The sequence below is a fragment of the Myotis nattereri genome (genome assembly GCF_964212035.1).
Source record: "Myotis nattereri genome assembly, chromosome: 10".
NCBI classification, from domain to species: Eukaryota; Metazoa; Chordata; class Mammalia; order Chiroptera; family Vespertilionidae; genus Myotis; species Myotis nattereri.
In genome coordinates, this window is record NC_138085.1 from 8,233,338 (window position 1) to 8,377,516 (window position 144,179).

Sequence of the window (144,179 nt, forward strand, 5' to 3'; positions counted from 1 at the left end):
CTCACTCCCCTGGGTCTGTGTCCATTGGTTATGCTTATATGCATGTATACAAGTCCTTTGGTTGACCTCTATCCCTGACCCCCACCCTCCCCTACCTTCCCTCTGAGGTTTGAGCATCTGATCGATGCTTCTGTCTTTTGTGTATATATACCCAAAAGGGGAATTGTTGAATCATATGGTGATTCTAGGTTTAACTCCCCCCCCCCAATTTATCTTGAAATTTATTGTTGAAAATATTATAGATGTCCCTTTCTATCCCCCATTGATCCCCTCCACCCTGCGGAGGTTTAACTTTTTGAGAAACAGCAAATGGTTTCCCACAGTGGCATTTTTTACTTTTCCACCAGTAATCACAGGGTTCCAGTTTCAACATCCTCACTTATTTTTTTCATTGTTTAATATATCAGTCATCTCAGTAGGTATGACATGATATCTCACTGTGGTTTTGATTTGCATTTGCCTAATGATTAAACATGCTGAGCACTGTTTCATGTGCTCATTGGCCATGTACATATCTTTAGAGAAATTCCCGTTCAAGCTCTCTGTCCAGTTTTAAATTGAATTGTCTGATCTGCGGTTGTTAAATTTAGGAAAAACCGGCATTAGAGCTGCACTCCCACCTGAAATGTCTCAAATCTACACTGTACCTATTATTGACTCAGCTTCCTTTTATGAAATCCCATCCTCCCAGTCTCTAAAAGCAGATAGTATTTTATTTTCTTTTTATTTTTTAAATCTATATTGTTGAAAGTATTACATAGGTCCTCCTTTCCCCGCATTAATCTCTTCCAGGCCACTCCCATCCCCATCCCAATAGTTTTTTCATACTCTCCCTTAATCCTGATGGATGTCTCAGGACTTGCACATTCCCTCAGCTCTGTCTCTCATCTCTGTCTTCTCTCTTCAGAGCCAATCTTTTCCCCCTGGACTATCATAGAACAGTATCCTTGACAACAGTCTGTCTACTCTCCAGCCAATCCTACACATCCTACACATTGCCACCAAAGTCATATCTTCTCAAAATACAGAACTGAAGATGTACTTTCCATTTTAACATCCTTGACAGGCTCCTTCTGTGCACAGTGTAAATTTCAAGTTCCCAGGTACAAACAAGGCCCTTCAGTTTGGATCCACTCAGCACCTGCAAGCATCTCTCCACACCCAAACCCTGTGTACATCCGTTCTGAACTTAGAAAACATCATGTTTTTCCATAAATCGTTTGGCTGATTCGCTCTGCCTAGAATGCCCTTCTTTTCCCAACTTCCAGTTCAATCAGCAACTTCTTTGAGAAATCCTGCCTTCAGAGCCAGTCCCCTGACTCACCACACAGGAGTCAGGACACACAGGTATTATATGGCATTTTAATTTATCTGCATACAGCATTATAGTTATCTGTTTATTTGTTCAACTAAATCTGAGTCACATACACCTGGTCTTGATTCCTAACTAAATACAAAATATCTTCCCCCATATAGTAAGAAGACTAAAGAACAATATGTTTTCCAGACCAAAAGGACTGAAATTAAAAATCTTATCGTTCTATTTACAAGCAATCTTAAGATAAAGGAGACAAAAGAGACAATTCATCTAACTGCACATCCATGGAATGTAGTAAACATGCAATCATCCTTTGGAGAATTTAAGATGGAAACATAGAAGCAAAGAATTAGTTTGAGCCCAGCCAGCATGGCTCTGTGGTTAAGCATCGACCAATGAACCAGGAGGTCACAGTTTGATTCCAGGTCAGGGCATATGTTTGAGTTGCAGCCTCGATCCCCAGTGTGGGTTGTGCAGGAGGCAGCCAAGCAATGATTCTCTCTCATCATTGATGTCTCTATCTCTCTCTCCCTCTCCTTTCCTCTCTGAGGAAATAAAAATACATATTAAAAAAAAAAACAACCAAAAAACCAAACACTTGTTGGATATCGCCATGCCACTTTCACAACTACACTAACCATATGGTTACATGGGGGTGGAGGGGAGGGCGGGGCGGAAATATCATCAAAATGGTCACTGGCGCCCTAGCTGGTTTGGCTCAGTGGATAGAGCGTTAGCCTGTAGACTGAAGGGTCCCAGGTTCGATTCCAGTCAAGGTCACATGACCGGGTTGTGGGCTCAATCCCCAGTAGGGGGCGTGCAGGAGGCAGCCGATCAATGATTCTCTCTCATCATTAATGTTTCTATCTTTCTATCCCTCTCCCTTCCTCTCTGAAATCAATAAAAATATATTTTAAAAAAAATGGTCACTGGCTTCAACACTCCTGGACAGAAATGCTTTTACACATGCCCTCAAGTTTAGGAATAATTCAGTTTACTGTTCCCAGTATATTGTTAGAAGGGTACAATGTTCATCAGGAAACAGTTAATGGGGGAAAACACAAAAAAGCAATGTCCAGGTACCAAGATTGCAGTGCTTACCACTAAGGAATTTAACATTAGTCAAAAAGTCTTGAAATCTCTTGTCAATAGCCCAATAATTAATTAAACTGCTATAATTATATTCTCCCTCGCTCCAAAACTTTTTATTCTAAAAATATTCATTAAGAAAATTTGAAATAATACAGTGAACACCTGTTTCATCTAAATCTAACAGTTGTTAAGGCCTAGCCTGTTTGGTTCAGTGGATAGAGCATCGGCCTGCAGACTGGTCCTGCGTTTGATTCCAGTCATGGGCACATACCCAGGTTGCGGGCTCAATCCCTAGTAGTGGGCATGCAGGAGGCAGCCAATCAATGATTCTCTTCTTACCATTGATGTTACTGATGTTCCTCTCTCTCTCTCCCTCTCCCTTCCTCCCTAAAATCAATAAAAAATGTTTTAAAAATAAAGAAATAAATCTAACTGTGGTTACCATTATGCCATATCTGCTTATGTGCAGGTGAGGGATTTGAGTGGGGGGTGCTGACTACCTGAATATCCCCCACATCATGACTTCATCATGCATTTCCCCAAAATAAATATTCTCTCCTATACACCACAAAACCATCATCTTGCCTAAGAAAAAATTTTTCTAACATCGCCTAATATTCAGTCCATTTGCAACTTTTTCAAATTTTCCCCAAAATGTTTTTTTAAGATAATTTTCTAGAACCAGGACTCAATCAAAGTTCATTCAAAATGGTGCAAAAAATATTGCATTTGGTGATGTCCTTTAGTCTCTTTTTTTCTTTTTAAATATATTTTATTGAATTTTTACAGAGAGAAAGGGAGAGAGGTAGAGAGTTAGAAACATCGATGAGAGAGAAACATCGATCAGCTGCCTCCTGCACATCTCCTACTGGGGATGTGCCCGCAACCCAGGTACATGCCCCCGACCGGAATCGAACCTGGGACCTCTCAGTCCGCAGGCCGACGCTCTATCCACTGAGCCAAACCGGTTTCGGCCCTTTAGTCTCTTTTAACATAGAATGGGCCCCACCTTTTTCCCCCTCCATGACTCTTTTTTTTTTTTTTTGCTTTTTACTACTATTCTTTTTTTTTCTTTTTTTTTAAAGTAATTACATCTTTATTGTTCAGATTATTACATTTGTTCCTCTTTTTTCGCCCCATAACTCCCCTCCACCCAGTTCTCACCCCACCCTCGTCCCTCACTCCCCATCCACTGTCCTCATCCATAGGTGCGCGATTTTTGTCCAATCTCTTCCCACATCCCCTTCACCCCTTTGCCCCCCAAGAATAGCCAGTCCACTTGCTTTCTATGCCCCTGATTCTATTATAATCACCAGTTCATTCTGTTCATCAGATTGTTCACTTGATTTTCAGATTCACTCGTTGATAGATGTGTATTTGGTGTCAAAATTTGTATCTTTACCTTTTTCTTCTTCTTCCTCTTCTTAAAGGATACCTTTCAGCATTTCATATAATGCTGGTTTGGTGGTGATGAACTCCTTTAGCTTTTCCTTATCTGTGAAGCTCTTTATCTGACCTTCAATTCTGAATGATAGCTTTCCTGGATAAAGTCATCTTGGTTGTAGGTTCTTGGCATTCATCACTTTGAAAATTTCTTCCACTCCCTTCTGGACTGCAAAGTTTCTGTTGAGAAATCAGCTGACAGTCGTATGGGCACTCCCTTGTAGGCAACTGACTTTCTTTCTCTTGCCGCTTTTAAGATTCTCTCTTTGTCTTTTGCTCTTGGCATTTTAATGATGATGTGTCTTGGTGTGGTCCTCTTTGGATTCCTTTTGTTTGGGGTTCTCTGCGCTTCCTGGACTTGTAAGTCTATTTCTTTCACCAGGTAGAGGAAGTTTTCTGTCATTATTTCTTCAAATAGGTTTTCAATATCTTGCTCTCTCTCTTCTTCTGGCACCCCTATAATTCGGATGTTGGTACGCTTGAAGCTATCCCAGAGGCTCCTTACACTATCTTCGTATTTTTGGATTCTTTTTTCATTTTGCTTTTCTGGTTGGGTGTTTTTTGCTTCTTCGTATTTCAAATCGTTGACTTCATTCTCGCAATCCTCTAGTCTGTTGTTGGGAGTCTGTATAATATTCTTTATTTCAGTCAGTGTATGCTTAATTTCTAGTTGGTCCTTTATCGCAACCTCGAGGGTCTCATTAGATTTCTTGTAGACCTCATTAAGTTTATCGGCAGTTTCTAGGAAATTCTTGAAAAACCTTAAAAGTGTGGTTTTGAACTCTATATCCAGTAGTTTGCTTTCCTCCATTTCTATCATTTGTGTCCTTCTTCTTTGTCTCCGCATTTTTTATGCTTCCCTGTGTTGATAAAGTGGTTTTCTGTGCTGAGTGTCCACTAGGGCCCAGTGGTTCAGCCTCCCCAATTACCTGAGGAGGACACTCTTGGTGCACCCCCTTGTGGTCTTTGTGCACAGTCTTGTTGTAGTTAAGCCTTGATTGTTGTAGTTATCACTGGGAGGAATTGACCTCCAGGCCAATCGGCTGTGAGAATCAGCTGTGTCTGCAGAGGGAGAACTTCTATGCTGGACACACCCCTCCGGGGCAAGACTTGCTTCAATGGGGCTTTGGTGCTCACTGAGTCTGCCCCCTGAGTGCAACCCAAGCATGTGCAATGACAGCAAATTTTTTTTTCCTTTCCCTTACTCTCTGAGTATTTTTACTATGAACTTGATTTTTATTTATTCAACACTTTGCAACCAAATATAATCATGTGCTAATATATTCTTACACCCTAAAATTTAAGTCTTATAAATTTTTTTGGCAATAACTAATGGAATTACTCAAGTGTTTACACATTACCATTAAATTGACAAAGAACAGTGCAAAAAAATGATGATATAGAAAATAAATGAAATGTTTATTTCCCTACCATTATCTTCACTATATGTTAAAACATATATCTAGCTACTGGGATCATTATATATTGTTTTTATTATTTCTGTTAAATTTTAGGATAAAAGCTTTGTTTTTTTAAAAAAATTACTCAATAATCAATCAAATACTAAAATTCCAATCAACTCACCTGTTGAACAGGACTATCAACTGTAAAGGCCTTGTAAAGAGCCAATGCCTGGCTTTTACTTCCTTTGCTCCAGATCACCATATTTCCAGCCAAATAGAGTTCCTCCTCATAATCCACTTCTCCAATTTCACTTCCGCCTCTCCTTAACTGCCAGCTTTCCTTAAAAATTTACATACGTAAGACATGTTTACACGGTTTTTATTTCTTTTGCAACATTATGGAGCAAGATTTATTCATTAAAATTGAACAGCAATCCAGATAAGAGTCTCCTACTCTGTCTGTGGAGTAAGACTCAGTCCAAGCCCAACTCTTAGGTTTGGTGCCACTGATTAACAGAGGAGGGGGTGTGGGTGTATGTATCATACTGTATCTTACAGGATTTCAAAAATGGGAATTTACCTCAAGAATTCTCTATATTAAGTATTTTATTATTACACTACCATTTTATGCTGCTAAAAACATAAATAAACAAAAACTAGACCTTACCTATATATCCAAAAATTAAACCAACATTCTTGGGAGACTAGACATATTAAGCATATGGGGGGTGAAGCAGAGGGCGCAGTGAAGTGCACATAGGACACTGGGGAGCTTACCCACCATGCAGACTTCCCTGCTTCACAACTGCATATACATTCACCTTCCTGCCCTTGTGCCAACCATCAAAATGAACAGGGCAGAGAAAGGTTTGGATTCCCAACTACAGACTTCCGCTCCTGGAAATTTTGGTATCCCAAAAGGGATACAGAAATGGAATTAAGATTAGAAAGACTGACTGTTTAACATGCACTTACTTCGCATTCCCCTATTTAAAAACTAGTACTGTATCTACTTATGTGGCATTTCTTTTCTCCTCTGGAAACATGTAAATTTTTGGCAGCAGGGACCATTGCTAACTCGACTATCTAACCATCAAATAACATGAAATCTGGTCCCACATACTAAGTGGAGAAAAAGAGATTTAAATGGAGCATAATCATAGTGACTCTCATTATAAATCCCTGAGTTATATGTCTAAACAGCCATGACACTGTAATACAATTAAGGTCATTATTTTTAGCTTTGATAAAAATGACCAAATCTTAACCTATACCCTAGAAGTAGCATCATACTCATTTCTCAGTTGCATCTGGGTAGCCTTAAATTACAAGTAGATCGAATCTCTCTACATTTCAAAAGCAAACTGAGTACTTTGATAAAACCTTCTGTTTTTCGTGGATTGTAACCTCCTGCAGGGATCCCACCAAGCCAGCAGCACCATCAGAGGACCACAACTCAGAGGCTGGCTGCAGCTGCCGAAGCTGAAGGTTCAAAGCATTAGGGTGGTGTCTGCAGTGGTCTCGACCAAAAGGAACAAATTCCTGCAAATCCCCAGCTGCAATCATTGTTGCCCTTTCTTCAGAGAAGTTCAACATAGCTTTCAGATATCAATATTATTTCTGTGTGAATTCAAACACATTCTGGACAGCTGTTGGAATCAAAACGAGAAGGAAATTATCAGAAGTTTACAGAAGAGCCATTAATCCTTAGATGAGTGTCATACAATCCTATCACATTGTAGGTGTACAAGTAATCATAACATCAAAGGGCATTCCAGATCTGATTCTTTCAGGTAATTACTTACCATTTCATAGTTACCTTACACTATCAGTACATAATTAACATTACAGCTACATGTTAGCTGCTGACAAAATCAACTGTAGGAAATCACTGGGCTGAGAGATAAGCACTTATGTCTGACAATATTGATCCTACATTTCCTACTACTACTCACTAATTTCTCCACATTTCACATTGAAGGATTTAGACAAGTTTTACTTTATAGTAAATGGCTCTCAACATTTAAGGGCATTTCTGTTCAAATGCTGGAACAACATTTAAAAAGCACACCTAACAGATCACTGGCATATTGAAGTGAAACAAAAACAACATATCATTTCTAATTCATCAAAAGTTGAACCACTTGGTACTTTAAGAAACTAGTAAATGTCATCATTAATTTTGAGCCTCAATCCACCTATACATATAATTGCAAGCAATGCCAATTTCTGGTGCAAACCCAAAAGACCAAGGCATGAATAAAATTACTGGCAATGGAACAGTCATGCTTGTTTGCAAACTTAACAGTTCTAGCTTTGAAAGAACATAATCTACTACAGTTCAGCTTGTTACTACAAAGAAGTGGATGAGCTGTGGGTGGAAACAGCCCTCACCCCTTACCTCCAGAACATTTCTACAAACAGTAACTGACAGCCAGTCAAATTCGGCCACTGTAGAAGGTGGATGACAGTTCTGTCTCAGACAACTCTTATATGGAAAACGGTTTTGTGGCATAGAGGTTAAGCTGCAATCCTCAAATACAGGAATCAAAACAAACATTCATGTCAGCACTAGACAACCTTTAAAAACAGTGTTGGAAATGGCTTTCCCATCACAAACAGTTTAATTTGACTTGGTTTCTCCTCTGAGGTCTTTTTGGCACCAGCAGCTTTCTTGGCTGAAATATCTGAGCCTGTGGTTCCCATGCAGCTCCTCTAGGGTTGCAGTTATGTTTTCTGGGAGTTAAGTGTTATTCCTGAGAGAACGGTTATGTCACATTCATGACACTTTTTCCTCCTTCCGATAAGTCAGTTTTGAGAAAACTTAAACTTGGGCCATGACTGAGATAGTGCCTGTTGGAGCCTAATCAGAGAACGCCGATGTTCAAGGCCAATCTGAGCAGGAGAATCCTAATGAGGATGTTCAAGGCCAATCTAAGCAAGGACACAGAGATTGTACTGTACACACTGGGCAGGAGTACCTTACTATAGCCCAAATACTGATGTCACTATTCGGCAGGAGGCCTTTGTGTCTAAGTTAGTACAAACGTGTTACTAACCAGCCAGTGGGTGGCTGCTTGGTATGGTTCCTGTTTGCTACTGTATTAGCAAGGGCTGCTTGGCGCAGCCACTGTGTGAAGCTACTTTGAAGAACTGTTTTGTCTGATGGCTCCTTGTTAGCAATGGCTACATGGCCTGCAAAAGAGACTCTCCTGCCCTAACCGGTTTTGCTCAGTGGATAGAGAACAGCCTGTGGACTGAAGGGTCACAGTCAAGGGCATGTACCTTGGTTGCAGGCACATCCCCAGTAGGGAGTGTGCAGGAGGCAGGTGATGCATGTTTCTCTCTCACGATGTTTCTAACTATCCCTCTCCCTTCCTCTATGTAAAAAAATGAAAATATTTTTTTAAAAAAGACTCTCCTATATGCCTCTGTCTTCTCATGTCCTCTTTGTCTACTGCCCGGCGTTCACGTGGGTACAGCCCCTGGCAGAGGACTGTGCACCCCACAGTGCCTTATAAAACTTACACCAAACACCCACAAAATCCAGCCGGCCTTCCTATGTTCTAGTCAACGAGTTAACCAACATATTAACTCTGAGAGGAAGCCACAGAATCGGTAATTAAAGGATCGCCTGCACAGAACAATGGCCACTTTGTGCTGATTAGTATATTTAGATCTTTGCAGCCCCAACTGTGTGTGCGCTTCCCAGGGCCCTATAACAGCACCACATGGAACTGATGCGCTCCCAGGGAGACCGCGGCCTCGCTTCCTGGGAACAGGGACCTGCCAAGAGCACCCGAGGCGGCTCGGGGGGACCCGAAGGCACAGGAGGCACCGGAGCGGGAGCCAGGTCTGGTCGGAAGGGCCGCGTCCGGGGCCTCAGGGTCGGCAAGACCCGCGGGCTGAGCCAGGGCCTCAGCAGCGCCAGCCGCTGGGAGGGCCCACCCAGAGCTGGGGCCGCGGGGACACCGCGCTCAGCTGGGAAGGAGGCCGGGGGCGGCGCGGGGAGGGGCGGCGCGGAGCCCAGGCCGCGCCGCCCGGGGCGGTCGGGTGCGGGGTCAGGGACACGCGGTGACCAGCAGCGCTGCCGGCCGGGCCTCGCCTGAGTCACTCGGGACACGTGATGCGCGGGAGCCCGGCTGCGCCCCCGGGGCCACAGCAGAGTCGGTCACGGGGACTCCGCCGGCCGCCGCTGAGCGTTTCCTCCCCCTCCGTCCCCCGCTCCCGAGACCCGGCGAGCGGCAGCCGAGGACCGCGGGCGTCAGCTCCAGCTCTAAAACCAAATGAAGGACTCCGCTGAATTTCCCGTCCTGCTTCGCGCGGGGCCCGGGGGCGGGGCCTTGCAGCACCGGGTCTCTTGGGAGGCACCGCAGCCCGCGGTCTGGCTCTGCTCGCCTTGGGGGAGGATGCTGGGTCCGCCCGCCAGTACCGCCTGGTCCCCGGCGCCGCCTGGAGCCCGGAAGCAGGACCCGGTCAGCTGGAGTCTGAGCTGTGACCAGACCGTCCCGGCCTCTCCATCTGCGCCAGGTCCTGTCACTAGGAGCCTGAGCTGCCTCCACCCGGAGCTGCCGCACTTCCAGGCCGGTTCTGCTCGCTCCCCCGTGGGACTGGGGCGGTGAGGGGCGCGCTGATTTCCCCTCTGCTGGTGCTCCTTCACCCTGTAGGGCCAGACCCTGTGAAAAGTGCAGGAAAGACACGGAGGTCCTCACAGAAACATGGCGTGCCATTTCTGAGCTTCACAGACACACCGCCAGGTGACCCCTAGACCTGGATGAAGCACCCCAGCTTTACCGGCCTTCGCTCTCCGTGGACTTAGCTGTACAATCGCACACTGATGGAAACTAGAAAACTTTCCTGAGCTCTGCTCTCCCACTGCATAGGATGTCTAGGTTAAAAATGTCAATGGAGCCCTAGCAGGCTTGGATCAGTGGATACAGAGTCAGCCTGCGGACTGAGGGGTCCCAGGTTCCATCCAGGCCAAGGGCATATGCCTGGGTTGCAGGCTCCATCCCCTGTAGGGGGTGTGCAGGAGGCAGCTGATCAGTGATTCTCTCTCATCATTGATGTTTCTATCTCTCTCTCCTCCCTTCCTCTCTGAAATCAATAAAAAAAATATATTTTAAAAAATATCAATGGAGCTCTGACCCCGTTGTTCAATTGGTTGAGTGTCCTCTTGTAACCAAAAAAGGTTGGGAGTTTGATTTCCAATCAGGGCACATACCTAGGTTGCAGTTTGATCCCGGGTGAGGGGCATGCAGGAGGCAATTGATTGAAGTTTCTCTCTCACATAGATGTCTCTCTCTTTCTCTCTCTCTCTCTCTCTAAATAAATAAATAAATAAATCCTCAGATGAAAACTATATATTCAATAGACAACTTATGGCCTAAGAAATCAAGTTCAAATTCTTTATCCTGAAATATAAAATTGGCTGAAACCTATGTCTGCACTAAGATCATCTCCTGAGAGTCCCCAAACACACCTTGCACTTTGTGGTCTTGGGATCTGGGTACATCCTCATTTCTTTATTTGGAATGCCAGCCCTCAGGGTTTAGCTCAAATGCCTCTTCTCAGAAGACTTCAATCCAAGAAGGAGCGTGCTGAGAGGACGGAATACTTGTGCCCCCCCCCCCGCTGCACCCCAAAATTCCCATGTGGAAGCCATATGCTGTATGTGATGGTGTTTGGAGGTGGTGCTTAGGTCATGAGAGTGGAGCATTCCTGACTGGCATTAGTGCCCCTTCCACAAAGTGAGGACCCAGTGAAGGGAAGGTTGGCAATGAGCCAGAAAGCAGGCCCTCAGCAGACACTGAAACTACCAGCACCATGATCTTGGACTTCCCAGCCTGCAGAACTATGAGAAATAAATTGTTGCTTATAAGCCATGCAGTTGATGGTATTTTTGTCACAGCAGCCCAAACATACTAAGACAGTGTCACTCTTAGAACTTGAGTGGCCTGTCGTTCTCTATGGTCATTTCCCTAAAAGCAAACTATCCACGTATTTCCCTGGCCTGAGGATACAGGGGGCACTGTTTGATCTGTAGGAATAAGGCAGGAAGGAGCCAGTTAAGTCTCATTTCTTCTCTCTCGGGTACAAGGAGATTGTCCTGTGTGACTGAGTGGGCACACCTGCCACACAGGTTTTCACCCATTGCCCGCAAAGGGTACGGGAACTTCCCTGCGGTGCCCCCCCAAGGGCCCTGGGCTGTGCTGCATGAACCAGGGCCTGCACCTGTGCACAGGGCAGAGGGTGGAAGCCCATGAAGGGCCTGGTCAGGGATGGCTAGTTTGGGTGCTAGAGTGGGAGCTGGAGGAAATGCAAACCCGGAACCCACAGCTGCAGGACTCCTGCCCCCAAGAATCACAGATGCAGCCCCAGCTCTCAGGAGAACACGCCTCCTCCCTGGTGTTTCCATGGACATTGAAGCTGGGCTTCCAGCCAAGGCCTTTGGGGAAAAGCCCAGTTAATGCTTCCTGTCTTGGGACCCTGCTCCACTTGGTGACCGTCAGGGCCTTGGTCAGGGAATGGTCAGGCTGTGGGACAGAGACACACCCAGTCAGATCATTCAATGACAATTCAACGGCCACTTCTCAAGTTTCTAAGTCCACAGGCTCCTCGTGCCCACACCCTCCTCACACACACACTGTCACTCAACCCCAAATGGTGGCTTATGGTAGGACACCCTGGCATCCACCCCACTGATTCTGATCCCATCCAGCCCCATCCAGGAACACATCTGAAGACAGCAGGAGAGCACATGTCCACCGCGGTGGCACCGACACATTGATGGGTTCCTCACACAGACTGCAGTGCCCATTCAGCTGGAGTTGCTGGCGCTTTGCTCTGTGGGTTCTGCAGCAGCAAGTGACCTATGGGTCAAGAAGCTCCCTGTGGCCTCTCAGAGCTGAGGACGCCTGCAGCTGCAGCCGCAGGAGATCCACCCTCAGTCCTACACCTGCAGGAAACCGAATTCTGCCCACAACTGGGGTGAGATTGGAAGCATCTTCTTTCCTCCTGGACACTCAGGGGAGACCACAGTCTCAGCCAAAACCCTGGTCTTGTGAGCGCCAAATCAGAGGGACCACTTATGCCATGCCCTGCTCCTGACTGCAGAAGCTGTCAGATAGCCAGGAATGTGTACTGTCACTAGGTTAGTGATAACAGCAAGGAATATACGCCATGTCCTTTATCTAATCAGGTTCTCCGTCCTTAGTTGACTTGTATAGAAGAATCTTCCTATTGGAGAGGGTGCTTGTTCATAACACAATTTCCTGAAAGTGAAAGTTACATGTTGCCTGATGGGAGACAGTTCTCTGGGGCTCCCCCATGGTTCTGCTTGTCTTGCACGGGGCACTGTCTGCCCTTGTTCCTTGGTGTGTAGGGAACAGTTTTGGAAGAGTGTGTCAGCCTCTGGAACAAAGGGCAGGTTTGCTTTCAGCCTAGGAGATGCAGATGAGGTCTCCCTTTGAGATGTGGCTGGTCATGGAGAATGTGCCCTGTCCATGGTGCTGATGTACACTTTGGTCAGGACACTGAAAGCAGATAAGCTCTGAAGGGGTTGGTGGGTTTTGCTTAGCTTATCCTGGTAGACATCTAACTCATGATTCAAGAAAAGTGGTGTTCTTTCATCTGAACTGGGAGTAAAATAGTTGTATCTCGGCATGGATTTCTTGGGTTTATCCTAGTTGGGGTTTGTGTAGCTTATTAAATCTGTAGCTTATGTCTTTTGCCAGATTTTGGGATTTTTCAGCCATGATTTTCTCTATTACATTCTGGCTCCAAACTCTCCTCTCCTTGGCATCTTAGAATAAATAAAATGCAGTCTCACCTTAAACAGAAGATAATAGTCAGAAGGAGTTTGTACTCCAAGAGTCCAGGTTGATAATACATATTACTTTAGGGAGAGTTTAAATAAATTCATGTGTATTAGGTGTTGAGGGAGACGGTAACTTTCGTATGTGGAAAACTACTGGGATGCCCGTGAGATACTGCTAACTGCCTACCAGTAGGGGCTTGGAGGGCAATGGATTGAATTTGACCTAAGCTGACATGTTTTAGGGTAATTTCTAATTACTTTTAAAGCTTAGTTTTAGAAGTGCTATACTAAAATACATTTGTTGAAAATAAAAATTGATTATTCCTTTGAAAGATGCCAATTTTGACCATAAATTTACAGAATTTGAACCCATCTTTACAGTTATGGCCCCTGTTGTGTTTCATTGTTTTATGTATATTGTGGGGCTAGGTTCTACAGTGGCATTTTAAAAGAAGTAAGTTGCAGGAAGAATATAATGTATTAGAGGCCCAGGGCATGAATATAGTGCATGGGTGGTGGTCCCTCAGCCCAGCCTGCACCCTCTTGCAGTCCAGGAGCCCTTGGGAGAAGTCAGCAGTCAGACGTCCTTAGCGCTGCCACGGAGGCAAGAGAGGCTCCCACCACCACCGCTGTGCTCACCAGCTGTGAGGCTGGTTTCTGGGTGAGTGGTGCTCCTGCTGTGGGAGCACACTGACCACCAGGGGGAAGCTCCTGCCCCCAAGTGGTCAGTGTGCATCATAGCGTCCAGTCGTTCCACCGTTTGGTCAATTTGCATAGTAGACTTTTATTATGTAGGATGGGCCTTGAGATCTTGAAGAAGATGGAAGCATGTATCTGAGCTGTTGCCTTGTCTGTCTGAGGGGCAGGTGAGGGACTACACATGAAATGCTCTGGCAAGGTCACGTGTCCTAAAAGGTCATTTGTACCCGAAATTTCACTGACTTTTCTGATAAACCTAGTTCAGTTCAGATGTATCTCACTTAATGTAATTTATTACTAGTGCAAAGATCTGAGTCTGGGTTCATTTTATTAGTTCCTTTTCTGTTTTATAAATAAGTCCTGTAAAATTTGTTTTTGTTAATCATTTTTAAAGTGATATATGTACTTGATAATTTTTTTTTTTGGCATTGCCTAAATGTCCTTGCATTTATTTTTAATTATTAGTTAAGGTATTACAAATGCGTCCTCATCCGCACCCCATTAAAGTCCAACCTCCCCCCCTGACTCCCCGTCCCCGCCCCCCGCACACTCATGCATGCTCCCATCCCCCTGTTGTCCATGTCCATTGGTTTGGCTTATATGCATGTATACAAGTCCTTCAGTTGATCTCTTCCCCTTACCCCCTCCCTCCCCAACTTTCCTTCTGGGGATTGATAGCCAGATCGCTGTTTCTCAGTCTTTGAATCTGTCCCTTTTCATCAGTCTATGTTGTTCTCTATAATCCACAAATGAGTGAGATCATGTGGTATTTATCTTTCTCTGACTGGCTTATTTCACTTAGCATAATGCTCTCCAGTTCCATCCATGCTGTTGCAAAAGGCAAGAGTTCCTTCTTTTTTACTGCAGCATAGTATTCCATTGGATGTACCACAGTTTTCTAATCCACTCACCTGCTGATGGGTACTTAGGCTGTTTCCAAATCTTAGCTATGGTGAATTGTGCTGCTATGAACATAGGGTGCATATATCCTTTCTGATTGGCGTTTCTTGTTTCTTGGGATATATTCCTAGCAGTGGGATCACTGGGTCAAATGGGAGTTCCATTTTTAGTTTTTTGAGAAAGCTCCATACTGTTCTCCTATGTACTTGACATTAAACGAAAAGGAATCACAGAATTGCACAAAGAAAGAAGTGAAAGACCCTTCTCCCCCTGCCCCAGACAGCATAGTCCCTGTTCACTGTTTGGGGTGTTGAGGTTTCCTGGTGTTTCAGAGAGCTTCCTACATGCTTCAAATGGGAAAATATCATTTCCGGTTCTGAGCATCATTTGTGCAGTGAGAGCCACATGGCAGCCTAGAAAGCCCAAAACATGGACCTTTCTCCCCAGGTGAGTCATCTGCTGAATGAATGCAATGGAAGGTGAACTTCTCTTATCTGTCAAGTGATAGGCAATTAATTTTTAAGGCGAGAATGTAAAGTGTATTTCTGAAATGGCATGGTTATGTTTAGAAAATATGGGGTCAGATTCAAATCTTTAGATTATTTAATGTTCTTTGAAGATGTAGATAAAAATTACTTACGTTATTGACTCAGCAAAGTCATAATTCCTATGAATCATCTCATTCAATGCATTTCAGGGTTCAAGTCTAACAAATCCCCTCTGATGAAAACAGAAAAATGACATTTCGGAGGTGTTTTCCAAAGATGAAAGCTGTTCTTTCTTCAGATAAAATCAAGGTTGACGCCTAGGTGTCTGGGACATCACGCCCAGGGACTGTTAATACAGGGATGAAGGGACTGGAGTGAGACCCGGTGGTTTCCAACCCCTGAGTCAGCACTGCGTGGCAGCAATGAAGACGAAGGTGTCGGTGCTCTTTTGATAAGATTACTTGTCTGTGGTTTATTTCACTTTATTTTGTCTTCCCTCACATTGTCATTGCTTTAGTATTTACTTCCCTGCCACACTAGTTCCCGTGTGTCCCTGCACCCTAAGAACCTTCATTAACTCCCTCTTATGGCATCAAAAGACCTTAAAGCAGGACAGAGGTTCAGTGAGAGGGCACCAGGTGTGGCAGAGGTGCCTGCAGGCTGTGTGCTGTGTGTGCACACATGTCTGGAGTACAACTCCTAAAAGGCCCTGTGATCCTCTAAGCTTCCTCCTGCTGGTATTTTGGCACAACACTTCATAGTCCTGCTGTGGCATGTCTGTGTATGTGAAGTGTTTGGAGTAGAGTTTTCTAATGTTTTCTCAGACAGAGAGGTGAACTGTTTGGAAGGATAAGTATGTTGAATGAAATTTAGCATCTGTGAGGTACAAGGCACCTTTCCTAGGTATTGAGGGAACTTACATGGTGTTAGGGAAGAAACCTATGCACACATAATTAAACACCTGTGTTTATGCAGCTCTAACCATGTGCATTATCTCATGGAATCCTTAGAGCACCCTATGGGGTGGGTACTGTTAGAACTGTCTCAATGGCAGAATGTAGCAGTTGTGGGCCTCCTGTGCTGTGGAAGCACAGAGGAGGGAGAACTAGACCTTGAAGGATGGTAGGGTTTTATTGGCAGGAAAGAGGTATGTGGATGTCCCAGGAGAGGGAGGAGAATGAGCAAAGGGAAATTCACAGGGCTCACATACCAATGTGAGTATGAAGTCTTTAATTTTAGCTCTGTTCACAAGGAACTGTGGCCAGTATAAAGATCTTATATGTGCAAATGACATCCATCACACCCTGGGCGTGTAGGTGTAGTACTTGTTTTACTTAGCCTCTCTAAGGAAAGGGTAAGTGAACTTAAAGTTATTTCCCTTTAACACAAAGTGAAAGTTTTGCATTTCAAATCATTGGTTCAGATGAGTCCAGTCCATCTGCTTTTTGTTTCCTGTAAGAGACCTTCACTGTGCTACAAGGTCATGAAGCATTTACAAGTGAATGGAGCTGAACACTCCCTCCCCCCACCCCCCATTTTAATTTTTATTAGTGACTTTAATTTTTCATTGTTTCAGGTTACTGGCACCTTGCCATGCTTGCTTGATGGTGATTGTTTTATCAGGTCAAATCCTTCATCTCCAGATTTGGGATATTATTTGACCTTAGAATTTCTTATATTCCCAATGTATGTCAGTTGAAAGCTAAAGCTTTCTAATGTATTAGTTAAAAGAGGTTTCAAAAAAAGCTTGTATTTACAAGTAAAATAATTGATGTTTTTAGTGTAGTAGAATTATAATCCTTGAGGAATGGGGATGGCAGTGGTTTCACTTTTACATACAGTGCTGCCTATTCTTTAGCATTCAAAATCAAATTATAGGAGATGCTCAAGGTCACTAATCACAGGGAAAATGCAAATAAGAACCACAAAATGTCACCTCCCACTGCCAGAAAGACCGTTATCAAAAAGACAAGAAGGGACAAGTGGTGTGAGGAAGGGGGGAAAAGGGAACCCTTGGGCACTGTTGGTAGGATTATAAATTGGTGCACCCACTAGGGAAAAAAAAGTATGAAAGTTCCTCAAAAGATTAAAAATAGAACTATGATAGGACCCAGCTATTTCAATTATGGTTCTAGGAGGAAATCCCAAACACTAATTCAAAAGGATATATGTGCCTCTGTGTTTATTGCAACATTACTTACAAGAGCACAGCTATGGAAGCAGCCTAAGTGTCCACCCATAGACAACTGGATAAAGAAGATGTGGGGCATATACACAGGAGAGTGTTATTCAGTCATAAAAACGAATGAAATCTTGACATTTGCAACAACATAGATGGTCTTCAGGGCATGATGCTAAGTGAACTAAGTTGGACAGAGAAAGACAAATACCATACGACCTGGCTTATATGTGGAATTATAAACAAAACACCCTCATAGATGCAGAGGACAGACTAGTGGCTGCCATAGTTGGGGGACGGTAAAAATGGATAAAGGGGTAAAAAGGAAAAGCAACCATGGTGCATTACTGAGCAACACCAGAAAACCTTACTATTGGCTAGTGATTGGTGACAACAAGCAAATAAAACAACAACAGAAAATACCTTTTTTTAAAAAAGAAAAACAATCTCAAATCAGATGTCAGCTACATGTATTCTGTAACTAAACAAAGCCAGATTTCAGGTTCTAAAGGTTATGTGCCAGGTAATGGACAATTTATACCCAGGGGTTTCCCCTCTCTCCTGGAGATAGAGGGAAGTTAACCTTGTGAATGTGGATTCTAATTAAGGGATCTGGCCAAGTGGTGATTTTTTAAAGGGAACACCAGAAACTTGGATTAGCTGAACATCATGTGAAGTATTGAGCCAGTGGGTGTCGGTCTGTGATAGTAGTTAAACCTCTCCGTAGTCTAATAGCTTGAAAGATGTGGTATATATTGTGGGCCTCATGGCATCTCAGAGAGCCCACAGTTCTTACATGGATGGTTGTACACCGTCCTTTCATTTCTCTAAGGAAAATTCACCAATCTGTGCAGTGTGGGCAGGACAAGATAATCACTCGGTTTGCTGCTTCTTTGTCAGAGTGATATTTCTCAATAAAACTTTGCATTTCTCCCCATTTCCCAAGCATTTCCTTGATTAGTGAAGTGGGAATATCCTCCCTGCCCTCCTCCTCTGAAGAGAGCTCCTCTGCTGCCGTCTCTTGCTGCTCCCTCGGAAGGGTCTTGGAGTTCCTCGGTGGTCAGCTCAGTGGTGAGGTCTTCCAACAACTCCTCCCCATTATCATCATCCACCTCCAAGCCCATGGACTTGCTCGGAGACACCATAGCCTTCACATCAGACACCAGCTCATCCTCAAAGTCTCTTTCAGCAACACACTCAGGCCACAGTTTCTTCCAGGCTGACTGCATGGTCCTGGAAAACACTTCCCCCCATGCTTTGTCTATGAGCCTCAAGCCAGTGAGGATATTAAAATGTTCCTTCCAACCCTCGCCAGTTTTGCTCAGTGGATAGAGCATCCGCCTTGGGACTGAAGGGTCCCAGGTTCAATTCCTGGCCAGGGCACATGCACAGGTTGCCGGCTCAATCCCCAGTAGGGGGCACGCAGGAGGCAGCCAATCAATGATTCTCATCATCAATGTTTCTATCTCTCTCTCCTTCTCCTTTCCTCTCTAAAATCAAAATATACTTAAAATAAATAAATAAAAGGTTCCTTCCAGAACTCTCTCTGAGGGTTAAATTAGGATCAGAGGTCACCTCAAAACACCTGTGAAATAGTGTCGCTGTGTAGAGTTTCTTAAAGTTAGAAATGAGCTGCTGGTCCATGGCCTGGAAGAGAGGAATGGCGTTAGGTGGCAAGAACCTGACAGTGATGAAGCTGTACTCCTCCGCCAACTCGGTCTCCAAGCCCAGGGGGTGGGCAGGAGCCTTGTCCATCCCAAGTGCTCTGAGTGGCGACTGTTCTTCCCCGAGGAATTTCTTCACGCCTGGGCAAACACTTTGTGAATCCACTCAATAAAAAATTTCCTGGTTACCCAAGCTTTGCTCTAAGCCTTCCACATCGCATGCACCTTGTTTTTCATGACATTATTTTTCTCAAAACCTCGTGAGTTTCCAGAATGGTAGATGAGTAGAGGTTTCATTCTGAAGTCCCCACTCGCATTCCACTAACAATAATATCAGCCTGTCCTTCACTGGTTTGTGTCCTGGCAATGACTTCTCCTCCCGGGTGATGTAGGTCCTCGTTGGCATTTTCTTCCAGAAGAGGCCTGTCTCATCACAACTGAACACTTGTTGGGGAACATCTCTATTTTCTTGAAATTTTGTCATGAAATTATCAGCAGCTACTTGCGTAGGACAGGCAGCCTCCCCTGCCTCACTACACTATGAATGCCACCTCTTTTCTTACATTTATCGAACCACCTCCTACTGGGTTTAAATGAATCTCTTTCAGTGTTCATCCCAGGGTGTCTTTCAGGAGGCCAGTATGCAGCATCTTCTACTTTTCACATATCATTGCCTCCAAAATGCTATCACCTGCTAACTGCTTTTTGTTTATCCCAATCAACAACAATTTTTCTACCTCTTCACTTGCCAGTGATGTTGTTTTGTAAGCATTTTCATACCCTTGGCAACATCAGTGCTCTTGATGGCCACTTCATGTTTTAAAATTGTGTTAATGGTCAATTTCTGCCATACTGGGTAGCCAGATCAGACACACAAACACCTCTATTATACTTGGCAATTATTTTTTGTGTGTTTTTTTAAAATATATTTTATTGATTTTTTACAGAGAGGAAGGGAGAGGCATAGAGAGTCACAAACATCGATGAGAGAGAAACATGCATCAGCTGCCTCCTGCGAATTCCCCACTAGTGATGTGCCCGCAACCAAGGTACATGCCCTTGACCGGAATCAAACCTGCTACCCTTCAGTCCACAGGCCAATGCTCTATCCACTGAGCCAAACCGGTTAGGGCAAATATTGTACCAGTCTTGCATTCCTGGAATAAACTCCACTTGGACATGGTGTATGATCTTTTTAATGTACTGCTAGATCCGATTTGCTAATATTTTGTTGAGGATTTCAGCATCTGTGTTCATCAGGGATATTGGCCTATAATTCTATTTCTTTGTAGTCTCTTTATCTGGTTTTGGAATTAGGATAATCCTGGCCTCATTAAAAGAACTTGATAGTGTTCCTTCCTCTTGGACTTTTTGGAATAATTTGAGGAGTGTACGTGATAGTTCTTCTTTGAATGTTCGGTAAAACTCCCCTGTAAAGCCGTCTGGACCTGGGCTTTTGTTTGCTGGGAATTTTTTCATTACTGCTTCTATTTCATCAGTTGTTATTGGCCTATTCAGATTTTCTGATACTTCCTGGTTCAGTTTTGGAAGATTGTATTTTCCTATGAATTTGTCCATTTCATCCACATTGTCCAGCTTCTTGGCATATAGTTATTCATAGTATTTGTTACAATCCTTTGTATTTCTGTGGTGTCAGTGGTTACTTCTCTGCTTTTGTTTCTGATTTTATTCATTTGGGTCCTTTCTCTTTTTTTCTTGATGAGTCTGGCTAATGGTTCATCAATTTTGTTTATCCTTTCAAAAAACGAGCTCTAGGTTTCATTGGTTTTTTTTTGGTCTCTATTTAATTTACTTCTGCTCTAATCTTTATTATTTCATTCCTTCTACTTACTCAGGGCTTTTCTTTTTGTTTTCTTTCTAGTTCTTTAAGTTGCAGGGTTAAATAGTTTAGTGTTGATTTTTCTTGTGTCTTGAGGTATGCCTGTAGTACTATGAACATCCCTCTCAGGACTGCTTTTGCTGTGTCCCAGAGATTTTTGGGTTGTTGTGTGTTCATTTTCATTTGTTTCAGGAAGTTTTTGATTTCTTTCTTGATCTCCTTGATAACCCATTCATTGTTTAATAACATGCTATTTAATCTTCATGTGTTTGCTTTTGGCTATTTATACTCTGATTGATTTCTACTATCATTCCACTACTCTCATCTTGTCTGTATCTTTTGTTCTGTGGGGTAGCTGAATGGATACAAAAATGTGACCCAACTATATGCTGTGTACAAGAGACCCATCTCAGAACAAGAAAGGAAGTAGTAAAGGAACATCATGAAAGAAATAGAAAAAATAAGAGGCTTGACAAAGTTATTTATTGGATGATAATAATAAAATAGACATATCTCTAGCATGTTGACTTTACTACACTTTAATTTTACTACAATTAAAAGAGGTTAAAAAATAAGGAAATTTTATAAACGACATGGTGAAGATCTTATTTCTTTTTATATAGATAATCCAGTTGACCCAACTTTCATTGAATAGTCAGTTATTCCTTTCCTTACTGATTTAAAATTCAATCTTTCATATGCCAGATTCCTATGCATGCTCGTGAATCTATTCCTAGGCTCTTCATTCAATTCCTTTTGTCTATTTGCCTCGCCTTAAGTCAAACCCAAATGTCTTAAAGGCCATGATTTTACACTAGGTCTTAAATCTGGAAAGCTGAGATCTTTTTTAAAAATATATATTTTTATTCATTTCAGAGAGGAAGAGAGATAGAAGCATCAATGATGAGAGCGAATCATTGATCGGCTGCCTTTTGCACACTCCACACTAGGGATGGAACCCACAACCTGAACCTATAACCTTACCAGGAATCAAACTGTGGTCGTCTGGTTCATAGATTGACACTCAACCACTGAGCCATGTCAGCTGGGCAGTGAGATCTTTTTCCTCTTCACTCTTTACCTACTATTCTCTTCTCCTTTCCCCTGACCGACTTCCTCCTCCTTCACTATCTTCTCTAGTCTCAGTCTTTTGCTTCCCTACAGGAAGTGTGGAATGGAATTTATAAGTAAATTTGGAGAGAACTGCCATCTTTGGATTCTGAATTCTCCAATCAATGATTTTGCCTAAGTGAACATTTATATCTTCCCATTTTTTGTCTTTATGTTCTTCAATAACATTTTTATGATTTTCTTTGTAATGCTGCATACATATATTAAATTTATTTCTGTTAATGTTATAGTTTTCGTTCCTATTTATAAAAGTTAGAATATCTAAGTTTTTCTTGACAAAGCGTAGGAATGTTATCTTGTACATAGCAATATTGCTGACTTCATATTAGTTCCACTAATTTAAAGATTCACTTAGAATTTTTACATTGATGCGTATAGAAAAAGAAAAAATCAGAAGCACTGTTGGTAAGTAATGGCTTTATATGAAATGAATTTGGAATAGTTTATATAAGACAGGGATCCTATTCCTATTCCTCTACATGCTATCAGGGTACATTTTTTCCTTTTCTTTTTTCTCTCTTAGGTGAGTTCGATTGGCTTTTAAAATACTGATTTAATGTTTTAAAAACATTTGTTAACATAAAAAAGCATTTAAACTTGTAAAGAATTTTTGTGAGTTTATTTGAGCCAAACTGTCGACATATGCCGGGAAGCAGAACCTCAACGAATTGAGATAATGCTCCAGAGAATGGCGGGTTACATCTGTATTTATACATTGCAATCAAAGGAAAGGGACGTAGGTGGGTTACATGAAATCCATTGGTGCTAGACTAGAGAGGCGGGAGAAAGCAAAGGGGTGGGGTGGCGGGAACCCCTGGGATTGAATAAAAAGTAAAATGATAGACACACACTTAGGTGGGTGCAGAAACAATTAACATGATAACAATGAAGGAATTTGTGGTATCTGTCCTGGTGCCCAGCACATTAGGTTGTGCCCCAAGGGGTCCAGAAAAGAGAAGTTACAAGTTACCTAGACATCTCAAGGATAAGTTATTATAGATGCACAACGGCACATAGGCTCACTTAAGGTAAAGGTTGACCTTGTCAGTGAAGATATGGGCCTACGATGTAACTACCCACCATAAAGTGGGTAAAGTTTAATTTCAGACCATCCTTTGTGGTGACTTTAGGTCTGAGTTTGCAAGACCAACAAGCAGGCCTTCCCCGAGCTTGTCAGGTTAGCATGTGACCCCTTTCATCCACACATTTTTAGTTATATGTAGGTTTTCAATTTCTTCTTGAGTGGATTTTGGTAAGTTATATGTTTACAGAAAATGGTATATTTTTTCTTTTTACATTTTCTGGCACCATGTTGTTTATAGAATTTCCTTATTTTTTATCCTTTTAATTATAGTAATATTTTCTTTTAAATTACTACTATTGACTTTTAACTTTTCTTTTCTAATTGAGCAATTTGCTAGAGATTTGTCCATTTTTTTATTCTCATTCAATAAGTAACTTTGCCAAGCCTCTCATTTTTTTCTATTTCTTTCATGATGTTCCTTTACTACTTCATTCCTTTTACTTTCTTTGTTTCTTTCATATTCTTTTTCTAAATTTTTGAGTTGACATCTAGCTCACTGGTATTTAATCATCTATACTAATGAAAGAGTAATATGCTAATTAGACTGGGAGACCTTCCGGAGACCTTCCAGATGTCCTTCCAGACAAAGCCGGGGGCTTGGCCAGCCTGCAAACCACCCCCAAACGGCCCTCAGCTCCTCGCCCAGGCCAGCCATACCCCCAAGCAGGTACTCTCACCCTAGTGGGGGCATGGCCAGTCTGCAAACAGCCCTGAGCCACTCAACCAGGCAGGACCCACCCCAGCAGGGACCCCCCCACCCCCACCCTGATCAGGGTGTGACCGGCCTGCAAATCCATGGCAGCCCCTCACCCAGGCCGGTCCCGCCCCCCATAGGGACCCCCAACCTGAAGCGGGACCCTCTACAGGGCACAGCAGCCAGCCCCCATCTGTGCACCAGACCTCTATACTAATAAAGGGTAATATGCTAATTAGACCAGGACCTTCCGGGAAACCTTTCAGAAGTCCTTCCAGACAAAGCCATGGTGGCGAAGCCACGGCAGAGGCAGTTAGGGGCGATCAGGCCGGAAGGGGAGGGCAGTTGGGGGTGATCAGGCCAGAAGGGGAGGGCAGTTGGGGGTGAGCAGGCTGGTGTGGGGGCAGCTGGGGGAAAACAGGCCTGCAGGGGTCAGTGGAGGTAATCAGGCTGGCAAAGGGGGGGAGAGGTTGGGGGCAAGAAGGCCAGTGGAGGGGGCAGTTGGGGGTGAGCAGGCAGGCAGAGTGCTTAGGGGCGATCAGGCAGGCAGGCAGGTGAGCGGTTAGGAGCCAGTGGTCCTGGATTGCGAGAGGGATGTCTGACTGCCGGTTTAGGCCTGATCCTACAGAGATCAGCAGTCAGATAATCCCCGAGGGGGTCCCAGATTGGAAAGGGTGCAAGCTGCGGGGGAGAGGGAGGGCGGGCACTAGGAAACCCTGGCACATCCCCGAGTCCTGGCAGCACAGGGCACGAGGAAGGCGCTGGGCTCCGTCACACTCTGCAGGGAGGAGCGGGCCTGGCTCTGGTGAGGATGAAGGGAAACCCTGACCTCAGAAGGTGGCTCCCTAAGCAGCTGGTGCCCGCAGAGCGGGGGCCCCAACGGGAGGACATGAGCCCCGCCTGCCCTGCCCTGGCCACCTTCTGGGGGAAGGGAATGGACCCCCTGCAATGGGCGCTGCTCCACTGCAGGGCTGGCCTCGGAGGCCCCAGAAAGGACTCCTCACCATGGGCTTAGCTGCTTCAGGGCACTGACCCCTCTGGGCTTCCAGCGGCCACGTGGTGCATAACCACCAGCAGAAGCTCCCTCGCCTGTGGACTTCTGGCCTGGGCAAGATTTCCAGGTAGAGAGCAGCGCTCTGCGAGAGGTGGGGAGGCGCCCCCTGTTTGCGGGAGGGCAGCAGTGCCGGAAAAGGCTCAGCAGCCTCAGTGTGTCTCCTCTCAGAACACATGGTCCCCTGACTTGGTGGTGAGTGCAGGGATATGTTCTCACTTCGTACAGGAGGTCCCTACAGGTTATGGACAAGAGGCCTCTTCAGGACCTGCCACCGAAGGAACCCTGCTCGTCGGCAGGGCGTGAACCTTTTCACACGTGGGCACATCTACCTGGATGCCCATCTACATAGGAAAATGTGCCGAGTTATTCCTGCTTGTGTTACCAGTAGTTATGGGGTATTTCATACTCAACTTGCTGCTCTGAGACTTGTGTTTCGACTCAACCCTGGGCCTCTGTCTCCTTCGTGTGGCCTGTGATACGTCTCCTGGGGTGTGTTCTACAGTGTCCCCCAACCCATGCCTTTGGGAATAGTGTCTCTGACCTTATTTGGAATAGGGCCTTTGCAGATGTAATTAAGTTCAGAGGAGGGCTTGGATTGGGTGGGCCTTACCTGCAATGACAGGTGTTCTTCTAAGATGAAATTTGGACACACAGGCCATGTGACTGGGACTCAGGGGTGGGTGGGGGATGGGTCTCCGAGTCATGGACCAAGGATAGCTGGCTGCCACCAGCAGCTGGGGTGGACCTCGACCGATTTTCTCTTGTGGCCCAGAAGGAGCCCACCCTGCCCGCACCTTGATTTCTGGGGATGAGTATTTCACAGGCTGAGCTGGGAGCCCTGGAGGCTGGACAAGCTTCAGTGTGGAGGGCTCTGGTCACTGCCCACCTGCCTGGACCACAGTTTCCTAAGCTCCTGGAGACAAGCGCCAGAGAAGAAGAGACTCCCAGCCAATGCCCCCAGTCTGGGGGTTTGGAGCAGGGGGAGGGGGTGCCTGGGGCACTGGCCTGGCCCCGATCCCTGTGTACCTCCCACTGTGCCGACTGGTGGGCCATGGCTGACTTCTGCCCGGGGGCCTGGGGACCAGTGTGCAGGGCTGTGCAAGGGAGAGGCAAGAGCACACACTGCCCTTGGTGAGGATGGCGGGACCGGTGCAACTCAGGGTCAGGGAGAAAAGCCAGATGGCACGAGGCAGCCCCTAACTTCACCAGCAAGAAAACAGACCCAGAGAGGGAAGTGGCTTTCCACAAACTCATCCACTCAGGGCAGGTCACACCTGGAAGCCTGAGCACAGCCCACTGTTTCCTTCTGTTCCTCATTTCCCACCCAGCAGAGGGGGAGGCGGAGCTGACTGGGCAGACTGTGCTCTGTCCTCAGTCCACCAGCTCAGGCGCCTGGCGAGGGTTTCATCTTAGGCCACAAGGAAGAGAAATGCATGAAGACCAGCCCCACTCAAAACCCTTGCAGCCACCTAGACCCTTCTCCTGATCTGGGAAAGGGGGTGGTGGGAGGGAACGAGTGAGGCAGGTGAGGGGAACTCAAGGCCAAGACTATGCAGGGGATGGCCACCCACCACTTTTCCCTTCAGGCTGCCCCCCCGCTGAGCAGCGTGCCAGCTGGGCTTCCCTTTGGCGATGCAACCAGTCCTTTCCCACCACAAGGGGGGTGGGCAGAGCCCACGGAGGCCCAGTTCTGACCCTGCTCTGGGGACTGCCACCTTCTGTCAGCACCTCCCAGCCTGGAGCAGCCTAGTGCAGGTGTTACAGAAGACCGGAGAAGAACCAAGCAACGCTTAGAGAGATGGAGTTACATTTATTATTACGCGCGGGCCCAGAGAAAAATGCCTCTAGAATTCTGGGCGAAGTCACACAGGAAGTTTCCTGTATTTATACCTTTTTACCCTCTTCCTCTTTGTCTCCCAAATATGGGGTTTTCTGGTCACCTTTGCGAGTTCTTAGAGAGCCCCTGTTTTCTGGGGCTTTGAGACCTCAACCAAAGGCTTGGCCTGGTGCCAGCACTGATAAGTTCGTCGGGGAAGGTTTAATGGCCTCTCTAGAATGGGAGTAGTCTTATTTTCCTTATTATTTAACCAAGCAAGCATTTACAGAAGCCAAATAGCAGGGTTAAAATTTCAAACAGTTTTTGTATAAGATGGATACTTCATTCCCCATTGGTTTTATGTACATGAGTCAAATCATTGACTCTTTTGTGTCATTGTTGGGGAGGGAGTTATATTGACCCCTGAGGACTATAAGCTTCATAGAATTAATTCTCTGCCAAATAAAGTCAGTGGGCCTGTTTATAAGGGCCCAGAATGAGGGCCAGGAATAATCTCTACAGCATTGGTTCTCAACCTGTAGGTCGCAACCCCTTTAGCTGTCGAACAACCCTATCACAGGGGTCGCCTAAGACCATCCTGCATATCAGACATTTACATTACGATTCATAACAGTAGCAACATTACAGTTATGAAGTAGCAACGAAAATAATTTTATGGCCGAACCGGTTTGGCTCAGTGGATAGAGCGTCAGCCTGCGGACTGAAGGATCCCAGATTCGATTCCGGTCAAGCGCATGTACCTGGGTTGCGGGCACATCCCCAGTAGGAGATGTGCAGGAGGCAGCTGATCGATGTTTCTCTCTCATCGATGTTTCTAACTCTCTATCCCTCTACCTTCCTCTCTGTAAAAAAATCAATAAAATTATATTTTTTTTAAAAAAAAGAAAATAATTTTATGGTTGGGTCACAACATGAGGGACTGTATTTAAAGGGCCATAAGGTTGAGATCCACTGCTCTAGAGGGTCTGAAGAGTCCTGGACTCTCTATTTTGCCTGGTTCTCTTAAGCTGTCTGTGGTAAAGACACTTTGGGATCTCATTGACCTTGATTGCCATGGGGATGGTCCTTTTCAGGTAGGAATCAGTCATTGGGTGGCAAATTTCTTTATCTAAAGAGAGTCACCAGGTTTGAAGGGATGGACCAGATCAGAAGTTGATAAAGGCAGAGCATCTGGCACGTGCTTCTGGACTGTTTCTGGGGGGACTGTAAAGCCTGTAAGAACTCAAATAAAGATTGGTTATGGATTTCAGATTTTTTAGATTGGGTAGGTCAGGGTTTGGAAGAGTCACTAGAATCTGTAGAGGCCCCACTGGATTTAGGGCAGCCTCCCAGGCTGCGTAGTCTGTTGCCCAGTTCCCTCTTGCTTCTGTGGAGTCCCCTACCTTGTAAATAGCATTATGTACATGAGCCATTGCAAATGAGTATCTGCTATCAGTATAAAGTGCTCAATGGGCAGCAGGAGGAGCAGCAGATCTACACACAGGAATTGCAAACCCCATTGAATGACAGACAAAAGGAGGATAACTGCTTGCATTCTTAGTGCAACTGGCTAATAGTGGAAGAGTTTGAGCTGGAGACCCACACCAAGGGGGTGCAAACTGCCCTGAAAGGCACACAGCTGGAGGTAAAGTGTTTGTCTGCCCAGTGCAATTGGCTGAGCAAGGAGCAGGAGGAGCTGCAGATCTACACCCAGGAACTGGGAAACTCATTGAATGACCTGCAAATGGAGGTGATCCTCTGGTAGGCCCAGTTAAAGGGGCTGAATGGGCATCAGGAGGAGCTGCAGATGTACACCCACGAACAGCAAACCTCATTGATTGACAGGCAAAAGGAGGTTAATTACTTGCATTCTTTTTTTTTTTTTTGTAGAAAATTACCAGGATGCTCATCACATTTATTGAACAACGTAATGGAAATTTTAGCCAAGGTGTGAAAACAAAAAGTTATAAGGAATTGTTATGTCAGAAACAGAAAATTTCCAATTTTTACAAATCAGTCATGCTCTGGTTAAACCAACTGGGTAAGCTTCAAAAATAACAGAACAAAGAAACCCAAAGGAACAACGCACTAGAAACGAAGGAACATTTTTTATCAGCAAGGAGTTGCTGCTCTCATCCTGGGTGCAAGGGCAGGAAGAGGTGATGTCCTGCGTAGACCAGTCGCCTTGGCTGGCGTGTGGGCTTAGAAACCCAGAGAACCACACCACAGAGGCGTTTCCAGCCACTCTTTCCCCTGGGTCATCACGGACCCTTAGGGATAGTATGACAAGTATGAGGTTGGCAGAGAAAGCGAAAAATGAAAGATTGGGCTGACTTCTAAGTGCAAGGCAGACGCTATCTGAGGGCAGGAAGGTGGACAATGCAATAGTTGAAGGAAACCCATTCGAGGCGATCTGTACTTTTAGGCTGAGAGACGGGTAAAGGACTCAGAGAGCACACCATCCCTTGCCTGTTGCTGCCCACCCCCTCAGGTATATGAAAACCACCCCAATGCACGTAGGGCTTTGCACTACAAAACATGGGGGAGGGCTCAGGAGAGCTAGGCCTTCACACAGGGCTGGGAGCTCTGAAGTCAGAACTGGAAAGCAAAGGGATCTCAGATCCCAGAAAAGCACTCGCGCTGTGAGGCAGGGCGATGGAGCTCACGTTTTCCAAAAGCTGTTGGCTTCCCTGTGAGCACAAGCGGATCACAAACGTGCAGATTCAGGTCTCAGGCCCCGCTGAGGGAAACATCCTGCTTCGGAATAGTTGAAAGGAGTGAACTAAATCGAACCTACACCTGCAACAAAGTCCACGCAGCTTAAATACAGGTCAGACTGATTCTGTCTCACCCAGTCTCCTAATGTATCGCCTGACATTTGAAAATATGTACCCTTTTCTGGAAATACCCAGGGCAAAGGTAGTTGTCAGGAAGAGAGTCCTAATTCTAAAAGTACTATTTCACCAAAAATAAATCCTAACTCTGCCTGCACTTAACACTAACGCTTAAAAATCACGAAAAAGTAGAGGTGAAAGAACTGCCCTCTGATGTTAGTTGGACACATTTGTCCGTAACTTGGAGAACACATTTCAGCTGTCTGGATTGCTTCCAGATTTTTCACTTGAGCAAATGTTCAAGTGCTTGTTTTTGTCCCGAAGCCTTTCTCACAAACAAGCCTGGAAGTCAGAGAACCTTCCTTCCAGTAACACCTGACCGCCCTTTGCTCTCTCCTGTCCAGACTGCCGTCCATCGCGCTGGGCCCCAAGGCTCTGCCGTTGTCATGGCACCAAGGACCCTGCCCAGTGGGGCCTTGGCATTCCGTGGTGACCAGGGTCAGTGAGAGCCCTGGCATGGGGGTGGGTGTCACTGGGTGCTGTCCTCGCGGCCCAGCTCAGCGGGGCCTCCGCTCCCACCCTGTGGCCTCGGGCTCTGGGTTTGAAAGGCGCGGTCGCCCGTGGGGCAGGAAGCCGGTGTGGGTGCAGAAGGCAATTGGGGCATCCCAAGCTGGGGCGGGGGGGGGGGTGGGCAGGGGGTTGCTCCAGGTCCACCCACACCGGTAGCCTGGGGTCATCCAAGGGTCGCCGCTTCCTCCTGCCCACGCCTATGGGGCGTGTAGGCAGCGGCGCCTGGTCCTCCCCAATTCCCACCCCCCCCAACCTGCCGCTCTGCCCAGGGCCTGAGGACTACCAGAGCCAGGCTTGTGGGCACTGCCGAACCCCAGAACCTCTCTGCGCACCCCGGGTGCAGGGACCCAGGGCACAGGGACTGGGCAGCGACACCTGCATCGGGGCCTTGGGCGGGGCTCCCGCCGGATTGGTCGCGGCCTGGATAGGATACTTTGTTGCGACTGCACCTTCTGCGCTGCCGGGTGGCCACTTCCTTGGCACCTCCTCCCCGGAGGTGCAGGCTGAGCACGTGCGCGCCAGGCAAGCACGGAAGCAGGGGAGGGGGGGCGGGGGGGGGTAGGGGGGGTTCCCCAGTGGCACCCAAGTACACCCGTTAGAGCAGCGCTAGTGGCCTCCGCGGGGAGCATCAATGGAAAGGTACTGGGCTTCGGCCACCACCTGGGGAGTGGAGAGGTCAGGGCGCCCAACAGCCACCTTCCATCCCTCCGTCCAGCCCAGGGCGGGGTCCTCGCCGTGTCCGCAGGAGCCCAGCCCGTATCCTCTTTTCCGTGGCGCAGGCTCTGGACGGAACCGGGTCCTGAGCTGAACTCTCCCTGCCCCGCCCTGTCCATGTCCTGGAGCCTCGGCTCCCGCAGGGACTCGGGTTCCAGCGCCTCCCGCCCGTAGTGGCGGGGAGAATTGCGGGCGTAGAGGAGAGAGCGCCCGCGGGGTGCGGAGACTGGGGCGCTGAGGGGGGCTGAGCGCCGGCCTCGGGGGAAGTTCAGCCGCATCTGATAGACGCGTAGCTGCCCGAAGGCTCTGCCCGGTAACTCACACGGAGTCCGGTCCACAGGAAGCGGTACTTTTGTTGTGCCCAGATTTCAAGGTTCCCAGGACCCCCAGGGAGCCCGTCAGTCCGATGCAAAAGCAAAGAGTCCTTCATTTCGAACTACTTCGGCTCCCCACCACACTCACCGATACAACGGTAAGCCCAGTGGCCGAAAGAGAGCGAGGCCTGATGGGATTGTGGGTTTTATAGTAAGGGCAGGGGAGGGGACTGTGAGCCCCGCCGATTGGCCAGGCGCGAGTCGGGTCTTGTTACACAGGATGTGGTCATCTCTCTGGCGCACACGTCCCTTGACTGTCATTGGTTAGTTTAAAGAAATCCTGGGCGTGGCCAGCAGGGGCCTGGGCTTCCGGGAAGAAGGCACTCTCCTGAGCACATGGCAGCCGCCCCAAAACTGGAGGACCCAGGGCAAGATGGAGGGCGCAGTCCTAGCCCCCCCCCAGGACGAGCTGAGCCCGGGCTCCAGGGGCCAGTCCGGTTGCTGGGGGTCCAGCAGATCGACCAGTTCCAGCCCAGACAGGAAGTCCACGTCCTCCATCTCGTTCCTGGGGGGCGCTGGCGATCGCCTCCTCCTCCATCTCCTCGGGCGAGGGCACACGCCCCGCCCTGCCACCGCTGCTGCCGCCGGGGGCGGGGGGCGGGTGGCAGCCTGCGCCGTGCTCCCCCCGTGGGCTGGGGAGTCAGTGCCCGAGGCCGCCAGCAGCGTGGTCAGGCCCCGTGACGACTTGCCCTTTCATTCCCCCCCTTGTCTTGGAACTTCCGGCTCAATCATGAGATGGACTGCATTTCTATTCCACCGTTGCTAGAGGCCCATACTGGGCACACAGAACTATCAACTGAACTATCCCTATAAGCTTAACAAATGGTCCGGTGGAAGGGAAAGAAACCATTTTAGATTTAACAACTTCTATTGAAATAGGATTTTTCTTCTTAAAATTCCTCCATGGCTATCAAAAAGCCAAATCAAGATTAATTTATCTACTGTCCTGATGTTTGCATAAACACAACAAGAATGGTAACTGACTACCTTTGCTGGAATTTCATGGTTGAACCTTATGTGCCCCGTAGGGCCAGGAAGCCAAGCCATCCAGATGCCATCAGGCCTGCCTGCAGTATCTGCTGAGTTAGGTGAATCCCTCACCTGTAGCAACTCCACCCGAGCCCACACTCCAGGCTTTAAGGCCCATCTCAGTAGCCCTCCTACTCGTTGCGGCCCAGAGTGTGTGGGGGTTCCGCAGGGATGCAGAGGCATCTTTACTGCTCCCCTTCTACTCTGACCAACCGCCAGTGATGGTAGGGCATGGGCCTGACGCTCCAGCGCCAGCCATCTTCAGGGCTCCCAAACAGGATACCAGGCTTTCCAGGCTTTCTTCGTGGCATTCTTAGTGGCTTCAAGTCTTTAGAGCTCAGACAGGGCTCTTTAAAACATGATACTCCAGTCAAAGTTTTTCGTTAATAAAACCACTATTAGGAATCAGTCTTACTGTATCTATGCAAAGCCTGATGTTTGCCATGACTTATTTAGCATTGCCAGATTTCGGAGGAATTACATAAGGAGAAAAACATACTGATCTGCTCTAAGATTTTCTGACTTTCCTTGCTAATTCCTTTTCATGGATTTAAAACAAAACAGTAACTGTTGGTATAAAACCTTCTTTCTATGCATAACTATGCCTCAGACCTTCTATTCTAAACAGGCTTTTTCCAGCTTTACTACCCCTGACATGGGCATGGTGACTCAGGCCTGCAAGACAGTATTACAGGCTGCCAACTGTTAGCTGTCTCTCAACAGAGACCAAAACCTGATGGGCACCGTTCCCTGCCCAGTTGGACACCTGCCCTCTTGGCAGCTAGGCACCCTTTATTTTTAGGGGTCACCCAACACAGCTCCCTTCCAGGACAGCCAACATACATTCAAACCTGCAAAAGAATCAAAGGTTAATATAACATCATCTACTAAACATGTGATCCTATAAATGGTCCTTGTCTCTTTGGAGCCATGTCCATGAGGATGCAGGCATTATCTAAGTGTATTACACAGTATTGTGGGGGCTCCTGGTGACAGGAGTGATCGCGAGTCATGTTACCAGCATCAGGCAGGTCGAGGACGCCGTAGCTTGAGCTTGAGCGGGTTGCGTTGATCTCAGTAGATCGATGCTTCATTTGCTGATGAAGTCTTTCCGGGTCATGGATGGATCCGCTGACCGGACGTGTGATGGACCCAGGTCGCGACGTCCATCTACCTTGAGAGCGGTGGGGGTCGTCAGCACCACAGTGTAGGGGCCCTTCCAACGTGGCTCTAGGGTCTCCCGGTAGTGCCTTCTGACATAGACCCAATCTCCTGGTCTGTGCTGATGAGGAGTTGGGGTTGGGCTGGTCTCGTAGATGGTGCGGAGGCATGGCCAAATGTCCTCGTGCGCCCTCTGGAGCCCTCTCAAGGAAAGAGTCCTCCTCTCTTGGAGAACTTCAAAGTCCTGATGGAACCCTGTTTATCAGTTACAGGGCTCTGCTTTCTTGTCTTTCTACCAGCTCCCTTTGTGGCAGAGCAGCAACCAGGCCTCTTTCAAGGGAGTGCGCTAGAAGTGGGTATCAGCCCCTCCTTAGCTAGCAGCAACAGGTACCAAACCCTTCCAGTACATTTGACCAGCTTCATTCCCGCCCACCTTTACAGATTCTAAGGCCCATTGTTTTCCTTTAACCAGCAAGCTAAATGACACTGGCCTGCATTATTTAATTCAGCACAGGCAGGGGGAAGGGCCCATGGAATCTCTGCCCTGAGGAACTGTGAGCCCCACCCTTAAATGTCCCAATCAGACTAGAAAAGCCACAAATACCTTTTAAATCTACCCCAGAATTCCAAAATCCCAACCTAGCACAGAATATACTTCCACATTTACATGCAAATAAACATTTACACTTACACCCTTTTAGTGAACAAGTACCTTTACAGTCTTGGGATCTTGAGCAGACAGGAACAGATGTGGAGGCCTCCCTTTCTCACATCCTAGGACAGGACTTTTGACGTATGTCTCATCCAGATAGAAACGGTCCACATTTATACCACAAAATACCAACAAATCAGTTTCAGTTGTGTAGCCAGTCCGAGTTTTGACTTCTCTCTGGAAGTCTCAGAGATGGTGAATACCATCTAGAAGCCATTAATCCATTCACACAATCGCCCAAAAGTTAAAGAGGAAGGAAAGAATCATTCAATGTCATTCAAGAGGATTTCGGCTAAACAACAAAATTGACAGATTAAACACATTGGAAAACCAAGGCCAGAAGTACCCTCTGACGTTTCAGGGGTACCAAGGAAGGAGAAGTTAGGCCACGTCCAGTCCTTCTCACAAGCCACCATTAGTGACCAGTCCCAGCTCGCTGGTCTACCATCCATTTAACATTTCTTTTTCCTTCTATCACACCAAGGCCATGCTTTCCAGGTAGCTAGAACTTTTAGCCTTAATTTTTAGGTGATTAGCACTAGTTAAACAATTTTAAACAACAAAGATACATATTTAAGTAAACACATTATCTAGAACCTAGGTTAAACTTAGGCATATCCTGGGTCTCCCAAACACTGAGTTGGCAAGGTAACTGGAGCCCTTTAAGATCAGTATGAAACCACAGTTTCTACCTGAAATCCTTTTAAAGACTTTGACATAACCTTTAATTGTCCTTAGTTTAAGGAAATCAGGGTTTTCTAGATTTTATTTCTCAATACTTAACCAACAGATTTAATTCTATCTTCTAGATTTTTCATGAGGCAAATTACTTTTTACTTTCAAGCTGCTCTGGAGAACCACATTCTAGCCTTGCAAGACAGGTTTTTGGCCTCCCTGGTCTTTTCAGATGTAAATTGACCACATTCTTTAAGATTTTGCTGCAGGCAGGAGGCAACTATCTCCTCCCTCCATTAAGAAAAGCTTTCTTAATTAACAAAGGACCAGTTTTTTGTTTTGTTTTTTCCCTTTGGAGAAACTGTTCTTTATTATGGATTAGTCTTGAGATTTATCCTGCACATTTGAAAGGAGACGCTAGCCTAAAACCCTATCCAAAATGGGACGGTGCGCACATTAGTTTTAAGCCAGCTTTTCTCCTTAAACGTGCACAGAAATCCCAGACGCATTTACTTGGGGAGGGGGTGACCTGTTTCCACAGACCCTCACTCAGGCGGCCGCCCGACTGCCACACAAAGGAGGGGGGAGGGCAGTCCCCCTCCTCCACACTCGCACACTTTCACCAGACATTCATTCAGAGTTTAAACAATCCATTCAATTCCTAACAACTTCCCAACCCCTGAGGGAGCTCTAAAGCCTCCCCCAGTCTCCTTGAAATGATCAATCACAATACTCAAAGGTGCAGTCTGAGTCTATCCCATAACATCCATCCAGTACAAATACAGAACACTAAACAGGGCCCAAAAATACAGGCTTCCAATTCCATGGAAGCCAAACCCGAAAGCTAGACGTTGGCCTCACGCCAAACCGGCAGGAGCGACCTGCCTCCTCTCAAATCCAGGAGGGGCATATCCATCCCTCCTGGGGTGAGGGGCATATCCATCCCTCCTGGGGAGCAGAACTTCTTCCAACTCTCCCCTGCCTGTGGTCGTTCAGGGTGCGTACGCCTAGACCCCTCAGGCAATTACAGATTCCAGAAAGGAGCTCAAACAGAACAGAACACACAAGGACACACACCTACCGCGGTCAGTCAGACTCTTAGGATCGGGGGTTCCTCGATGGCCTTGGGAACCCCGGGCGAGCCCCCAAAATGTTGTGCCCAGATTTCAAGGTTCCCAGGACCCCCAGGGAGCCCGTCAGTCCGATGCAAAAGCAAAGAGTCCTTCATTTCGAACTACTTCGGCTCCCCACCACACTCACCGATACAACAACGGTAAGCCCAGTGGCCGAAAGAGAGCGAGGCCTGATGGGATTGTGGGTTTTATAGTAAGGGCAGGGGAGGGGACTGTGGGCCCCGCCGGTTGGCCAGGCGCGAGTCGGGTCTTGTTACACAGGATGTGGTCATCTCTCTGGCGCACACGTCCCTTGACTGTCATTGGTTAGTTTAAAGAAATCCTGGGCGTGGCCAGCAGGGGCCTGGGCTTCCGGGAAGAAGGCACTCTCCTGAGCACATGGCGGCCGCCCCAAAACTGGAGGACCCAGGGCAAGATGGAGGGCGCAGTCCTAGCCCCCCCCCAGGACGAGCTGAGCCCGGGCTCCAGGGGCCAGTCCGGTTGCTGGGGGTCCAGCAGATCGACCAGTTCCAGCCCAGACAGGAAGTCCACGTCCTCCATCTCGTTTCCAGGGGGCGCCGGTGATCGCCTCCTCCTCCATCTCCTCGGGCGAGGGCACACGCCCCGCCCTGCCGCCGCTGTTGCGGCCGGGGGCGGGGGGCGGGTGGCAGCCTGAGCCGGGCTCCCGCCGTGGGCTGGGGAGTCGGTGCCCGAAGCCGCCAGCAGCGTGGTCAGGCCCCGCGATGACTCGCCCTTTCACTTTCTCTTTTAATCAGGCACAGCCTTGGGAGTCGGGTCTTCTCTCTGAAAAGCAGCCACTAGCAAGTTGCCTGAACGTCCACGGGTGGAGCCGTCTGAGCGGGTGGCGGCCCCTTTTCCATGGGATGCTGTGCAGGGCCAGCGTCGGCGCCAGGAAATGTCTGTCGGTCCGGGATAAGCATTCTCCACGCGTAAAAATAGGCGTCTCTATGCATAGCTATGTATGAAAAAGAAAAACTCACAAAGCCTTCAAGCCCACTTGCTGTAGCTTATATGTTTGGGGGAACACACAGAGTGGGCTTTGGGGTGCAGTGGATGAGTGCTCTTTGCTCGGGAACTGAAGCCAGCCTGGTGGGGCCCCCTCAGTGCCTCGGCCTGTGTCCTCAGTGCCACTGCCCGCAGCTCTAGCGGCCCAGGGAGGCCAGGTCCACCCCTTTTTACTTTCTTCAATGTCTGTGACTAGGGCAACCTTTAACTCCTAGTGCTTTCCAAATGATGAGTTTGAGGTTTTGGGTTTTTCCCCCCAAAATCACAATACTTAGAACTGGATGGTACTAGTCCTGTTCCCGCAGGCCCCATGGCCCCTCTTACACGAATGGAAATGGTGTTGTTGTGCCCAGATTTCAAGGTTCCCAGGACCCCAAGAGAGCCCGTCAGTCTGATGCAAAAGCAAAGAGTCCTTCATTTCGAACTAGTTAGGCTCCCCGACCACACTCACCGATGCAACGGTGGCCCAGTGGCCAAGAGCTACTTGCATTCTTAGTGCAGCTGGCTGAATGGGCGGCAGGAGGAGCTTCAGATCGAAACCAAGGAACTGCAAACCTCACTGAATGACAGGCAAATGGAGGTTAACTGCTTGCATTCTTAGTGCAATTGGCTGAATGGGCAGTAGGAGGAGCTTCAGATCTACACCCAGGAACTGCAAACCTCACTGAATGACAGGCAAATGGAGGTTAACTGCTTACATTCTCAGTGCAACTGGCTAAGAGAGGAAGAGAAGGAGCTCGAGACCCACACCAAGGGGGTGCAAACTGCCCAGAAGGGCACAGAGCTGGTGGTAAAGTGCTGGCCTGACCAGTGCAATTGGCTGAGGGAGAAGCAGGAGGAGCTGCAGATCTACACCCAGGAAGTGCAAACCTCATTGAATGACAGGCAAATGGAGGTGGTCTGCTGGAAGGCCCAGTTCAAGGGGCTCAAAGAGCATCAGGAGGAGCTACAGATCTACACCCGGGAACTGCAAACCTCACTGAATGACAGGCAAATGGAGGTTAACTGCTTGCGTTCTTAGTGCAACTGGCTAATAGAGGAAGAATTTGAGCTGGAACCCACACCAAGAAGTGGAAACTGCCCAGAAAGCCACACAGCTGGAGGTAAAGTGTTTGTCTGCCCAGTGCAATTGGCTGAGCAAGGAGCAGGAGAAGCTGCAGAAGTACACCCAGGAACTGCAAACCTCATTGAATGACAGGCAAATGGAGGTTAACTGCTTGCACTCTAAGTGCAACTGGCTGAATGGGCAGCAGGATGAGCTACAGATCCACACCAAGGAACTGCAAACCTCATTGAATGACAGGCAAATGGAGATGGTCTGCTGGAAGGCCCAGTTCAAGGGGCTCAAAGAGCAGCAGGAGGAGCTACAGATCTACACCCGGGAACTGCAAACCTCACTGAATGACAGGCAATTGGAGGTTACTGCTTGCATTCGTAGTGCAACTGGCTGAATGGGCAGCAGGAGGACCTTCAGATCAACACCAAGGAACTGCAAAACACATTGAATGACAGGCAAATGGATGTTAGCTGCTTACATTCTTAGTGCAACTTGCTAATAGAGGAAGAGAAGGAGCTTCAGAGCCACACCAAGGGGGTGCAAATTGCCCTGAAGGGCACACAGCTGGCGGTAAAGTGCTGGCCTGCCCAGTGCAATTGGCTGAGGGAGAAGCAGGAGCAGCAGATCTACACCCAGGAACTGCAAACCTCAGTGAATGACAGGCAAATGGAGGTTAACTGCTTGCATTCTTAGTGCAACTGGCTAATAGAGGAAGAGTTTGAGCTGGAGACCCACACCAAGGGGGTGCAAACTGCCCTGAAAGGCACACAGCTGGAGGTAAGGTGTTTGTCTGCCCAGTGCAATTGGCTGAGCAAGGAGCAGGAGGAGTTGCAGATGTACACCCAGGAACAGCAAACCTCATTGAATGACAGGCAAATGGAGGTTAACTGCTTGCATTCTAAGTGCAACTGGCTGAATGGGCAGCAGGATGAGCTTCAGATCGACACCCAGCAACTGCAAACCTCTTTGAATGACAGACAAAAGGAGGTGATCCGCTGGCAGGCCCAGGTATAAGGGGTTGAATTGGCAGCAGCAGGAAATACAGATCCACACCCAGGAACTACAAACCTCACTGAATGACAGGCAAATGGAGGTTAACTGCTTGCATTCTTAGTGCAACTGGCTGAATGAGCAGCAGGAGGAGCTTCAGATCTACACCCAGGAACTGCAAACCTCACTGAATGACAGGCAAATGGAGGTTAACTGCTTACATTCTTAGTGCAACTGGCTGAGAGAGGTAGAGAAGGAGCTCAAGACACACACCAAGGGGGTGCAAACTGCCCTGAAGGGCACACAGCTGGCGGTAAAGTGCTGGCCTGCCCAGTGCAATTGGCTGAGGTTGAAGCAGGAGGAGCTGCAGATCTACACCCAGGAATTGCAAACCTCACTGAATTACAGGTAAATGTTAAATCTCCTGGGAGTCCATGTTCCATTGGCTGAATGGGCAGCAGAAGGAGCTGCAGATCTACACCCAGGAACTTGAAAACTCTCTGAATGACAGGCAAATGGAGGTGATCTGCCAGTACGCCCAGTTCAAGGGCCTGAATGGGCATCAGGAGCAGCTGCAGATATAAACCCAGGAACTGAAAAACTCACTGAATGATCGGCAAATGGAGGTGATCCGCTGGCAGTCCCAGTTCAAGGGGCTGAATGGGCAAAAGGAGGAGCTGCAGATCTACACACAGGAACTGCAAACCTCACTGAATGACAGGCAAATGGAGGTTAATTGCTTGCATTGTTAGTGCAACTGGCTGAATGGTCAACAGCGGGAGCTGCAGATCTACACTCAGGAACTGCAAACCTCATTGTGTGACAGGCAAATGGAGGTGATCTGCTGGAAGGCCCAGTTCAAGGGGCTGAATGAGCAGCAGAAGGAGCTACAGATCTACACCCAGGAACTTCCAACCTCAATGAATGACAGACAAAAGGAGGTTAACTGCTTGCATTCTTAGTGCAGCTGGCTAAAAGAGGAAGAGTTGGAGCTGGAGACCCACATCAAGGGGGTGCAAACTGGCCTGAAAGGCACACAGCTGGACGTAAAGTGTTTGTCTGCCCAGTGCAATTGGCTGAGCGAGGAGCAGGAGGAGCTGCAGATCTATACCCAGGAACTGCAAACCTCATTGAATGACAGGCAAATGGAGGTGATCCTCTGGCAAGCCCAGTTCAAGGGTTGAATGGGCAGCAGGAGGAGCTGCAGATCTACACCCAGGAACTGCAAACCTCACTGAATGACAGGCAAAGGGACGTGATCTCCTGGGAGTCCCAGTTCAACTGGCTGTTTGGGCAGCAGAAGGAGATGCAGATCTACACTGAGGAACTTCACACCTCTTTGAATGACAGGCAAATGGAGGTGGTCTGCTGGAAGGCCCAGTTCAAGGGGCTCCAAGGGCTTCAGGAGGAGCTACAGATCTACACCCAGGAACTGCAAACCTCATTGAATGACAGGCAAATGGAGGTTAACTGCTTACATTATTAGTGCAACTGGCTAAGAGAGGAAGAGTAGGAGCTCAAGACCCACACCAAGGGGGTGCAAACTGCCCTGACGGGCACACAGCTGGCGGTAATCTGCTGGCCTGCCCAGTGCAATTGGCTGAGGGAGAAGCAGAAGGAGCTGCAGATCTACACCCAGGAACTGCAAACCTCATTGAATGCCACAGAAAAAGAGGTTAACTGCTTGCATTCTTAGTGCAGGTGACTAAGAGAGGAAGAGTTGGAGTTGGAGACCCACACCAAGGGGGTGCAAACTGCCCTGAAAGGCACACAGCTGGACGTAAAGTGTTTGTCTGCCCCGTGCAATTGGCTGAGCGAGGAGCAGGAGGAGCTGCCAATCTACACCCAGGAACTGCAAACCTCATTGAATGACAGGCAAATGGAGGTGATCTGCTGGCAGGCCCACTTCAAGGACTTGAATGGGCAGAAGGTGGAGCTGCAGATCTACACCCAGGAACTGCAAACCTCACTGAATGACAGGCAAATGGAAGTGATCTCCTGGGATTCCCAGTTCAATTGGCTGAATGGGCAGCAGGAGGAGCTGCAGATCTACACCCAGGAACTGCAAATCTCACTGAATATCAGGCAAATGGAGGTTATCTGCTGGCAAGCCCAGGTCAAGGGGCTGAATGGGTCGCTGTAGGAGCTTCAAATCGACACCCAGGAACTGCTAACCTCATTGAATGACAGGCAAATGGAGGTTACCTGCTTACATTCTTAGTGCAATTGGCTAAGAGAGGAAGAGTAGGAGCTCGAGACCCACTGCAAGGTGGTACAAACTGCCCTGAAGGGCACACAATTGTCGGTAAAGTGCTGGCCTGCCCAGTGCAATTGGCTGAGGGAGAAGCAGGAGGAGCTGCCGATCTACATCCAGGAACTGCAAACCTCATTGAATGACAGGCATTTTGAGGTGATCCGCTGGTCATCCCAGTTCAAGGGTCTGAATGGGCAGCAGGAGTCCCTTCAGAGCTACACACAGGAACTGCAAACCTCATTGAATATCAGGTAAATGGAGGTGATCCGCTGGCAGGCCCAGTTCAAGGGTCTGAATGGGCGGCAGTAGTCCCTTCAGATCTACACCCAGGAACCGCAAACCTCATTGAATGACAGGCAAATGGAGGTGATCCGCTGTCAGGCCTTGTTCAGGGGGCTGAATGGGCAGCAGGAGGAGCTGCAGAAACACAGCAAAGGGTCCAAACCTCCCTTAACTACAAGAATCTAGAGGTGAACCTCTGGCATGCCCTGTACTAGGGACTGAAAGGGGAGCAGGAGGAGCTACAGACCTACAGGAAAAAGCTGCAAACCTCCCTGAAAGGCACACAGCTAGAAGTAAACTGCTGGCCTGCCCAGTGCAACTGCCTGAGGGAGGAGCAGGAGCAGCTGCAGATCTACACCAAGGAACTGCAAACCTCATCTAATGACAGTCAAATGGAGGTTTACTGCTGGCAGGCCCATTTCAAAGGCCTGACAGGAAGCACTAAGAGCTCTAGACCCACACCAAGGAGGTGTAAACCTTCCTGAACAACAAGAAGCCAGAGGCTAACTGCTGGCAGGCCTTGTAGGAGGGACTGAAGAGGGAGCAGGAAGAGCTGCAGACCCACAAGAAGCTGCAAACCTCTCTGAAGTACATACAGGTGGAGGAGAACTGCTGGCCCGCCCAGTGAATCTGTCTAAGGAGGAGCAGGAAGAGCTGCAGATCTATACCAAGAAACTGCAAATCTCATTGAAAGACAGTCAACTGGAGGTGAACCGCTGGCAGGCCCAGTTCAAAGGGCTGAAGGGACAGCAGGACTGGCTGCAGACCCACAACAAGGAAGTGCAAACCTTCCTGAATAACAGGAAGCTAGATGTGAACTGCTGGCAGGCCCTGTACTAGGGACTGAAGGAGTAGCAGGAGGAGTTGCAGACCCACACCAAGGAGGTGAAAACCTACCTGAACTATGCAAAGGTAGAAGTGAACCATTGGCAGGCCCTGTACAAGGGACTGAAGGGGGAGCAGTAGGAGCTGCAGACCCACACCAAGAAGCTTCAAATATCTATGAACTACACACAGCTGGAGGTTAACTGCTGGCCCACCAGGTGCAACTGGCTGAGGAAGGAGCAGGAAGAGCTGCAGATCTACACCAAGGAGCTGCAAACCTCATTGAATAACAGGCAAATGGAGATTAACTGCTTGCATGACCAGTGCAACTGGCTGGGAGAGGAACAGTAGGAACTGCAGACCCACACCAAGGAGGTGCAAACCTCCCTGAAAGGCACACACTTTGAGGTAAACTGCTGGCCTGCCCAGTGCAATTGGCTGAGGGAGGAGCAGGAGGAGCTGCAGATCTATAACGAGGTACTGCAAACCTCATTGAATGACAGGCAGCTGAAGGTCAACCTCTGACAGGCCCTATACGAGGGACTTTCGGGAGAGCAGGAAAAGATTCAGACCCACACCAAGGAGGAGCAAACCTCTCTGAACTACACGAAACTAGAGGTGAACCACTGGCCCGCCCAGTGCCATTGGCTGAGAGAAGAGCAGGAGATGCAGATCTATAACAAGAAACTGCAAACCTCATTGAATGACAGGCAAATGGAGGTGAACCGCTGACAGGCCCAGTTCAAGGGGCTGAAGGGGCAACAGGAGGAGCTGCAGACCCACTCTAAGGAGGTGCAAACCTCCCTGAAGGACAGGAAGCTAGAGGAGAACCGCTGGCAGACCTTGTACAAGGGACTGAAGAGGGAGCAGGAGGAGCTGCACACCCACTGCAAGGAGGTGCAACCATCCCTGAACAGCAGGAAGCTAGAAGTAAACCACTGGCAGGCCCCGGACAAGGGACTGAGGGGGCAGCAGGAGGAGCTGCAGACCCTCAACAAGAAGATGCTTACCTCTGTGAAGGACACACAGCCAGAGGTGAACTGCTAGCAAACCCTGTGCAACTGGCCGAAGGAGGAACAGGAGTAGCTGCAGATCTACACCACGGAGCTACAAACCACCCTGAATGACAGCAGCAGGAGGGGAACTGCTGGCAGTCCCAGTTTAAAGGGCTGAAGAGGCAGCAGCAGGAGCTGCAGACCCACAAAAAAGAGGTGCTATCCTCCCTGTATGAAACAAAGCTGGAGGTGAACCGCGGGCAGGCCCAATGAAACTGGCTGAGGGAGAAACATGAGGACCTGCAGATCTACACCACGGAGCTGCAAACCTCCCTATATGACAGGCAGCTTGAGGTGAACCCCGCTGGCAGGCCCTGTACAAGGGACAGAGGGGCGAGCAGGAAGAGCTGCAGACCCACAGCAATTGGCTGCAAACCTCTCTGAACGAAACATAGCTGGAGGTGAACTGCGGGCACACCCAGTTCAAAGGGCATGAGGGACAGCAAAACAGGAGCTGCAGACCCACACCAAGGAGGTGGTAACCTCCCTGAATAACACTAAGCTAGAGGTGAACCACTGGCCGGCCCTGTACTAGGGACTAAAGGGTGAGCAGGAGGAGCTGCAGACCCATACCAAGGAGGTTGGAACCTCTCTGAAGGACACACAGCTGGAGGTGAACCACTGGCACACCCCATATGAGGGACTGAAGGGGGAGCAACAGGAGCCTTTGCCACTTTAGGACTCAGGCACAGCTTCTCGGGGTCTGGTCTCTCACTTCTGCGGTGGTGGGGTGTGCAAAGCAGGTTTAGATGTTTCTGCTGCCTGATACATGGGGAAGGTTGGCACCCCCAGAGAACTGAGGCCCACTGGAAGAGTAGCTATAGATCATTCCGTTCCATGCTGCACTCTGCTTCTGGACACTTGTCCATCCTGCCTTTCCCCAGGTCTGTCAGGACCCAACTCACATGGCACCTCTCATTCCCCCTCATGGTGTGGTTCAGCTGACAAGTGTCTTTGAACACTTCTGGGGGCCCCGTGAGAACAGAAGTGCACAGGCCTGTCCTGCAGGACTAGCCTTGGGGTGGGGGACAGGCCAGCTTAGTGTTGCCTCATAGTACGCACTCTGGGTGCCCAGCATCTGACTCAGTGCGTGGGACAGAGTGGAGTTGAAGTCCTACTCAGAGGGGGCAATTCCAGCTGGGTCTTAAAGGCTGGTTAGGAGTTGGTTGTAAGGGTGAAGGGGCAGGCTGTGTAATGGGAGCTCAGGGTCTGGGATGATGGTGATACTGGTGAGTATCACCAGTGGTGGGTAGACCGGCTGGAACACTAGTTCAGAATGCTGGGGGCAGTGGCCAAAGAGGGAGAGCTGGGCCTTCTTCCTGCATGAAGCCCCTCCATGAGCTCCAGCTCACATCGTTGATACTAGTTGGGGCTCCTTAACCACGCGGGCTCCATAAGGATGGGGTGCAGGCTGCTGAGGGCAGTGGAGAGACACAGGTCTGGAGTTCTCCATCCTGAGTTCAAGCCCAGCTTCACCCCTGGCTGGCTTTGTGACTTGGGGCTCATTCCTTAATTGACCCAAGTCAGCCTCTTTGTGTGTAGGAAGGGACTGTCCCTGCCTCCCTCTGGGGGCTGTTGTGAAGAGTGAGTGTGGCAGAGACAGAGAGCACCTAGTGCAGGGCCGGGGACAGGCAGCGAGGGGGCTGCCAGGTGAAGCCAGAGTCACTGACCAAACCCTTCCCGCTGCCAGGCTTTGACCAGAACCATGTCCACTGGTGGTAGGTGCATGGTTTCCCCTCTACCGAGAATCTGGGGTTCAGGCCAGTGCGGGGAAATGAACACTTGGATAAGCAGGAGCTACTGGCCCATCTCCCAGGTGTTAGAACCCATGAGTGGGGCAAGCCTTGGAAAACTGCTCCCCAAGAGAAACAGACATATCAGCGTGTATCGGTGCTCGCAAACTGTGAGGGCATTCAGGGGAGACTCAGCCCCCTAAGACATGAGTGGTGCTGGGAAGACTCTGGAGGGGAGGACCAGGGATGAGGGGAATGAGCTGAATGGCTTCCCTGTGTGTGCTGGGCACTGGGACAGGAGTAAGTGCAGTGGACTCCTCCTGTGTGTGTGTGGGGGGGGGGGGGGGGGGGGCGGGCAGTGAGGGCCCAGCCATTGTGTTCCACACTCAGCATGTGCCTGACACACAGAGGCCATAGTACTTGTTGTGTCTTACAGACCCCTCATTTCCAGGAAACTGCTGAGAGTAGGTGTGTGAAATGTTCAAATAGGAACTGCGTATTGAACAAGAGCTCCTCTGAATATTGTTCCAGAACCCAGATCAGTGGAGTGACTGTGAGAGGCCTAGCCTCAGCCCTCAAACCCAGAACAGACTCTCAGCCCCACCCCTTCCTTATTAAGGAAAGGGGCTCAGGCAAGTCTCATACCTGTCAGCAGGTGCACTCTTCCAACCACCTGAAGCTGTACGTGTCAGACAGCCTTCCCGAATTTAAATAGTGTCTTGCTTCGGGGATTTTTCCATCTGCCTGGCCTAATGGAGAAGGGTAGGGGCTCAAAAGCGGAGATAGGACTTCCCACTGCAGCAGCGTCATCCCTAGGTTGTTGGTTTGGTTCCAGGTGCCTGGAAGAGCCATCGTGATGACCAGGGGCCTTAACCTCATTGCTTTCATGTGTGTTCTTGCTGACCAGGAGCTGACTGAAAACAATTACACTTCAATGGACACCAAGGGCCATCTCCAGGAGCAGCTGATGGTCGCTTGGTCCCAGGTCAATAAGCTGTATGAGCTTGAGGAGGAGAACGTGCAACTGAAATCAAAGCTGCGCCGCCTACATTTGGTAGGACAGGCTATTGTTCCCAAGTGTAACATAGATGGGGGCAGTTTTCGGTTCACGTTGTGCCCTTCTCTGATGTTCAGCTACTGGGTCGGTGCTGCCGCCGGCACAGTGACTCGCTGATGGCGGAGAGTCGCTTGCTAAGCTCAATGGCTTGAGTGGGCACCACTGAAGGCTCCATCACAGAGAGGCCCTGATGCTGTGTTGCTTTCCTGTGAGGATGGAGGGATTGGGCCTCTTTTGCGAAAAGGGTCTCCCCTGGCGTTTATGATGTGGGTTGAGCTGTGATGTGTGAGTCCCTATGGCCTTTCCAAGGCGTTAGGCCTGCTAAGGGACCACAGAGCTGCCGTCACCATAGCACTTGCTCTAAAGCCCTGCGCTGTACATCACTGTGTTCAGACACCACTCAGATTTCGGGTGTCTTCATCCCCCAGGTCACTGGGTCAACATACCTTCTAGTGGTTGTAAGTCTCACAGCTGGGCTATTTGTTGGAGTCATTTCTGTGCAGCTGTGTTTTGGGAAGTGAGCAGGGGCATGGAGGTCCTTCATCCTGGCGGAATGACGACAGATGCATGCGGGCTGGGGCCTGTCCAGAGCGTGCCCCAGTCCGCATCCTCACACCCCCCCTTCCTGCACATTCAGGCCCAGGACACAGACCAGAAACACCTTGAGGAGCTGCAGAAAAGAACTTGGCCCTCAAAACTGCACAGGGGCAGAATGTGGAGGAGTCTGCCCACCTGTGCTGGGAGCTGGAGCAGCTGTCAGAGGGTAGGCAGCAGCCGCTGGTGCCGTGGAGGCAGCCTGATTGAAGACAATTATACTTTAATGGACACTAAGGGCCTTCTCCAGGGGGAGCTGACTATTTGGCTTCTCCCTCATGAGGAAGCTGAGCCCTTGGCTCTGAAACTCATGTGTCAGCCCAAGAAAATAGGGTTTTACTCAAGGGCCATTTGGAACTTTTTCATTGCAATTCTCCCCAAGAACATGAAGGGCCTGGCAGCCTTGAAGTCAGGACATGAAATGCACATGAAGTGTTGCCAGATTTCTCAGTGAAATGAGCGCTCTTTCCTCTCTCCTCTCAGATGGACCTGGACCAGAGGGGAGACCTGGACAGCAATTTCACAGAGAGGGATAGGGTGGGGCTGGCGCCACCTGGCTGCAGAGCTGGCTTGGATGGGGGACATAACCACTAGCCAGAAAGTGACTGTGCTGGCAGCCCACCCAGACCTGGGAGGCTGTTCTCTCCATCCATGCAGGGAGCGGGCAGAACGGCCAACATGGAGGGCTGAGCCCTGCAGTCTCTGTGCAGTTACTCTACGCTGCCGCTGGGCAGGAGGCGGTCCTAGACCATCTGTCAATAAACGGGAAGGCTGTGCTCCAATGACCCTTTACTGGTGGACATTGTCCTTTGGATTCTATAGAGTTTTTTTTTAATGTCATTCTTTAAAAAATTTGTTTTTAATCATTTAAAAATGTAAAGACGTATTAGCTCACAGGCCATACAAAAGCGAGTGGCAAGTCCTAGCTAGCTTGGCTCAGTGGTTAGAGCGCCAGCCCATGGACTGTAGGATCTCGGTTCAATTTCCAAGCACTGTTTCCCATCTTGAAATGGTTTCATTACAAGTAAAAATTACTTAGTGAGCTACATTTCACTTCACTCAGTGTGTAGCTTGATATGCTATTGGAGCAGCAACAACCACTAGAGTAGCTGTTAACATTCAAAATCACTAGAGATAGAAAGAGCATTGCATTGGTAGCAACTGGAATAATTCAAAACAACTCCCCCCCACTAAACTCTTCCTTAATCTTTTCCCTTCCTCAGTGATCCCAGAATTTAACTCACCAGTCAAACTCATCTTAGCCAATGGTCCCACTGGCACAGGACGGTACAGAAACAAGGTACACACCCTTGGTTCTACTGGAAGAGCCATAGTTCACTGACACCACTGGAGCAACCTATAATTAAAATTAAAACCATTGTCAAAATTTTTTAAGAAAAAAGATAAAGAATGCCATCTATAGGTGAGTATCTCAGAAGGAGGCATGCTGTGTAAGAGGGACCCATGCAAAGATGTGGCCGAATCACCCAAAGGTGCTCATTCTCATGTGAACACACTTGCTCTGAGGGGAAACACATTCCTTTCATTACTATTTGCTGTGAATGGAAACCAGCCGGTCTATATACCAAGACAGCACTCCCCAGGTATCCAAAAAGGGAAACCCAAATGTCTAAGTGAATTTTACGTTTTACTTCATTTTAATCAATATACATTTAATCTTATAAAGTTATGTGTGGTTGAAGGGCTGCTGTGGCTCAGTGGTTGAGCATCCACCCATGATCCAGGAGGTCACAGTTGGACTCCTAGTCAGGGAACATGCCTGGGTTGTAGGCTTGATAAACCATAGAGGCTGTGCAGGGGGTAGCCAATCAATGATTCTCATCATTGAGGTTTCTATCTCTCTCAATTCCACTCTGTGAAATCAATAAAAACATGTTTTTAAAAACTTGTATGTGGCTAATATTGACTGTATTGGACAGAATAGATTAAGATACTAGGAAACAGTTGTGAAACAGTCATCCCTGAATCTCAGGACACCTTTGCTCCACAAGTCCGCAAATAAGACATGGACAGGCCATAAGTGTTCATAGTAAAAAAAGGAAGCTTACCATCCAACACGTCCCCACAACCCTTCCCCTCACCACCTCCTCCTGGACTGAGGCACCTCCTTCAGGAGAAGTTTGACACTAAACTGCCCCATGTTCCTTGAAATTCGGCCTGTTCTGCCCAAGGGTTCACGCAAGAGTCTCATAGGTGATTTCTGAGACACTATTTTCCTCCCTGATATAAAACACAATAGTGAAGAGAGGGGTTTTTCCTCTCCTTGAAGCTGGGAGATTAGCCTGAAATCACTGAGCAGCTGAATTCAAAACTGGATCCACCGAACTGTGGACTTGATATTTTGTGAGAAAAACAAATTAAAAAGTTACTGTTAGTTTCATCACTATTCTTCTGCTTATAATTCTCAGCTTCCACACTGAATGAGATCCTTAAAACTCCTGAGGGTGGACAAGGTTGTAGCATTTCATGGTATTGCAAAACAACAACAACAACAAACACGAAAACAAAAACAAAAACCGATGGGAGCAGAGAGCAGGACAGGGGAAAGATGGGCGATTCCGGAATGTACACCAGCCTTCCACTGACTCCAGAGTGAGACGTCGGGATACAGGGCATGGCACAGCTCTAAGCTGGGCTGGCAGAGTGTGATGCCAATGAGGATCTCAAAGTGTGACCACAGAAAAGGGGTGAGGCAGAGACAAGACTGCAAAAGAAGCTAAGGTCGGATCATGGACGGCCTGGAGGGACACGCTAAGGATTTGGGACTCATTTCTAAAGGCCATAGGAGACCACTGGCAGTTTTCAGAAGAGACATGATCATACTGACATTTTCAAAAGATCCTTCGGGCTGCTGGTAGAGAATGCTTAGGGACCTGGCGATACTAGAGGTTGACAGGTCACAGAGAACACATGGGATCAGGAGGCCCTGAAGTCAATGTGGCTTAGTACTCTTGCTGTTAACCTTGATGGTTTCACACTAGAATCGTCGTATCAGGAATGTCAAGGTGGAAATCTATCCCACTCATGGGACTAGACAGCTTATGTCTAGAAGTTATCATAAAGTAGCAGGATATGCCGTATGTTTTCTCAGACCAAGACACTCTCCGAACAAAGTGGAGAACATACCAAAACCAAGATTGGTTAAAGTGGTAAGGAAAAGGGTGTGGACTCAGCTTCCAGACAGAACAACCGGTCAGTGGCACAGACAGAGACGCACACACACACAGAAAGCCAGAGAGAGGCTGAGAGCAAGGAAGGGACCTCAAGAACGAGAGTACAAGACAAGTGACAGGACCTGACACCCCATCAGCTGGGCTGTCCTCTATGTTGTTCAGAAGCCAGTTACTGAGCACTCAGCGGACACACAAGGATGTTCCCACCAGGAGGCTGGACTCACTCGAAGCCACTGTGAAGGCCCCTAACGCTTGGACCCACATGAGGCACTTGTCCGAGGCTAAGTTTATAACAAGAGACCACGGTGAGGTTTTAGGCCAGTGAGTGACCATATCTGAATTTCCTGTCCTTTCAAACCCTTAAAGGTACAGACTTGAAAATGAGGCCCACATGAGCAGTGACTTCCCTGAGATCACAGGCTGGGCCCAGGGCTCTTTTGTCTAGTGTTGCATGCTGTGTCCCACTCATTCTTGTCACCTTCCACCTCTATGTTTGTGTACCAGATTCGTGGGACACCAGCCCACAGCTGTTAGGGGAATTGTCCCATCTGCACCTGATGACTTCCTATGGAAATGGTGTCTAGCATCATCCTCACTGGGCAGCTTGGGAGCCTGGGGGAGGCCCTGAGAGGCACAGAGGCTTCCCCCAGGGCACAGATCACCTAAGAAAAAGGAGGTGTGAACTCGGCTTTCTCCCCCAAAACCAGGGGCCTCCTTCTTCCCAGGGAGCATGGGGGAGGGCTGTGTTGGATGCTTGTACACAGGTATGGAGATAACATGGGCCAGGAAGGTGAGAGGTCAGCAGCCCAGAGGGCCCATTGGGTGGCCCTGATTGGAGGAAGGGGCACAGGTCATGGAACCTTGAAGGGGTGACCTCACTTCCCTGGGGACAGATCCCCAACAGAAATGGGAACCGTGGTAACCAGGTACCCACATTCTAGAGACAACTGCCTTTCCAGCTCACTTGAGTGGAGAAGGTCAGGAGACCAGGATGTCTCTCTGTTGCTTCCCGTTCTTCCGATGCTCTGGCAAGAAGAAAGCCCAGGGCAAGAGATGTTTCTGTTGCTGGGGAAACAGGCGCAAGCGCCACCACCGAGACCCCTCGCCCTCTGGCAGGAGGCACACACAGGTAACCGAGGGCAGGCCCTTTAAGCTCACACTTGGGTGCCAATTAGGGGGTCACACCTGGGGAGCACCACACCTCTTACCCCTCATCCCGGGTGTGTGTGTGTGTGTGTGTGTGTGTGTGTGTGTGTCCGGGATGGTGAGGGGAAGGAAGCGGGGAATGAGGGATGCTCATCCTGGGCTCAGGAGCAGGTTGGTAAGTGTCAGAAGTCTGGAGGGTGTTGGAGGGTGTGTCATGTTCACTGCCCAGGTCATGGCTCACAGGAAGGGAAGCTGAGTGCTGGGGTCGGAGCTCTGCTACCCACCTGTTAAATCGCAGGGGTGCTCAAGGGGTCATCAACTTCACTCCCTGCCTGGAGGTCTTTGCAGATGCCCCTCTCTGCCTGATCTGGGGAGCAGAATGGGTGGTGGGCATCTTCCCCACTGGTAATGCCCGGGCCCCTCATGCCTCCTGGCCCGGTAGCGGGCTCTGTCTTTGCAGAGCTCCAACAAGGGCAGCGTCGAGGAGCTGGCTGACAGGTTCACTTATGCCCTCAACGGCTACAAAGGACAAGTGCGTCAGGGCAGGAAAACCGTCCAGTGCCAAACTGAGGTGAGAGCTGGCCCACACCCAGGACCCTGAGGTGACTGGGGTGGGACCAGAAGTCAGACTCAAATCTGCGGCCTCAAGTTCTCACAGGCCCACTCCCAAAGTGATCTGCACCTTCAATCCTCCCGACCAGCTCCCTGGTAGGGGAGAAAAGCAGTCTTTCTTCCTGTGTTCTTGGGATCAGAGAGAAAGCATCTGTTGCTGTCTTTGCCTCATGCCCCTTTCAACTGATGAACACCCTGCCCCAAGTATCCTGTGGACCAGCCCCTGCCCGACTGTCCTTGTAGGCCTTCTGCAAGCCTTACACATCATCCCACTTGATAGTGCAGTGTATTTAAAAAAGAAAAAAAAAGGGGGGGGGGAGCGGGGGGGCGGTTAGGGGTGTAGGAAGGGATTAAGGTCTTGAATACTTTTCTCTGCAACCTATCACCTCACAGAGGACGACAAACCATTGCAGTGCGGCCAGCTCAGGAGCTGTGGCCTGACCCAACTCCATATCATCCCAACAAGGACAGAGTTTTCTTCAGTCATTCAGGCTTTCACTGTGGCTACACCTTGACACAAATCAATTGTTGCTAGCTCAGCAGGGCTGCCAGGAACATCCTCCCTGTGTCCTCACAGACTAGGTCTGCCATGACACAGGACCACAGATTGGGTGGAAGGTTCCTGATGCCTCCTGGCTCAGTACCCACTCTGTCTTTGCAGAGCTCCAAGGAGGACATCATTGAGGTGCTGGCCCATGGACCCGACTACACCACCTACGGGGTCAGGGTGCAGGTGCACCAGGCTGATGACACAGACCAGTGCCTGTCTGAGGTGAGAGTTGGCCTCGAGGGTCTCTACACCCAAAACCCCAACACAACCTGGCAGTGCCCAGAACCCACACTCCAATCTGGGGACTCCCCGGGCACCCTCGCAGGACTCTCCCTAGTGTCCCACAGCCCCAAGTCAAAGAAATGTGGACACCCACGCCCCCCTCCAGCTACATGGGATGGTAGAGAGACGCTCCTCACATATTTGTAGCAATATCAGAGAGAGAAATGTCGTGCGACTTCACAGTCGACCATGAGCACGTGGGCATTTCGCTGTTTGTGTTGCTTAAACTACACTTGCCACAAATCCTCTGGAGCACTCAGCTCCACTGTCCTTGCAGACCTGGTCCAGTCGGGGAGGTCGTTTGCCCAGCGATGCGGCCTTTCAGTGCTGATGGGCATGGGCCTAATGCAGTTCAGCTGCCATGTCAGCAGTGCTGCCCGGAACACTGATGTGTGTCGGAACGGACTGTGTTAGGTTGCTTGCTTGTGCTGCCATAACATAGGGCCGCACTGGGTGGTGTTAACAGCAGACATTCCTTTTCTCACAATTCCGGAGGCTAGAAGTGAGAGGTGGTGCTGTCAGTGGGGCTGGTATCTCCTGAGGGGGTCGCTCCTCAGCTTGTAGATGGCTGTCTTCTCTCTGTGTGTCACATGGACTCCCCTCTGCACTGCCACGTGTCCTCCCCTCCTCTTCTAAGGACACTGGTCAGATTCGATGAAGACCCACACCACCGAATTCACGTCACCTGAATGACTTGCTTGAAGACTAAAACTCAAATGCAGACACATAATCAAGTTCGAGGGGTTGCAAAGTCATGGGATTAGGGGTACACAATTCAGGCCACAGGACATGTAATGTCCCCAGCTGGAGATGAACGCCCACTGCTGGGGGAAGGACGAGCACGTGTAAAATTTGAATGGCTGCAGGCAGATTCCAAGCCCAAAGGGCTGTGGCAGGGACGTTGCCAACAGCAGTTTCTGATGATGGCTGCTGCCTTGCTCTCAGCCTGGCCCAGGAAATCTCACTCATTGAAATTTTCACCTGGCCGACGTCAAGGTGTCCAACTCAAACACAGTGTTCCGTCCCTGGCAATTGCCTCATGGGGACACTGAGGCACCTGTCACTTTACACCCATCACCTGGATCAGCTCCTCCCCGAGTCCTCTGGTCAGATTCCTGCCCCGTGATCGCCTTTCTCCCATCTGCAGTCTCCAGGCATTTGCCACCTTGCGGAATCTGCCATCCCCATAATGAGGGTCTTACAATGCCCTTTAATGTAAAAGGATAAAACATAACTTTCTCTTCTGAAGTCAAAGGCTTTCACAGGCCATTTCTACCGTGTACACTGTTCCCACGCTGGGGAGGGACAAGGTCCCCACACCCTTCCCACCCATGTCAGTAGCAGGGAAGTCTCTGGCACCTGAGAGGGGATGTCATGCGGGACAGCACCCAGTTCTGACCTGCATGCCCGTGAGCAGGCATCTGATATTTCCTAAGCCTGTGTGTTCTCATCTCTGTAACGAGGACCTTTCTCTGGGACTCACAGGGCCCGGGGTCTCATATACACTATCACTACAAGGAGGTTTGTGGATCCTCAGCTAAAGGGAAGGGGGCCGTGAGGGGGGAAAGGTGCCGAGAAGGTGGCAATTGTATGAACATGTACGGAACTTCAGTGGCACTTTGAAGGCCTAGAACCTCCTCCAGCCGGGGCACTCCTGTCCCTCCTCTTGCACACGTCCCAGTGGGGCTGGGACCTCCCGACTGAGCTCCGAACCTCCATCCTTGTGGGATTCACGGTCATGCCGCTGACATGGATATCCTTCCTTCTCCCACCCAGTGTGCAGCTGAGCGAACTGGTAACCTGCATGAGTCCTGCAGGATGCAGGCCCTCCAGGAAGGCACCTCGGAGAAGGTGGCCATGGCCATGGTACCAGCTTTCCCGGGGGGAATCGTCCCCCACGTCTCCACGCTGGCCTGCTCCAGAGCCCAACGGTTCCTGGACGAGCTTCTAACTAGGTGAGCACACACTCGTGACTGCCCACTGCTAGCTGTGAGGTATGAAAACATCACCACATCTTCCCGAGTCTCAGGATGCTCCTCTGAAAGTGGGCTGCTGTGGGGGGAACCTCATAGCACTACTGTGGGGACAAGCCAGGGCAGGTCTCACCTGCTCCCTGGCTCTGCAGACAGGGAAGCTGGATGTGCGGCGCTTATTGGTGGCAACTCTTTCACTCTGTCCCACGGAAAGAACTATGACACACCCATCAGCGGCCTGTGGCATCAGAGGTTGGAAAAGCACATGCAAAGCAACCTGTTAAGCAGAGTGAGATTTCACCTAGCCGGTCCTGGAACTTGGTGTAGCCACACTTGGGATTTCTGGGGAGAGCACGGGCCCAGGCCCACTCAGATGTATGGCATGCTTCTGGTTGGAGTTTCTTTACTCGACAATGTGCACGCACTTGTGGAGACACTTAGCCTGACTCAAGGAATGAAGCAGACACAATCCCTGGGACTCAGTTCTGGGCATTGGGTCCAGCAGTCACGCTCTCCATCATTTGCAGGTCGTGTCCACCATCCATCAGGGCTGATGCAATCAGAGTGATTTTTCCATCTGGAGGCACACATGCTTACAATGACCGCGCTGACACACCGCAGGACCAAGTCATAAAGTGAGTGGTCTCCGGGTCCAGAAGGAGGGCCCCCCAGAGTCAGCATCGTGGGGACTGTGGTGGGTGGGGGGTGGAGAGTGCCTGGCAGAACCCTAATCTTATACATCATCTGATTCCCAAGAAAGGCCTGGGCTCTGGAGTCTTCTATTCCAGGAGGACAGGAGTTAAAGATGACAGTGGGTGGGGTCCCGGGCCTTGTAGACCCAGAGGAGACGCTGTGCTGAGTTGTCCCTCACAGTCCCCTCCCACCCCCCACAGACCCACCCGCTCTGCCTGCCCTTCTCCATATCCATCTCCCCTGACCACGGTGGCCAGGCTCAGAACAGGCCTGTGGTGAGCAGGCTGCTCACAAGTCTGTCTCAGTCCTCAGCCCAGATGCCCAGGGCCTGGAGGGTGGGGGTGGGCAGTGCACTGGACCTTCAGGAGAGCTGCCAGTGGGAAGAAGAGTCTCACACAGACTCCATGTTGAACCTGCTGGATCCCGCAACTGCTACAACCAGGACAGCCACACTGGGGCCGGGGGTGGCATGGGGCTGTCCCCTGGGTGGGCAAGGGGGGCCTGCATAGAGGCTCAGATCTAAACAAGTGTGCCATGGGAGGGCAGAGTGGAAGGAAAGACCAGGACTCAGAATCTGCTGCCCACCTGCCTCTCCCCAGGGCCTTTGCTGCGATGGTGGGGACCTGGCTGGACCACGTCCAGGGTTTGGGGCAGCCCCTTCCTTTCGCCTGCTTCGAGGTAGAGCAGGTCTTGGTGCCCGTCAACTCCCCTGCCTCACACCTGGTGGGCCACGCCCAAAATCTATGGTTGGCGCTGCAGCACCTTGAGCCCACCGAGGCAACTCAACAAGGTGAGGCGGAATGATCATCCGGGCAGATCATCGGGGGAGGGCAGGCTCATGGGCTGGAGTTCCCTTAAAGGCGGTGGCATCTTTTCTGTCTGCACTAAGTCACAGGAAAGCCAGGAGTGTGAGTCAATGTGTCTCTTTCTCCTGCTCCAGGTCCACGCCCAGAGCTCCAGAGCTGTCCGGAGGCAGAGGAAGGGCCCGCTCAGGGGCCAGAGCCTGGTCCAACGAGAGGCCCTGCCCTGGCCAGGCTTGGCCCGAGGCAGTACCTGAAGCCATTATGGAGCCAGCTACTGGCTGCGCTGGAAGCCTTCTCTCGTGCTATCAGAAGAGTTCTAGGCGATTATCTTCAATAATTCAGAGGAATACATCCCAACTGTACATTTATAATAGTAAATAAGGATAATTTCTAAAAGTACCTACCTATTTATGTAGACTATTTCCCATTCAGTTAAATACTCCTTTTGAATAAATAAGTTTGTTTATTAAAAACATGTGTAGATCATGTCTTCTCACGTACATATACATAGTTCCATACACACACACACACACACACATGCACGTACACATATATGCTGACATGGAAGGTGCTCACTGTATAATACAGTTTTAAAATAAGTTTTGAAACATTTAATTTCCTCTGATAACTACGTATACACTGATAAAATGGGGAAATAAAATCTGGAAATATATACACCAGAATGTTCACACTGGTGAACTGTCAGCAGTGAAACGACCAGAAGTGACAGTTTCTTCTCATTTTGCTTCATGTATAGGTTCTGGTTGACACAAGGATCATACCTCCAAGATATAGACAGACAGTAGAGAGAGGAAGGGAGAGGCAGAGAACACAGATGAGAGGCGCACCAGCTGCCTCCTGCCCACCCCCGTGACATGGAATTGACCACAAAACCCTGCCATGTGCCCTCCCTGGGAACAGATCCAGAAACTTTCAGTGCAAGGGGAGAGGCCAATCCAATGAGCCCCATCAGCTGGGGTTAGACTCAATATATATTTTAACAATACACTTTGATTGATTTCAGGGCGGGACAAAGGGCGAGACAGAAACGTGAACCATGAGAGACAAACATGGATAGGTTGCCTCCTTCACGACCCCTATTGGTGATCCAGTCTGCAACCCAGGCCTGTGCCCTGACCCGGAATCAAACCAACTGTGCACTCCTGCCTGCTTCACAGACGGACGCTCGACCACCGTGCAACACTGGCCAGAGTCAATCATATCTTTCTAAACTTTCCCAAGTGCCAATTTGTGTCCTGAAATGGTCTCAGGAAAGGAAAAATTACTTAATGGGGGGCATTCTACTTCCCTCGCCGTTTAGCTGCATTTGCTATTTGGCCAGAAACAACCAGTAGACTAGCTCTCAACCATACTTAAAATCACTAGGGATAGCAAGAGCATTGCTTTGGTTGCAACAGGAGTAACTCAAAACAACTCCCTCCACTAAACACTTCCTGAATCATTTCCCTTCCTCCATGAGCCCAGTATTTAACTCACCAGTCAAACTCAGCTTAGGGAGAGGCAATGGTTCCACTGGAACAGGACAGTACGGAAACAAGGTACACAGCCCTGGTTCTACCCGAGGGGCCATAGTTCACTGACACCACCACTGGAACAATCTATAATTAAAATGAAAACCACCATGTCAGAAAATTCTAAGCAGAAAAGGACAAAGGAATGCCACTGGTGAGTATTTCAAAAGGAGGCACGCTGTGCAAGAGGGATCCATTCAGTGCTGTGGCCCAATCATCCAAAGCTCAACGTTCTCATGTGAGCAGTACTCTTGCTCTGAGGGGAGACACATTTCCTTTCTTTCATTTCATATTTGCTTTCAAGGAAAACCAGCTGGTCAATACACCAAGCCAACACTCCTCAGGTATCCAACAAGAGAAACCTAAATGTCTCAGTGAATTTTAAGTTTTACTAAATTTGACTTAAAAAAAGTTTTCATTTTAAATTGATATGTGGCTGCCCGACTGGCGTGGCTCAGTGCTTGAGCGTGGACCCCGGAACTAAGAGATCCCCGATTCATTCCCAGTCAGGGCCCGTACTGGGGTTGCGCGCTAGGAGCTATGGGACTGATGATGCTCTCTCATCATTGATGTTTCTCTCTCCCCTTCCCCAGCCTCCTCACCACCCCCACCCCCACCCCCACCCCCGGCTCTCTCTGTTCCCCTTCCCTTCCTCTCTCTGAGATCAATGAAAACATATATGTTTAACCAGTTCTATGTGGATAATATGGACCCTATGAGACAGGGTACTTCAAAACACTAGGCAACTGTTGTGAAACAGTCATCCCTGAGTCTCGGGACACCTTTCCTCCACAAGTCCACACAGAAGAAATGTACGGGGCCCTTAGTGATCACAGTAGAAACAGGAAGCTCTCCATCCGACAGGTCCCCACTGCCCTTCCCCTCACCACCTCCTCCTGGGCTGAGGCACCTCCTTCGGGAGCACTTTGACACTAAACTGCCCCATGTCCCTTGCAATTTGGCCCGTTCTGCCCAAGGGTTCACGCCAGAGTTTCATAGTTGATTTCTGAGACACTAAGTTTCTCCCTGATATAAAGCACAATAGCGAGCAGAGGATTTTTTTCCTCTCGTTGATGCTGGGAGCCTACCCTGACATCACTGAGCAGCTGAATTCAATATTGGATCCACCTACCTGTGGACTTGTTCTTTGGTGAGAAAGACAAGTCCCTACTGTTAGCTTCATCACTATTCTGCTGCTTATAATTCTCAGCTGCCACACTGAATGAGATCCTTAAAACTCCTGAGGGTGGACAAGGTTGTAGCATTTCATGGTACTGCAAAACAACAACAACAACAAACACGAAAACAAAAACAAAAACCGATGGGAGCAGAGAGCAGGACAGGGGAAAGATGGGCGATTCCGGAATGTACACCAGCCTTCCACTGACTCCAGAGTGAGACGTCGGGATACAGGGCATGGCACAGCTCTAAGCTGGGCTGGCAGAGTGTGATGCCAATGAGGATCTCAAAGTGTGACCACAGAAAAGGGGTGAGGCAGACACAAGACTGCAAAAGAAGCTAAGGTCGGATCATGGACGGCCTGGACGGACACGCTAAGGATTTGGGACTCATTTCTAAAGGCCATAGGAGACCACTGGCAGTTTTCAGAAGAGACATGATCATACTGACATTTTCAAAAGATCCTTCGGGCTGCTGGTAGAGAATGCTTAGGGACCTGGCGATACTAGAGGTTGACAGGTCACAGAGAACACATGGGATCAGGAGGCCCTGAAGTCAATGTGGCTTAGTACTCTTGCTGTTAACCTTGATGGTTTCACACTAGAATCGTCGTATCAGGAATGTCAAGGTGGAAATCTATCCCACTCATGGGACTAGACAGCTTATGTCTAGAAGTTATCATAAAGTAGCAGGATATGCCGTATGTTTTCTCAGACCAAGACACTCTCCGAACAAAGTGGAGAACATACCAAAACCAAGATTGGTTAAAGTGGTAAGGAAAAGGGTGTGGACTCAGCTTCCAGACAGAACAACCGGTCAGTGGCACAGACAGAGACGCACACACACACAGAAAGCCAGAGAGAGGCTGAGAGCAAGGAAGGGACCTCAAGAACGAGAGTACAAGACAAGTGACAGGACCTGACACCCCATCAGCTGGGCTGTCCTCTATGTTGTTCAGAAGCCAGTTACTGAGCACTCAGCGGACACACAAGGATGTTCCCACCAGGAGGCTGGACTCACTCGAAGCCACTGTGAAGGCCCCTAACGCTTGGACCCACATGAGGCACTTGTCCGAGGCTAAGTTTATAACAAGAGACCACGGTGAGGTTTTAGGCCAGTGAGTGACCATATCTGAATTTCCTGTCCTTTCAAACCCTTAAAGGTACAGACTTGAAAATGAGGCCCACATGAGCAGTGACTTCCCTGAGATCACAGGCTGGGCCCAGGGCTCTTTTGTCTAGTGTTGCATGCTGTGTCCCACTCATTCTTGTCACCTTCCACCTCTATGTTTGTGTACCAGATTCGTGGGACACCAGCCCACAGCTGTTAGGGGAATTGTCCCATCTGCACCTGATGACTTCCTATGGAAATGGTGTCTAGCATCATCCTCACTGGGCAGCTTGGGAGCCTGGGGGAGGCCCTGAGAGGCACAGAGGCTTCCCCCAGGGCACAGATCACCTAAGAAAAAGGAGGTGTGAACTCGGCTTTCTCCCCCAAAACCAGGGGCCTCCTTCTTCCCAGGGAGCATGGGGGAGGGCTGTGTTGGATGCTTGTATACAGGTATGGAGATAACATGGGCCAGGAAGGTGAGAGGTCAGCAGCCCAGAGGGCCCAGTGGGTGGCCCTGATTGGAGGAAGGGGCACAGGTCATGGAACCTTGAAGGGGTGACCTCACTTCCCTGGGGACAGATCCCCAACAGAAATGGGAACCGTGGTAACCAGGTACCCACATTCTAGAGACAACTGCCTTTCCAGCTCACTTGAGTGGAGAAGGTCAGGAGACCAGGATGTCTCTCTGTTGCTTCCCGTTCTTCCGATGCTCTGGCAAGAAGAAAGCCCAGGGCAAGAGATGTTTCTGTTGCTGGGGAAACAGGCGCAAGGGCCACCACCGAGACCCCTCGCCCTCTGGCAGGAGGCACACACAGGTAACCGAGGGCAGGCCCTTTAAGCTCACACTTGGGTGCCAATTAGGGGGTCACACCTGGGGAGCACCACACCTCTTACCCCTCATCCCGGGTGTGTGTGTGTGTGTGTGTGTGTGTGTGTGTGTGTCCGGGATGGTGAGGGGAAGGAAGCGGGGAATGAGGGATGCTCATCCTGGGCTCAGGAGCAGGTTGGTAAGTGTCAGAAGTCTGGAGGGTGTTGGAGGGTGTGTCATGTTCACTGCCCAGGTCATGGCTCACAGGAAGGGAAGCTGAGTGCTGGGGTCGGAGCTCTGCTACCCACCTGTTAAATCGCAGGGGTGCTCAAGGGGTCATCAACTTCACTCCCTGCCTGGAGGTCTTTGCAGATGCCCCTCTCTGCCTGATCTGGGGAGCAGAATGGGTGGTGGGCATCTTCCCCACTGGTAATGCCCGGGCCCCTCATGCCTCCTGGCCCGGTAGCGGGCTCTGTCTTTGCAGAGCTCCAACAAGGGCAGCGTCGAGGAGCTGGCTGACAGGTTCACTTATGCCCTCAACGGCTACAAAGGACAAGTGCGTCAGGGCAGGAAAACCGTCCAGTGCCAAACTGAGGTGAGAGCTGGCCCACACCCAGGACCCTGAGGTGACTGGGGTGGGACCAGAAGTCAGACTCAAATCTGCGGCCTCAAGTTCTCACAGGCCCACTCCCAAAGTGATCTGCACCTTCAATCCTCCCGACCAGCTCCCTGGTAGGGGAGAAAAGCAGTCTTTCTTCCTGTGTTCTTGGGATCAGAGAGAAAGCATCTGTTGCTGTCTTTGCCTCATGCCCCTTTCAACTGATGAACACCCTGCCCCAAGTATCCTGTGGACCAGCCCCTGCCCGACTGTCCTTGTAGGCCTTCTGCAAGCCTTACACATCATCCCACTTGATAGTGCAGTGTATTTAAAAAAGAAAAAAAAAGGGGGGGGGAGCGGGGGGGCGGTTAGGGGTGTAGGAAGGGATTAAGGTCTTGAATACTTTTCTCTGCAACCTATCACCTCACAGAGGACGACAAACCATTGCAGTGCGGCCAGCTCAGGAGCTGTGGCCTGACCCAACTCCATATCATCCCAACAAGGACAGAGTTTTCTTCAGTCATTCAGGCTTTCACTGTGGCTACACCTTGACACAAATCAATTGTTGCTAGCTCAGCAGGGCTGCCAGGAACATCCTCCCTGTGTCCTCACAGACTAGGTCTGCCATGACACAGGACCACAGATTGGGTGGAAGGTTCCTGATGCCTCCTGGCTCAGTACCCACTCTGTCTTTGCAGAGCTCCAAGGAGGACATCATTGAGGTGCTGGCCCATGGACCCGACTACACCACCTACGGGGTCAGGGTGCAGGTGCACCAGGCTGATGACACAGACCAGTGCCTGTCTGAGGTGAGAGTTGGCCTCGAGGGTCTCTACACCCAAAACCCCAACACAACCTGGCAGTGCCCAGAACCCACACTCCAATCTGGGGACTCCCCGGGCACCCTCGCAGGACTCTCCCTAGTGTCCCACAGCCCCAAGTCAAAGAAATGTGGACACCCACGCCCCCCTCCAGCTACATGGGATGGTAGAGAGACGCTCCTCACATATTTGTAGCAATATCAGAGAGAGAAATGTCGTGCGACTTCACAGTCGACCATGAGCACGTGGGCATTTCGCTGTTTGTGTTGCTTAAACTACACTTGCCACGAATCCTCTGGAGCACTCAGCTCCACTGTCCTTGCAGACCTGGTCCAGTCGGGGAGGTCGTTTGCCCAGCGATGCGGCCTTTCAGTGCTGATGGGCATGGGCCTAATGCAGTTCAGCTGCCATGTCAGCAGTGCTGCCCGGAACAGTGATGTGTGTCGGAACGGACTGTGTTAGGTTGCTTGCTTGTGCTGCCATAACATAGGGCCGCACTGGGTGGTGTTAACAGCAGACATTCCTTTTCTCACAATTCCGGAGGCTAGAAGTGAGAGGTGGTGCTGTCAGTGGGGCTGGTATCTCCTGAGGGGGTCGCTCCTCAGCTTGTAGATGGCTGTCTTCTCTCTGTGTGTCACATGGACTCCCCTCTGCACTGCCACGTGTCCTCCCCTCCTCTTCTAAGGACACTGGTCAGATTCGATGAAGACCCACACCACCGAATTCACGTCACCTGAATGACTTGCTTGAAGACTAAAACTCAAATGCAGACACATAATCAAGTTCGAGGGGTTGCAAAGTCATGGGATTAGGGGTACACAATTCAGGCCACAGGACATGTAATGTCCCCAGCTGGAGATGAACGCCCACTGCTGGGGGAAGGACGAGCACGTGTAAAATTTGAATGGCTGCAGGCAGATTCCAAGCCCAAAGGGCTGTGGCAGGGACGTTGCCAACAGCAGTTTCTGATGATGGCTGCTGCCTTGCTCTCAGCCTGGCCCAGGAAATCTCACTCATTGAAATTTTCACCTGGCCGACGTCAAGGTGTCCAACTCAAACACAGTGTTCCGTCCCTGGCAATTGCCTCATGGGGACACTGAGGCACCTGTCACTTTACACCCATCACCTGGATCAGCTCCTCCCCGAGTCCTCTGGTCAGATTCCTGCCCCGTGATCGCCTTTCTCCCATCTGCAGTCTCCAGGCATTTGCCACCTTGCGGAATCTGCCATCCCCATAATGAGGGTCTTACAATGCCCTTTAATGTAAAAGGATAAAACATAACTTTCTCTTTTGAAGTCAAAGGCTTTCACAGGCCATTTCTACCGTGTACACTGTTCCCACGCTGGGGAGGGACAAGGTCCCCACACCCTTCCCACCCATGTCAGTAGCAGGGAAGTCTCTGGCACCTGAGAGGGGATGTCATGCGGGACAGCACCCAGTTCTGACCTGCATGCCCGTGAGCAGGCATCTGATATTTCCTAAGCCTGTGTGTTCTCATCTCTGTAACGAGGACCTTTCTCTGGGACTCACAGGGCCCGGGGTCTCATATACACTATCACTACAAGGAGGTTTGTGGATCCTCAGCTAAAGGGAAGGGGGCCGTGAGGGGGGAAAGGTGCCGAGAAGGTGGCAATTGTATGAACATGTACGGAACTTCAGTGGCACTTTGAAGGCCTAGAACCTCCTCCAGCCGGGGCACTCCTGTCCCTCCTCTTGCACACGTCCCAGTGGGGCTGGGACCTCCCGACTGAGCTCCGAACCTCCATCCTTGTGGGATTCACGGTCATGCCGCTGACATGGATATCCTTCCTTCTCCCACCCAGTGTGCAGCTGAGCGAACTGGTAACCTGCATGAGTCCTGCAGGATGCAGGCCCTCCAGGAAGGCACCTCGGAGAAGGTGGCCATGGCCATGGTACCAGCTTTCCCGGGGGGAATCGTCCCCCACGTCTCCACGCTGGCCTGCTCCAGAGCCCAACGGTTCCTGGACGAGCTTCTAACTAGGTGAGCACACACTCGTGACTGCCCACTGCTAGCTGTGAGGTATGAAAACATCACCACATCTTCCCGAGTCTCAGGATGCTCCTCTGAAAGTGGGCTGCTGTGGGGGGAACCTCATAGCACTACTGTGGGGACAAGCCAGGGCAGGTCTCACCTGCTCCCTGGCTCTGCAGACAGGGAAGCTGGATGTGCGGCGCTTATTGGTGGCAACTCTTTCACTCTGTCCCACGGAAAGAACTATGACACACCCATCAGCGGCCTGTGGCATCAGAGGTTGGAAAAGCACATGCAAAGCAACCTGTTAAGCAGTGTGAGATTTCACCTAGCCGGTCCTGGAACTTGGTGTAGCCACACTTGGGATTTCTGGGGAGAGCAAGGGCCCAGGCCCACTCAGATGTATGGCATGCTTCTGGTTGGAGTTTCTTTACTCGACAATGTGCACGCACTTGTGGAGACACTTAGCCTGACTCAAGGAATGAAGCAGACACAATCCCTGGGACTCAGTTCTGGGCATTGGGTCCAGCAGTCACGCTCTCCATCATTTGCAGGTCGTGTCCACCATCCATCAGGGCTGATGCAATCAGAGTGATTTTTCCATCTGGAGGCACACATGCTTACAATGACCGCGCTGACACACCGCAGGACCAAGTCATAAAGTGAGTGGTCTCCGGGTCCAGAAGGAGGGCCCCCCAGAGTCAGCATCGTGGGGACTGTGGTGGGTGGGGGGTGGAGAGTGCCTGGCAGAACCCTAATCTTATACATCATCTGATTCCCAAGAAAGGCCTGGGCTCTGGAGTCTTCTATTCCAGGAGGACAGGAGTTAAAGATGACAGTGGGTGGGGTCCCGGGCCTTGTAGACCCAGAGGAGACGCTGTGCTGAGTTGTCCCTCACAGTCCCCTCCCACCCCCCACAGACCCACCCGCTCTGCCTGCCCTTCTCCATATCCATCTCCCCTGACCACGGTGGCCAGGCTCAGAACAGGCCTGTGGTGAGCAGGCTGCTCACAAGTCTGTCTCAGTCCTCAGCCCAGATGCCCAGGGCCTGGAGGGTGGGGGTGGGCAGTGCACTGGACCTTCAGGAGAGCTGCCAGTGGGAAGAAGAGTCTCACACAGACTCCATGTTGAACCTGCTGGATCCCGCAACTGCTACAACCAGGACAGCCACACTGGGGCCGGGGGTGGCATGGGGCTGTCCCCTGGGTGGGCAAGGGGGGCCTGCATAGAGGCTCAGATCTAAACAAGTGTGCCATGGGAGGGCAGAGTGGAAGGAAAGACCAGGACTCAGAATCTGCTGCCCACCTGCCTCTCCCCAGGGCCTTTGCTGCGATGGTGGGGACCTGGCTGGACCACGTCCAGGGTTTGGGGCAGCCCCTTCCTTTCGCCTGCTTCGAGGTAGAGCAGGTCTTGGTGCCCGTCAACTCCCCTGCCTCACACCTGGTGGGCCACGCCCAAAATCTATGGTTGGCGCTGCAGCACCTTGAGCCCACCGAGGCAACTCAACAAGGTGAGGCGGAATGATCATCCGGGCAGATCATCGGGGGAGGGCAGGCTCATGGGCTGGAGTTCCCTTAAAGGCGGTGGCATCTTTCCTGTCTGCACTAAGTCACAGGAAAGCCAGGAGTGTGAGTCAATGTGTCTCTTTCTCCTGCTCCAGGTCCACGCCCAGAGCTCCAGAGCTGTCCGGAGGCAGAGGAAGGGCCCGCTCAGGGGCCAGAGCCTGGTCCAACGAGAGGCCCTGCCCTGGCCAGGCTTGGCCCGAGGCAGTACCTGAAGCCATTATGGAGCCAGCTACTGGCTGCGCTGGAAGCCTTCTCTCGTGCTATCAGAAGAGTTCTAGGCGATTATCTTCAATAATTCAGAGGAATACATCCCAACTGTACATTTATAATAGTAAATAAGGATAATTTCTAAAAGTACCTACCTATTTATGTAGACTATTTCCCATTCAGTTAAATACTCCTTTTGAATAAATAAGTTTGTTTATTAAAAACATGTGTAGATCATGTCTTCTCACGTACATATACATAGTTCCATACACACACACACACACACACATGCACGTACACATATATGCTGACATGGAAGGTGCTCACTGTATAATACAGTTTTAAAATAAGTTTTGAAACATTTAATTTCCTCTGATAACTACGTATACACTGATAAAATGGGGAAATAAAATCTGGAAATATAGACACCAGAATGTTCACACTGGTGAACTGTCAGCAGTGAAACGACCAGAAGTGACAGTTTCTTCTCATTTTGCTTCATGTATAGGTTCTGGTTGACACAAGGATCATACCTCCAAGATATAGACAGACAGTAGAGAGAGGAAGGGAGAGGCAGAGAACACAGATGAGAGGCGCACCAGCCGCCTCCTGCCCACCCCCGTGACATGGAATTGACCACAAAACCCTGCCATGTGCCCTCCCTGGGAACAGATCCAGAAACTTTCAGTGCAAGGGGAGAGGCCAATCCAATGAGCCCCATCAGCTGGGGTTAGACTCAATATATATTTTAACAATACACTTTGATTGATTTCAGGGCGGGACAAAGGGCGAGACAGAAACGTGAACCATGAGAGACAAACATGGATAGGTTGCCTCCTTCACGACCCCTATTGGTGATCCAGTCTGCAACCCAGGCCTGTGCCCTGACCCGGAATCAAACCAACTGTGCACTCCTGCCTGCTTCACAGACGGACGCTCGACCACCGTGCAACACTGGCCAGAGTCAATCATATCTTTCTAAACTTTCCCAAGTGCCAATTTGTGTCCTGAAATGGTCTCAGGAAAGGAAAAATTACTTAATGGGGGGCATTCTACTTCCCTCGCCGTTTAGCTGCATTTGCTATTTGGCCAGAAACAACCAGTAGACTAGCTCTCAACCATACTTAAAATCACTAGGGATAGCAAGAGCATTGCTTTGGTTGCAACAGGAGTAACTCAAAACAACTCCCTCCACTAAACACTTCCTGAATCATTTCCCTTCCTCCATGAGCCCAGTATTTAACTCACCAGTCAAACTCAGCTTAGGGAGAGGCAATGGTTCCACTGGAACAGGACAGTACGGAAACAAGGTACACAGCCCTGGTTCTACCCAAGGGGCCATAGTTCACTGACACCACCACTGGAACAATCTATAATTAAAATGAAAACCACCATGTCAGAAAATTCTAAGCAGAAAAGGACAAAGGAATGCCACTGGTGAGTATTTCAAAAGGAGGCACGCTGTGCAAGAGGGATCCATTCAGTGCTGTGGCCCAATCATCCAAAGCTCAACGTTCTCATGTGAGCAGTACTCTTGCTCTGAGGGGAGACACATTTCCTTTCTTTCATTTCATATTTGCTTTCAAGGAAAACCAGCTGGTCAATACACCAAGCCAACACTCCTCAGGTATCCAACAAGAGAAACCTAAATGTCTCAGTGAATTTTAAGTTTTACTAAATTTGACTTAAAAAAAGGTTTCATTTTAAATTGATATGTGGCTGCCCGACTGGCGTGGCTCAGTGCTTGAGCGTGGACCCCGGAACTAAGAGATCCCCGATTCATTCCCAGTCAGGGCCCGTACTGGGGTTGCGCGCTAGGAGCTATGGGACTGATGATGCTCTCTCATCATTGATGTTTCTCTCTCCCCTTCCCCAGCCTCCTCACCACCCCCACCCCCACCCCCACCCCCGGCTCTCTCTGTTCCCCTTCCCTTCCTCTCTCTGAGATCAATGAAAACATATATGTTTAACCAGTTCTATGTGGATAATATGGACCCTATGAGACAGGGTACTTCAAAACACTAGGCAACTGTTGTGAAACAGTCATCCCTGAGTCTCGGGACACCTTTCCTCCACAAGTCCACACAGAAGAAATGTACGGGGCCCTTAGTGATCACAGTAGAAACAGGAAGCTCTCCATCCGACAGGTCCCCACTGCCCTTCCCCTCACCACCTCCTCCTGGGCTGAGGCACCTCCTTCGGGAGCACTTTGACACTAAACTGCCCCATGTCCCTTGCAATTTGGCCCGTTCTGCCCAAGGGTTCACGCCAGAGTTTCATAGTTGATTTCTGAGACACTAAGTTTCTCCCTGATATAAAGCACAATAGCGAGCAGAGGATTTTTTTCCTCTCGTTGATGCTGGGAGCCTACCCTGACATCACTGAGCAGCTGAATTCAATATTGGATCCACCTACCTGTGGACTTGTTCTTTGGTGAGAAAGACAAGTCCCTACTGTTAGCTTCATCACTATTCTGCTGCTTATAATTCTCAGCTGCCACACTGAATGAGATCCTTAAAACTCCTGAGGGTGGACAAGGTTGTAGCATTTCATGGTACTGCAAAACAACAACAACAACAAACACGAAAACAAAAACAAAAACCGATGGGAGCAGAGAGCAGGACAGGGGAAAGATGGGCGATTCCGGAATGTACACCAGCCTTCCACTGACTCCAGAGTGAGACGTCGGGATACAGGGCATGGCACAGCTCTAAGCTGGGCTGGCAGAGTGTGATGCCAATGAGGATCTCAAAGTGTGACCACAGAAAAGGGGTGAGGCAGACACAAGACTGCAAAAGAAGCTAAGGTCGGATCATGGACGGCCTGGACGGACACGCTAAGGATTTGGGACTCATTTCTAAAGGCCATAGGAGACCACTGGCAGTTTTCAGAAGAGACATGATCATACTGACATTTTCAAAAGATCCTTCGGGCTGCTGGTAGAGAATGCTTAGGGACCTGGCGATACTAGAGGTTGACAGGTCACAGAGAACACATGGGATCAGGAGGCCCTGAAGTCAATGTGGCTTAGTACTCTTGCTGTTAACCTTGATGGTTTCACACTAGAATCGTCGTATCAGGAATGTCAAGGTGGAAATCTATCCCACTCATGGGACTAGACAGCTTATGTCTAGAAGTTATCATAAAGTAGCAGGATATGCCGTATGTTTTCTCAGACCAAGACACTCTCCGAACAAAGTGGAGAACATACCAAAACCAAGATTGGTTAAAGTGGTAAGGAAAAGGGTGTGGACTCAGCTTCCAGACAGAACAACCGGTCAGTGGCACAGACAGAGACGCACACACACACAGAAAGCCAGAGAGAGGCTGAGAGCAAGGAAGGGACCTCAAGAACGAGAGTACAAGACAAGTGACAGGACCTGACACCCCATCAGCTGGGCTGTCCTCTATGTTGTTCAGAAGCCAGTTACTGAGCACTCAGCGGACACACAAGGATGTTCCCACCAGGAGGCTGGACTCACTCGAAGCCACTGTGAAGGCCCCTAACGCTTGGACCCACATGAGGCACTTGTCCGAGGCTAAGTTTATAACAAGAGACCACGGTGAGGTTTTAGGCCAGTGAGTGACCATATCTGAATTTCCTGTCCTTTCAAACCCTTAAAGGTACAGACTTGAAAATGAGGCCCACATGAGCAGTGACTTCCCTGAGATCACAGGCTGGGCCCAGGGCTCTTTTGTCTAGTGTTGCATGCTGTGTCCCACTCATTCTTGTCACCTTCCACCTCTATGTTTGTGTACCAGATTCGTGGGACACCAGCCCACAGCTGTTAGGGGAATTGTCCCATCTGCACCTGATGACTTCCTATGGAAATGGTGTCTAGCATCATCCTCACTGGGCAGCTTGGGAGCCTGGGGGAGGCCCTGAGAGGCACAGAGGCTTCCCCCAGGGCACAGATCACCTAAGAAAAAGGAGGTGTGAACTCGGCTTTCTCCCCCAAAACCAGGGGCCTCCTTCTTCCCAGGGAGCATGGGGGAGGGCTGTGTTGGATGCTTGTATACAGGTATGGAGATAACATGGGCCAGGAAGGTGAGAGGTCAGCAGCCCAGAGGGGCCATTGGGTGGCCCTGATTGGAGGAAGGGGCACAGGTCATGGAACCTTGAAGGGGTGACCTCACTTCCCTGGGGACAGATCCCCAACAGAAATGGGAACCGTGGTAACCAGGTACCCACATTCTAGAGACAACTGCCTTTCCAGCTCACTTGAGTGGAGAAGGTCAGGAGACCAGGATGTCTCTCTGTTGCTTCCCGTTCTTCCGATGCTCTGGCAAGAAGAAAGCCCAGGGCAAGAGATGTTTCTGTTGCTGGGGAAACAGGCGCAAGCGCCACCACCGAGACCCCTCGCCCTCTGGCAGGAGGCACACACAGGTAACCGAGGGCAGGCCCTTTAAGCTCACACTTGGGTGCCAATTAGGGGTCACACCTGGGGAGCACCACACCTCTTACCCCTCATCCCGGGTGTGTGTGTGTGTGTGTGTGTGTGTGTGTGTGTCCGGGATGGTGAGGGGAAGGAAGCGGGGAATGAGGGATGCTCATCCTGGGCTCAGGAGCAGGTTGGTAAGTGTCAGAAGTCTGGAGGGTGCTGGAGGGTGTGTCATGTTCACTGCCCAGGTCATGGCTCACAGGAAGGGAAGCTGAGTGCTGGGGTCGGACCTCTGCTACCCACTTGTGAAATCGCAGGGGTGCTCAAGGGGTCATCAACTTCACTCCCTGCCTGGAGGTCTTTGCAGATGCCCCTCTCTGCCTGATCTGGGGAGCAGAATGGGTGGTGGGCATCTTCCCCACTGGTAATGCCCGGGCCCCTCATGCCTCCTGGCCCGGTAGCGGGCTCTGTCTTTGCAGAGCTCCAACAAGGGCAGCGTCGAGGAGCTGGCTGACAGGTTCACTTATGCCCTCAACGGGTACAAAGGACAAGTGCGTCAGGGCAGGAAAACCGTCCAGTGCCAAACTGAGGTGAGAGCTGGCCCACACCCAGGACCCTGAGGTGACTGGGGTGGGACCAGAAGTCAGACTCAAATCTGCGGCCTCAAGTTCTCACAGGCCCACTCCCAAAGTGATCTGCACCTTCAATCCTCCCGACCAGCTCCCTGGTAGGGGAGAAAAGCAGTCTTTCTTCCTGTGTTCTTGGGATCAGAGAGAAAGCATCTGTTACTGTCTTTGCCTCATGCCCCTTTCAACTGATGAACACCCTGCCCCAAGTATCCTGTGGACCAGCCCCTGCCCGACTGTCCTTGTAGGCCTTCTGCAAGCCTTACACATCATCCCACTTGATAGTGCAGTGTATTTAAAAAAGAAAAAAAAAGGGGGGGGGAGCGGGGGGGCGGTTAGGGGTGTAGGAAGGGATTAAGGTCTTGAATACTTTTCTCTGCAACCTATCACCTCACAGAGGACGACAAACCATTGCAGTGCGGCCAGCTCAGGAGCTGTGGCCTGACCCAACTCCACATCATCCCAACAAGGACAGAGTTTTCTTCAGTCATTCAGGCTTTCACTGTGGCTACACCTTGACACAAATCAATTGTTGCTAGCTCAGCAGGGCTGCCAGGAACATCCTCCCTGTGTCCTCACAGACTAGGTCTGCCATGACACAGGACCACAGATTGGGTGGAAGGTTCCTGATGCCTCCTGGCTCAGTACCCACTCTGTCTTTGCAGAGCTCCAAGGAGGACATCATTGAGGTGCTGGCCCATGGACCCGACTACACCACCTACGGGGTCAGGGTGCAGGTGCACCAGGCTGATGACACAGACCAGTGCCTGTCTGAGGTGAGAGTTGGCCTCGAGGGTCTCTACACCCAAAACCCCAACACAACCTGGCAGTGCCCAGAACCCACACTCCAATCTGGGGACTCCGCGGGCACCCTCCCAGGACTCTCCCTAGTGTCCCACAGCCCCAAGACAAAGAAATGTGGACACCCACGCCCCCCTCCAGCTACATGGGATGGTAGAGAGACGCTCCTCACATATTTGTAGCAATATCAGAGAGAGAAATGTCGTGTGACTTCACAGTCGACCATGAGCACGTGGGCATTTCGCTGTTTGTGTTGCTTAAACTACACTTGCCACGAATCCTCTGGAGCACTCAGCTCCACTGTCCTTGCAGACCTGGTCCAGTCGGGGAGGTCGTTTGCCCAGCGATGCGGCCTTTCAGTGCTGATGGGCATGGGCCTAATGCAGTTCAGCTGCCATGTCAGCAGTGCTGCCCGGAACACTGATGTGTGTCGGAACGGACTGTGTTAGGTTGCTTGCTTGTGCTGCCATAACATAGGGCCGCACTGGGTGGTGTTAACAGCAGACATTCCTTTTCTCACAATTCCGGAGGCTAGAAGTGAGAGGTGGTGCTGTCAGTGGGGCTGGTATCTCCTGAGGGGGTCGCTCCTCAGCTTGTAGATGGCTGTCTTCTCTCTGTGTGTCACATGGACTCCCCTCTGCACTGCCACGTGTCCTCCCCTCCTCTTCTAAGGACACTGGTCAGATTCGATGAAGACCCACACCACTGAATTCACGTCACCTGAATGACTTGCTTGAAGACTAAAACTCAAATGCAGACACATAATCAAGTTCGAGGGGTTGCAAAGTCATGGGATTAGGGGTACACAATTCAGGCCACAGGACATGTAATGTCCCCAGCTGGAGATGAACGCCCACTGCTGGGGGAAGGACGAGCACGTGTAAAATTTGAATGGCTGCAGGCAGATTCCAAGCCCAAAGGGCTGTGGCAGGGACGTTGCCAACAGCAGTTTCTGATGATGGCTGCTGCCTTGCTCTCAGCCTGGCCCAGGAAATCTCACTCATTGAAATTTTCACCTGGCCGACGTCAAGGTGTCCAACTCAAACACAGTGTTCCGTCCCTGGCAATGGCCTCATGGGGACACTGAGGCACCTGTCACTTTACACCCATCACCTGGATCAGCTCCTCCCCGAGTCCTCTGGTCAGATTGCTGCCCCGTGATCGCCTTTCTCCCATCTGCAGTCTCCAGGCATTTGCCACCTTGCGGAATCTGCCATCCCCATAATGAGGGTCTTACAATGCCCTTTAATGTAAAAGGATAAAACATAACTTTCTCTTCTGAAGTCAAAGGCTTTCACAGGCCATTTCTACCGTGTACACTGTTCCCACGCTGGGGAGGGACAAGGTCCCCACACCCTCTCCACCCATGTCCGTAGCAGGGAAGTCTCTGGCACCTGAGAGGGGATGCCATGCGGGACAGCACCCAGTTCTGACCTGCATGCCCGTGAGCAGGCATCTGATATTTCCCAAGCCTCTGTGTTCTCATCTCTGTAACGAGGACCTTTCTCTGGGACTCACAGGGCCCGGGGTCTCATATACACTATCACTACAAGGAGGTTTGTGGATCCTCAGCTAAAGGGAAGGGGGCCGTGAGGGGGGAAAGGTGCCGAGAAGGTGGCAATTGTATGAACATGTACGGAACTTCAGTGGCACTTTGAAGGCCTAGAACCTCCTCCAGCCGGGGCACTCCTGTCCCTCCTCTTGCACACGTCCCAGTGGGGCTGGGACCTCCCGACTGAGCTCCGAACCTCCATCCTTGTGGGATTCACGGTCATGCCGCTGACATGGATATCCTTCCTTCTCCCACCCAGTGTGCAGCTGAGCGAACTGGTAACCTGCATGAGTCCTGCAGGATGCAGGCCCTCCAGGAAGGCACCTCGGAGAAGGTGGCCATGGCCATGGTACCAGCTTTCCCGGGGGGAATCGTCCCCCACGTCTCCACGCTGGCCTGCTCCAGAGCCCAACGGTTCCTGGACGAGCTTCTAACTAGGTGAGCACACACTCGTGCCTCTGCCCACTGCTAGCTGTGAGGTATGAAAACGTCACCACATCTTCCCGAGTCTCAGGATGCTCCTCTGAAAGTGGGCTGCTGTGGGGGGAACCTCATAGCACTACTGTGGGGACAAGCCAGGGCAGGTCTCACCTGCTCCCTGGCTCTGCAGACAGGGAAGCTGGATGTGCGGCGCTTATTGGTGGCAACTCTTTCACTCTGTCCCACGGAAAGAACTATGACACACCCATCAGCGGCCTGTGGCATCGGAGGTTGGAAAAGCACATGCAAAGCAACCTGTTAAGCAGTGTGAGATTTCACCTAGCCGGTCCTGGAACTTGGTGTAGCCACACTTGGGATTTCTGGGGAGAGCACGGGCCCAGGCCCACTCAGATGTATGGCATGCTTCTGGTTGGAGTTTCTTTACTCGACAATGTGCACGCACTTGTGGAGACACTTAGCCTGACTCAAGGAATGAAGCAGACACAATCCCTGGGACTCAGTTCTGGGCATTGGGTCCAGCAGTCACGCTCTCCATCATTCGCAGGTCGTGTCCACCATCCATCAGGGCTGATGCAATCAGAGTGATTTTTCCATCTGGAGGCACACATGCTTACAATGACCGCGCTGACACACCGCAGGACCAAGTCATAAAGTGAGTGGTCTCCGGGTCCAGAAGGAGGGCCCCCAGAGTCAGCATCGTGGGGACTGTGGTGGGTGGGGGGTGGAGAGTGCCTGGCAGAACCCTAATCTTATACATCATCTGATTCCCAAGAAAGGCCTGGGCTCTGGAGGCTTCTATTCCAGGAGGACAGGAGTTAAAGATGACAGTGGGTGGGGTCCCGGGCCTTGTAGACCCAGAGGAGACGCTGTGCTGAGTTGTCCCTCACAGTCCCCTCCCACCCCCCACAGACCCACCCGCTCTGCCTGCCCTTCTCCATATCCATCTCCCCTGACCACGGTGGCCAGGCTCAGAACAGGCCTGTGGTGAGCAGGCTGCTCACAAGTCTGTCTCAGTCCTCAGCCCAGATGCCCAGGGCCTGGAGGGTGGGGGTGGGCAGTGCACTGGACCTTCAGGAGAGCTGCCAGTGGGAAGAAGAGTCTCACACAGACTCCATGTTGAACCTGCTGGATCCCACAACTGCTACAACCAGGACAGCCTCACTGGGGCCGGGGGTGGCATGGGGCTGTCCCCTGGGTGGGCAAGGGGGGGCCTGCATAGAGGCTCAGATCTAAACAAGTGTGCCATGGGAGGGCAGAGTGGAAGGAAAGACCAGGACTCAGAATCTGCTGCCCACCTGCCTCTCCCCAGGGCCTTTGCGGCGATGGTGGGGGCCTGGCTGGACCACGTCCAGGGTTTGGGGCAGCGCCTTCCTTTCGCCTGCTTCGAGGTAGAGCAGGTCTTGGTGCCCGTCAACTCCCCTGCCTCACACCTGGTGGGCCACGCCCAAAATCTATGGTTGGCGCTGCAGCACCTTGAGCCCACGGAGGCAACTCAACAAGGTGAGGCGGAATGATCATCCGGGCAGATCATCGGGGGAGGGCAGGCTCATGGGCTGGAGTTCCCTTAAAGGCGGTGGCATCTTTCCTGTCTGCACTAAGTCACAGGAAAGCCAGGAGTGTGAGTCAATGTGTCTCTTTCTCCTGCTCCAGGTCCACGCCCAGAGCTCCAGAGCTGTCCGGAGGCAGAGGAAGGGCCCGCTCAGGGGCCAGAGCCTGGTCCAACGAGAGGCCCTGCCCTGGCCAGGCTTGGCCCGAGGCAGTACCTGAAGCCATTATGGAGCCAGCTACTGGCTGCGCTGGAAGCCTTCTCTCGTGCTATCAGAAGAGTTCTAGGCGATTATCTTAAATAATTCAGAGGAATACATCCCAACCGTACATTTATAATAGTAAATAAGGATAATTTCTAAAAGTACCTACCTATTTATGTAGACTATTTCCCATTCAGTTAAATACTCCTTTTGAATAAATAAGTTTGTTTATTAAAAACATGTGTAGATCATGTCTTCTCACGTACATATACATAGTTCCATACACACACACACACACACACACACACATGCACGCACACATATATGCTGACATGGAAGGTGCTCACTGTATAATACAGTTTTAAAATAAGTTTTGAAACATTTAATTTCCTCTGATAACTACGTATACACTGATAAAATGGGGAAATAAAATCTGGAAATATAGACACCAGAATGTTCACACTGGTGAACTGTCAGCAGTGAAACGACCAGAAGTGACAGTTTCTTCTCATTTTGCTTCATGTATAGGTTCTGGTTGACACAAGGATCATACCTCCAAGATATAGACAGACAGTAGAGAGAGGAAGGGAGAGGCAGAGAACACAGATGAGAGGCGCACCAGCCGCCTCCTGCCCACCCCCGTGACATGGAATTGACCACAAAACCCTGCCATGTGCCCTCCCTGGGAACAGATCCAGAAACTTTCAGTGCAAGGGGAGAGGCCAATCCAATGAGCCCCATCAGCTGGGGTTAGACTCAATATATATTTTAACAATACACTTTGATTGATTTCAGGGCGGGACAAAGGGCGAGACAGAAACGTGAACCATGAGAGACAAACATGGATAGGTTGCCTCCTTCACGACCCCTATTGGTGATCCAGTCTGCAACCCAGGCCTGTGCCCTGACCCGGAATCAAACCAACTGTGCACTCCTGCCTGCTTCACAGACGGACGCTCGACCACCGTGCAACACTGGCCAGAGTCAATCATATCTTTCTAAACTTTCCCAAGTGCCAATTTGTGTCCTGAAATGGTCTCAGGAAAGGAAAAATTACTTAATGGGGGGCATTCTACTTCCCTCGCCGTTTAGCTGCATTTGCTATTTGGCCAGAAACAACCAGTAGACTAGCTCTCAACCATACTTAAAATCACTAGGGATAGCAAGAGCATTGCTTTGGTTGCAACAGGAGTAACTCAAAACAACTCCCTCCACTAAACACTTCCTGAATCATTTCCCTTCCTCCATGAGCCCAGTATTTAACTCACCAGTCAAACTCAGCTTAGGGAGAGGCAATGGTTCCACTGGAACAGGACAGTACGGAAACAAGGTACACAGCCCTGGTTCTACCCGAGGGGCCATAGTTCACTGACACCACCACTGGAACAATCTATAATTAAAATGAAAACCACCATGTCAGAAAATTCTAAGCAGAAAAGGACAAAGGAATGCCACTGGTGAGTATTTCAAAAGGAGGCACGCTGTGCAAGAGGGATCCATTCAGTGCTGTGGCCCAATCATCCAAAGCTCAACGTTCTCATGTGAGCAGTACTCTTGCTCTGAGGGGAGACACATTTCCTTTCTTTCATTTCATATTTGCTTTCAAGGAAAACCAGCTGGTCAATACACCAAGCCAACACTCCTCAGGTATCCAACAAGAGAAACCTAAATGTCTCAGTGAATTTTAAGTTTTACTAAATTTGACTTAAAAAAAGGTTTCATTTTAAATTGATATGTGGCTGCCCGACTGGCGTGGCTCAGTGCTTGAGCGTGGACCCCGGAACTAAGAGATCCCCGATTCATTCCCAGTCAGGGCCCGTACTGGGGTTGCGCGCTAGGAGCTATGGGACTGATGATGCTCTCTCATCATTGATGTTTCTCTCTCCCCTTCCCCAGCCTCCTCACCACCCCCACCCCCACCCCCACCCCCGGCTCTCTCTGTTCCCCTTCCCTTCCTCTCTCTGAGATCAATGAAAACATATATGTTTAACCAGTTCTATGTGGATAATATGGACCCTATGAGACAGGGTACTTCAAAACACTAGGCAACTGTTGTGAAACAGTCATCCCTGAGTCTCGGGACACCTGTCCTCCACAAGTCCACACAGAAGAAATGTACGGGGCCCTTAGTGATCACAGTAGAAACAGGAAGCTCTCCATCCGACAGGTCCCCACTGCCCTTCCCCTCACCACCTCCTCCTGGGCTGAGGCACCTCCTTCGGGAGCACTTTGACACTAAACTGCCCCATGTCCCTTGCAATTTGGCCCGTTCTGCCCAAGGGTTCACGCCAGAGTTTCATAGTTGATTTCTGAGACACTAAGTTTCTCCCTGATATAAAGCACAATAGCGAGCAGAGGATTTTTTTCCTCTCGTTGATGCTGGGAGCCTACCCTGACATCACTGAGCAGCTGAATTCAATATTGGATCCACCTACCTGTGGACTTGTTCTTTGGTGAGAAAGACAAGTCCCTACTGTTAGCTTCATCACTATTCTGCTGCTTATAATTCTCAGCTGCCACACTGAATGAGATCCTTAAAACTCCTGAGGGTGGACAAGGTTGTAGCATTTCATGGTACTGCAAAACAACAACAACAACAAACACGAAAACAAAAACAAAAACCGATGGGAGCAGAGAGCAGGACAGGGGAAAGATGGGCGATTCCGGAATGTACACCAGCCTTCCACTGACTCCAGAGTGAGACGTCGGGATACAGGGCATGGCACAGCTCTAAGCTGGGCTGGCAGAGTGTGATGCCAATGAGGATCTCAAAGTGTGACCACAGAAAAGGGGTGAGGCAGAGACAAGACTGCAAAAGAAGCTAAGGTCGGATCATGGACGGCCTGGACGGACACGCTAAGGATTTGGGACTCATTTCTAAAGGCCATAGGAGACCACTGGCAGTTTTCAGAAGAGACATGATCATACTGACATTTTCAAAAGATCCTTCGGGCTGCTGGTAGAGAATGCTTAGGGACCTGGCGATACTAGAGGTTGACAGGTCACAGAGAACACATGGGATCAGGAGGCCCTGAAGTCAATGTGGCTTAGTACTCTTGCTGTTAACCTTGATGGTTTCACACTAGAATCGTCGTATCAGGAATGTCAAGGTGGAAATCTATCCCACTCATGGGACTAGACAGCTTATGTCTAGAAGTTATCATAAAGTAGCAGGATATGCCGTATGTTTTCTCAGACCAAGACACTCTCCGAACAAAGTGGAGAACATACCAAAACCAAGATTGGTTAAAGTGGTAAGGAAAAGGGTGTGGACTCAGCTTCCAGACAGAACAACCGGTCAGTGGCACAGACAGAGACGCACACACACACAGAAAGCCAGAGAGAGGCTGAGAGCAAGGAAGGGACCTCAAGAACGAGAGTACAAGACAAGTGACAGGACCTGACACCCCATCAGCTGGGCTGTCCTCTATGTTGTTCAGAAGCCAGTTACTGAGCACTCAGCGGACACACAAGGATGTTCCCACCAGGAGGCTGGACTCACTCGAAGCCACTGTGAAGGCCCCTAACGCTTGGACCCACATGAGGCACTTGTCCGAGGCTAAGTTTATAACAAGAGACCACGGTGAGGTTTTAGGCCAGTGAGTGACCATATCTGAATTTCCTGTCCTTTCAAACCCTTAAAGGTACAGACTTGAAAATGAGGCCCACATGAGCAGTGACTTCCCTGAGATCACAGGCTGGGCCCAGGGCTCTTTTGTCTAGTGTTGCATGCTGTGTCCCACTCATTCTTGTCACCTTCCACCTCTATGTTTGTGTACCAGATTCGTGGGACACCAGCCCACAGCTGTTAGGGGAATTGTCCCATCTGCACCTGATGACTTCCTATGGAAATGGTGTCTAGCATCATCCTCACTGGGCAGCTTGGGAGCCTGGGGGAGGCCCTGAGAGGCACAGAGGCTTCCCCCAGGGCACAGATCACCTAAGAAAAAGGAGGTGTGAACTCGGCTTTCTCCCCCAAAACCAGGGGCCTCCTTCTTCCCAGGGAGCATGGGGGAGGGCTGTGTTGGATGCTTGTATACAGGTATGGAGATAACATGGGCCAGGAAGGTGAGAGGTCAGCAGCCCAGAGGGGCCATTGGGTGGCCCTGATTGGAGGAAGGGGCACAGGTCATGGAACCTTGAAGGGGTGACCTCACTTCCCTGGGGACAGATCCCCAACAGAAATGGGAACCGTGGTAACCAGGTACCCACATTCTAGAGACAACTGCCTTTCCAGCTCACTTGAGTGGAGAAGGTCAGGAGACCAGGATGTCTCTCTGTTGCTTCCCGTTCTTCCGATGCTCTGGCAAGAAGAAAGCCCAGGGCAAGAGATGTTTCTGTTGCTGGGGAAACAGGCGCAAGCGCCACCACCGAGACCCCTCGCCCTCTGGCAGGAGGCACACACAGGTAACCGAGGGCAGGCCCTTTAAGCTCACACTTGGGTGCCAATTAGGGGTCACACCTGGGGAGCACCACACCTCTTACCCCTCATCCCGGGTGTGTGTGTGTGTGTGTGTGTGTGTGTGTGTGTGTCCGGGATGGTGAGGGGAAGGAAGCGGGGAATGAGGGATGCTCATCCTGGGCTCAGGAGCAGGTTGGTAAGTGTCAGAAGTCTGGAGGGTGTCGGAGGGTGTGTCATGTTCACTGCCCAGGTCATGGCTCACAGGAAGGGAAGCTGAGTGCTGGGGTCGGACCTCTGCTACCCACTTGTGAAATCGCAGGGGTGCTCAAGGGGTCATCAACTTCACTCCCTGCCTGGAGGTCTTTGCAGATGCCCCTCTCTGCCTGATCTGGGGAGCAGAATGGGTGGTGGGCATCTTCCCCACTGGTAATGCCCGGGCCCCTCATGCCTCCTGGCCCGGTAGCGGGCTCTGTCTTTGCAGAGCTCCAACAAGGGCAGCGTCGAGGAGCTGGCTGACAGGTTCACTTATGCCCTCAACGGGTACAAAGGACAAGTGCGTCAGGGCAGGAAAACCGTCCAGTGCCAAACTGAGGTGAGAGCTGGCCCACACCCAGGACCCTGAGGTGACTGGGGTGGGACCAGAAGTCAGACTCAAATCTGCGGCCTCAAGTTCTCACAGGCCCACTCCCAAAGTGATCTGCACCTTCAATCCTCCCGACCAGCTCCCTGGTAGGGGAGAAAAGCAGTCTTTCTTCCTGTGTTCTTGGGATCAGAGAGAAAGCATCTGTTACTGTCTTTGCCTCATGCCCCTTTCAACTGATGAACACCCTGCCCCAAGTATCCTGTGGACCAGCCCCTGCCCGACTGTCCTTGTAGGCCTTCTGCAAGCCTTACACATCATCCCACTTGATAGTGCAGTGTATTTAAAAAAGAAAAAAAAAGGGGGGGGGAGCGGGGGGGCGGTTAGGGGTGTAGGAAGGGATTAAGGTCTTGAATACTTTTCTCTGCAACCTATCACCTCACAGAGGACGACAAACCATTGCAGTGCGGCCAGCTCAGGAGCTGTGGCCTGACCCTTCTCCACATCATCCCAACAAGGACAGAGTTTTCTTCAGTCATTCAGGCTTTCACTGTGGCTACACCTTGACACAAATCAATTGTTGCTAGCTCAGCAGGGCTGCCAGGAACATCCTCCCTGTGTCCTCACAGACTAGGTCTGCCATGACACAGGACCACAGATTGGGTGGAAGGTTCCTGATGCCTCCTGGCTCAGTACCCACTCTTTCTTTGCAGAGCTCCAAGGAGGACATCATTGAGGTGCTGGCCCATGGACCCGACTACACCACCTACGGGGTCAGGGTGCAGGTGCACCAGGCTGATGACACAGACCAGTGCCTGTCTGAGGTGAGAGTTGGCCTCGAGGGTCTCTACACCCAAAACCCCAACACAACCTGGCAGTGCCCAGAACCCACACTCCAATCTGGGGACTCCGCGGGCACCCTCCCAGGACTCTCCCTAGTGTCCCACAGCCCCAAGACAAAGAAATGTGGACACCCACGCCCCCCTCCAGCTACATGGGATGGTAGAGAGACGCTCCTCACATATTTGTAGCAATATCAGAGAGAGAAATGTCGTGTGACTTCACAGTCGACCATGAGCACGTGGGCATTTCGCTGTTTGTGTTGCTTAAACTACACTTGCCACGAATCCTCTGGAGCACTCAGCTCCACTGTCCTTGCAGACCTGGTCCAGTCGGGGAGGTCGTTTGCCCAGCGATGCGGCCTTTCAGTGCTGATGGGCATGGGCCTAATGCAGTTCAGCTGCCATGTCAGCAGTGCTGCCCGGAACACTGATGTGTGTCGGAACGGACTGTGTTAGGTTGCTTGCTTGTGCTGCCATAACATAGGGCCGCACTGGGTGGTGTTAACAGCAGACATTCCTTTTCTCACAATTCCGGAGGCTAGAAGTGAGAGGTGGTGCTGTCAGTGGGGCTGGTATCTCCTGAGGGGGTCGCTCCTCAGCTTGTAGATGGCTGTCTTCTCTCTGTGTGTCACATGGACTCCCCTCTGCACTGCCACGTGTCCTCCCCTCCTCTTCTAAGGACACTGGTCAGATTCGATGAAGACCCACACCACTGAATTCACGTCACCTGAATGACTTGCTTGAAGACTAAAACTCAAATGCAGACACATAATCAAGTTCGAGGGGTTGCAAAGTCATGGGATTAGGGGTACACAATTCAGGCCACAGGACATGTAATGTCCCCAGCTGGAGATGAACGCCCACTGCTGGGGGAAGGACGAGCACGTGTAAAATTTGAATGGCTGCAGGCAGATTCCAAGCCCAAAGGGCTGTGGCAGGGACGTTGCCAACAGCAGTTTCTGATGATGGCTGCTGCCTTGCTCTCAGCCTGGCCCAGGAAATCTCACTCATTGAAATTTTCACCTGGCCGACGTCAAGGTGTCCAACTCAAACACAGTGTTCCGTCCCTGGCAATGGCCTCATGGGGACACTGAGGCACCTGTCACTTTACACCCATCACCTGGATCAGCTCCTCCCCGAGTCCTCTGGTCAGATTGCTGCCCCGTGATCGCCTTTCTCCCATCTGCAGTCTCCAGGCATTTGCCACCTTGCGGAATCTGCCATCCCCATAATGAGGGTCTTACAATGCCCTTTAATGTAAAAGGATAAAACATAACTTTCTCTTCTGAAGTCAAAGGCTTTCACAGGCCATTTCTACCGTGTACACTGTTCCCACGCTGGGGAGGGACAAGGTCCCCACACCCTCTCCACCCATGTCCGTAGCAGGGAAGTCTCTGGCACCTGAGAGGGGATGCCATGCGGGACAGCACCCAGTTCTGACCTGCATGCCCGTGAGCAGGCATCTGATATTTCCCAAGCCTCTGTGCTCTCATCTCTGTAACGAGGACCTTTCTCTGGGACTCACAGGGCCCGGGCTCTTCATATACACTATCACTACAAGGAGGTTTGTGGATCCTCAGCTAAAGGGAAGGGGGCCGTGAGGGGGGAAAGGTGCCGAGAAGGTGGCAATTGTATGAACATGTACGGAACTTCAGTGGCACTTTGAAGGCCTAGAACCTCCTCCAGCCGGGGCACTCCTGTCCCTCCTCTTGCACACGTCCCAGTGGGGCTGGGACCTCCCGACTGAGCTCCGAACCTCCATCCTTGTGGGATTCACGGTCATGCCGCTGACATGGATATCCTTCCTTCTCCCACCCAGTGTGCAGCTGAGCGAACTGGTAACCTGCATGAGTCCTGCAGGATGCAGGCCCTCCAGGAAGGCACCTCGGAGAAGGTGGCCATGGCCATGGTACCAGCTTTCCCGGGGGGAATCGTCCCCCACGTCTCCACGCTGGCCTGCTCCAGAGCCCAACGGTTCCTGGACGAGCTTCTAACTAGGTGAGCACACACTCGTGCCTCTGCCCACTGCTAGCTGTGAGGTATGAAAACGTCACCACATCTTCCCGAGTCTCAGGATGCTCCTCTGAAAGTGGGCTGCTGTGGGGGGAACCTCATAGCACTACTGTGGGGACAAGCCAGGGCAGGTCTCACCTGCTCCCTGGCTCTGCAGACAGGGAAGCTGGATGTGCGGCGCTTATTGGTGGCAACTCTTTCACTCTGTCCCACGGAAAGAACTATGACACACCCATCAGCGGCCTGTGGCATCGGAGGTTGGAAAAGCACATGCAAAGCAACCTGTTAAGCAGTGTGAGATTTCACCTAGCCGGTCCTGGAACTTGGTGTAGCCACACTTGGGATTTCTGGGGAGAGCACGGGCCCAGGCCCACTCAGATGTATGGCATGCTTCTGGTTGGAGTTTCTTTACTCGACAATGTGCACGCACTTGTGGAGACACTTAGCCTGACTCAAGGAATGAAGCAGACACAATCCCTGGGACTCAGTTCTGGGCATTGGGTCCAGCAGTCACGCTCTCCATCATTCGCAGGTCGTGTCCACCATCCATCAGGGCTGATGCAATCAGAGTGATTTTTCCATCTGGAGGCACACATGCTTACAATGACCGCGCTGACACACCGCAGGACCAAGTCATAAAGTGAGTGGTCTCCGGGTCCAGAAGGAGGGCCCCCAGAGTCAGCATCGTGGGGACTGTGGTGGGTGGGGGGTGGAGAGTGCCTGGCAGAACCCTAATCTTATACATCATCTGATTCCCAAGAAAGGCCTGGGCTCTGGAGGCTTCTATTCCAGGAGGACAGGAGTTAAAGATGACAGTGGGTGGGGTCCCGGGCCTTGTAGACCCAGAGGAGACGCTGTGCTGAGTTGTCCCTCACAGTCCCCTCCCACCCCCCACAGACCCACCCGCTCTGCCTGCCCTTCTCCATATCCATCTCCCCTGACCACGGTGGCCAGGCTCAGAACAGGCCTGTGGTGAGCAGGCTGCTCACAAGTCTGTCTCAGTCCTCAGCCCAGATGCCCAGGGCCTGGAGGGTGGGGGTGGGCAGTGCACTGGACCTTCAGGAGAGCTGCCAGTGGGAAGAAGAGTCTCACACAGACTCCATGTTGAACCTGCTGGATCCCACAACTGCTACAACCAGGACAGCCTCACTGGGGCCGGGGGTGGCATGGGGCTGTCCCCTGGGTGGGCAAGGGGGGGCCTGCATAGAGGCTCAGATCTAAACAAGTGTGCCATGGGAGGGCAGAGTGGAAGGAAAGACCAGGACTCAGAATCTGCTGCCCACCTGCCTCTCCCCAGGGCCTTTGCGGCGATGGTGGGGGCCTGGCTGGACCACGTCCAGGGTTTGGGGCAGCGCCTTCCTTTCGCCTGCTTCGAGGTAGAGCAGGTCTTGGTGCCCGTCAACTCCCCTGCCTCACACCTGGTGGGCCACGCCCAAAATCTATGGTTGGCGCTGCAGCACCTTGAGCCCACGGAGGCAACTCAACAAGGTGAGGCGGAATGATCATCCGGGCAGATCATCGGGGGAGGGCAGGCTCATGGGCTGGAGTTCCCTTAAAGGCGGTGGCATCTTTCCTGTCTGCACTAAGTCACAGGAAAGCCAGGAGTGTGAGTCAATGTGTCTCTTTCTCCTGCTCCAGGTCCACGCCCAGAGCTCCAGAGCTGTCCGGAGGCAGAGGAAGGGCCCGCTCAGGGGCCACAGCCTGGTCCAACGAGAGGCCCTGCCCTGGCCAGGCTTGGCCCGAGGCAGTACCTGAAGCCATTATGGAGCCAGCTACTGGCTGCGCTGGAAGCCTTCTCTCGTGCTATCAGAAGAGTTCTAGGCGATTATCTTAAATAATTCAGAGGAATACATCCCAACCGTACATTTATAATAGTAAATAAGGATAATTTCTAAAAGTACCTACCTATTTATGTAGACTATTTCCCATTCAGTTAAATACTCCTTTTGAATAAATAAGTTTGTTTATTAAAAACATGTGTAGATCATGTCTTCTCACGTACATATACATAGTTCCATACACACACACACACACACACACACACATGCACGCACACATATATGCTGACATGGAAGGTGCTCACTGTATAATACAGTTTTAAAATAAGTTTTGAAACATTTAATTTCCTCTGATAACTACGTATACACTGATAAAATGGGGAAATAAAATCTGGAAATATAGACACCAGAATGTTCACACTGGTGAACTGTCAGCAGTGAAACGACCAGAAGTGACAGTTTCTTCTCATTTTGCTTCATGTATAGGTTCTGGTTGACACAAGGATCATACCTCCAAGATATAGACAGACAGTAGAGAGAGGAAGGGAGAGGCAGAGAACACAGATGAGAGGCGCACCAGCCGCCTCCTGCCCACCCCCGTGACATGGAATTGACCACAAAACCCTGCCATGTGCCCTCCCTGGGAACAGATCCAGAAACTTTCAGTGCAAGGGGAGAGGCCAATCCAATGAGCCCCATCAGCTGGGGTTAGACTCAATATATATTTTAACAATACACTTTGATTGATTTCAGGGCGGGACAAAGGGCGAGACAGAAACGTGAACCATGAGAGACAAACATGGATAGGTTGCCTCCTTCACGACCCCTATTGGTGATCCAGTCTGCAACCCAGGCCTGTGCCCTGACCCGGAATCAAACCAACTGTGCACTCCTGCCTGCTTCACAAACGGACGCTCGACCACCGTGCAACACTGGCCAGAGTCAATCATATCTTTCTAAACTTTCCCAAGTGCCAATTTGTGTCCTGAAATGGTCTCAGGAAAGGAAAAATTACTTAATGGGGGGCATTCTACTTCCCTCGCCGTTTAGCTGCATTTGCTATTTGGCCAGAAACAACCAGTAGACTAGCTCTCAACCATACTTAAAATCACTAGGGATAGCAAGAGCATTGCTTTGGTTGCAACAGGAGTAACTCAAAACAACTCCCTCCACTAAACACTTCCTGAATCATTTCCCTTCCTCCATGAGCCCAGTATTTAACTCACCAGTCAAACTCAGCTTAGGGAGAGGCAATGGTTCCACTGGAACAGGACAGTACGGAAACAAGGTACACAGCCCTGGTTCTACCCGAGGGGCCATAGTTCACTGACACCACCACTGGAACAATCTATAATTAAAATGAAAACCACCATGTCAGAAAATTCTAAGCAGAAAAGGACAAAGGAATGCCACTGGTGAGTATTTCAAAAGGAGGCACGCTGTGCAAGAGGGATCCATTCAGTGCTGTGGCCCAATCATCCAAAGCTCAACGTTCTCATGTGAGCAGTACTCTTGCTCTGAGGGGAGACACATTTCCTTTCTTTCATTTCATATTTGCTTTCAAGGAAAACCAGCTGGTCAATACACCAAGCCAACACTCCTCAGGTATCCAACAAGAGAAACCTAAATGTCTCAGTGAATTTTAAGTTTTACTAAATTTGACTTAAAAAAAGGTTTCATTTTAAATTGATATGTGGCTGCCCGACTGGCGTGGCTCAGTGCTTGAGCGTGGACCCCGGAACTAAGAGATCCCCGATTCATTCCCAGTCAGGGCCCGTACTGGGGTTGCGCGCTAGGAGCTATGGGACTGATGATGCTCTCTCATCATTGATGTTTCTCTCTCCCCTTCCCCAGCCTCCTCACCACCCCCACCCCCACCCCCACCCCCGGCTCTCTCTGTTCCCCTTCCCTTCCTCTCTCTGAGATCAATGAAAACATATATGTTTAACCAGTTCTATGTGGATAATATGGACCCTATGAGACAGGGAACTTCAAAACACTAGGCAACTGTTGTGAAACAGTCATCCCTGAGTCTCGGGACACCTTTCCTCCACAAGTCCACACAGAAGAAATGTACGGGGCCCTTAGTGATCACAGTAGAAACAGGAAGCTCTCCATCCGACAGGTCCCCACTGCCCTTCCCCTCACCACCTCCTCCTGGGCTGAGGCACCTCCTTCAGGAGCACTTTGACACTAAACTGCCCCATGTCCCTTGCAATTTGGCCCGTTCTGCCCAAGGGTTCACGCCAGAGTTTCATAGTTGATTTCTGAGACACTAAGTTTCTCCCTGATATAAAGCACAATAGCGAGCAGAGGATTTTTTTCCTCTCGTTGATGCTGGGAGCCTACCCTGACATCACTGAGCAGCTGAATTCAATATTGGATCCACCTACCTGTGGACTTGTTCTTTGGTGAGAAAGACAAGTCCCTACTGTTAGCTTCATCACTATTCTGCTGCTTATAATTCTCAGCTGCCACACTGAATGAGATCCTTAAAACTCCTGAGGGTGGACAAGGTTGTAGCATTTCATGGTACTGCAAAACAACAACAACAACAAACACGAAAACAAAAACAAAAACCGATGGGAGCAGAGAGCAGGACAGGGGAAAGATGGGCGATTCCGGAATGTACACCAGCCTTCCACTGACTCCAGAGTGAGACGTCGGGATACAGGGCATGGCACAGCTCTAAGCTGGGCTGGCAGAGTGTGATGCCAATGAGGATCTCAAAGTGTGACCACAGAAAAGGGGTGAGGCAGAGACAAGACTGCAAAAGAAGCTAAGGTCGGATCATGGACGGCCTGGACGGACACGCTAAGGATTTGGGACTCATTTCTAAAGGCCATAGGAGACCACTGGCAGTTTTCAGAAGAGACATGATCATACTGACATTTTCAAAAGATCCTTCGGGCTGCTGGTAGAGAATGCTTAGGGACCTGGCGATACTAGAGGTTGACAGGTCACAGAGAACACATGGGATCAGGAGGCCCTGAAGTCAATGTGGCTTAGTACTCTTGCTGTTAACCTTGATGGTTTCACACTAGAATCGTCGTATCAGGAATGTCAAGGTGGAAATCTATCCCACTCATGGGACTAGACAGCTTATGTCTAGAAGTTATCATAAAGTAGCAGGATATGCCGTATGTTTTCTCAGACCAAGACACTCTCCGAACAAAGTGGAGAACATACCAAAACCAAGATTGGTTAAAGTGGTAAGGAAAAGGGTGTGGACTCAGCTTCCAGACAGAACAACCGGTCAGTGGCACAGACAGAGACGCACACACACACACAGAAAGCCAGAGAGAGGCTGAGAGCAAGGAAGGGACCTCAAGAACGAGAGTACAAGACAAGTGACAGGACCTGACACCCCATCAGCTGGGCTGTCCTCTATGTTGTTCAGAAGCCAGTTACTGAGCACTCAGCGGACACACAAGGATGTTCCCACCAGGAGGCTGGACTCACTCGAAGCCACTGTGAAGGCCCCTAACGCTTGGACCCACATGAGGCACTTGTCCGAGGCTAAGTTTATAACAAGAGACCACGGTGAGGTTTTAGGCCAGTGAGTGACCATATCTGAATTTCCTGTCCTTTCAAACCCTTAAAGGTACAGACTTGAAAATGAGGCCCACATGAGCAGTGACTTCCCTGAGATCACAGGCTGGGCCCAGGGCTCTTTTGTCTAGTGTTGCATGCTGTGTCCCACTCATTCTTGTCACCTTCCACCTCTATGTTTGTGTACCAGATTCGTGGGACACCAGCCCACAGCTGTTAGGGGAATTGTCCCATCTGCACCTGATGACTTCCTATGGAAATGGTGTCTAGCATCATCCTCACTGGGCAGCTTGGGAGCCTGGGGGAGGCCCTGAGAGGCACAGAGGCTTCCCCCAGGGCACAGATCACCTAAGAAAAAGGAGGTGTGAACTCGGCTTTCTCCCCCAAAACCAGGGGCCTCCTTCTTCCCAGGGAGCATGGGGGAGGGCTGTGTTGGATGCTTGTATACAGGTATGGAGATAACATGGGCCAGGAAGGTGAGAGGTCAGCAGCCCAGAGGGGCCATTGGGTGGCCCTGATTGGAGGAAGGGGCACAGGTCATGGAACCTTGAAGGGGTGACCTCACTTCCCTGGGGACAGATCCCCAACAGAAATGGGAACCGTGGTAACCAGGTACCCACATTCTAGAGACAACTGCCTTTCCAGCTCACTTGAGTGGAGAAGGTCAGGAGACCAGGATGTCTCTCTGTTGCTTCCCGTTCTTCCGATGCTCTGGCAAGAAGAAAGCCCAGGGCAAGAGATGTTTCTGTTGCTGGGGAAACAGGCGCAAGCGCCACCACCGAGACCCCTCGCCCTCTGGCAGGAGGCACACACAGGTAACCGAGGGCAGGCCCTTTAAGCTCACACTTGGGTGCCAATTAGGGGTCACACCTGGGGAGCACCACACCTCTTACCCCTCATCCCGGGTGTGTGTGTGTGTGTGTGTGTGTGTGTGTCCGGGATGGTGAGGGGAAGGAAGCGGGGAATGAGGGATGCTCATCCTGGGCTCAGGAGCAGGTTGGTAAGTGTCAGAAGTCTGGAGGGTGCTGGAGGGTGTGTCATGTTCACTGCCCAGGTCATGGCTCACAGGAAGGGAAGCTGAGTGCTGGGGTCGGAGCTCTGCTACCCACTTGTGAAATCGCAGGGGTGCTCAAGGGGTCATCAACTTCACTCCCTGCCTGGAGGTCTTTGCAGATGCCCCTCTCTGCCTGATCTGGGGAGCAGAATGGGTGGTGGGCATCTTCCCCACTGGTAATGCCCGGGCCCCTCATGCCTCCTGGCCCGGTAGCGGGCTCTGTCTTTGCAGAGCTCCAACAAGGGCAGCGTCGAGGAGCTGGCTGACAGGTTCACTTATGCCCTCAACGGGTACAAAGGACAAGTGCGTCAGGGCAGGAAAACCGTCCAGTGCCAAACTGAGGTGAGAGCTGGCCCACACCCAGGACCCTGAGGTGACTGGGGTGGGACCAGAAGTCAGACTCAAATCTGCGGCCTCAAGTTCTCACAGGCCCACTCCCAAAGTGATCTGCACCTTCAATCCTCCCGACCAGCTCCCTGGTAGGGGAGAAAAGCAGTCTTTCTTCCTGTGTTCTTGGGATCAGAGAGAAAGCATCTGTTGCTGTCTTTGCCTCATGCCCCTTTCAACTGATGAACACCCTGCCCCAAGTATCCTGTGGACCAGCCCCTGCCCGACTGTCCTTGTAGGCCTTCTGCAAGCCTTACACATCATCCCACTTGATAGTGCAGTGTATTTAAAAAAGAAAAAAAAAGGGGGGGGGAGCGGGGGGGCGGTTAGGGGTGTAGGAAGGGATTAAGGTCTTGAATACTTTTCTCTGCAACCTATCACCTCACAGAGGACGACAAACCATTGCAGTGCGGCCAGCTCAGGAGCTGTGGCCTGACCCAACTCCACATCATCCCAACAAGGACAGAGTTTTCTTCAGTCATTCAGGCTTTCACTGTGGCTACACCTTGACACAAATCAATTGTTGCTAGCTCAGCAGGGCTGCCAGGAACATCCTCCCTGTGTCCTCACAGACTAGGTCTGCCATGACACAGGACCACAGATTGGGTGGAAGGTTCCTGATGCCTCCTGGCTCAGTACCCACTCTGTCTTTGCAGAGCTCCAAGGAGGACATCATTGAGGTGCTGGCCCATGGACCCGACTACACCACCTACGGGGTCAGGGTGCAGGTGCACCAGGCTGATGACACAGACCAGTGCCTGTCTGAGGTGAGAGTTGGCCTCGAGGGTCTCTACACCCAAAACCCCAACACAACCTGGCAGTGCCCAGAACCCACACTCCAATCTGGGGACTCCGCGGGCACCCTCCCAGGACTCTCCCTAGTGTCCCACAGCCCCAAGACAAAGAAATGTGGACACCCACGCCCCCCTCCAGCTACATGGGATGGTAGAGAGACGCTCCTCACATATTTGTAGCAATATCAGAGAGAGAAATGTCGTGTGACTTCACAGTCGACCATGAGCACGTGGGCATTTCGCTGTTTGTGTTGCTTAAACTACACTTGCCACGAATCCTCTGGAGCACTCAGCTCCACTGTCCTTGCAGACCTGGTCCAGTCGGGGAGGTCGTTTGCCCAGCGATGCGGCCTTTCAGTGCTGATGGGCATGGGCCTAATGCAGTTCAGCTGCCATGTCAGCAGTGCTGCCCGGAACACTGATGTGTGTCGGAACGGACTGTGTTAGGTTGCTTGCTTGTGCTGCCATAACATAGGGCCGCACTGGGTGGTGTTAACAGCAGACATTCCTTTTCTCACAATTCCGGAGGCTAGAAGTGAGAGGTGGTGCTGTCAGTGGGGCTGGTATCTCCTGAGGGGGTCGCTCCTCAGCTTGTAGATGGCTGTCTTCTCTCTGTGTGTCACATGGACTCCCCTCTGCACTGCCACGTGTCCTCCCCTCCTCTTCTAAGGACACTGGTCAGATTCGATGAAGACCCACACCACTGAATTCACGTCACCTGAATGACTTGCTTGAAGACTAAAACTCAAATGCAGACACATAATCAAGTTCGAGGGGTTGCAAAGTCATGGGATTAGGGGTACACAATTCAGGCCACAGGACATGTAATGTCCCCAGCTGGAGATGAACGCCCACTGCTGGGGGAAGGACGAGCACGTGTAAAATTTGAATGGCTGCAGGCAGATTCCAAGCCCAAAGGGCTGTGGCAGGGACGTTGCCAACAGCAGTTTCTGATGATGGCTGCTGCCTTGCTCTCAGCCTGGCCCAGGAAATCTCACTCATTGAAATTTTCACCTGGCCGACGTCAAGGTGTCCAACTCAAACACAGTGTTCCGTCCCTGGCAATGGCCTCATGGGGACACTGAGGCACCTGTCACTTTACACCCATCACCTGGATCAGCTCCTCCCCGAGTCCTCTGGTCAGATTGCTGCCCCGTGATCGCCTTTCTCCCATCTGCAGTCTCCAGGCATTTGCCACCTTGCGGAATCTGCCATCCCCATAATGAGGGTCTTACAATGCCCTTTAATGTAAAAGGATAAAACATAACTTTCTCTTCTGAAGTCAAAGGCTTTCACAGGCCATTTCTACCGTGTACACTGTTCCCACGCTGGGGAGGGACAAGGTCCCCACACCCTCTCCACCCATGTCCGTAGCAGGGAAGTCTCTGGCACCTGAGAGGGGATGCCATGCGGGACAGCACCCAGTTCTGACCTGCATGCCCGTGAGCAGGCATCTGATATTTCCCAAGCCTCTGTGCTCTCATCTCTGTAACGAGGACCTTTCTCTGGGACTCACAGGGCCCGGGCTCTTCATATACACTATCACTACAAGGAGGTTTGTGGATCCTCAGCTAAAGGGAAGGGGGCCGTGAGGGGGGAAAGGTGCCGAGAAGGTGGCAATTGTATGAACATGTACGGAACTTCAGTGGCACTTTGAAGGCCTAGAACCTCCTCCAGCCGGGGCACTCCTGTCCCTCCTCTTGCACACGTCCCAGTGGGGCTGGGACCTCCCGACTGAGCTCCGAACCTCCATCCTTGTGGGATTCACGGTCATGCCGCTGACATGGATATCCTTCCTTCTCCCACCCAGTGTGCAGCTGAGCGAACTGGTAACCTGCATGAGTCCTGCAGGATGCAGGCCCTCCAGGAAGGCACCTCGGAGAAGGTGGCCATGGCCATGGTACCAGCTTTCCCGGGGGGAATCGTCCCCCACGTCTCCACGCTGGCCTGCTCCAGAGCCCAACGGTTCCTGGACGAGCTTCTAACTAGGTGAGCACACACTCGTGCCTCTGCCCACTGCTAGCTGTGAGGTATGAAAACGTCACCACATCTTCCCGAGTCTCAGGATGCTCCTCTGAAAGTGGGCTGCTGTGGGGGGAACCTCATAGCACTACTGTGGGGACAAGCCAGGGCAGGTCTCACCTGCTCCCTGGCTCTGCAGACAGGGAAGCTGGATGTGCGGCGCTTATTGGTGGCAACTCTTTCACTCTGTCCCACGGAAAGAACTATGACACACCCATCAGCGGCCTGTGGCATCGGAGGTTGGAAAAGCACATGCAAAGCAACCTGTTAAGCAGTGTGAGATTTCACCTAGCCGGTCCTGGAACTTGGTGTAGCCACACTTGGGATTTCTGGGGAGAGCACGGGCCCAGGCCCACTCAGATGTATGGCATGCTTCTGGTTGGAGTTTCTTTACTCGACAATGTGCACGCACTTGTGGAGACACTTAGCCTGACTCAAGGAATGAAGCAGACACAATCCCTGGGACTCAGTTCTGGGCATTGGGTCCAGCAGTCACGCTCTCCATCATTCGCAGGTCGTGTCCACCATCCATCAGGGCTGATGCAATCAGAGTGATTTTTCCATCTGGAGGCACACATGCTTACAATGACCGCGCTGACACACCGCAGGACCAAGTCATAAAGTGAGTGGTCTCCGGGTCCAGAAGGAGGGCCCCCAGAGTCAGCATCGTGGGGACTGTGGTGGGTGGGGGGTGGAGAGTGCCTGGCAGAACCCTAATCTTATACATCATCTGATTCCCAAGAAAGGCCTGGGCTCTGGAGTCTTCTATTCCAGGAGGACAGGAGTTAAAGATGACAGTGGGTGGGGTCCCGGGCCTTGTAGACCCAGAGGAGACGCTGTGCTGAGTTGTCCCTCACAGTCCCCTCCCACCCCCCACAGACCCACCCCGCTCTGCCTGCCCTTCTCCATATCCATCTCCCCTGACCACGGTGGCCAGGCTCAGAACAGGCCTGTGGTGAGCAGGCTGCTCACAAGTCTGTCTCAGTCCTCAGCCCAGATGCCCAGGGCCTGGAGGGTGGGGGTGGGCAGTGCACTGGACCTTCAGGAGAGCTGCCAGTGGGAAGAAGAGTCTCACACAGACTCCATGTTGAACCTGCTGGATCCCACAACTGCTACAACCAGGACAGCCTCACTGGGGCCGGGGGTGGCATGGGGCTGTCCCCTGGGTGGGCAAGGGGGGGCCTGCATAGAGGCTCAGATCTAAACAAGTGTGCCATGGGAGGGCAGAGTGGAAGGAAAGACCAGGACTCAGAATCTGCTGCCCACCTGCCTCTCCCCAGGGCCTTTGCGGCGATGGTGGGGGCCTGGCTGGACCACGTCCAGGGTTTGGGGCAGCGCCTTCCTTTCGCCTGCTTCGAGGTAGAGCAGGTCTTGGTGCCCGTCAACTCCCCTGCCTCACACCTGGTGGGCCACGCCCAAAATCTATGGTTGGCGCTGCAGCACCTTGAGCCCACCGAGGCAACTCAACAAGGTGAGGCGGAATGATCATCCGGGCAGATCATCGGGGGAGGGCAGGCTCATGGGCTGGAGTTCCCTTAAAGGCGGTGGCATCTTTCCTGTCTGCACTAAGTCACAGGAAAGCCAGGAGTGTGAGTCAATGTGTCTCTTTCTCCTGCTCCAGGTCCACGCCCAGAGCTCCAGAGCTGTCCGGAGGCAGAGGAAGGGCCCGCTCAGGGGCCAGAGCCTGGTCCAACGAGAGGCCCTGCCCTGGCCAGGCTTGGCCCGAGGCAGTACCTGAAGCCATTATGGAGCCAGCTACTGGCTGCGCTGGAAGCCTTCTCTCGTGCTATCAGAAGAGTTCTAGGCGATTATCTTAAATAATTCAGAGGAATACATCCCAACCGTACATTTATAATAGTAAATAAGGATAATTTCTAAAAGTACCTACCTATTTATGTAGACTATTTCCCATTCAGTTAAATACTCCTTTTGAATAAATAAGTTTGTTTATTAAAAACATGTGTAGATCATGTCTTCTCACGTACATATACATAGTTCCATACACACACACACACACACACACACACATGCACGCACACATATATGCTGACATGGAAGGTGCTCACTGTATAATACAGTTTTAAAATAAGTTTTGAAACATTTAATTTCCTCTGATAACTACGTATACACTGATAAAATGGGGAAATAAAATCTGGAAATATAGACACCAGAATGTTCACACTGGTGAACTGTCAGCAGTGAAACGACCAGAAGTGACAGTTTCTTCTCATTTTGCTTCATGTATAGGTTCTGGTTGACACAAGGATCATACCTCCAAGATATAGACAGACAGTAGAGAGAGGAAGGGAGAGGCAGAGAACACAGATGAGAGGCGCACCAGCCGCCTCCTGCCCACCCCCGTGACATGGAATTGACCACAAAACCCTGCCATGTGCCCTCCCTGGGAACAGATCCAGAAACTTTCAGTGCAAGGGGAGAGGCCAATCCAATGAGCCCCATCAGCTGGGGTTAGACTCAATATATATTTTAACAATACACTTTGATTGATTTCAGGGCGGGACAAAGGGCGAGACAGAAACGTGAACCATGAGAGACAAACATGGATAGGTTGCCTCCTTCACGACCCCTATTGGTGATCCAGTCTGCAACCCAGGCCTGTGCCCTGACCCGGAATCAAACCAACTGTGCACTCCTGCCTGCTTCACAGACGGACGCTCGACCACCGTGCAACACTGGCCAGAGTCAATCATATCTTTCTAAACTTTCCCAAGTGCCAATTTGTGTCCTGAAATGGTCTCAGGAAAGGAAAAATTACTTAATGGGGGGCATTCTACTTCCCTCGCCGTTTAGCTGCATTTGCTATTTGGCCAGAAACAACCAGTAGACTAGCTCTCAACCATACTTAAAATCACTAGGGATAGCAAGAGCATTGCTTTGGTTGCAACAGGAGTAACTCAAAACAACTCCCTCCACTAAACACTTCCTGAATCATTTCCCTTCCTCCATGAGCCCAGTATTTAACTCACCAGTCAAACTCAGCTTAGGGAGAGGCAATGGTTCCACTGGAACAGGACAGTACGGAAACAAGGTACACAGCCCTGGTTCTACCCGAGGGGCCATAGTTCACTGACACCACCACAGGAACAATCTATAATTAAAATGAAAACCACCATGTCAGAAAATTCTAAGCAGAAAAGGACAAAGGAATGCCACTGGTGAGTATTTCAAAAGGAGGCACGCTGTGCAAGAGGGATCCATTCAGTGCTATGGCCCAATCATCCAAAGCTCAACGTTCTCATGTGAGCAGTACTCTTGCTCTGAGGGGAGACACATTTCCTTCCTTTCATTTCATATTTGCTTTCAAGGAAAACCAGCTGGTCAATACACCAAGCCAACACTCCTCAGGTATCCAACAAGAGAAACCTAAATGTCTCAGTGAATTTTAAGTTTTACTAAATTTGACTTAAAAAAAGGTTTCATTTTAAATTGATATGTGGCTGCCCGACTGGCGTGGCTCAGTGCTTGAGCGTGGACCCCGGAACTAAGAGATCCCCGATTCATTCCCAGTCAGGGCCCGTACTGGGGTTGCGCGCTAGGAGCTATGGGACTGATGATGCTCTCTCATCATTGATGTTTCTCTCTCCCCTTCCCCAGCCTCCTCACCACCCCCACCCCCACCCCCACCCCCGGCTCTCTCTGTTCCCCTTCCCTTCCTCTCTCTGAGATCAATGAAAACATATATGTTTAACCAGTTCTATGTGGATAATATGGACCCTATGAGACAGGGAACTTCAAAACACTAGGCAACTGTTGTGAAACAGTCATCCCTGAGTCTCGGGACACCTGTCCTCCACAAGTCCACACAGAAGAAATGTACGGGGCCCTTAGTGATCACAGTAGAAACAGGAAGCTCTCCATCCGACAGGTCCCCACTGCCCTTCCCCTCACCACCTCCTCCTGGGCTGAGGCACCTCCTTCAGGAGCACTTTGACACTAAACTGCCCCATGTCCCTTGCAATTTGGCCCGTTCTGCCCAAGGGTTCACGCCAGAGTTTCATAGTTGATTTCTGAGACACTAAGTTTCTCCCTGATATAAAGCACAATAGCGAGCAGAGGATTTTTTTCCTCTCGTTGATGCTGGGAGCCTACCCTGACATCACTGAGCAGCTGAATTCAATATTGGATCCACCTACCTGTGGACTTGTTCTTTGGTGAGAAAGACAAGTCCCTACTGTTAGCTTCATCACTATTCTGCTGCTTATAATTCTCAGCTGCCACACTGAATGAGATCCTTAAAACTCCTGAGGGTGGACAAGGTTGTAGCATTTCATGGTACTGCAAAACAACAACAACAACAAACACGAAAACAAAAACAAAAACCGATGGGAGCAGAGAGCAGGACAGGGGAAAGATGGGCGATTCCGGAATGTACACCAGCCTTCCACTGACTCCAGAGTGAGACGTCGGGATACAGGGCATGGCACAGCTCTAAGCTGGGCTGGCAGAGTGTGATGCCAATGAGGATCTCAAAGTGTGACCACAGAAAAGGGGTGAGGCAGAGACAAGACTGCAAAAGAAGCTAAGGTCGGATCATGGACGGCCTGGACGGACACGCTAAGGATTTGGGACTCATTTCTAAAGGCCATAGGAGACCACTGGCAGTTTTCAGAAGAGACATGATCATACTGACATTTTCAAAAGATCCTTCGGGCTGCTGGTAGAGAATGCTTAGGGACCTGGCGATACTAGAGGTTGACAGGTCACAGAGAACACATGGGATCAGGAGGCCCTGAAGTCAATGTGGCTTAGTACTCTTGCTGTTAACCTTGATGGTTTCACACTAGAATCGTCGTATCAGGAATGTCAAGGTGGAAATCTATCCCACTCATGGGACTAGACAGCTTATGTCTAGAAGTTATCATAAAGTAGCAGGATATGCCGTATGTTTTCTCAGACCAAGACACTCTCCGAACAAAGTGGAGAACATACCAAAACCAAGATTGGTTAAAGTGGTAAGGAAAAGGGTGTGGACTCAGCTTCCAGACAGAACAACCGGTCAGTGGCACAGACAGAGACGCACACACACACAGAAAGCCAGAGAGAGGCTGAGAGCAAGGAAGGGACCTCAAGAACGAGAGTACAAGACAAGTGACAGGACCTGACACCCCATCAGCTGGGCTGTCCTCTATGTTGTTCAGAAGCCAGTTACTGAGCACTCAGCGGACACACAAGGATGTTCCCACCAGGAGGCTGGACTCACTCGAAGCCACTGTGAAGGCCCCTAACGCTTGGACCCACATGAGGCACTTGTCCGAGGCTAAGTTTATAACAAGAGACCACGGTGAGGTTTTAGGCCAGTGAGTGACCATATCTGAATTTCCTGTCCTTTCAAACCCTTAAAGGTACAGACTTGAAAATGAGGCCCACATGAGCAGTGACTTCCCTGAGATCACAGGCTGGGCCCAGGGCTCTTTTGTCTAGTGTTGCATGCTGTGTCCCACCCATTCTTGTCACCTTCCACCTCTATGTTTGTGTACCAGATTCATGGGACACCAGCCCACAGCTGTTAGGGGAACTGTCCCATCTGCACCTGATGACTTCCTATGGAAATGGTGTCTAGCATCATCCTCACTGGGCAGCTTGGGAGCCTGGGGGAGGCCCTGAGAGGCACAGAGGCTTCCCCCAGGGCACAGATCACCTAAGAAAAAGGAGGTGTGAACTCGGCTTTCTCCCCCAAAACCAGGGGCCTCCTTCTTCCCAGGGAGCATGGGGGAGGGCTGTGTTGGATGCTTGTATACAGGTATGGAGATAACATGGGCCAGGAAGGTGAGAGGTCAGCAGCCCAGAGGGGCCATTGGGTGGCCCTGATTGGAGGAAGGGGCACAGGTCATGGAACCTTGAAGGGGTGACCTCACTTCCCTGGGGACAGATCCCCAACAGAAATGGGAACCGTGGTAACCAGGTACCCACATTCTAGAGACAACTGCCTTTCCAGCTCACTTGAGTGGAGAAGGTCAGGAGACCAGGATGTCTCTCTGTTGCTTCCTGTTCTTCCGATGCTCTGGCAAGAAGAAAGCCCAGGGCAAGAGATGTTTCTGTTGCTGGGGAAACAGGCGCAAGCGCCACCACCGAGACCCATCGCCCTCTGGCAGGAGGCACACACAGGTAACCGAGGGCAGGCCCTTTAAGCTCACACTTGGGTGCCAATTAGGGGTCACACCTGGGGAGCACCACACCTCTTACCCCTCATCCCGGGTGTGTGTGTGTGTGTGTGTGTGTGTGTGTGTGTGTCCGGGATGGTGAGGGGAAGGAAGCGGGGAATGAGGGATGCTCATCCTGGGCTCAGGAGCAGGTTGGTAAGTGTCAGAAGTCTGGAGGGTGCTGGAGGGTGTGTCATGTTCACTGCCCAGGTCATGGCTCACAGGAAGGGAAGCTGAGTGCTGGGGTCGGAGCTCTGCTACCCACTTGTTAAATCGCAGGGGTGCTCAAGGGGTCATCAACTTCACTCCCTGCCTGGAGGTCTTTGCAGATGCCCCTCTCTGCCTGATCTGGGGAGCAGAATGGGTGGTGGGCATCTTCCCCACTGGTAATGCCCGGGCCCCTCATGCCTCCTGGCCCGGTAGCGGGCTCTGTCTTTGCAGAGCTCCAACAAGGGCAGCGTCGAGGAGCTGGCTGACAGGTTCACTTATGCCCTCAACGGGTACAGAGGACAAGTGCATCAGGGCAGGAAAACCGTCCAGTGCCAAACTGAGGTGAGAGCTGGCCCACACCCAGGACCCTGAGGTGACTGGGGTGGGACCAGAAGTCAGACTCAAATCTGCGGCCTCAAGTTCTCACAGGCCCACTCCCAAAGTGATCTGCACCTTCAATCCTCCCGACCAGCTCCCTGGTAGGGGAGAAAAGCAGTCTTTCTTCCTGTGTTCTTGGGATCAGAGAGAAAGCATCTGTTGCTGTCTTTGCCTCATGCCCCTTTCAACTGATGAACACCCTGCCCCAAGTATCCTGTGGACCAGCCCCTGCCCGACTGTCCTTGTAGGCCTTCTGCAAGCCTTACACATCATCCCACTTGATAGTGCAGTGTATTTAAAAAAGAAAAAAAAAGGGGGGGGGGAGCGGGGGGGCGGTTAGGGGTGTAGGAAGGGATTAAGGTCTTGAATACTTTTCTCTGCAACCTATCACCTCACAGAGGACGACAAACCATTGCAGTGCGGCCAGCTCAGGAGCTGTGGCCTGACCCAACTCCACATCATCCCAACAAGGACAGAGTTTTCTTCAGTCATTCAGGCTTTCACTGTGGCTACACCTTGACACAAATCAATTGTTGCTAGCTCAGCAGGGCTGCCAGGAACATCCTCCCTGTGTCCTCACAGACTAGGTCTGCCATGACACAGGACCACAGATTGGGTGGAAGGTTCCTGATGCCTCCTGGCTCAGTACCCACTCTGTCTTTGCAGAGCTCCAAGGAGGACATCATTGAGGTGCTGGCCCATGGACCCGACTACACCACCTACGGGGTCAGGGTGCAGGTGCACCAGGCTGATGACACAGACCAGTGCCTGTCTGAGGTGAGAGTTGGCCTCGAGGGTCTCTACACCCAAAACCCCAACACAACCTGGCAGTGCCCAGAACCCACACTCCAATCTGGGGACTCCGCGGGCACCCTCCCAGGACTCTCCCTAGTGTCCCACAGCCCCAAGACAAAGAAATGTGGACACCCACGCCCCCCTCCAGCTACATGGGATGGTAGAGAGACGCTCCTCACATATTTGTAGCAATATCAGAGAGAGAAATGTCGTGTGACTTCACAGTCGACCATGAGCACGTGGGCATTTCGCTGTTTGTGTTGCTTAAACTACACTTGCCACGAATCCTCTGGAGCACTCAGCTCCACTGTCCTTGCAGACCTGGTCCAGTCGGGGAGGTCGTTTGCCCAGCGATGCGGCCTTTCAGTGCTGATGGGCATGGGCCTAATGCAGTTCAGCTGCCATGTCAGCAGTGCTGCCCGGAACACTGATGTGTGTCGGAACGGACTGTGTTAGGTTGCTTGCTTGTGCTGCCATAACATAGGGCCGCACTGGGTGGTGTTAACAGCAGACATTCCTTTTCTCACAATTCCGGAGGCTAGAAGTGAGAGGTGGTGCTGTCAGTGGGGCTGGTATCTCCTGAGGGGGTCGCTCCTCAGCTTGTAGATGGCTGTCTTCTCTCTGTGTGTCACATGGACTCCCCTCTGCACTGCCACGTGTCCTCCCCTCCTCTTCTAAGGACACTGGTCAGATTCGATGAAGACCCACACCACTGAATTCACGTCACCTGAATGACTTGCTTGAAGACTAAAACTCAAATGCAGACACATAATCAAGTTCGAGGGGTTGCAAAGTCATGGGATTAGGGGTACACAATTCAGGCCACAGGACATGTAATGTCCCCAGCTGGAGATGAACGCCCACTGCTGGGGGAAGGACGAGCACGTGTAAAATTTGAATGGCTGCAGGCAGATTCCAAGCCCAAAGGGCTGTGGCAGGGACGTTGCCAACAGCAGTTTCTGATGATGGCTGCTGCCTTGCTCTCAGCCTGGCCCAGGAAATCTCACTCATTGAAATTTTCACCTGGCCGACGTCAAGGTGTCCAACTCAAACACAGTGTTCCGTCCCTGGCAATGGCCTCATGGGGACACTGAGGCACCTGTCACTTTACACCCATCACCTGGATCAGCTCCTCCCCGAGTCCTCTGGTCAGATTGCTGCCCCGTGATCGCCTTTCTCCCATCTGCAGTCTCCAGGCATTTGCCACCTTGCGGAATCTGCCATCCCCATAATGAGGGTCTTACAATGCCCTTTAATGTAAAAGGATAAAACATAACTTTCTCTTCTGAAGTCAAAGGCTTTCACAGGCCATTTCTACCGTGTACACTGTTCCCACGCTGGGGAGGGACAAGGTCCCCACACCCTCTCCACCCATGTCCGTAGCAGGGAAGTCTCTGGCACCTGAGAGGGGATGCCATGCGGGACAGCACCCAGTTCTGACCTGCATGCCCGTGAGCAGGCATCTGATATTTCCCAAGCCTCTGTGCTCTCATCTCTGTAACGAGGACCTTTCTCTGGGACTCACAGGGCCCGGGCTCTTCATATACACTATCACTACAAGGAGGTTTGTGGATCCTCAGCTAAAGGGAAGGGGGCCGTGAGGGGGGAAAGGTGCCGAGAAGGTGGCAATTGTATGAACATGTACGGAACTTCAGTGGCACTTTGAAGGCCTAGAACCTCCTCCAGCCGGGGCACTCCTGTCCCTCCTCTTGCACACGTCCCAGTGGGGCTGGGACCTCCCGACTGAGCTCCGAACCTCCATCCTTGTGGGATTCACGGTCATGCCGCTGACATGGATATCCTTCCTTCTCCCACCCAGTGTGCAGCTGAGCGAACTGGTAACCTGCATGAGTCCTGCAGGATGCAGGCCCTCCAGGAAGGCACCTCGGAGAAGGTGGCCATGGCCATGGTACCAGCTTTCCCGGGGGGAATCGTCCCCCACGTCTCCACGCTGGCCTGCTCCAGAGCCCAACGGTTCCTGGACGAGCTTCTAACTAGGTGAGCACACACTCGTGCCTCTGCCCACTGCTAGCTGTGAGGTATGAAAACGTCACCACATCTTCCCGAGTCTCAGGATGCTCCTCTGAAAGTGGGCTGCTGTGGGGGGAACCTCATAGCACTACTGTGGGGACAAGCCAGGGCAGGTCTCACCTGCTCCCTGGCTCTGCAGACAGGGAAGCTGGATGTGCGGCGCTTATTGGTGGCAACTCTTTCACTCTGTCCCACGGAAAGAACTATGACACACCCATCAGCGGCCTGTGGCATCGGAGGTTGGAAAAGCACATGCAAAGCAACCTGTTAAGCAGTGTGAGATTTCACCTAGCCGGTCCTGGAACTTGGTGTAGCCACACTTGGGATTTCTGGGGAGAGCACGGGCCCAGGCCCACTCAGATGTATGGCATGCTTCTGGTTGGAGTTTCTTTACTCGACAATGTGCACGCACTTGTGGAGACACTTAGCCTGACTCAAGGAATGAAGCAGACACAATCCCTGGGACTCAGTTCTGGGCATTGGGTCCAGCAGTCACGCTCTCCATCATTCGCAGGTCGTGTCCACCATCCATCAGGGCTGATGCAATCAGAGTGATTTTTCCATCTGGAGGCACACATGCTTACAATGACCGCGCTGACACACCGCAGGACCAAGTCATAAAGTGAGTGGTCTCCGGGTCCAGAAGGAGGGCCCCCAGAGTCAGCATCGTGGGGACTGTGGTGGGTGGGGGGTGGAGAGTGCCTGGCAGAACCCTAATCTTATACATCATCTGATTCCCAAGAAAGGCCTGGGCTCTGGAGGCTTCTATTCCAGGAGGACAGGAGTTAAAGATGACAGTGGGTGGGGTCCCGGGCCTTGTAGACCCAGAGGAGACGCTGTGCTGAGTTGTCCCTCACAGTCCCCTCCCACCCCCCACAGACCCACCCCGCTCTGCCTGCCCTTCTCCATATCCATCTCCCCTGACCACGGTGGCCAGGCTCAGAACAGGCCTGTGGTGAGCAGGCTGCTCACAAGTCTGTCTCAGTCCTCAGCCCAGATGCCCAGGGCCTGGAGGGTGGGGGTGGGCAGTGCACTGGACCTTCAGGAGAGCTGCCAGTGGGAAGAAGAGTCTCACACAGACTCCATGTTGAACCTGCTGGATCCCACAACTGCTACAACCAGGACAGCCTCACTGGGGCCGGGGGTGGCATGGGGCTGTCCCCTGGGTGGGCAAGGGGGGGCCTGCATAGAGGCTCAGATCTAAACAAGTGTGCCATGGGAGGGCAGAGTGGAAGGAAAGACCAGGACTCAGAATCTGCTGCCCACCTGCCTCTCCCCAGGGCCTTTGCGGCGATGGTGGGGGCCTGGCTGGACCACGTCCAGGGTTTGGGGCAGCGCCTTCCTTTCGCCTGCTTCGAGGTAGAGCAGGTCTTGGTGCCCGTCAACTCCCCTGCCTCACACCTGGTGGGCCACGCCCAAAATCTATGGTTGGCGCTGCAGCACCTTGAGCCCACCGAGGCAACTCAACAAGGTGAGGCGGAATGATCATCCGGGCAGATCATCGGGGGAGGGCAGGCTCATGGGCTGGAGTTCCCTTAAAGGCGGTGGCATCTTTCCTGTCTGCACTAAGTCACAGGAAAGCCAGGAGTGTGAGTCAATGTGTCTCTTTCTCCTGCTCCAGGTCCACGCCCAGAGCTCCAGAGCTGTCCGGAGGCAGAGGAAGGGCCCGCTCAGGGGCCAGAGCCTGGTCCAACGAGAGGCCCTGCCCTGGCCAGGCTTGGCCCGAGGCAGTACCTGAAGCCATTATGGAGCCAGCTACTGGCTGCGCTGGAAGCCTTCTCTCGTGCTATCAGAAGAGTTCTAGGCGATTATCTTAAATAATTCAGAGGAATACATCCCAACCGTACATTTATAATAGTAAATAAGGATAATTTCTAAAAGTACCTACCTATTTATGTAGACTATTTCCCATTCAGTTAAATACTCCTTTTGAATAAATAAGTTTGTTTATTAAAAACATGTGTAGATCATGTCTTCTCACGTACATATACATAGTTCCATACACACACACACACACACACACACACATGCACGCACACATATATGCTGACATGGAAGGTGCTCACTGTATAATACAGTTTTAAAATAAGTTTTGAAACATTTAATTTCCTCTGATAACTACGTATACACTGATAAAATGGGGAAATAAAATCTGGAAATATAGACACCAGAATGTTCACACTGGTGAACTGTCAGCAGTGAAACGACCAGAAGTGACAGTTTCTTCTCATTTTGCTTCATGTATAGGTTCTGGTTGACACAAGGATCATACCTCCAAGATATAGACAGACAGTAGAGAGAGGAAGGGAGAGGCAGAGAACACAGATGAGAGGCGCACCAGCCGCCTCCTGCCCACCCCCGTGACATGGAATTGACCACAAAACCCTGCCATGTGCCCTCCCTGGGAACAGATCCAGAAACTTTCAGTGCAAGGGGAGAGGCCAATCCAATGAGCCCCATCAGCTGGGGTTAGACTCAATATATATTTTAACAATACACTTTGATTGATTTCAGGGCGGGACAAAGGGCGAGACAGAAACGTGAACCATGAGAGACAAACATGGATAGGTTGCCTCCTTCACGACCCCTATTGGTGATCCAGTCTGCAACCCAGGCCTGTGCCCTGACCCGGAATCAAACCAACTGTGCACTCCTGCCTGCTTCACAGACGGACGCTCGACCACCGTGCAACACTGGCCAGAGTCAATCATATCTTTCTAAACTTTCCCAAGTGCCAATTTGTGTCCTGAAATGGTCTCAGGAAAGGAAAAATTACTTAATGGGGGGCATTCTACTTCCCTCGCCGTTTAGCTGCATTTGCTATTTGGCCAGAAACAACCAGTAGACTAGCTCTCAACCATACTTAAAATCACTAGGGATAGCAAGAGCATTGCTTTGGTTGCAACAGGAGTAACTCAAAACAACTCCCTCCACTAAACACTTCCTGAATCATTTCCCTTCCTCCATGAGCCCAGTATTTAACTCACCAGTCAAACTCAGCTTAGGGAGAGGCAATGGTTCCACTGGAACAGGACAGTACGGAAACAAGGTACACAGCCCTGGTTCTACCCGAGGGGCCATAGTTCACTGACACCACCACTGGAACAATCTATAATTAAAATGAAAACCACCATGTCAGAAAATTCTAAGCAGAAAAGGACAAAGGAATGCCACTGCCGAGTATTTCAAAAGGAGGCACGCTGTGCAAGAGGGATCCATTCAGTGCTGTGGCCCAATCATCCAAAGCTCATCGTTCTCATGTGAGCAGTACTCTTGCTCTGAGGGGAGACACATTTCCTTTCTTTCATTTCATATTTGCTTTCAAGGAAAACCAGCTGGTCAATACACCAAGCCAACACTCCTCAGGTATCCAACAAGAGAAACCTAAATGTCTCAGTGAATTTTAAGTTTTACTAAATTTGACTTAAGAAAAGGTTTCATTTTAAATTGATATGTGGCTGCCCGACTGGCGTGGCTCTGTGCTTGAGCGTGGACCCCGGAACTAAGAGATCCCCGATTCATTCCCAGTCAGGGCCCGTACTGGGGTTGCGCGCTAGGAGCTATGGGACTGATGATGCTCTCTCATCATTGATGTTTCTCTCTCCCCTTCCCCAGCCTCCTCACCACCCCCACCCCCACCCCCACCCCCGGCTCTCTCTGTTCCCCTTCCCTTCCTCTCTCTGAGATCAATAAAAACATATATGTTTAACCAGTTCTATGTGGATAATATGGACCCTATGAGACAGGGTACTTCAAAACACTAGGCAACTGTTGTGAAACAGTCATCCCTGAGTCTCGGGACACCTTTCCTCCACAAGTCCACACAGAAGAAATGTACGGGGCCCTTAGTGATCACAGTAGAAACAGGAAGCTCTCCATCCGACAGGTCCCCACTGCCCTTCCCCTCACCACCTCCTCCTGGGCTGAGGCACCTCCTTCAGGAGCACTTTGACACTAAACTGCCCCATGTCCCTTGCAATTTGGCCCGTTCTGCCCAAGGGTTCACGCCAGAGTTTCATAGTTGATTTCTGAGACACTAAGTTTCTCCCTGATATAAAGCACAATAGCGAGCAGAGGATTTTTTTCCTCTCGTTGATGCTGGGAGCCTACCCTGACATCACTGAGCAGCTGAATTCAATATTGGATCCACCTACCTGTGGACTTGTTCTTTGGTGAGAAAGACAAGTCCCTACTGTTAGCTTCATCACTATTCTGCTGCTTATAATTCTCAGCTGCCACACTGAATGAGATCCTTAAAACTCCTGAGGGTGGACAAGGTTGTAGCATTTCATGGTACTGCAAAACAACAACAACAACAAACACGAAAACAAAAACAAAAACCGATGGGAGCAGAGAGCAGGACAGGGGAAAGATGGGCGATTCCGGAATGTACACCAGCCTTCCACTGACTCCAGAGTGAGACGTCGGGATACAGGGCATGGCACAGCTCTAAGCTGGGCTGGCAGAGTGTGATGCCAATGAGGATCTCAAAGTGTGACCACAGAAAAGGGGTGAGGCAGAGACAAGACTGCAAAAGAAGCTAAGGTCGGATCATGGACGGCCTGGACGGACACGCTAAGGATTTGGGACTCATTTCTAAAGGCCATAGGAGACCACTGGCAGTTTTCAGAAGAGACATGATCATACTGACATTTTCAAAAGATCCTTCGGGCTGCTGGTAGAGAATGCTTAGGGACCTGGCGATACTAGAGGTTGACAGGTCACAGAGAACACATGGGATCAGGAGGCCCTGAAGTCAATGTGGCTTAGTACTCTTGCTGTTAACCTTGATGGTTTCACACTAGAATCGTCGTATCAGGAATGTCAAGGTGGAAATCTATCCCACTCATGGGACTAGACAGCTTATGTCTAGAAGTTATCATAAAGTAGCAGGATATGCCGTATGTTTTCTCAGACCAAGACACTCTCCGAACAAAGTGGAGAACATACCAAAACCAAGATTGGTTAAAGTGGTAAGGAAAAGGGTGTGGACTCAGCTTCCAGACAGAACAACCGGTCAGTGGCACAGACAGAGACGCACACACACACACAGAAAGCCAGAGAGAGGCTGAGAGCAAGGAAGGGACCTCAAGAACGAGAGTACAAGACAAGTGACAGGACCTGACACCCCATCAGCTGGGCTGTCCTCTATGTTGTTCAGAAGCCAGTTACTGAGCACTCAGCGGACACACAAGGATGTTCCCACCAGGAGGCTGGACTCACTCGAAGCCACTGTGAAGGCCCCTAACGCTTGGACCCACATGAGGCACTTGTCCGAGGCTAAGTTTATAACAAGAGACCACGGTGAGGTTTTAGGCCAGTGAGTGACCATATCTGAATTTCCTGTCCTTTCAAACCCTTAAAGGTACAGACTTGAAAATGAGGCCCACATGAGCAGTGACTTCCCTGAGATCACAGGCTGGGCCCAGGGCTCTTTTGTCTAGTGTTGCATGCTGTGTCCCACTCATTCTTGTCACCTTCCACCTCTATGTTTGTGTACCAGATTCATGGGACACCAGCCCACAGCTGTTAGGGGAATTGTCCCATCTGCACCTGATGACTTCCTATGGAAATGGTGTCTAGCATCATCCTCACTGGGCAGCTTGGGAGCCTGGGGGAGGCCCTGAGAGGCACAGAGGCTTCCCCCAGGGCACAGATCACCTAAGAAAAAGGAGGTGTGAACTCGGCTTTCTCCCCCAAAACCAGGGGCCTCCTTCTTCCCAGGGAGCATGGGGGAGGGCTGTGTTGGATGCTTGTATACAGGTATGGAGATAACATGGGCCAGGAAGGTGAGAGGTCAGCAGCCCAGAGGGGCCATTGGGTGGCCCTGATTGGAGGAAGGGGCACAGGTCATGGAACCTTGAAGGGGTGACCTCACTTCCCTGGGGACAGATCCCCAACAGAAATGGGAACCGTGGTAACCAGGTACCCACATTCTAGAGACAACTGCCTTTCCAGCTCACTTGAGTGGAGAAGGTCAGGAGACCAGGATGTCTCTCTGTTGCTTCCCGTTCTTCCGATGCTCTGGCAAGAAGAAAGCCCAGGGCAAGAGATGTTTCTGTTGCTGGGGAAACAGGCGCAAGCGCCACCACCGAGACCCCTCGCCCTCTGGCAGGAGGCACACACAGGTAACCGAGGGCAGGCCCTTTAAGCTCACACTTGGGTGCCAATTAGGGGTCACACCTGGGGAGCACCACACCTCTTACCCCTCATCCCGGGTGTGTGTGTGTGTGTGTGTGTGTGTGTGTCCGGGATGGTGAGGGGAAGGAAGCGGGGAATGAGGGATGCTCATCCTGGGCTCAGGAGCAGGTTGGTAAGTGTCAGAAGTCTGGAGGGTGCTGGAGGGTGTGTCATGTTCACTGCCCAGGTCATGGCTCACAGGAAGGGAAGCTGAGTGCTGGGGTCGGAGCTCTGCTACCCACTTGTGAAATCGCAGGGGTGCTCAAGGGGTCATCAACTTCACTCCCTGCCTGGAGGTCTTTGCAGATGCCCCTCTCTGCCTGATCTGGGGAGCAGAATGGGTGGTGGGCATCTTCCCCACTGGTAATGCCCGGGCCCCTCATGCCTCCTGGCCCGGTAGCGGGCTCTGTCTTTGCAGAGCTCCAACAAGGGCAGCGTCGAGGAGCTGGCTGACAGGTTCACTTATGCCCTCAACGGGTACAAAGGACAAGTGCGTCAGGGCAGGAAAACCGTCCAGTGCCAAACTGAGGTGAGAGCTGGCCCACACCCAGGACCCTGAGGTGACTGGGGTGGGACCAGAAGTCAGACTCAAATCTGCGGCCTCAAGTTCTCACAGGCCCACTCCCAAAGTGATCTGCACCTTCAATCCTCCCGACCAGCTCCCTGGTAGGGGAGAAAAGCAGTCTTTCTTCCTGTGTTCTTGGGATCAGAGAGAAAGCATCTGTTGCTGTCTTTGCCTCATGCCCCTTTCAACTGATGAACACCCTGCCCCAAGTATCCTGTGGACCAGCCCCTGCCCGACTGTCCTTGTAGGCCTTCTGCAAGCCTTACACATCATCCCACTTGATAGTGCAGTGTATTTAAAAAAGAAAAAAAAAGGGGGGGGGAGCGGGGGGGCGGTTAGGGGTGTAGGAAGGGATTAAGGTCTTGAATACTTTTCTCTGCAACCTATCACCTCACAGAGGACGACAAACCATTGCAGTGCGGCCAGCTCAGGAGCTGTGGCCTGACCCAACTCCACATCATCCCAACAAGGACAGAGTTTTCTTCAGTCATTCAGGCTTTCACTGTGGCTACACCTTGACACAAATCAATTGTTGCTAGCTCAGCAGGGCTGCCAGGAACATCCTCCCTGTGTCCTCACAGACTAGGTCTGCCATGACACAGGACCACAGATTGGGTGGAAGGTTCCTGATGCCTCCTGGCTCAGTACCCACTCTGTCTTTGCAGAGCTCCAAGGAGGACATCATTGAGGTGCTGGCCCATGGACCCGACTACACCACCTACGGGGTCAGGGTGCAGGTGCACCAGGCTGATGACACAGACCAGTGCCTGTCTGAGGTGAGAGTTGGCCTCGAGGGTCTCTACACCCAAAACCCCAACACAACCTGGCAGTGCCCAGAACCCACACTCCAATCTGGGGACTCCGCGGGCACCCTCCCAGGACTCTCCCTAGTGTCCCACAGCCCCAAGACAAAGAAATGTGGACACCCACGCCCCCCTCCAGCTACATGGGATGGTAGAGAGACGCTCCTCACATATTTGTAGCAATATCAGAGAGAGAAATGTCGTGTGACTTCACAGTCGACCATGAGCACGTGGGCATTTCGCTGTTTGTGTTGCTTAAACTACACTTGCCACGAATCCTCTGGAGCACTCAGCTCCACTGTCCTTGCAGACCTGGTCCAGTCGGGGAGGTCGTTTGCCCAGCGATGCGGCCTTTCAGTGCTGATGGGCATGGGCCTAATGCAGTTCAGCTGCCATGTCAGCAGTGCTGCCCGGAACACTGATGTGTGTCGGAACGGACTGTGTTAGGTTGCTTGCTTGTGCTGCCATAACATAGGGCCGCACTGGGTGGTGTTAACAGCAGACATTCCTTTTCTCACAATTCCGGAGGCTAGAAGTGAGAGGTGGTGCTGTCAGTGGGGCTGGTATCTCCTGAGGGGGTCGCTCCTCAGCTTGTAGATGGCTGTCTTCTCTCTGTGTGTCACATGGACTCCCCTCTGCACTGCCACGTGTCCTCCCCTCCTCTTCTAAGGACACTGGTCAGATTCGATGAAGACCCACACCACTGAATTCACGTCACCTGAATGACTTGCTTGAAGACTAAAACTCAAATGCAGACACATAATCAAGTTCGAGGGGTTGCAAAGTCATGGGATTAGGGGTACACAATTCAGGCCACAGGACATGTAATGTCCCCAGCTGGAGATGAACGCCCACTGCTGGGGGAAGGACGAGCACGTGTAAAATTTGAATGGCTGCAGGCAGATTCCAAGCCCAAAGGGCTGTGGCAGGGACGTTGCCAACAGCAGTTTCTGATGATGGCTGCTGCCTTGCTCTCAGCCTGGCCCAGGAAATCTCACTCATTGAAATTTTCACCTGGCCGACGTCAAGGTGTCCAACTCAAACACAGTGTTCCGTCCCTGGCAATGGCCTCATGGGGACACTGAGGCACCTGTCACTTTACACCCATCACCTGGATCAGCTCCTCCCCGAGTCCTCTGGTCAGATTGCTGCCCCGTGATCGCCTTTCTCCCATCTGCAGTCTCCAGGCATTTGCCACCTTGCGGAATCTGCCATCCCCATAATGAGGGTCTTACAATGCCCTTTAATGTAAAAGGATAAAACATAACTTTCTCTTCTGAAGTCAAAGGCTTTCACAGGCCATTTCTACCGTGTACACTGTTCCCACGCTGGGGAGGGACAAGGTCCCCACACCCTCTCCACCCATGTCCGTAGCAGGGAAGTCTCTGGCACCTGAGAGGGGATGCCATGCGGGACAGCACCCAGTTCTGACCTGCATGCCCGTGAGCAGGCATCTGATATTTCCCAAGCCTCTGTGCTCTCATCTCTGTAACGAGGACCTTTCTCTGGGACTCACAGGGCCCGGGCTCTTCATATACACTATCACTACAAGGAGGTTTGTGGATCCTCAGCTAAAGGGAAGGGGGCCGTGAGGGGGGAAAGGTGCCGAGAAGGTGGCAATTGTATGAACATGTACGGAACTTCAGTGGCACTTTGAAGGCCTAGAACCTCCTCCAGCCGGGGCACTCCTGTCCCTCCTCTTGCACACGTCCCAGTGGGGCTGGGACCTCCCGACTGAGCTCCGAACCTCCATCCTTGTGGGATTCACGGTCATGCCGCTGACATGGATATCCTTCCTTCTCCCACCCAGTGTGCAGCTGAGCGAACTGGTAACCTGCATGAGTCCTGCAGGATGCAGGCCCTCCAGGAAGGCACCTCGGAGAAGGTGGCCATGGCCATGGTACCAGCTTTCCCGGGGGGAATCGTCCCCCACGTCTCCACGCTGGCCTGCTCCAGAGCCCAACGGTTCCTGGACGAGCTTCTAACTAGGTGAGCACACACTCGTGCCTCTGCCCACTGCTAGCTGTGAGGTATGAAAACGTCACCACATCTTCCCGAGTCTCAGGATGCTCCTCTGAAAGTGGGCTGCTGTGGGGGGAACCTCATAGCACTACTGTGGGGACAAGCCAGGGCAGGTCTCACCTGCTCCCTGGCTCTGCAGACAGGGAAGCTGGATGTGCGGCGCTTATTGGTGGCAACTCTTTCACTCTGTCCCACGGAAAGAACTATGACACACCCATCAGCGGCCTGTGGCATCGGAGGTTGGAAAAGCACATGCAAAGCAACCTGTTAAGCAGTGTGAGATTTCACCTAGCCGGTCCTGGAACTTGGTGTAGCCACACTTGGGATTTCTGGGGAGAGCACGGGCCCAGGCCCACTCAGATGTATGGCATGCTTCTGGTTGGAGTTTCTTTACTCGACAATGTGCACGCACTTGTGGAGACACTTAGCCTGACTCAAGGAATGAAGCAGACACAATCCCTGGGACTCAGTTCTGGGCATTGGGTCCAGCAGTCACGCTCTCCATCATTCGCAGGTCGTGTCCACCATCCATCAGGGCTGATGCAATCAGAGTGATTTTTCCATCTGGAGGCACACATGCTTACAATGACCGCGCTGACACACCGCAGGACCAAGTCATAAAGTGAGTGGTCTCCGGGTCCAGAAGGAGGGCCCCCAGAGTCAGCATCGTGGGGACTGTGGTGGGTGGGGGGTGGAGAGTGCCTGGCAGAACCCTAATCTTATACATCATCTGATTCCCAAGAAAGGCCTGGGCTCTGGAGGCTTCTATTCCAGGAGGACAGGAGTTAAAGATGACAGTGGGTGGGGTCCCGGGCCTTGTAGACCCAGAGGAGACGCTGTGCTGAGTTGTCCCTCACAGTCCCCTCCCACCCCCCACAGACCCACCCGCTCTGCCTGCCCTTCTCCATATCCATCTCCCCTGACCACGGTGGCCAGGCTCAGAACAGGCCTGTGGTGAGCAGGCTGCTCACAAGTCTGTCTCAGTCCTCAGCCCAGATGCCCAGGGCCTGGAGGGTGGGGGTGGGCAGTGCACTGGACCTTCAGGAGAGCTGCCAGTGGGAAGAAGAGTCTCACACAGACTCCATGTTGAACCTGCTGGATCCCACAACTGCTACAACCAGGACAGCCTCACTGGGGCCGGGGGTGGCATGGGGCTGTCCCCTGGGTGGGCAAGGGGGGGCCTGCATAGAGGCTCAGATCTAAACAAGTGTGCCATGGGAGGGCAGAGTGGAAGGAAAGACCAGGACTCAGAATCTGCTGCCCACCTGCCTCTCCCCAGGGCCTTTGCGGCGATGGTGGGGGCCTGGCTGGACCACGTCCAGGGTTTGGGGCAGCGCCTTCCTTTCGCCTGCTTCGAGGTAGAGCAGGTCTTGGTGCCCGTCAACTCCCCTGCCTCACACCTGGTGGGCCACGCCCAAAATCTATGGTTGGCGCTGCAGCACCTTGAGCCCACCGAGGCAACTCAACAAGGTGAGGCGGAATGATCATCCGGGCAGATCATCGGGGGAGGGCAGGCTCATGGGCTGGAGTTCCCTTAAAGGCGGTGGCATCTTTCCTGTCTGCACTAAGTCACAGGAAAGCCAGGAGTGTGAGTCAATGTGTCTCTTTCTCCTGCTCCAGGTCCACGCCCAGAGCTCCAGAGCTGTCCGGAGGCAGAGGAAGGGCCCGCTCAGGGGCCAGAGCCTGGTCCAACGAGAGGCCCTGCCCTGGCCAGGCTTGGCCCGAGGCAGTACCTGAAGCCATTATGGAGCCAGCTACTGGCTGCGCTGGAAGCCTTCTCTCGTGCTATCAGAAGAGTTCTAGGCGATTATCTTAAATAATTCAGAGGAATACATCCCAACCGTACATTTATAATAGTAAATAAGGATAATTTCTAAAAGTACCTACCTATTTATGTAGACTATTTCCCATTCAGTTAAATACTCCTTTTGAATAAATAAGTTTGTTTATTAAAAACATGTGTAGATCATGTCTTCTCACGTACATATACATAGTTCCATACACACACACACACACACACACACACATGCACGCACACATATATGCTGACATGGAAGGTGCTCACTGTATAATACAGTTTTAAAATAAGTTTTGAAACATTTAATTTCCTCTGATAACTACGTATACACTGATAAAATGGGGAAATAAAATCTGGAAATATAGACACCAGAATGTTCACACTGGTGAACTGTCAGCAGTGAAACGACCAGAAGTGACAGTTTCTTCTCATTTTGCTTCATGTATAGGTTCTGGTTGACACAAGGATCATACCTCCAAGATATAGACAGACAGTAGAGAGAGGAAGGGAGAGGCAGAGAACACAGATGAGAGGCGCACCAGCCGCCTCCTGCCCACCCCCGTGACATGGAATTGACCACAAAACCCTGCCATGTGCCCTCCCTGGGAACAGATCCAGAAACTTTCAGTGCAAGGGGAGAGGCCAATCCAATGAGCCCCATCAGCTGGGGTTAGACTCAATATATATTTTAACAATACACTTTGATTGATTTCAGGGCGGGACAAAGGGCGAGACAGAAACGTGAACCATGAGAGACAAACATGGATAGGTTGCCTCCTTCACGACCCCTATTGGTGATCCAGTCTGCAACCCAGGCCTGTGCCCTGACCCGGAATCAAACCAACTGTGCACTCCTGCCTGCTTCACAGACGGACGCTCGACCACCGTGCAACACTGGCCAGAGTCAATCATATCTTTCTAAACTTTCCCAAGTGCCAATTTGTGTCCTGAAATGGTCTCAGGAAAGGAAAAATTACTTAATGGGGGGCATTCTACTTCCCTCGCCGTTTAGCTGCATTTGCTATTTGGCCAGAAACAACCAGTAGACTAGCTCTCAACCATACTTAAAATCACTAGGGATAGCAAGAGCATTGCTTTGGTTGCAACAGGAGTAACTCAAAACAACTCCCTCCACTAAACACTTCCTGAATCATTTCCCTTCCTCCATGAGCCCAGTATTTAACTCACCAGTCAAACTCAGCTTAGGGAGAGGCAATGGTTCCACTGGAACAGGACAGTACGGAAACAAGGTACACAGCCCTGGTTCTACCCGAGGGGCCATAGTTCACTGACACCACCACTGGAACAATCTATAATTAAAATGAAAACCACCATGTCAGAAAATTCTAAGCAGAAAAGGACAAAGGAATGCCACTGCCGAGTATTTCAAAAGGAGGCACGCTGTGCAAGAGGGATCCATTCAGTGCTGTGGCCCAATCATCCAAAGCTCATCGTTCTCATGTGAGCAGTACTCTTGCTCTGAGGGGAGACACATTTCCTTTCTTTCATTTCATATTTGCTTTCAAGGAAAACCAGCTGGTCAATACACCAAGCCAACACTCCTCAGGTATCCAACAAGAGAAACCTAAATGTCTCAGTGAATTTTAAGTTTTACTAAATTTGACTTAAGAAAAGGTTTCATTTTAAATTGATATGTGGCTGCCCGACTGGCGTGGCTCTGTGCTTGAGCGTGGACCCCGGAACTAAGAGATCCCCGATTCATTCCCAGTCAGGGCCCGTACTGGGGTTGCGCGCTAGGAGCTATGGGACTGATGATGCTCTCTCATCATTGATGTTTCTCTCTCCCCTTCCCCAGCCTCCTCACCACCCCCACCCCCACCCCCACCCCCGGCTCTCTCTGTTCCCCTTCCCTTCCTCTCTCTGAGATCAATAAAAACATATATGTTTAACCAGTTCTATGTGGATAATATGGACCCTATGAGACAGGGTACTTCAAAACACTAGGCAACTGTTGTGAAACAGTCATCCCTGAGTCTCGGGACACCTTTCCTCCACAAGTCCACACAGAAGAAATGTACGGGGCCCTTAGTGATCACAGTAGAAACAGGAAGCTCTCCATCCGACAGGTCCCCACTGCCCTTCCCCTCACCACCTCCTCCTGGGCTGAGGCACCTCCTTCAGGAGCACTTTGACACTAAACTGCCCCATGTCCCTTGCAATTTGGCCCGTTCTGCCCAAGGGTTCACGCCAGAGTTTCATAGTTGATTTCTGAGACACTAAGTTTCTCCCTGATATAAAGCACAATAGCGAGCAGAGGATTTTTTTCCTCTCGTTGATGCTGGGAGCCTACCCTGACATCACTGAGCAGCTGAATTCAATATTGGATCCACCTACCTGTGGACTTGTTCTTTGGTGAGAAAGACAAGTCCCTACTGTTAGCTTCATCACTATTCTGCTGCTTATAATTCTCAGCTGCCACACTGAATGAGATCCTTAAAACTCCTGAGGGTGGACAAGGTTGTAGCATTTCATGGTACTGCAAAACAACAACAACAACAAACACGAAAACAAAAACAAAAACCGATGGGAGCAGAGAGCAGGACAGGGGAAAGATGGGCGATTCCGGAATGTACACCAGCCTTCCACTGACTCCAGAGTGAGACGTCGGGATACAGGGCATGGCACAGCTCTAAGCTGGGCTGGCAGAGTGTGATGCCAATGAGGATCTCAAAGTGTGACCACAGAAAAGGGGTGAGGCAGAGACAAGACTGCAAAAGAAGCTAAGGTCGGATCATGGACGGCCTGGACGGACACGCTAAGGATTTGGGACTCATTTCTAAAGGCCATAGGAGACCACTGGCAGTTTTCAGAAGAGACATGATCATACTGACATTTTCAAAAGATCCTTCGGGCTGCTGGTAGAGAATGCTTAGGGACCTGGCGATACTAGAGGTTGACAGGTCACAGAGAACACATGGGATCAGGAGGCCCTGAAGTCAATGTGGCTTAGTACTCTTGCTGTTAACCTTGATGGTTTCACACTAGAATCGTCGTATCAGGAATGTCAAGGTGGAAATCTATCCCACTCATGGGACTAGACAGCTTATGTCTAGAAGTTATCATAAAGTAGCAGGATATGCCGTATGTTTTCTCAGACCAAGACACTCTCCGAACAAAGTGGAGAACATACCAAAACCAAGATTGGTTAAAGTGGTAAGGAAAAGGGTGTGGACTCAGCTTCCAGACAGAACAACCGGTCAGTGGCACAGACAGAGACGCACACACACACACAGAAAGCCAGAGAGAGGCTGAGAGCAAGGAAGGGACCTCAAGAACGAGAGTACAAGACAAGTGACAGGACCTGACACCCCATCAGCTGGGCTGTCCTCTATGTTGTTCAGAAGCCAGTTACTGAGCACTCAGCGGACACACAAGGATGTTCCCACCAGGAGGCTGGACTCACTCGAAGCCACTGTGAAGGCCCCTAACGCTTGGACCCACATGAGGCACTTGTCCGAGGCTAAGTTTATAACAAGAGACCACGGTGAGGTTTTAGGCCAGTGAGTGACCATATCTGAATTTCCTGTCCTTTCAAACCCTTAAAGGTACAGACTTGAAAATGAGGCCCACATGAGCAGTGACTTCCCTGAGATCACAGGCTGGGCCCAGGGCTCTTTTGTCTAGTGTTGCATGCTGTGTCCCACTCATTCTTGTCACCTTCCACCTCTATGTTTGTGTACCAGATTCATGGGACACCAGCCCACAGCTGTTAGGGGAATTGTCCCATCTGCACCTGATGACTTCCTATGGAAATGGTGTCTAGCATCATCCTCACTGGGCAGCTTGGGAGCCTGGGGGAGGCCCTGAGAGGCACAGAGGCTTCCCCCAGGGCACAGATCACCTAAGAAAAAGGAGGTGTGAACTCGGCTTTCTCCCCCAAAACCAGGGGCCTCCTTCTTCCCAGGGAGCATGGGGGAGGGCTGTGTTGGATGCTTGTATACAGGTATGGAGATAACATGGGCCAGGAAGGTGAGAGGTCAGCAGCCCAGAGGGGCCATTGGGTGGCCCTGATTGGAGGAAGGGGCACAGGTCATGGAACCTTGAAGGGGTGACCTCACTTCCCTGGGGACAGATCCCCAACAGAAATGGGAACCGTGGTAACCAGGTACCCACATTCTAGAGACAACTGCCTTTCCAGCTCACTTGAGTGGAGAAGGTCAGGAGACCAGGATGTCTCTCTGTTGCTTCCCGTTCTTCCGATGCTCTGGCAAGAAGAAAGCCCAGGGCAAGAGATGTTTCTGTTGCTGGGGAAACAGGCGCAAGCGCCACCACCGAGACCCCTCGCCCTCTGGCAGGAGGCACACACAGGTAACCGAGGGCAGGCCCTTTAAGCTCACACTTGGGTGCCAATTAGGGGTCACACCTGGGGAGCACCACACCTCTTACCCCTCATCCCGGGTGTGTGTGTGTGTGTGTGTGTGTGTGTGTCCGGGATGGTGAGGGGAAGGAAGCGGGGAATGAGGGATGCTCATCCTGGGCTCAGGAGCAGGTTGGTAAGTGTCAGAAGTCTGGAGGGTGCTGGAGGGTGTGTCATGTTCACTGCCCAGGTCATGGCTCACAGGAAGGGAAGCTGAGTGCTGGGGTCGGAGCTCTGCTACCCACTTGTGAAATCGCAGGGGTGCTCAAGGGGTCATCAACTTCACTCCCTGCCTGGAGGTCTTTGCAGATGCCCCTCTCTGCCTGATCTGGGGAGCAGAATGGGTGGTGGGCATCTTCCCCACTGGTAATGCCCGGGCCCCTCATGCCTCCTGGCCCGGTAGCGGGCTCTGTCTTTGCAGAGCTCCAACAAGGGCAGCGTCGAGGAGCTGGCTGACAGGTTCACTTATGCCCTCAACGGGTACAAAGGACAAGTGCGTCAGGGCAGGAAAACCGTCCAGTGCCAAACTGAGGTGAGAGCTGGCCCACACCCAGGACCCTGAGGTGACTGGGGTGGGACCAGAAGTCAGACTCAAATCTGCGGCCTCAAGTTCTCACAGGCCCACTCCCAAAGTGATCTGCACCTTCAATCCTCCCGACCAGCTCCCTGGTAGGGGAGAAAAGCAGTCTTTCTTCCTGTGTTCTTGGGATCAGAGAGAAAGCATCTGTTGCTGTCTTTGCCTCATGCCCCTTTCAACTGATGAACACCCTGCCCCAAGTATCCTGTGGACCAGCCCCTGCCCGACTGTCCTTGTAGGCCTTCTGCAAGCCTTACACATCATCCCACTTGATAGTGCAGTGTATTTAAAAAAGAAAAAAAAAGGGGGGGGGAGCGGGGGGGCGGTTAGGGGTGTAGGAAGGGATTAAGGTCTTGAATACTTTTCTCTGCAACCTATCACCTCACAGAGGACGACAAACCATTGCAGTGCGGCCAGCTCAGGAGCTGTGGCCTGACCCAACTCCACATCATCCCAACAAGGACAGAGTTTTCTTCAGTCATTCAGGCTTTCACTGTGGCTACACCTTGACACAAATCAATTGTTGCTAGCTCAGCAGGGCTGCCAGGAACATCCTCCCTGTGTCCTCACAGACTAGGTCTGCCATGACACAGGACCACAGATTGGGTGGAAGGTTCCTGATGCCTCCTGGCTCAGTACCCACTCTGTCTTTGCAGAGCTCCAAGGAGGACATCATTGAGGTGCTGGCCCATGGACCCGACTACACCACCTACGGGGTCAGGGTGCAGGTGCACCAGGCTGATGACACAGACCAGTGCCTGTCTGAGGTGAGAGTTGGCCTCGAGGGTCTCTACACCCAAAACCCCAACACAACCTGGCAGTGCCCAGAACCCACACTCCAATCTGGGGACTCCGCGGGCACCCTCCCAGGACTCTCCCTAGTGTCCCACAGCCCCAAGACAAAGAAATGTGGACACCCACGCCCCCCTCCAGCTACATGGGATGGTAGAGAGACGCTCCTCACATATTTGTAGCAATATCAGAGAGAGAAATGTCGTGTGACTTCACAGTCGACCATGAGCACGTGGGCATTTCGCTGTTTGTGTTGCTTAAACTACACTTGCCACGAATCCTCTGGAGCACTCAGCTCCACTGTCCTTGCAGACCTGGTCCAGTCGGGGAGGTCGTTTGCCCAGCGATGCGGCCTTTCAGTGCTGATGGGCATGGGCCTAATGCAGTTCAGCTGCCATGTCAGCAGTGCTGCCCGGAACACTGATGTGTGTCGGAACGGACTGTGTTAGGTTGCTTGCTTGTGCTGCCATAACATAGGGCCGCACTGGGTGGTGTTAACAGCAGACATTCCTTTTCTCACAATTCCGGAGGCTAGAAGTGAGAGGTGGTGCTGTCAGTGGGGCTGGTATCTCCTGAGGGGGTCGCTCCTCAGCTTGTAGATGGCTGTCTTCTCTCTGTGTGTCACATGGACTCCCCTCTGCACTGCCACGTGTCCTCCCCTCCTCTTCTAAGGACACTGGTCAGATTCGATGAAGACCCACACCACTGAATTCACGTCACCTGAATGACTTGCTTGAAGACTAAAACTCAAATGCAGACACATAATCAAGTTCGAGGGGTTGCAAAGTCATGGGATTAGGGGTACACAATTCAGGCCACAGGACATGTAATGTCCCCAGCTGGAGATGAACGCCCACTGCTGGGGGAAGGACGAGCACGTGTAAAATTTGAATGGCTGCAGGCAGATTCCAAGCCCAAAGGGCTGTGGCAGGGACGTTGCCAACAGCAGTTTCTGATGATGGCTGCTGCCTTGCTCTCAGCCTGGCCCAGGAAATCTCACTCATTGAAATTTTCACCTGGCCGACGTCAAGGTGTCCAACTCAAACACAGTGTTCCGTCCCTGGCAATGGCCTCATGGGGACACTGAGGCACCTGTCACTTTACACCCATCACCTGGATCAGCTCCTCCCCGAGTCCTCTGGTCAGATTGCTGCCCCGTGATCGCCTTTCTCCCATCTGCAGTCTCCAGGCATTTGCCACCTTGCGGAATCTGCCATCCCCATAATGAGGGTCTTACAATGCCCTTTAATGTAAAAGGATAAAACATAACTTTCTCTTCTGAAGTCAAAGGCTTTCACAGGCCATTTCTACCGTGTACACTGTTCCCACGCTGGGGAGGGACAAGGTCCCCACACCCTCTCCACCCATGTCCGTAGCAGGGAAGTCTCTGGCACCTGAGAGGGGATGCCATGCGGGACAGCACCCAGTTCTGACCTGCATGCCCGTGAGCAGGCATCTGATATTTCCCAAGCCTCTGTGTTCTCATCTCTGTAACGAGGACCTTTCTCTGGGACTCACAGGGCCCGGGGTCTCATATACACTATCACTACAAGGAGGTTTGTGGATCCTCAGCTAAAGGGAAGGGGGCCGTGAGGGGGGAAAGGTGCCGAGAAGGTGGCAATTGTATGAACATGTACGGAACTTCAGTGGCACTTTGAAGGCCTAGAACCTCCTCCAGCCGGGGCACTCCTGTCCCTCCTCTTGCACACGTCCCAGTGGGGCTGGGACCTCCCGACTGAGCTCCGAACCTCCATCCTTGTGGGATTCACGGTCATGCCGCTGACATGGATATCCTTCCTTCTCCCACCCAGTGTGCAGCTGAGCGAACTGGTAACCTGCATGAGTCCTGCAGGATGCAGGCCCTCCAGGAAGGCACCTCGGAGAAGGTGGCCATGGCCATGGTACCAGCTTTCCCGGGGGGAATCGTCCCCCACGTCTCCACGCTGGCCTGCTCCAGAGCCCAACGGTTCCTGGACGAGCTTCTAACTAGGTGAGCACACACTCGTGCCTCTGCCCACTGCTAGCTGTGAGGTATGAAAACGTCACCACATCTTCCCGAGTCTCAGGATGCTCCTCTGAAAGTGGGCTGCTGTGGGGGGAACCTCATAGCACTACTGTGGGGACAAGCCAGGGCAGGTCTCACCTGCTCCCTGGCTCTGCAGACAGGGAAGCTGGATGTGCGGCGCTTATTGGTGGCAACTCTTTCACTCTGTCCCACGGAAAGAACTATGACACACCCATCAGCGGCCTGTGGCATCGGAGGTTGGAAAAGCACATGCAAAGCAACCTGTTAAGCAGTGTGAGATTTCACCTAGCCGGTCCTGGAACTTGGTGTAGCCACACTTGGGATTTCTGGGGAGAGCACGGGCCCAGGCCCACTCAGATGTATGGCATGCTTCTGGTTGGAGTTTCTTTACTCGACAATGTGCACGCACTTGTGGAGACACTTAGCCTGACTCAAGGAATGAAGCAGACACAATCCCTGGGACTCAGTTCTGGGCATTGGGTCCAGCAGTCACGCTCTCCATCATTCGCAGGTCGTGTCCACCATCCATCAGGGCTGATGCAATCAGAGTGATTTTTCCATCTGGAGGCACACATGCTTACAATGACCGCGCTGACACACCGCAGGACCAAGTCATAAAGTGAGTGGTCTCCGGGTCCAGAAGGAGGGCCCCCAGAGTCAGCATCGTGGGGACTGTGGTGGGTGGGGGGTGGAGAGTGCCTGGCAGAACCCTAATCTTATACATCATCTGATTCCCAAGAAAGGCCTGGGCTCTGGAGTCTTCTATTCCAGGAGGACAGGAGTTAAAGATGACAGTGGGTGGGGTCCCGGGCCTTGTAGACCCAGAGGAGACGCTGTGCTGAGTTGTCCCTCACAGTCCCCTCCCACCCCCCACAGACCCACCCGCTCTGCCTGCCCTTCTCCATATCCATCTCCCCTGACCACGGTGGCCAGGCTCAGAACAGGCCTGTGGTGAGCAGGCTGCTCACAAGTCTGTCTCAGTCCTCAGCCCAGATGCCCAGGGCCTGGAGGGTGGGGGTGGGCAGTGCACTGGACCTTCAGGAGAGCTGCCAGTGGGAAGAAGAGTCTCACACAGACTCCATGTTGAACCTGCTGGATCCCACAACTGCTACAACCAGGACAGCCTCACTGGGGCCGGGGGTGGCATGGGGCTGTCCCCTGGGTGGGCAAGGGGGGGCCTGCATAGAGGCTCAGATCTAAACAAGTGTGCCATGGGAGGGCAGAGTGGAAGGAAAGACCAGGACTCAGAATCTGCTGCCCACCTGCCTCTCCCCAGGGCCTTTGCGGCGATGGTGGGGGCCTGGCTGGACCACGTCCAGGGTTTGGGGCAGCGCCTTCCTTTCGCCTGCTTCGAGGTAGAGCAGGTCTTGGTGCCCGTCAACTCCCCTGCCTCACACCTGGTGGGCCACGCCCAAAATCTATGGTTGGCGCTGCAGCACCTTGAGCCCACGGAGGCAACTCAACAAGGTGAGGCGGAATGATCATCCGGGCAGATCATCGGGGGAGGGCAGGCTCATGGGCTGGAGTTCCCTTAAAGGCGGTGGCATCTTTCCTGTCTGCACTAAGTCACAGGAAAGCCAGGAGTGTGAGTCAATGTGTCTCTTTCTCCTGCTCCAGGTCCACGCCCAGAGCTCCAGAGCTGTCCGGAGGCAGAGGAAGGGCCCGCTCAGGGGCCAGAGCCTGGTCCAACGAGAGGCCCTGCCCTGGCCAGGCTTGGCCCGAGGCAGTACCTGAAGCCATTATGGAGCCAGCTACTGGCTGCGCTGGAAGCCTTCTCTCGTGCTATCAGAAGAGTTCTAGGCGATTATCTTAAATAATTCAGAGGAATACATCCCAACCGTACATTTATAATAGTAAATAAGGATAATTTCTAAAAGTACCTACCTATTTATGTAGACTATTTCCCATTCAGTTAAATACTCCTTTTGAATAAATAAGTTTGTTTATTAAAAACATGTGTAGATCATGTCTTCTCACGTACATATACATAGTTCCATACACACACACACACACACACACACACATGCACGCACACATATATGCTGACATGGAAGGTGCTCACTGTATAATACAGTTTTAAAATAAGTTTTGAAACATTTAATTTCCTCTGATAACTACGTATACACTGATAAAATGGGGAAATAAAATCTGGAAATATAGACACCAGAATGTTCACACTGGTGAACTGTCAGCAGTGAAACGACCAGAAGTGACAGTTTCTTCTCATTTTGCTTCATGTATAGGTTCTGGTTGACACAAGGATCATACCTCCAAGATATAGACAGACAGTAGAGAGAGGAAGGGAGAGGCAGAGAACACAGATGAGAGGCGCACCAGCCGCCTCCTGCCCACCCCCGTGACATGGAATTGACCACAAAACCCTGCCATGTGCCCTCCCTGGGAACAGATCCAGAAACTTTCAGTGCAAGGGGAGAGGCCAATCCAATGAGCCCCATCAGCTGGGGTTAGACTCAATATATATTTTAACAATACACTTTGATTGATTTCAGGGCGGGACAAAGGGCGAGACAGAAACGTGAACCATGAGAGACAAACATGGATAGGTTGCCTCCTTCACGACCCCTATTGGTGATCCAGTCTGCAACCCAGGCCTGTGCCCTGACCCGGAATCAAACCAACTGTGCACTCCTGCCTGCTTCACAGACGGACGCTCGACCACCGTGCAACACTGGCCAGAGTCAATCATATCTTTCTAAACTTTCCCAAGTGCCAATTTGTGTCCTGAAATGGTCTCAGGAAAGGAAAAATTACTTAATGGGGGGCATTCTACTTCCCTCGCCGTTTAGCTGCATTTGCTATTTGGCCAGAAACAACCAGTAGACTAGCTCTCAACCATACTTAAAATCACTAGGGATAGCAAGAGCATTGCTTTGGTTGCAACAGGAGTAACTCAAAACAACTCCCTCCACTAAACACTTCCTGAATCATTTCCCTTCCTCCATGAGCCCAGTATTTAACTCACCAGTCAAACTCAGCTTAGGGAGAGGCAATGGTTCCACTGGAACAGGACAGTACGGAAACAAGGTACACAGCCCTGGTTCTACCCGAGGGGCCATAGTTCACTGACACCACCACAGGAACAATCTATAATTAAAATGAAAACCACCATGTCAGAAAATTCTAAGCAGAAAAGGACAAAGGAATGCCACTGGTGAGTATTTCAAAAGGAGGCACGCTGTGCAAGAGGGATCCATTCAGTGCTGTGGCCCAATCATCCAAAGCTCAACGTTCTCATGTGAGCAGTACTCTTGCTCTGAGGGGAGACACATTTCCTTCCTTTCATTTCATATTTGCTTTCAAGGAAAACCAGCTGGTCAATACACCAAGCCAACACTCCTCAGGTATCCAACAAGAGAAACCTAAATGTCTCAGTGAATTTTAAGTTTTACTAAATTTGACTTAAGAAAAGGTTTCATTTTAAATTGATATGTGGCTGCCCGACTGGCGTGGCTCAGTGCTTGAGCGTGGACCCCGGAACTAAGAGATCCCCGATTCATTCCCAGTCAGGGCCCGTACTGGGGTTGCGCGCTAGGAGCTATGGGACTGATGATGCTCTCTCATCATTGATGTTTCTCTCTCCCCTTCCCCAGCCTCCTCACCACCCCCACCCCCACCCCCACCCCCGGCTCTCTCTGTTCCCCTTCCCTTCCTCTCTCTGAGATCAATGAAAACATATATGTTTAACCAGTTCTATGTGGATAATATGGACCCTATGAGACAGGGTACTTCAAAACACTAGGCAACTGTTGTGAAACAGTCATCCCTGAGTCTCGGGACACCTTTCCTCCACAAGTCCACACAGAAGAAATGTACGGGGCCCTTAGTGATCACAGTAGAAACAGGAAGCTCTCCATCCGACAGGTCTCCACTGCCCTTCCCCTCACCACCTCCTCCTGGGCTGAGGCACCTCCTTCGGGAGCACTTTGACACTAAACTGCCCCATGTCCCTTGCAATTTGGCCCGTTCTGCCCAAGGGATCACGCCAGAGTTTCATAGTTGATTTCTGAGACACTAAGTTTCTCCCTGATATAAAGCACAATAGCGAGCAGAGGATTTTTTTCCTCTCGTTGATGCTGGGAGCCTACCCTGACATCACTGAGCAGCTGAATTCAATATTGGATCCACCTACCTGTGGACTTGTTCTTTGGTGAGAAAGACAAGTCCCTACTGTTAGCTTCATCACTATTCTGCTGCTTATAATTCTCAGCTGCCACACTGAATGAGATCCTTAAAACTCCTGAGGGTGGACAAGGTTGTAGCATTTCATGGTACTGCAAAACAACAACAACAACAAACACGAAAACAAAAACAAAAACCGATGGGAGCAGAGAGCAGGACAGGGGAAAGATGGGCGATTCCGGAATGTACACCAGCCTTCCACTGACTCCAGAGTGAGACGTCGGGATACAGGGCATGGCACAGCTCTAAGCTGGGCTGGCAGAGTGTGATGCCAATGAGGATCTCAAAGTGTGACCACAGAAAAGGGGTGAGGCAGAGACAAGACTGCAAAAGAAGCTAAGGTCGGATCATGGACGGCCTGGACGGACACGCTAAGGATTTGGGACTCATTTCTAAAGGCCATAGGAGACCACTGGCAGTTTTCAGAAGAGACATGATCATACTGACATTTTCAAAAGATCCTTCGGGCTGCTGGTAGAGAATGCTTAGGGACCTGGCGATACTAGAGGTTGACAGGTCACAGAGAACACATGGGATCAGGAGGCCCTGAAGTCAATGTGGCTTAGTACTCTTGCTGTTAACCTTGATGGTTTCACACTAGAATCGTCGTATCAGGAATGTCAAGGTGGAAATCTATCCCACTCATGGGACTAGACAGCTTATGTCTAGAAGTTATCATAAAGTAGCAGGATATGCCGTATGTTTTCTCAGACCAAGACACTCTCCGAACAAAGTGGAGAACATACCAAAACCAAGATTGGTTAAAGTGGTAAGGAAAAGGGTGTGGACTCAGCTTCCAGACAGAACAACCGGTCAGTGGCACAGACAGAGACGCACACACACACACAGAAAGCCAGAGAGAGGCTGAGAGCAAGGAAGGGACCTCAAGAACGAGAGTACAAGACAAGTGACAGGACCTGACACCCCATCAGCTGGGCTGTCCTCTATGTTGTTCAGAAGCCAGTTACTGAGCACTCAGCGGACACACAAGGATGTTCCCACCAGGAGGCTGGACTCACTCGAAGCCACTGTGAAGGCCCCTAACGCTTGGACCCACATGAGGCACTTGTCCGAGGCTAAGTTTATAACAAGAGACCACGGTGAGGTTTTAGGCCAGTGAGTGACCATATCTGAATTTCCTGTCCTTTCAAACCCTTAAAGGTACAGACTTGAAAATGAGGCCCACATGAGCAGTGACTTCCCTGAGATCACAGGCTGGGCCCAGGGCTCTTTTGTCTAGTGTTGCATGCTGTGTCCCACTCATTCTTGTCACCTTCCACCTCTATGTTTGTGTACCAGATTCATGGGACACCAGCCCACAGCTGTTAGGGGAATTGTCCCATCTGCACCTGATGACTTCCTATGGAAATGGTGTCTAGCATCATCCTCACTGGGCAGCTTGGGAGCCTGGGGGAGGCCCTGAGAGGCACAGAGGCTTCCCCCAGGGCACAGATCACCTAAGAAAAAGGAGGTGTGAACTCGGCTTTCTCCCCCAAAACCAGGGGCCTCCTTCTTCCCAGGGAGCATGGGGGAGGGCTGTGTTGGATGCTTGTATACAGGTATGGAGATAACATGGGCCAGGAAGGTGAGAGGTCAGCAGCCCAGAGGGGCCATTGGGTGGCCCTGATTGGAGGAAGGGGCACAGGTCATGGAACCTTGAAGGGGTGACCTCACTTCCCTGGGGACAGATCCCCAACAGAAATGGGAACCGTGGTAACCAGGTACCCACATTCTAGAGACAACTGCCTTTCCAGCTCACTTGAGTGGAGAAGGTCAGGAGACCAGGATGTCTCTCTGTTGCTTCCCGTTCTTCCGATGCTCTGGCAAGAAGAAAGCCCAGGGCAAGAGATGTTTCTGTTGCTGGGGAAACAGGCGCAAGCGCCACCACCGAGACCCCTCGCCCTCTGGCAGGAGGCACACACAGGTAACCGAGGGCAGGCCCTTTAAGCTCACACTTGGGTGCCAATTAGGGGTCACACCTGGGGAGCACCACACCTCTTACCCCTCATCCCGGGTGTGTGTGTGTGTGTGTGTGTGTGTGTGTGTGTGTGTGTGTCCGGGATGGTGAGGGGAAGGAAGCGGGGAATGAGGGATGCTCATCCTGGGCTCAGGAGCAGGTTGGTAAGTGTCAGAAGTCTGGAGGGTGCTGGAGGGTGTGTCATGTTCACTGCCCAGGTCATGGCTCACAGGAAGGGAAGCTGAGTGCTGGGGTCGGAGCTCTGCTACCCACTTGTGAAATCGCAGGGGTGCTCAAGGGGTCATCAACTTCACTCCCTGCCTGGAGGTCTTTGCAGATGCCCCTCTCTGCCTGATCTGGGGAGCAGAATGGGTGGTGGGCATCTTCCCCACTGGTAATGCCCGGGCCCCTCATGCCTCCTGGCCCGGTAGCGGGCTCTGTCTTTGCAGAGCTCCAACAAGGGCAGCGTCGAGGAGCTGGCTGACAGGTTCACTTATGCCCTCAACGGGTACAGAGGACAAGTGCATCAGGGCAGGAAAACCGTCCAGTGCCAAACTGAGGTGAGAGCTGGCCCACACCCAGGACCCTGAGGTGACTGGGGTGGGACCAGAAGTCAGACTCAAATCTGCGGCCTCAAGTTCTCACAGGCCCACTCCCAAAGTGATCTGCACCTTCAATCCTCCCGACCAGCTCCCTGGTAGGGGAGAAAAGCAGTCTTTCTTCCTGTGTTCTTGGGATCAGAGAGAAAGCATCTGTTGCTGTCTTTGCCTCATGCCCCTTTCAACTGATGAACACCCTGCCCCAAGTATCCTGTGGACCAGCCCCTGCCCGACTGTCCTTGTAGGCCTTCTGCAAGCCTTACACATCATCCCACTTGATAGTGCAGTGTATTTAAAAAAGAAAAAAAAAGGGGGGGGGAGCGGGGGGGCGGTTAGGGGTGTAGGAAGGGATTAAGGTCTTGAATACTTTTCTCTGCAACCTATCACCTCACAGAGGACGACAAACCATTGCAGTGCGGCCAGCTCAGGAGCTGTGGCCTGACCCAACTCCACATCATCCCAACAAGGACAGAGTTTTCTTCAGTCATTCAGGCTTTCACTGTGGCTACACCTTGACACAAATCAATTGTTGCTAGCTCAGCAGGGCTGCCAGGAACATCCTCCCTGTGTCCTCACAGACTAGGTCTGCCATGACACAGGACCACAGATTGGGTGGAAGGTTCCTGATGCCTCCTGGCTCAGTACCCACTCTGTCTTTGCAGAGCTCCAAGGAGGACATCATTGAGGTGCTGGCCCATGGACCCGACTACACCACCTACGGGGTCAGGGTGCAGGTGCACCAGGCTGATGACACAGACCAGTGCCTGTCTGAGGTGAGAGTTGGCCTCGAGGGTCTCTACACCCAAAACCCCAACACAACCTGGCAGTGCCCAGAACCCACACTCCAATCTGGGGACTCCGCGGGCACCCTCCCAGGACTCTCCCTAGTGTCCCACAGCCCCAAGACAAAGAAATGTGGACACCCACGCCCCCCTCCAGCTACATGGGATGGTAGAGAGACGCTCCTCACATATTTGTAGCAATATCAGAGAGAGAAATGTCGTGTGACTTCACAGTCGACCATGAGCACGTGGGCATTTCGCTGTTTGTGTTGCTTAAACTACACTTGCCACGAATCCTCTGGAGCACTCAGCTCCACTGTCCTTGCAGACCTGGTCCAGTCGGGGAGGTCGTTTGCCCAGCGATGCGGCCTTTCAGTGCTGATGGGCATGGGCCTAATGCAGTTCAGCTGCCATGTCAGCAGTGCTGCCCGGAACACTGATGTGTGTCGGAACGGACTGTGTTAGGTTGCTTGCTTGTGCTGCCATAACATAGGGCCGCACTGGGTGGTGTTAACAGCAGACATTCCTTTTCTCACAATTCCGGAGGCTAGAAGTGAGAGGTGGTGCTGTCAGTGGGGCTGGTATCTCCTGAGGGGGTCGCTCCTCAGCTTGTAGATGGCTGTCTTCTCTCTGTGTGTCACATGGACTCCCCTCTGCACTGCCACGTGTCCTCCCCTCCTCTTCTAAGGACACTGGTCAGATTCGATGAAGACCCACACCACTGAATTCACGTCACCTGAATGACTTGCTTGAAGACTAAAACTCAAATGCAGACACATAATCAAGTTCGAGGGGTTGCAAAGTCATGGGATTAGGGGTACACAATTCAGGCCACAGGACATGTAATGTCCCCAGCTGGAGATGAACGCCCACTGCTGGGGGAAGGACGAGCACGTGTAAAATTTGAATGGCTGCAGGCAGATTCCAAGCCCAAAGGGCTGTGGCAGGGACGTTGCCAACAGCAGTTTCTGATGATGGCTGCTGCCTTGCTCTCAGCCTGGCCCAGGAAATCTCACTCATTGAAATTTTCACCTGGCCGACGTCAAGGTGTCCAACTCAAACACAGTGTTCCGTCCCTGGCAATGGCCTCATGGGGACACTGAGGCACCTGTCACTTTACACCCATCACCTGGATCAGCTCCTCCCCGAGTCCTCTGGTCAGATTGCTGCCCCGTGATCGCCTTTCTCCCATCTGCAGTCTCCAGGCATTTGCCACCTTGCGGAATCTGCCATCCCCATAATGAGGGTCTTACAATGCCCTTTAATGTAAAAGGATAAAACATAACTTTCTCTTCTGAAGTCAAAGGCTTTCACAGGCCATTTCTACCGTGTACACTGTTCCCACGCTGGGGAGGGACAAGGTCCCCACACCCTCTCCACCCATGTCCGTAGCAGGGAAGTCTCTGGCACCTGAGAGGGGATGCCATGCGGGACAGCACCCAGTTCTGACCTGCATGCCCGTGAGCAGGCATCTGATATTTCCCAAGCCTCTGTGTTCTCATCTCTGTAACGAGGACCTTTCTCTGGGACTCACAGGGCCCGGGGTCTCATATACACTATCACTACAAGGAGGTTTGTGGATCCTCAGCTAAAGGGAAGGGGGCCGTGAGGGGGGAAAGGTGCCGAGAAGGTGGCAATTGTATGAACATGTACGGAACTTCAGTGGCACTTTGAAGGCCTAGAACCTCCTCCAGCCGGGGCACTCCTGTCCCTCCTCTTGCACACGTCCCAGTGGGGCTGGGACCTCCCGACTGAGCTCCGAACCTCCATCCTTGTGGGATTCACGGTCATGCCGCTGACATGGATATCCTTCCTTCTCCCACCCAGTGTGCAGCTGAGCGAACTGGTAACCTGCATGAGTCCTGCAGGATGCAGGCCCTCCAGGAAGGCACCTCGGAGAAGGTGGCCATGGCCATGGTACCAGCTTTCCCGGGGGGAATCGTCCCCCACGTCTCCACGCTGGCCTGCTCCAGAGCCCAACGGTTCCTGGACGAGCTTCTAACTAGGTGAGCACACACTCGTGCCTCTGCCCACTGCTAGCTGTGAGGTATGAAAACGTCACCACATCTTCCCGAGTCTCAGGATGCTCCTCTGAAAGTGGGCTGCTGTGGGGGGAACCTCATAGCACTACTGTGGGGACAAGCCAGGGCAGGTCTCACCTGCTCCCTGGCTCTGCAGACAGGGAAGCTGGATGTGCGGCGCTTATTGGTGGCAACTCTTTCACTCTGTCCCACGGAAAGAACTATGACACACCCATCAGCGGCCTGTGGCATCGGAGGTTGGAAAAGCACATGCAAAGCAACCTGTTAAGCAGTGTGAGATTTCACCTAGCCGGTCCTGGAACTTGGTGTAGCCACACTTGGGATTTCTGGGGAGAGCACGGGCCCAGGCCCACTCAGATGTATGGCATGCTTCTGGTTGGAGTTTCTTTACTCGACAATGTGCACGCACTTGTGGAGACACTTAGCCTGACTCAAGGAATGAAGCAGACACAATCCCTGGGACTCAGTTCTGGGCATTGGGTCCAGCAGTCACGCTCTCCATCATTCGCAGGTCGTGTCCACCATCCATCAGGGCTGATGCAATCAGAGTGATTTTTCCATCTGGAGGCACACATGCTTACAATGACCGCGCTGACACACCGCAGGACCAAGTCATAAAGTGAGTGGTCTCCGGGTCCAGAAGGAGGGCCCCCAGAGTCAGCATCGTGGGGACTGTGGTGGGTGGGGGGTGGAGAGTGCCTGGCAGAACCCTAATCTTATACATCATCTGATTCCCAAGAAAGGCCTGGGCTCTGGAGTCTTCTATTCCAGGAGGACAGGAGTTAAAGATGACAGTGGGTGGGGTCCCGGGCCTTGTAGACCCAGAGGAGACGCTGTGCTGAGTTGTCCCTCACAGTCCCCTCCCACCCCCCACAGACCCACCCGCTCTGCCTGCCCTTCTCCATATCCATCTCCCCTGACCACGGTGGCCAGGCTCAGAACAGGCCTGTGGTGAGCAGGCTGCTCACAAGTCTGTCTCAGTCCTCAGCCCAGATGCCCAGGGCCTGGAGGGTGGGGGTGGGCAGTGCACTGGACCTTCAGGAGAGCTGCCAGTGGGAAGAAGAGTCTCACACAGACTCCATGTTGAACCTGCTGGATCCCACAACTGCTACAACCAGGACAGCCTCACTGGGGCCGGGGGTGGCATGGGGCTGTCCCCTGGGTGGGCAAGGGGGGGCCTGCATAGAGGCTCAGATCTAAACAAGTGTGCCATGGGAGGGCAGAGTGGAAGGAAAGACCAGGACTCAGAATCTGCTGCCCACCTGCCTCTCCCCAGGGCCTTTGCGGCGATGGTGGGGGCCTGGCTGGACCACGTCCAGGGTTTGGGGCAGCGCCTTCCTTTCGCCTGCTTCGAGGTAGAGCAGGTCTTGGTGCCCGTCAACTCCCCTGCCTCACACCTGGTGGGCCACGCCCAAAATCTATGGTTGGCGCTGCAGCACCTTGAGCCCACGGAGGCAACTCAACAAGGTGAGGCGGAATGATCATCCGGGCAGATCATCGGGGGAGGGCAGGCTCATGGGCTGGAGTTCCCTTAAAGGCGGTGGCATCTTTCCTGTCTGCACTAAGTCACAGGAAAGCCAGGAGTGTGAGTCAATGTGTCTCTTTCTCCTGCTCCAGGTCCACGCCCAGAGCTCCAGAGCTGTCCGGAGGCAGAGGAAGGGCCCGCTCAGGGGCCAGAGCCTGGTCCAACGAGAGGCCCTGCCCTGGCCAGGCTTGGCCCGAGGCAGTACCTGAAGCCATTATGGAGCCAGCTACTGGCTGCGCTGGAAGCCTTCTCTCGTGCTATCAGAAGAGTTCTAGGCGATTATCTTAAATAATTCAGAGGAATACATCCCAACCGTACATTTATAATAGTAAATAAGGATAATTTCTAAAAGTACCTACCTATTTATGTAGACTATTTCCCATTCAGTTAAATACTCCTTTTGAATAAATAAGTTTGTTTATTAAAAACATGTGTAGATCATGTCTTCTCACGTACATATACATAGTTCCATACACACACACACACACACACACACACATGCACGCACACATATATGCTGACATGGAAGGTGCTCACTGTATAATACAGTTTTAAAATAAGTTTTGAAACATTTAATTTCCTCTGATAACTACGTATACACTGATAAAATGGGGAAATAAAATCTGGAAATATATACACCAGAATGTTCACACTGGTGAACTGTCAGCAGTGAAACGACCAGAAGTGACAGTTTCTTCTCATTTTGCTTCATGTATAGGTTCTGGTTGACACAAGGATCATACCTCCAAGATATAGACAGACAGTAGAGAGAGGAAGGGAGAGGCAGAGAACACAGATGAGAGGCGCACCAGCCGCCTCCTGCCCACCCCCGTGACATGGAATTGACCACAAAACCCTGCCATGTGCCCTCCCTGGGAACAGATCCAGAAACTTTCAGTGCAAGGGGAGAGGCCAATCCAATGAGCCCCATCAGCTGGGGTTAGACTCAATATATATTTTAACAATACACTTTGATTGATTTCAGGGCGGGACAAAGGGCGAGACAGAAACGTGAACCATGAGAGACAAACATGGATAGGTTGCCTCCTTCACGACCCCTATTGGTGATCCAGTCTGCAACCCAGGCCTGTGCCCTGACCCGGAATCAAACCAACTGTGCACTCCTGCCTGCTTCACAGACGGACGCTCGACCACCGTGCAACACTGGCCAGAGTCAATCATATCTTTCTAAACTTTCCCAAGTGCCAATTTGTGTCCTGAAATGGTCTCAGGAAAGGAAAAATTACTTAATGGGGGGCATTCTACTTCCCTCGCCGTTTAGCTGCATTTGCTATTTGGCCAGAAACAACCAGTAGACTAGCTCTCAACCATACTTAAAATCACTAGGGATAGCAAGAGCATTGCTTTGGTTGCAACAGGAGTAACTCAAAACAACTCCCTCCACTAAACACTTCCTGAATCATTTCCCTTCCTCCATGAGCCCAGTATTTAACTCACCAGTCAAACTCAGCTTAGGGAGAGGCAATGGTTCCACTGGAACAGGACAGTACGGAAACAAGGTACACAGCCCTGGTTCTACCCGAGGGGCCATAGTTCACTGACACCACCACAGGAACAATCTATAATTAAAATGAAAACCACCATGTCAGAAAATTCTAAGCAGAAAAGGACAAAGGAATGCCACTGGTGAGTATTTCAAAAGGAGGCACGCTGTGCAAGAGGGATCCATTCAGTGCTGTGGCCCAATCATCCAAAGCTCAACGTTCTCATGTGAGCAGTACTCTTGCTCTGAGGGGAGACACATTTCCTTCCTTTCATTTCATATTTGCTTTCAAGGAAAACCAGCTGGTCAATACACCAAGCCAACACTCCTCAGGTATCCAACAAGAGAAACCTAAATGTCTCAGTGAATTTTAAGTTTTACTAAATTTGACTTAAGAAAAGGTTTCATTTTAAATTGATACGTGGCTGCCCGACTGGCGTGGCTCAGTGCTTGAGCGTGGACCCCGGAACTAAGAGATCCCCGATTCATTCCCAGTCAGGGCCCGTACTGGGGTTGCGCGCTAGGAGCTATGGGACTGATGATGCTCTCTCATCATTGATGTTTCTCTCTCCCCTTCCCCAGCCTCCTCACCACCCCCACCCCCACCCCCACCCCCGGCTCTCTCTGTTCCCCTTCCCTTCCTCTCTCTGAGATCAATGAAAACATATATGTTTAACCAGTTCTATGTGGATAATATGGACCCTATGAGACAGGGTACTTCAAAACACTAGGCAACTGTTGTGAAACAGTCATCCCTGAGTCTCGGGACACCTTTCCTCCACAAGTCCACACAGAAGAAATGTACGGGGCCCTTAGTGATCACAGTAGAAACAGGAAGCTCTCCATCCGACAGGTCTCCACTGCCCTTCCCCTCACCACCTCCTCCTGGGCTGGGGCACCTCCTTCGGGAGCACTTTGACACTAAACTGCCCCATGTCCCTTGCAATTTGGCCCGTTCTGCCCAAGGGATCACGCCAGAGTTTCATAGTTGATTTCTGAGACACTAAGTTTCTCCCTGATATAAAGCACAATAGCGAGCAGAGGATTTTTTTCCTCTCGTTGATGCTGGGAGCCTACCCTGACATCACTGAGCAGCTGAATTCAATATTGGATCCACCTACCTGTGGACTTGTTCTTTGGTGAGAAAGACAAGTCCCTACTGTTAGCTTCATCACTATTCTGCTGCTTATAATTCTCAGCTGCCACACTGAATGAGATCCTTAAAACTCCTGAGGGTGGACAAGGTTGTAGCATTTCATGGTACTGCAAAACAACAACAACAACAAACACGAAAACAAAAACAAAAACCGATGGGAGCAGAGAGCAGGACAGGGGAAAGATGGGCGATTCCGGAATGTACACCAGCCTTCCACTGACTCCAGAGTGAGACGTCGGGATACAGGGCATGGCACAGCTCTAAGCTGGGCTGGCAGAGTGTGATGCCAATGAGGATCTCAAAGTGTGACCACAGAAAAGGGGTGAGGCAGAGACAAGACTGCAAAAGAAGCTAAGGTCGGATCATGGACGGCCTGGACGGACACGCTAAGGATTTGGGACTCATTTCTAAAGGCCATAGGAGACCACTGGCAGTTTTCAGAAGAGACATGATCATACTGACATTTTCAAAAGATCCTTCGGGCTGCTGGTAGAGAATGCTTAGGGACCTGGCGATACTAGAGGTTGACAGGTCACAGAGAACACATGGGATCAGGAGGCCCTGAAGTCAATGTGGCTTAGTACTCTTGCTGTTAACCTTGATGGTTTCACACTAGAATCGTCGTATCAGGAATGTCAAGGTGGAAATCTATCCCACTCATGGGACTAGACAGCTTATGTCTAGAAGTTATCATAAAGTAGCAGGATATGCCGTATGTTTTCTCAGACCAAGACACTCTCCGAACAAAGTGGAGAACATACCAAAACCAAGATTGGTTAAAGTGGTAAGGAAAAGGGTGTGGACTCAGCTTCCAGACAGAACAACCGGTCAGTGGCACAGACAGAGACGCACACACACACACAGAAAGCCAGAGAGAGGCTGAGAGCAAGGAAGGGACCTCAAGAACGAGAGTACAAGACAAGTGACAGGACCTGACACCCCATCAGCTGGGCTGTCCTCTATGTTGTTCAGAAGCCAGTTACTGAGCACTCAGCGGACACACAAGGATGTTCCCACCAGGAGGCTGGACTCACTCGAAGCCACTGTGAAGGCCCCTAACGCTTGGACCCACATGAGGCACTTGTCCGAGGCTAAGTTTATAACAAGAGACCACGGTGAGGTTTTAGGCCAGTGAGTGACCATATCTGAATTTCCTGTCCTTTCAAACCCTTAAAGGTACAGACTTGAAAATGAGGCCCACATGAGCAGTGACTTCCCTGAGATCACAGGCTGGGCCCAGGGCTCTTTTGTCTAGTGTTGCATGCTGTGTCCCACTCATTCTTGTCACCTTCCACCTCTATGTTTGTGTACCAGATTCATGGGACACCAGCCCACAGCTGTTAGGGGAATTGTCCCATCTGCACCTGATGACTTCCTATGGAAATGGTGTCTAGCATCATCCTCACTGGGCAGCTTGGGAGCCTGGGGGAGGCCCTGAGAGGCACAGAGGCTTCCCCCAGGGCACAGATCACCTAAGAAAAAGGAGGTGTGAACTCGGCTTTCTCCCCCAAAACCAGGGGCCTCCTTCTTCCCAGGGAGCATGGGGGAGGGCTGTGTTGGATGCTTGTATACAGGTATGGAGATAACATGGGCCAGGAAGGTGAGAGGTCAGCAGCCCAGAGGGGCCATTGGGTGGCCCTGATTGGAGGAAGGGGCACAGGTCATGGAACCTTGAAGGGGTGACCTCACTTCCCTGGGGACAGATCCCCAACAGAAATGGGAACCGTGGTAACCAGGTACCCACATTCTAGAGACAACTGCCTTTCCAGCTCACTTGAGTGGAGAAGGTCAGGAGACCAGGATGTCTCTCTGTTGCTTCCCGTTCTTCCGATGCTCTGGCAAGAAGAAAGCCCAGGGCAAGAGATGTTTCTGTTGCTGGGGAAACAGGCGCAAGCGCCACCACCGAGACCCCTCGCCCTCTGGCAGGAGGCACACACAGGTAACCGAGGGCAGGCCCTTTAAGCTCACACTTGGGTGCCAATTAGGGGTCACACCTGGGGAGCACCACACCTCTTACCCCTCATCCCGGGTGTGTGTGTGTGTGTGTGTGTGTGTGTGTGTGTGTGTCCGGGATGGTGAGGGGAAGGAAGCGGGGAATGAGGGATGCTCATCCTGGGCTCAGGAGCAGGTTGGTAAGTGTCAGAAGTCTGGAGGGTGCTGGAGGGTGTGTCATGTTCACTGCCCAGGTCATGGCTCACAGGAAGGGAAGCTGAGTGCTGGGGTCGGAGCTCTGCTACCCACTTGTGAAATCGCAGGGGTGCTCAAGGGGTCATCAACTTCACTCCCTGCCTGGAGGTCTTTGCAGATGCCCCTCTCTGCCTGATCTGGGGAGCAGAATGGGTGGTGGGCATCTTCCCCACTGGTAATGCCCGGGCCCCTCATGCCTCCTGGCCCGGTAGCGGGCTCTGTCTTTGCAGAGCTCCAACAAGGGCAGCGTCGAGGAGCTGGCTGACAGGTTCACTTATGCCCTCAACGGGTACAGAGGACAAGTGCATCAGGGCAGGAAAACCGTCCAGTGCCAAACTGAGGTGAGAGCTGGCCCACACCCAGGACCCTGAGGTGACTGGGGTGGGACCAGAAGTCAGACTCAAATCTGCGGCCTCAAGTTCTCACAGGCCCACTCCCAAAGTGATCTGCACCTTCAATCCTCCCGACCAGCTCCCTGGTAGGGGAGAAAAGCAGTCTTTCTTCCTGTGTTCTTGGGATCAGAGAGAAAGCATCTGTTGCTGTCTTTGCCTCATGCCCCTTTCAACTGATGAACACCCTGCCCCAAGTATCCTGTGGACCAGCCCCTGCCCGACTGTCCTTGTAGGCCTTCTGCAAGCCTTACACATCATCCCACTTGATAGTGCAGTGTATTTAAAAAAGAAAAAAAAAGGGGGGGGGGAGCGGGGGGGCGGTTAGGGGTGTAGGAAGGGATTAAGGTCTTGAATACTTTTCTCTGCAACCTATCACCTCACAGAGGACGACAAACCATTGCAGTGCGGCCAGCTCAGGAGCTGTGGCCTGACCCAACTCCACATCATCCCAACAAGGACAGAGTTTTCTTCAGTCATTCAGGCTTTCACTGTGGCTACACCTTGACACAAATCAATTGTTGCTAGCTCAGCAGGGCTGCCAGGAACATCCTCCCTGTGTCCTCACAGACTAGGTCTGCCATGACACAGGACCACAGATTGGGTGGAAGGTTCCTGATGCCTCCTGGCTCAGTACCCACTCTGTCTTTGCAGAGCTCCAAGGAGGACATCATTGAGGTGCTGGCCCATGGACCCGACTACACCACCTACGGGGTCAGGGTGCAGGTGCACCAGGCTGATGACACAGACCAGTGCCTGTCTGAGGTGAGAGTTGGCCTCGAGGGTCTCTACACCCAAAACCCCAACACAACCTGGCAGTGCCCAGAACCCACACTCCAATCTGGGGACTCCGCGGGCACCCTCCCAGGACTCTCCCTAGTGTCCCACAGCCCCAAGACAAAGAAATGTGGACACCCACGCCCCCCTCCAGCTACATGGGATGGTAGAGAGACGCTCCTCACATATTTGTAGCAATATCAGAGAGAGAAATGTCGTGTGACTTCACAGTCGACCATGAGCACGTGGGCATTTCGCTGTTTGTGTTGCTTAAACTACACTTGCCACGAATCCTCTGGAGCACTCAGCTCCACTGTCCTTGCAGACCTGGTCCAGTCGGGGAGGTCGTTTGCCCAGCGATGCGGCCTTTCAGTGCTGATGGGCATGGGCCTAATGCAGTTCAGCTGCCATGTCAGCAGTGCTGCCCGGAACACTGATGTGTGTCGGAACGGACTGTGTTAGGTTGCTTGCTTGTGCTGCCATAACATAGGGCCGCACTGGGTGGTGTTAACAGCAGACATTCCTTTTCTCACAATTCCGGAGGCTAGAAGTGAGAGGTGGTGCTGTCAGTGGGGCTGGTATCTCCTGAGGGGGTCGCTCCTCAGCTTGTAGATGGCTGTCTTCTCTCTGTGTGTCACATGGACTCCCCTCTGCACTGCCACGTGTCCTCCCCTCCTCTTCTAAGGACACTGGTCAGATTCGATGAAGACCCACACCACTGAATTCACGTCACCTGAATGACTTGCTTGAAGACTAAAACTCAAATGCAGACACATAATCAAGTTCGAGGGGTTGCAAAGTCATGGGATTAGGGGTACACAATTCAGGCCACAGGACATGTAATGTCCCCAGCTGGAGATGAACGCCCACTGCTGGGGGAAGGACGAGCACGTGTAAAATTTGAATGGCTGCAGGCAGATTCCAAGCCCAAAGGGCTGTGGCAGGGACGTTGCCAACAGCAGTTTCTGATGATGGCTGCTGCCTTGCTCTCAGCCTGGCCCAGGAAATCTCACTCATTGAAATTTTCACCTGGCCGACGTCAAGGTGTCCAACTCAAACACAGTGTTCCGTCCCTGGCAATGGCCTCATGGGGACACTGAGGCACCTGTCACTTTACACCCATCACCTGGATCAGCTCCTCCCCGAGTCCTCTGGTCAGATTGCTGCCCCGTGATCGCCTTTCTCCCATCTGCAGTCTCCAGGCATTTGCCACCTTGCGGAATCTGCCATCCCCATAATGAGGGTCTTACAATGCCCTTTAATGTAAAAGGATAAAACATAACTTTCTCTTCTGAAGTCAAAGGCTTTCACAGGCCATTTCTACCGTGTACACTGTTCCCACGCTGGGGAGGGACAAGGTCCCCACACCCTCTCCACCCATGTCCGTAGCAGGGAAGTCTCTGGCACCTGAGAGGGGATGCCATGCGGGACAGCACCCAGTTCTGACCTGCATGCCCGTGAGCAGGCATCTGATATTTCCCAAGCCTCTGTGCTCTCATCTCTGTAACGAGGACCTTTCTCTGGGACTCACAGGGCCCGGGCTCTTCATATACACTATCACTACAAGGAGGTTTGTGGATCCTCAGCTAAAGGGAAGGGGGCCGTGAGGGGGGAAAGGTGCCGAGAAGGTGGCAATTGTATGAACATGTACGGAACTTCAGTGGCACTTTGAAGGCCTAGAACCTCCTCCAGCCGGGGCACTCCTGTCCCTCCTCTTGCACACGTCCCAGTGGGGCTGGGACCTCCCGACTGAGCTCCGAACCTCCATCCTTGTGGGATTCACGGTCATGCCGCTGACATGGATATCCTTCCTTCTCCCACCCAGTGTGCAGCTGAGCGAACTGGTAACCTGCATGAGTCCTGCAGGATGCAGGCCCTCCAGGAAGGCACCTCGGAGAAGGTGGCCATGGCCATGGTACCAGCTTTCCCGGGGGGAATCGTCCCCCACGTCTCCACGCTGGCCTGCTCCAGAGCCCAACGGTTCCTGGACGAGCTTCTAACTAGGTGAGCACACACTCGTGCCTCTGCCCACTGCTAGCTGTGAGGTATGAAAACGTCACCACATCTTCCCGAGTCTCAGGATGCTCCTCTGAAAGTGGGCTGCTGTGGGGGGAACCTCATAGCACTACTGTGGGGACAAGCCAGGGCAGGTCTCACCTGCTCCCTGGCTCTGCAGACAGGGAAGCTGGATGTGCGGCGCTTATTGGTGGCAACTCTTTCACTCTGTCCCACGGAAAGAACTATGACACACCCATCAGCGGCCTGTGGCATCGGAGGTTGGAAAAGCACATGCAAAGCAACCTGTTAAGCAGTGTGAGATTTCACCTAGCCGGTCCTGGAACTTGGTGTAGCCACACTTGGGATTTCTGGGGAGAGCACGGGCCCAGGCCCACTCAGATGTATGGCATGCTTCTGGTTGGAGTTTCTTTACTCGACAATGTGCACGCACTTGTGGAGACACTTAGCCTGACTCAAGGAATGAAGCAGACACAATCCCTGGGACTCAGTTCTGGGCATTGGGTCCAGCAGTCACGCTCTCCATCATTCGCAGGTCGTGTCCACCATCCATCAGGGCTGATGCAATCAGAGTGATTTTTCCATCTGGAGGCACACATGCTTACAATGACCGCGCTGACACACCGCAGGACCAAGTCATAAAGTGAGTGGTCTCCGGGTCCAGAAGGAGGGCCCCCAGAGTCAGCATCGTGGGGACTGTGGTGGGTGGGGGGTGGAGAGTGCCTGGCAGAACCCTAATCTTATACATCATCTGATTCCCAAGAAAGGCCTGGGCTCTGGAGTCTTCTATTCCAGGAGGACAGGAGTTAAAGATGACAGTGGGTGGGGTCCCGGGCCTTGTAGACCCAGAGGAGACGCTGTGCTGAGTTGTCCCTCACAGTCCCCTCCCACCCCCCACAGACCCACCCCGCTCTGCCTGCCCTTCTCCATATCCATCTCCCCTGACCACGGTGGCCAGGCTCAGAACAGGCCTGTGGTGAGCAGGCTGCTCACAAGTCTGTCTCAGTCCTCAGCCCAGATGCCCAGGGCCTGGAGGGTGGGGGTGGGCAGTGCACTGGACCTTCAGGAGAGCTGCCAGTGGGAAGAAGAGTCTCACACAGACTCCATGTTGAACCTGCTGGATCCCACAACTGCTACAACCAGGACAGCCTCACTGGGGCCGGGGGTGGCATGGGGCTGTCCCCTGGGTGGGCAAGGGGGGGCCTGCATAGAGGCTCAGATCTAAACAAGTGTGCCATGGGAGGGCAGAGTGGAAGGAAAGACCAGGACTCAGAATCTGCTGCCCACCTGCCTCTCCCCAGGGCCTTTGCGGCGATGGTGGGGGCCTGGCTGGACCACGTCCAGGGTTTGGGGCAGCGCCTTCCTTTCGCCTGCTTCGAGGTAGAGCAGGTCTTGGTGCCCGTCAACTCCCCTGCCTCACACCTGGTGGGCCACGCCCAAAATCTATGGTTGGCGCTGCAGCACCTTGAGCCCACCGAGGCAACTCAACAAGGTGAGGCGGAATGATCATCCGGGCAGATCATCGGGGGAGGGCAGGCTCATGGGCTGGAGTTCCCTTAAAGGCGGTGGCATCTTTCCTGTCTGCACTAAGTCACAGGAAAGCCAGGAGTGTGAGTCAATGTGTCTCTTTCTCCTGCTCCAGGTCCACGCCCAGAGCTCCAGAGCTGTCCGGAGGCAGAGGAAGGGCCCGCTCAGGGGCCAGAGCCTGGTCCAACGAGAGGCCCTGCCCTGGCCAGGCTTGGCCCGAGGCAGTACCTGAAGCCATTATGGAGCCAGCTACTGGCTGCGCTGGAAGCCTTCTCTCGTGCTATCAGAAGAGTTCTAGGCGATTATCTTAAATAATTCAGAGGAATACATCCCAACCGTACATTTATAATAGTAAATAAGGATAATTTCTAAAAGTACCTACCTATTTATGTAGACTATTTCCCATTCAGTTAAATACTCCTTTTGAATAAATAAGTTTGTTTATTAAAAACATGTGTAGATCATGTCTTCTCACGTACATATACATAGTTCCATACACACACACACACACACACACACACATGCACGCACACATATATGCTGACATGGAAGGTGCTCACTGTATAATACAGTTTTAAAATAAGTTTTGAAACATTTAATTTCCTCTGATAACTACGTATACACTGATAAAATGGGGAAATAAAATCTGGAAATATATACACCAGAATGTTCACACTGGTGAACTGTCAGCAGTGAAACGACCAGAAGTGACAGTTTCTTCTCATTTTGCTTCATGTATAGGTTCTGGTTGACACAAGGATCATACCTCCAAGATATAGACAGACAGTAGAGAGAGGAAGGGAGAGGCAGAGAACACAGATGAGAGGCGCACCAGCCGCCTCCTGCCCACCCCCGTGACATGGAATTGACCACAAAACCCTGCCATGTGCCCTCCCTGGGAACAGATCCAGAAACTTTCAGTGCAAGGGGAGAGGCCAATCCAATGAGCCCCATCAGCTGGGGTTAGACTCAATATATATTTTAACAATACACTTTGATTGATTTCAGGGCGGGACAAAGGGCGAGACAGAAACGTGAACCATGAGAGACAAACATGGATAGGTTGCCTCCTTCACGACCCCTATTGGTGATCCAGTCTGCAACCCAGGCCTGTGCCCTGACCCGGAATCAAACCAACTGTGCACTCCTGCCTGCTTCACAGACGGACGCTCGACCACCGTGCAACACTGGCCAGAGTCAATCATATCTTTCTAAACTTTCCCAAGTGCCAATTTGTGTCCTGAAATGGTCTCAGGAAAGGAAAAATTACTTAATGGGGGGCATTCTACTTCCCTCGCCGTTTAGCTGCATTTGCTATTTGGCCAGAAACAACCAGTAGACTAGCTCTCAACCATACTTAAAATCACTAGGGATAGCAAGAGCATTGCTTTGGTTGCAACAGGAGTAACTCAAAACAACTCCCTCCACTAAACACTTCCTGAATCATTTCCCTTCCTCCATGAGCCCAGTATTTAACTCACCAGTCAAACTCAGCTTAGGGAGAGGCAATGGTTCCACTGGAACAGGACAGTACGGAAACAAGGTACACAGCCCTGGTTCTACCCGAGGGGCCATAGTTCACTGACACCACCACAGGAACAATCTATAATTAAAATGAAAACCACCATGTCAGAAAATTCTAAGCAGAAAAGGACAAAGGAATGCCACTGGTGAGTATTTCAAAAGGAGGCACGCTGTGCAAGAGGGATCCATTCAGTGCTGTGGCCCAATCATCCAAAGCTCAACGTTCTCATGTGAGCAGTACTCTTGCTCTGAGGGGAGACACATTTCCTTCCTTTCATTTCATATTTGCTTTCAAGGAAAACCAGCTGGTCAATACACCAAGCCAACACTCCTCAGGTATCCAACAAGAGAAACCTAAATGTCTCAGTGAATTTTAAGTTTTACTAAATTTGACTTAAGAAAAGGTTTCATTTTAAATTGATATGTGGCTGCCCGACTGGCGTGGCTCAGTGCTTGAGCGTGGACCCCGGAACTAAGAGATCCCCGATTCATTCCCAGTCAGGGCCCGTACTGGGGTTGCGCGCTAGGAGCTATGGGACTGATGATGCTCTCTCATCAT